This window comes from Protomyctophum bolini (assembly GCF_963924005.1).
Source record: "Protomyctophum bolini genome assembly, chromosome: 5".
Classification (NCBI taxonomy): domain Eukaryota; kingdom Metazoa; phylum Chordata; class Actinopteri; order Myctophiformes; family Myctophidae; genus Protomyctophum; species Protomyctophum bolini.
In genome coordinates this window covers 10,547,633-10,664,744 of record NC_137866.1, presented here as the reverse complement: position 1 = coordinate 10,664,744, position 117,112 = coordinate 10,547,633, and the positions used below count along the sequence as shown (strand labels likewise).

Genomic DNA, 117,112 nt, shown 5'->3' with positions numbered 1-117,112 from the left:
ATACCTGGCTAGGTGAAAACAAAAGAAACCTGATTAGCATTTGAGTACTTTTAACACCTCTGAACAGCCGGCGGAGAGGTTCACATTTTCGGAATTTTGCGACAGAGTCACAGAGGGTCAATAATTCCCAGAAAACCTGTAATGTTAATATAAAATGTCCACGAAAATCTTCATGGGGGCTAAAAGGGGCTATTTAATTCTTCATGGGAGCTACAGCCCCATAGCCCCCACAGACTCGACGTCGTTGATTTCATGTATGTCATTCATTGCTTGTTGGTGCCACAAAGTTTCAGTGTCCGTTCACCATTCTGCCCTTTATTTTAGTATTGCATATTCAAGTATGCTGTCTCGGCTCACTCAAGCCTTTTATGGCACCTTGTCGTATCAAGATTGGTGCGTTTCAAATCTGCTCTCAATCTGCTCAATAGAGGCAGATTGCATAGGGAACCCAAGCTGTTATTTAGTAGACAGTTTCTTATTACACGCATAAATACCCCCAGGAAAGTGATCTAAAGCTTCTAAACGTCATTAACATATATTTTTTTGCAAAAAGGGTGAAGTGTCCCTTTAAGTTAATTCATACAGAAAAAACCTGTCCTAGGCGACTTGACCTTCTGCCACCTTTTAGCTATAACCTTTGGGCCGCAATGCATGGTAAACAGCATATAGGTGTGATTGTTAGAAACAGTGAGAAAGAATTGGACACTAAACTATGCACTCAGCCAAACAGCATCCAAATGGGATTGTACCATGGGACCAGTATTTTCTATCAGGGCGGCCAAGATATGTTTTATCAGGTGGGCGATATATATGTTTTCATGCCTGTGTATCTGTCTGTCTGTGTGTTTGTGGCTGATCTTGCAAACTGCTGGACCAAGTAGTGCCAGTAGGCCTTTTCAATCCGTCAACAACTTTTATTTTATATTTTTGTGAATGTATTACCGCAGATCTCCATCCCTCCACACTACAACCTGTGATGTCCCCATTCAAGTAAGTGCTTCTATCCACTACTGTAGGCCTGGCTACACATACAGTACAGGTATGTCTGTGTTGCCGACGTCATTCACACTATCTTTAGTTTAGAGTTAGACTCTAAACTAAAGAGCTCATTACTCTAATCTTTAGAGTTATGAGCTACACGCTTGTTTTTCGACAGTAGTTTCACAATTCCTCAGACAGACACACAGCGACTTACAACACACAGACACGCACATTTTCAGCTATATAGTTGATATAACAACTGTGTGCAGGAATTAAGAAAATAAATACATAAGATTTATACAGTGCAATACCTATGATTCATACAATATGAGTATGACACGGCGTGTGTTATTCCTGTCTGTCCTTCAGTCTGAAATAAGTGTATTTACTTGTGCTGATAAGATAATGTATCATGTTTTGTATGGAAGTAATGAGAAGTAGTAAATGTAACAGCTGCTATTTATGCACTGCATTCAAGAGTTCAACCTTCCCGCATCTGTCAGATGGGTAACAGTGGAATGGGCTCTCAATGGGACCATTAAACTCTGGGGTCCTGAAGTATATTTCCGACCACATCAGTCCCAAGAAGGAAAAAAATAAAAAAAGACAGGCACATTGTTAAAGCAGTTAACAAAGTTAGTAAAAGATGAACACAAGCCACTACATCTGTGCATCTTGCCTGCCGTCGAACAGATCACACATTTTCAACTATTCCAAACATACTGTGCTTTGTAATATTTAACATTGATTGATGGAATACTTTATTAACAGTTTGCAAAAAAGGTACAGTACCAGTAACCAAACAACAGGTCTGTGAATTCTCATATATGGACCTTTATTTCTTTTTTTTAATTGACGTTTTCGGGCCGGGTAAGGTGTGAAATGTGTGCTAATTAGTAAGGCTATGCCTCGGGCCAGCCCAGTTAGGGCCCAGGTATGACCGGGCCTTAATTTTCGGGCCTGTTGAGAACTCATGGCTGCCGGGCAGGTATCAGTCAAAAGGGAGACATCGAAGACGAAGGACAGTGATCAACATATGGAATGTCAGAACAGGTCAGCTCCATATATGGAGATCTAAGGGTTTGAGGTCAGATGTACAGTTGCTGGCTGTCCTAAAAGGATAACACAAACATCTTTTTGATGACTGTTAATTGGTACTACATTCCACATTGTAGTGGCATAGCAGTAGAATAAATTTAGCCACTTGTTTGTGCCGAATTTGGGTTGAAAGAGTCAGATCAGTGGATCCCTCTGGTGGTGTGCTTCTGTGTGTCTTATTGAAGTAGTTTGACAGGTACATGGGTATCTCTGTAGTATTGCGTATCTTGAAGACCAGGCCCATTGCATGTTGTTTTACTCTGTCCTCTAGCGTGAGCCATCCCACCCCAGCTAGCATAATGAGCAGTGGTTAGGTGAGTTCTAGGTGTGATCGAGGCCAAGTGGTAACCTGACCAGTTTGTTTTGGGATGTCCGAAGCCTTAATTATTTTGATTGCCTTATAGTGGTGCTATGGTACCATGAGGTGCATGCATAATTGGATGAGATTTTTAGGGGCGAGGACAGGGTTACGTTCACCTCCACCATCTGTTCTTGCCTCTCCAGTTAGGATTTCAAAACCGATTCAACTCAAAACAAACATTAACAAAATAACAATTGAACAATATTTATCTATTACACTAATTAAGTGGTTTTTAACCAGTGGTCCGGGGACCACAAGTGGTCCTTGAGGGGGTTCCAGGTGGTCCCCAGCTAAATTAGGGAGTTAGTAACCAAATGGACCCTTATATATCTTTAACTCTTGAGAGCATAAAATGAAACCAAAAGGAGCTTTACTGGTCCATTTGGTGATATTTGATCTGAGAGGCTAAATCTCATCAAATGGTGGTCCGTGGCTCAAATGGCAAATAAATAATAGACCTTGACATGAAAAGGGTTGAAAACCACTGCACTAATTTACCAAACAGGAATTAGATCAGTTGACTATGGATTAATGAGTGAGATATGTAACCACTTACTTCTGACCTAAATTATATAGGTCTACTTTGTTGACCGGAGTCCCCCAGGGTCTAAACTAGGTCTTCTAGTATTTCCCTCTGCACTGAATCTCGCTATAGGGTTGATGTGGTGTGGTGTGTTCAGTGGCTTATCCATTTCTCCTGCGTCTCAGGTTTGACCAAACAGTCAGTATGAGTATGCATCTTCATACCGGTAATCATATTTTATCATTGTTTCCCCAACTTTGTTAATAACACATATCAGCCATACCATATTATCCAATTAAACACAAAAATGCATTTAATTATAGCCTTGGGTTGCAGTGGTATGTGAGTAATTGTACTTTACTTTTTTACGGCTTTCGCCTTTATTTTTTATATCTTTTTTTAATAGAGGGACAGACAGTAGGCTGACAGGAAATGGGGGAGAGAGATGGGGGAGTGACATGCAGTAAGGGCCGTCGGGATCGGGAGTTGAGCCCGTGTCACACTGCCAGACTCGGCCAAGGTTCCTGGACCGCCTAATTGTACTTTACCATTTTGTGATACTTTTAATTCCACAACATTTCAGAGGGAAATATTACTTTTCACATCTGACTCCATATTAACAAAAGGCAAACACATAGGCCACACCAACAATGATGCAATCATGCTTGTGTGGGAGGACAATAAAGAACCTTTTCTCTCCTTTTTAAGTTTCTTCTCAATAGGCAGCACCTAACGTTTGCGCTACCTTTCCTATTCCTATATAACATTTTACTTAACCACATTTTGTTACTTTGTGTAACCAAGTGGACCTGTTACTAAGTGCTCCTTGTTATAATTAAGGGTGGGTTTTATTGGCAGACAGGGTTTAAAAGGGCATTCTTGCAGGGAATTCCCTTGCTATAGGGTTGGTGCACCTGAAGAGGACAAGAGGTGGAATGCATAGCTTTTCAAAAGGTATTGGCATATTGGCCGCCTGGTCACTGAATTAGTAAATAGGCCTAGGCCTATGTTGTAAAGCATGCCCTGATTCCATGCTGTTGTGTTCCTTCTCCTCCTCTGTTATGCCACTCCAATTGGTATTGTATGTGTTAGTTGGCTTACCTGGCTATATGATTGTTGGTTTTTATTACTTAATGTACAGAAGGCAGAAGAATAAAGAGCCTTTTCAATTAATTTCCATGCCTCATCCTTGGTTCACAAGTCTTAATTGGCAATTCTATTTACTATGACATGTGTTTTCCTACTATGCATTGGGATGGTATGGGATACATACTATTATGTATTAAGTTTGCAATGAACACAAATGTATCTACGGTATTATAATTCAGGCCTACACATGAAATGTACTTTATGACAGCCATTGTAGGGGCCACATAAAGAAGTTGGTGCATGTTGGCCCACATTTTACGACTATAGGTCTCAGCTGGTTTGAGATTACTATTTATCTACCTGTTGTTGGTATGTGTCACTGTTGACAAGTTAGATGCTGTGCCTGTGTCTGCATCTTTGGTGAATGTTGTCTTAACCTGTCGCAAAACTATAAAAAAAAAACATATAGGCCCATAAACTGTAACAGTTTATTTATACAAGAGTGTCTACATTGAGAAAGTGACAATTTAATTAAAAAATGTGAAATAAACTGACAGGAAAGGGAAATGGGTTTTAGAAGAGGTCATCTAGATTGGAAGTCGCAAAGGCAGCCGGGACGGGGGCGGACGAACTGTCTGCGCTTTGGGAAAGGTGCGTGCCGTGTCCCCAGTGTCCGCTCCGGTCGCCCGGTTAGGAATGCGTCTCACGCGTTTGGTGTGCGTTGAAATACTTGGAAGAAACGCAAGCGGGACGATGATCTACTAAGAAGAGACATGCTCCGGTGTCATATATAGAATTAGTATCGTATTGACCGGGTTTGATTCCTAGTCCTACAGCTAGCTACCGTTAGCCCGGCTGGTTGATTCATAGCTAGCTTGTGTAGCATAGGCAGCTAGCTAGCTGTAGTGTTGCCCGTCCACTCCAGCCCCGTCGATCAGGAGACAACCACCACACCGCTTTTCTGACTGAGCTCCGCCGGTGTTGTGAGGGGAGGCGTCGGTGGTGGAGAGCGGGGGGCCTGGGAGAAAGGGACGGGGTAGACGGTGAGTCAGGCGCGGCTGATGAGTTCGGATCAGGGCGGAGAGCCGCTGCTGTTGCAGGAGGAGGCTGATCCGGGACCGAAGACCGGTGCGAAGGACGAGGCTCGGCTTGGGATCGAGGGAGGGTCGGGCGGCATGGTGAGTTGCGGCCTTCTTCTTTTAGCACAGCTAGCTTGCAACAGACTGTAGATGATGTATGGGAGGACACGACCGTGACGTCACAGACGCGCAAGGAGCGCGTTTGGCTTGCCTTGTAGAGTAACTTGACATTAAAAGGTTTATATTTTCTTTGCCGGACGATCCTTGCACGTGTGTCAGTCGCTTAACAGAAAATGGACATTGACAACTTTTAAATACATTTTCGTCTGTTTCAAGGGCCTCGTGTGTCGGAAGCGCTTGACGCTTAGCTGTGATATCATTGACGAAACCTTGGCAAGTTTGTTCTAGAACACAGCTACAGCTCATTAGAATTCTCCTGTTCCATTGCAACCGGGCCGAATTGCTTGGCAACTGTGAAACTGTAATGCATATTGTGCGTTTAAGTAACATTTTAACCATAAGTCGTGATGTTTAAACCCTTAAACACCCTTAACTCGTCGACAGATTGATATTTTGTTAGACATGGAGGAACAGAACAGCAGTTAATGTGACATGCAGTTTTGGAGGAGAGGTGACGATAGTTATCATTTCGAACCATCATATAATTACGGTTGTTCCAAACGTTATTACACACACACACACACACCACACAACCAAACCACCCCAGCTAGCAGCAGCCCTTTAAAATGGCTAATGCTACGCAACTGAACTGTATGGGAAGGCTTATCAAGTACCGTAGTTTGCTGAGTAATCATTAGCTAAAGTTATGGCACGAATGTGAAATATCAACAGGGTCGTTTGAGGGTAAAGAGTGAAATACTGTTTGTGTTTTAGTTTTTTCTTCTTCCGTTTTCGAACTATGGTAGCTAGCGTATCGCTGCTTGCTTCGATGATTGGCCATCGGATCAATGTCCATCCACTCTGCTAATCGCAGTTGGCTAACTAGCCAGCTAGCCATCTAGCTACTGTATAACATGCGTTGCAAATACCTGGCCTATGTTACGCAGTGTAGTCAGCTGACTGGATTTGGCTTGCTACGGCCTGTAGGACAGACGAGCATATGCCGTAAACATGTGTCTGAACGGTTAAAAGTTGCACTTCAAATGCATGGCAATCGTTATTAGATGACACATTGTACTGCTAAGACTCGGGCACATTTCTTTATTTGGAGAGCGATCATTGTAGAGGTGGTGGGTGAATGTTGTCCGACCGTGACAGCTGTTCGTGTCAGGCCGGGTGCGTTTGCAAGTAACACGTCAAATATCGATCTGATAGATCGGTGACATGGCTGGAGGTATGGGTGACACAGATGGTTCTAGTAATGTACATTGTCTGATAAATATACATATTAAGGATAAGGAACCCCTTGAGTTTTAAAAACTAGCCAGAACTGCTCACGTTTGAAAGGAGATTAATACATACTGTGAGACTCGTTGGTATCTTTATCGCTTAAAGTGTAGAGTATGCGTTCTATTCTCGGCACCAGACCTATACCTGCAAAGTCAGTATTTCTTGAGCCAATATTTCTAGAGTATGATAGCTGTAAGTTTGTAACCAGATCTAGAGTACAGTAGTAGACAGGCGGAACTTCTAGTGATATCTTTGCACTGACGTAAGAGTCTGTTGGTGTAGTCTACTTTTATGCTAATGAAAGCATGGTACCGAGGCTAGTATAAGCCTTAGCCCACCTTGCCTTACTTTCTGGGGGTTTGTTGGCATTTAGTGCAACACAACCCTGCTGCGCCAGGAAGCACGGCGATATGCAAGAACATGTTTAATTTGGAACCAGATCAACAACACTATCATGGTTTCCATTTGGACTGAAGGACTTGAGATGGCACGTGTTGTGTAGCCTGGCCTAGTCTACTGACTCCCCATAAATGTTGTGCTGCCCAAGGGGGCAGGTACCAAGTCACGCGGAAGACCCCTATATGGGTAGCGGGCAGATTGACATGGTTCCTCTCCAACGGAGAAGAAGGTTGAGTCGGGCTTGGCGGTAAACACTGAGATGGAAGACCGCTCTTCTTCATGCATGTGTCCCGCCGATGGAGTCTTGTAGTTTTGGGCTAAAATATCTACCGATTTAGGTGGGTTTGGCGGCGCATCGCGTTTGCAGAGAACCCCGTTACAGTCGGGTTTTGGTCCGTCTGGCACTCGTTGAAAATGGTTTTGTTGTTCGAGGTAAGCAGAGCTGTAACATGCTCTTTGTTGACTTGTAGCGTGGGCCACGTGTTAGTATTCATGTTTTAAATGACTAGTTGGTTTAGTTGCGTGTTTTGCAGGTCGTCTGTTTTTGTGTCTGGTCCGTTATTTTGAAAGTAACTATTCATTGCTGAAATGCGTTTACACGTGCCATGCAGCGGTAACATTGCAAACATTTTGTGGCTAAACTAATACGCACACCACTTGGCTGAAGTGCATGGTTAAAGTATCATGAAGAAAAAATATAATCCCGCATACTTTACTCATCTGTTCAGTAATTTAATGACAATGTTTCGACTTAGCCAAGGCTCTTCAGTCTTCATCGGGTCTGATTATTGCCTTTTTCTTTAAAGAAAGGCAATACTCGAATCTTTTTGACTAAGTTGTAAAACATGTAGGCCTACAACTGATTGAAATATTTAACAGTTTGCAGAATTACAGTACATTTCAAGCACAACTTTATACAAAGACAACTCTGTTTACAAGAGGGTCCACCTTGTTCAACTGATGTGTATTGTAGCTTTTTTATGGGTCAGTATTGGAACATGTAATGTTACTGTCTTTGTTACTAAATTGTCATATTGTCCAGTATGTTCTCTTCTTTCTCTAGAGATAACTGTTTATGAAAATTAATACAAACTAACGCTGGAGATAAAAAATTATATGCGCCGTCAATGCAGGGCTGTGTTTGTGTTTTAAACTCATCATTTTCAAACTCATGATAATGTAGCTGTCCTGCTATTCCTTTTTTTTTTTTTTTATAGTTTTTTTTAGTTTCTCAGCTCATGATATATTACATACTATTTAAGCTTTTTGGGACGGGCACCAGCACACACAATTACCTCTACATTTGCACTTGCCATTGTAATTTATGACGACTTCTGTTGACAGTGTTGAGGGGAAGAAACTGTTTAATCATATATAAAATCACAGAATTATTTACTTTTGAATTGTTTCTTTGTTTTGAAGGTCACTTCTAAGGGCGCTGGTCTGAACCCCAATGCCAAGGTGTGGCAGGAGATCCCGGTAGCACCCAGTGACGCTGGTGCTGACGGGTCCCCCTGGTCCCCCTCAGATGCCACAGACGGTGAGAGATGCATTATTAAAATAAACATTATTGTCCTTTATATATATATATATATATATATATGTATATATATATGTATGTGTGTGTGTGTGTGTTTTGGATATTTCCTAATCAATGCCAACTGTAATGCTAATGTCTAAATGCCACTGAAGGCCTTGATTGTTTTCATTACTGTCCTTAAGAACTTCTCTGTACAGACTACCAACACATTAAAAGTCTTTTCCATATTAAGTCAATCAATAGTTGTAAAATGACATGTAGCTAAATGCTCAATGCCATCATTTATTTAATCATGCAATTATTAGATTACGAGTGCAGTTGTAGCAGAGTGGCTCAGCCTGATGGCCTCAAAAGTCTTAATATCTCCCCAGGTCCATAGGGATATCTCTTTGGTCTAGTGGTTAAGATATTGGACTTTCACGTGGGAGACCCATGTTCGAATCCCGGGTGTTATATTGGTGCCGTGACCCCGATCAGGTTTCCCTGTGGGAGGAGGTCAAAAGTGCTGTGAGTGCAGCAAAGTGGCTCTCAGCCTCAGACTGATGACCTCAAAAGTCTTTCTCCCCCGGTCCATAGGGATATACCTTTGGTCTAGTGGTTAAGATATTGGACTTTCACGTGGAAGACCCAAGTTTGAATCCTGGGCGTTACATTAAAGGGATTCTTCATCCGAAGAAAATTAACCTGTGACGCATTGAATTCATAAAGACCTTTTGTTTGTATCTCATTCCTTCCTGGTGAATGAAGAATAAAAAATATAGTGGTACAAAGTGAACGGCAAAACTATCAGAATCCATTTAAAACTCAAACGCTCACAGTATAGTCAATGTGTCTTCTATCCAGCCCTTGTCCTCATTGCATCCAAAACAGCATTTTAAGTAGAACTTTATTTAAAACACTTTTGGGATAAACGCTCTCATGCAAAATGAGCAGTGCATGTGAACTCTGCTCGTGTTGCACACCCAGGTGCGTTCCTTGTTTGTGCATGACACTATTTAAATTGGAAGTCTTTTAAGATGGTATGTTTCAGTTTGAGCAAAGATGTGCTGTTTTGGAAGAAATGAGAACGCATGCAAGACACACGGATTATACTGTGAGAGTAGCTTTGGACTCACACTTTTAATATGGTTGTTTGGCTGTTAAACCTGGATCACTATTTTCTTCAATGTATCAAGTATTCTCTTTGTTTGGGGATACTCCCTTCACTGAAGGAATACCCTGTTAAATAAATTAATTTCACCTGAATTTAAGGCATCACAGGGTGAGTAATTGATAGAAGTAATTTGGGGGGTGTATTACTTTATATGGCCTCTGATTAAAGGGGCTAAAGTGTTTTCCAAGTTGCTGCAAAATGTTCTGTTCTCCAGAGTTTGCAAGTTTGTAACCACCACCAATACCTTCAGGCCATTATGGTCTCTTTTCAGTTTATTAAAACATTGACTTGCAATATGCAGATTGGCTTACGTCAACAAATTGGCTTTCGTTCAAATGTGGTTACATGTTGCAAAAGGGTGGGAAAAACAAAAATGATGGCTTATTTATGGACTGTTCTGATGGGCACTCTTGACCACCACCACAGGTTATTCTGAGACTTTGCCTGCTGGGTGCAAGCCATACACTGTAGGATTCACAACTCTGGAGGAAAATGGCTCCATAGCGACAGCTGAGATAGCAGTCAATGGAATGGACCCCCCGGAGCTGGGATTTTCCTCTGCTGAAACCACCACAGGGTCTTCAGGTCAGTCTTGCCATATTACATCTTTATGGTCCCAAACATATTGCTCTTCTGTCTTCATCATCACATGCTACATTTGACCAACTCTGACATTGAGTCCTTGGTTTGCAGTAGAGTTGAAAACTGAGGAACAGCCCATCTCCACTGAGAACCTAAGGGAGTCACTCAAGAAAGAGTTGGAATTTTACTTCTCGAGGTAAGAGCCAGTCGGAAGGTATGAAGTTATGGTCTGGGAATATGGACTCCCAAGTGGAGATTTTTCTCATGTTCTTTGACAAATGGATTTGCCTTTGTCATTTTGTGCATCAGGGAAAATCTGTCTAAGGACTTGTACCTGATGTCCCAGATGGACAGTGACCAGTTTGTCCCCATCTGGACAATTGCTAGCATGGAGGGCATTAAAGTCCTCACAACTGACATGGAGCTAATCCTGGATGTCTTGAGATGTAAGTAGACAAATATAAGATTGAAGATGACTGATTGAACCTTCATAATATGAGATTTGATGCAACATTTTTATGGTATTTGTCTATTGATCATGTGTGTCTTGTCTTACCACCAGCCTCTCCTATGGTACAAGTGGATGAGAAAGGCGAGAAAGTACGTCCTAATCATAAACGGTGCATTATCATCCTAAGGGAGGTCCCTGAAACGACACCTGTAGAGGTAAGACAAAATTGTGCTGTTAAATGTACATTAATCTATATTCAAATGGATGAAATTAGCTGTTGGTCTTCCGGTTATATGCAATTTTGTTGTTTGTTTCCCCTCACTGTAGGAAGTGGAATCACTGTTTAAAAACGATAACTGTCCGAAGGTGATAAGTGTTGAATTTGCCCACAACAACAACTGGTACATCACATTCCAATCAGACACGGATGCTCAACAGGTAACTGCAGCTGAATCACACTGCTTTGCTGCCATGTTCTCTGGGGGCGTTTTTAGTGATTCACCGAATGTATCGGTCAATATCAGTATCGGCTAATAAAACTGACATTAACCGATGGCAGTAGCTGATATTTATCTGTTGATAAGCATATATTTTGCATTGGCTGTGTTGGTTATCTGCAGCCTACCAATCTATAGATTCGGAACATTAATTTCTTGTATTGAATATGTATAGTTTCCCTGGCACAAAAGGTAAATAAAAATGACAAACTAAAACGTCTATCGATATCGGCTAAATTGTTATTTTAAACATCGGTATCGGACAAGAATTTCCATATCGGTGTATCCCTAGTTATTTTATGATGTGCTTGATGACTTCATTCCACACCACCACAGGCATACAAGTACTTGAGAGAGGAAGTGAAAACATTTCAGGGAAAACCTATTATGGTGAGTGGCAGTTTAATTCTTCTTTTCACAAGGATGCATCTTTTAATGAATTTGTGTACACCTTTACTGAGTTTTGTCCTGTTTCCCACCTGATGACAGGCCAGGATAAAGGCCATTAACACATTCTTTGCAAAGAATGGCTACCGTAGCATGGACAGCAGCATGTACGCCCAGCAGTCCCAGAGCCAATCCCAGTACAACTCTCCTCTCTACATGCAGCATGTCTACCCCCAACAGCAGTATCCAGTCTACGGCATTGTACCTCCCACTTGGACGCCGTCTCCCACACCGTACTTTGAAACTCCACTGGTGAGTCACACAATTCCGTCCGTTTATAAATCAAGTTAACAATCCGATAGCAAGCTATTGACTATGAGTCGATCAACTATCATACTATATTATTCAAGTGAGACCCGATGATGAGATATTTTGCGCATAGAGGGAAATGTTGTGGAATGATTGGCTTTGGCTCTCTCCCTCTTTTCTCTTCTATTATTCTGTTCTTTTTTCTGTTGCTTTCATGTCAAAGTCATGAACTCCTATCCCAATGAGCGTTCAGATTATGAGATCTGAGGGTTTCCGTTAACATTTTTTAGATGAATGTTTATATGAACAATCTGAAGATTTTTCAGCTCTGTTCATTGGTAATTTATGACAGCTATGACTGTACTAAAAGTGACATTGATCATTGATGGGCGTGAGGGGATGTCGATGTGTGTAAAAGTTTTGTTATTTAATTTGCAGGCCCCGTTTCCCAACAGTAGCTTTGTCAATGGATTTAGCTCTCCAGGACACTACAAAACTGGCACCAACTCACTTAATATAACGCGCCCTTTCAACAGGAACCGGTAAGCATAAAATGTTCTGCTCTATGCTGCGAGTTGACTGTTTCTGTGTGTGTGTTGTAGCATCACTGGATGTGGGGTCAGCGGTTTAGTCCAATAATGTTTGCCACCTGTGCACATTATTGCAAACACCTAAGAGATAATCCACAAGTTCTGTGTAAAGATAATGACACCTCAGAGAAATTAAAGTTCTTTATCCACTGTCTTCTTACTGTCCCCACAGTGTACCCCTCTATTCAAGAAAGAATGTAATAAATGCCTTCAGGTACAACTGTTACAATACACTAACCTTCATCACTACGCCCCATCTCTTGCCATACTGCAGCAGCCAAATTACTAAATTCATAACTGGGCCCATGCCTCCTGCCAGTCAGAATAAAAAAAGATTTTCTTTTATGGCTCTAAGCCTTTTAATCAATGTGATGAATGTGTGTTACCAGTTAATGGACATCCTGGATTTGTCATTTGATAAATGTAGGCATGCTTACTCAAATGGCTATGTCTATCTGAGTAGGGGTTTTAACCCATTTTGGACGGGAACCCCTTGATGTTTTAAGGATTATTTTATACTTTAGCTATTGGAAAATAAATCTACAAGCTTGTAGCACGGCAGTACCAAGTGCTGCGCTACGAGCTTGTAGATCTGCTATTTTTTGAAAAATCGTGTAAATGTGCAAATCGTTTAATATATAGATTATTTCAGAGCGATCGTTTTTAACTCAAATCTTGTTCTGGTGGGGTCCTGGAAAAACCACTGACATGGAAACATGTTTTTTCAGAAAACATTTAGGATTTAGAATACTTTTATTTTATTTTAAATTGACCTCAGTCCTAAATGGGTTAGGTAACATCCACAGTGGCTCCAAAAACATCATGATCTCCCATTATCACATGTGACAGTTTTTCCTCATCCTGACTAACCATCCATTTTATTATTTTTTGTTTCACTGTTGACTTGTCTTTGGTGACATGGTTGTTGCCAAAGAAGAAGCTTTAACAAGAAAACATGGCTGAGTTTTCATTTGTCAATTGCATAAATAAAATGGGTAGTGTAGGTCTACCTAGAATGTCGAGCCATATTCTGAAAGGTTTATTTTAAAGGCAACATTGAATCAAGTATTTTGACCTGTCCTAAAAGGACAAAATTCACTATCCTAGTCAGACCTGATGAGATCATGATGCACATGGAGGGAAAGTAGGCTGTGGAGTGAGTGGCTTTGGTTGTCTTTCGTTTCTGTCATGTAATTATTTTTTCTTTCTTTGCTCTCTGCCCTGTCCCACCGAAGTCATGAACTTACACTCCTATCCCAATGAGCATTCAGATTATGAGATTCAATCAATCAGATCTGAGGGTCAGAAGAGTATTTATTTAATGTAATTTAATCTAAAACTGCAGGGTGTTTTCTTTCTGGCAAATGGTTTCAAATTGACCATATAGTTTTACTGTTTGGAGTTTAATGATGCCTCAAGTAGCTTGTTTTGTTCATGCGTAGGAAATGTGTCAACTCTGCTCAAATATCCATTTACTGGATGCTGACTGCCAAATTTCATAAGCCTCACTGCTTTGACAAATCACGGTCACAAACTCAAAAATAAAAACTAAAGTATTTTGGCCTGTCCTAAAAGGACAAAATTCACTATCCTAGTCTGACCTGATGAGATCATGATGCACATGGAGGGAAAGTAGGCTGTGGAGTGAGTGGCTTTGGTTGTCTTTCGTTTCTGTCATGTAATTCTTTTTTCTTTCTTTGCTCTCTGCCCTGTCCCACCGAAGTCATGAACTTACATTCCTATCCCAATGAGCATTCAGATTATGAGATTCAATCAGATCTGAGGGTCAGAAGAGTATTTATTTAATGTAATTTAATCTAAAACGGCAGGGTGTTTTCTTTCTGGCAAATGGTTTCAAATTGACCATATAGTTTTACTGTTTGTACCTTGTTCATGCGTAGGAAATGTGTCAACTCTGCTCAAATATCCATTTACTGGATGCTGACTGCCAAATTTCATAAGCCTCACTGCTTTGACAAATCACGGTCACAAAAATAAATAAAAATGCACTGCATGTCTGCACATTTATCAAGGAGACAAAGCATGCTGTCTTATCTCTCCTACAGATAATTGTGTCACTGACTGTAGCAGCATCTACCACCAAATGACTTAATTACTTAATCTTCCTCAACAGAAACCATGTGAAGCCTCAGGTGAGGACCGGTGAGCTGGCTCCATCGTCTGTTACCCCTGTCCCCCTTGAGAGTCTCACTGGCCTACGTAGCCCCCAGCCCCCGGCTACTGTACCCACTCCCACCACTAACTCTGTTCAGGCCACCACTGACCTGAGTGCAGCGTTCTCACATCTCACCTCTTCCTCCTTGGACCCCAGTGATGACAACGGAATGGCTGGACGTGGAAGGTAAGGCTGTCTGACACCTGTTGTAGTGTCCAAGACGTTGGTCAGTGATTTGCATTTGCGCATCGTTACTGTCATTCAACGATCATGGCTTCTTTTATATTGGTTTGAAACCAAGATAGGCATAATAAACCTTGGCTTCAGCCTACACCTTTTCGGGCCATGTTCTGACACATGGACTAAGGGATTGTGGATAGGCTTTTGTCTTAAGACCTGATGATGAGATCTTTTGCGCATAGAGGGAAAATGGGCAGTGAAAGAATTGACTCTGGTTCTCTATCTCTCTTCTCTCCTTCCTTTTTCTTTCCTCCTCTTTCACCAAAGTCATAAACTTTCACTCCTATCCCAATGAGCGTTAAGATTATGAGATCTGAGGGTTTGAGGTGTATACTTTATATATCTGTTCTGTTAAGTGGCCTGAAATAAATAAAATAACTACCTTGGGTTCGCCTTTGCGAAAATTGACATGCATGTAGCTACTGTGTTGTGGGTTTAGATTTCATTGAATAATCGCACTTAAAATAAATTCTGTAATGCAGACGGAGCACTACCTACAGAGGAACACGGAGAAGGCGAGAGGATGAACGTCTTGTGGTAAATGGCATTTTTATAATTTGTTTGCTTTGAAAATGGCTGATATAGTCTGTGGTTTTCTTTGACTGAATTAAATTTCCCCTTTCAGAGGCCTGTACCGCTAGCAGAGGTCAAGGTTTCACCCCCCAAGTTTGACCTGGCTGCTACCAATTTCCCTCCTCTGCCTGGATGTGTGGTCAGCACACTTGGAGAACCTGTGCTGGAGAACCGAATGTCAGATGTTGTACGTGGTTTGAACAGGGACAAGGTTAGCATAAGTGGCAGATCATTACTGACCTTTTCCAAACTTGTCTGTGTGCTGCAGTGTAAAAGTGAGTGAACCACCCATGTTTAATTTAATGCCTCTTTGACTTTCACAGATGGAACAAGGCAGTAAAGAAGTCACTGTCGGTTCAGGCTTAGTCCACGGCCCAGTCACAGAGGAACCTGTGATTGTCTCTAGTCCTGCTCAGACTGCAGGCAAACCTTCTGTTCTACAACCAATTGGACCACCTGCCCCCAGGTAAGAGGTGCAATCACATGCAGAAACCCTGATTAGACAATTAGAAATTATAATTTGTACTGAAACTTCCTTTTGTTTTATAGCATCACTCGTCAGGACAAGAAGGTTGAGCGGGCCGAGCCCCCATCCCAAAAAATGACCCCACCCACACCTGTTGCGCCTGCAGCCAACCTTCCACTGATAACACAGCCTGTATCCAGCCCCAGGCCTCAGCCCAGTGCTGCTGCCACACCAGCTTCCCCCAGCCCCCCTACCCCGGCTCCTGCTACAGCCACCATCGCCACACCTGCCCAGGTGAGTTTTAGAAATAATGGCCAAAACTTGAAAAAGTATTATTTTCTTCTAGGCATGAAGTGTCCACCGGAGACCTGTTAAAACCCTGAACACCCAGGGTTATTTAATCCATTAAATCATAGCGCCCAGCGATTTATAGCAGCGGAGCACTTTTACCAACGGACCGGATGTTATCCCGGATGTGGCTGAAGCAGCTAGATGTAGCCAAAACACTCTAGGGGCGATCAACAACAACGGGAGGTATGATTAATTATACTGAGACTAGCGACGGGACCACAGTGGGCCGTCTTACACATCATTGCTTAGAATTAGACAGTGGCGGGGGGGGGACAATTTCGATCACGTCCCACTGTTGCTCAACATCGAATGTTGTGCAACAGACGCTCCCAGCCTGTAGAGCGATGCGATCGGTTTTGATATCCGTCCTTTTGATCAATCTCCGTCCTGGGCGCTGGGTGTTATTAATTGAAAGGGCGGAGAACTTCGTCCTGTGAGCTCAGGGTGTTAAAAAGGTGTTGGTGCGCTCATTTTGAAAATGGAGAGCTTGCACTTTCAGAACTCTTGACCCAAAACACAGACCTGACTGCTAAAGATTCTTTTTTACTGGTCTCCTTTGGACACATGGATTTAAGGGATTGTGGATAGGCTTTTGTCTTAAGACCCGATGATGAGATATTTTGCGCATAGAGGGAAAATGGGCAGTGAAAGAATTTACTCTGGTTCTCTAGCTCTCTTCTCTTCTCCCCTTCCCTTTTCTTTCCTCCTCTTTCACCAAAGTCATAAACTTTCACTTCTATCCCAATGAGCGTTCAGATTATGAGATCTGAGGGTTTGATGTGTGTGTTAGAAAAGGAACTTGTATTGTAGTTGTCTTAGTCTGTCAAACGGTAAACACCATTATTTCTATTTTGTTTGGTCCAGGAGCCACGTAAGCTCAGCTATGCCGAAGTGTGCCAGCGACCACCCAAGGACCCCCCTCCCGTGGCCCCTGCCCTGGCTCCCTCTGTCACTGCATCGGGCCAGCCTCTGCGTGAGTTGCGCGTGAACAAGGCAGAGGAGCCAGGCTCCAGCAACAGCCCTGGAGACAAGCAGGAGAAGGGCCACGACAGGGAGGGGGGCTGGGAATGCAAGGAAAGTCGGCCTCCACGTGAACGCGAGCCCCAAGGCTACTATCGCAACAATGGTCCTAGAGGCACCGGGGGTCTTAAGTTCCGTGATCAGCGGCGCCCCCCTCCAGCTCAACGCAGCTCCCCTCAAGGGAACTACAGGCACACTGGCAAAGAGCAGAATATCCCACCAGTATCGCCAAAGTAAAAACTTTATATGAATGGGAAAAAAATGAGTATATACATGGATATATATAAATATATATATATATATATAAAATGAATAACCTATAAAAGCAACAACCTTGTGGTAGCCACCTCACCCTGCCTGGAACTTGTCCAAAGAAAAGCTTTTAAAATGACAATAAGACTGGGACATCCAGGACTAGTGGGGAAAAACATCATCTGAAGAAGTGTGAACTTTCAAGATTGATTTGAAAAGGGAAAAAAATGATCTCATTTTGGCCTCCAGAAAATACTTAAAAGAATTTCAGTCAGTGCAGTTTCTCTGGAGGCCATTTCCTTTCAGCTCTGCTGGGGAGAGGTGGGGTGCTGGGCCATGTAATAGGCCCTCTACCTTTTATTGATTTTATTTTAAAGAATAGATGTTGGTCTGCAAGGAACATATGCACTAAGAAGAAAAGAACATACATATGTTATGTACATATACAAAGATATCACTAACACGCAATGAGACATCAGTTTTTTTTCCTTGTGTGGCTTAAGTTGTCAAGAATGACTGAAGGGTTTGACTGATGTCTGTGTATGCATTGATTGAACAATTTGGAGTGCTACAGTTTGCTGTTGCACTGATTATGAATGAAATGGCAAATATTGATTTTACATCTGAGATTCAGAATCATTGTCCTGACCCTGGACAGTGTCGTCCTCAAATGTATATTCATGAAATGTGTGCTATGGTGGTATTTTGATCCCGGTCAATGATTGGCTCAAATGTATCGGTAAGATGTTATATATATGATTTAAGCCACAGCCAAGCCTACAGTTGGCAGAAAGGTGATTTCTTTTTTTCCCCCTTTTTTTTTAAACCCTGAAAGTCACTCTGGATGTGCACTGACCTGTTATCCAAGGTGAATCTGCTAGCTTGGTCCAAAGTTGTTATTTTTAAGTTGCTTCATCTCAATCCGCTATCCCCCTGAATGCATTCAGAACATACTCATGCTGATAATCAGTCAGGCTCTCTGTTTACAACTACTTTGCATAGTAGGACTATGTAATTTTCAATGACGATAAGGAATAGGTTAATGGACAGATGTGACTGTGTAATGCGCCTGATTTGGCTTCTCTACATCAACACAAGATATCCAGGTTAAGCTAATATTCATGTGCTGTTCTTAACAAGGGTATAGTGTCAAAAGTAGGCTGAAGATTGCTTTTAGCTAAAGATAATAGCTATCTAACATTGGGCAGCCAAGTCAACGGTGTAAAAAATAATCTGACCATTATCATGTGCTATGTGCCAGCTGCCTATGATCATAGTCGACTTGGATAAGTTAAAGTTTTGAGTTTTATTGACGATGAGGTCAGCTAGGCCTGTATAATGTAGTCATTGGGGAATCTTTTGGCCCAGTCAAACTGGACTTTAAAAAAAAAAAACTGTAGAGGTGTAGTTGCCTATGCTATATTGTTCTAAGCCCTTCACTAGAGATGTGTGTGGGAGAATGTAATTGTTCTAGTGCTGAACTTACAGAGGGAGGCTGTCAACAGGTATCCAACAGATTGTTTTTGTGCTTTTTAGGGTGAGTTTGCAGTTTTATTTTCCTTCTCCCCCTTTTTTTTTTTAAATTTGAAACGAAAGAAAAAAACTGTTTGACTTAGAATTTGCAGTTTGACTCACTGTATGTATTGCTTTTTAATTTTTATTTATTTTAATCCTACTGTGCAACGCTTTTTCCCCAATCTTGGTAGGCTGGTTTCCCCAAAGTTGTGTGAAATCGCATTTGCAGAAGAAAAATCAAGCATACGACATTTGTATATTGTTTGCGATTTCAGCTGAAAGAATACTTGAGCGTTGACTTTGGGTTTAGTAATGCAGTAAACGAGTAACCAATCACTGGGGCTGTTATTTCTTTTTCATTAATGAGTATGAGCAGCTAGTGATTTAGTGTAATGAAATAAATGCACTAACTTGTAAAAAACAAAAAAAATCTTACTCTTAAGTAATGTGAAATCATTTTTAGAAGCGTATGGTTATGATATTGATGTTGACAGGCTTGCAAAAACTACAGGAATTGCTTTTTTTTTCTCCATGTTTGGTTTATTTTCTGTTAATTTGGGTTGGGGTGGCAAAACGAAATATAGTAATGGATTGATTAAGTGTTTGAGACACAATTCTAGAACTGTATGAAATGTCACCAAAAAAAATAAATTATTTTGATTTGGCTTTTGAGTGTCCCCCTGTTGTCTGATATCTTATTTTGGCCTTCTCTACCATGCATACAGCACACATTAATAGTTGACTTTTGACCATTACCCTAGATATGCTTCATAAAACAGTTTTAAACGTGAGGAAAGTCATTACTCATTAGATGTGTCCCAGTTCACGGGTTGTACCCTGACAATTGTGGATTTCAGATTACACATTTGTCAATGCATTTCTTAATCGGACCCCTTTAAACATAGCTGTCAAAGATGAATGTATCATGGCATGCGATGATGCGATTTGATGTTGACTGATTTTATGAGATGTCTATATTTAGAACTATCTATAGGCCTACATGGCAAAAGCGCAGAACTGCTTTCATGCAGGCAGACAAAACACATAGTTCCAGCTATTAATCAGGGCTTTTGTTAGGAGAATTCCATACTAGAAGGCTTTCTTACCTTTATTTGTAGTTGTCACGTCCCCACCAGAGAGGTCCAGGTGTTATTTTGTGCAAAAGCGCATTTTTGGCTATTTCCCCCACCATGAGCCCTCAATGGATTGCATTGAATTGAATGGGGTGTTGTGCTTATTCGCTTATTTCCATCGCTCAAAATTCAAACAAAAATTATGTATTTTGTTATTTCAATGGAAATTAGCGAATTAACACAAAAATCCAACCACCATTGAGGGCTTATGGTAGGGGAAATAGCCAATAATGCACTTTTTCACAAAATAACCCTTGGACCTCTTTGGTGGGGACGTAACAACTACAAATACAGGTACGAAAGCCTACTAGTATGGAATTCTCCTTTTACCAAATTATAATAATATAATAGCCCTGATTGTGGTTAGATTCTGTGAGCAGAGCAGAAGTACATTTGTTTTTGTTCCAACCAAATTGGAGGGCGTGGTCAAGACCGATGACGTTGCAGTGTTTATGTCAAAAGGCACGCAGTAAGCAGTAAGCACTAAGCAGCAGGAAAACGCCTACGCCAGAGCATCAAGTTCACACCGCCTAATATCACGGTATGTAGTCGCTTTTAAGGAAGCAGTGCGTTTGCTAATGGCCAATATCACGATCATAGAATCCACCTAGAACTTTGCTCATATTCAAAAGTGTTTGCTGCTTGTTTCGGTTTTCTTTATTACGATTTCGTTTAGGTAGTGCATCGCTAGCTAGCTTGCTAGCTGATTAAAATAAAGCTTGGGTTGTCATTGGTTTTTATTCACTTGCCCGTTGTCGCCTTGTTTGCCAAGTGGCATATAAAAGGCTCGATATAATTACGTTGATAAAGTTATTATATCATAAAGACGGACACGTCGTTTTGCCAGCTGCACGTGCACCGTACTACTGGCGTAAAATGCATGTAGTGGGCCTCTCCTTATGTTCCTGGAGCATGTTGGCTTTTACCCAGAGCCAGCTAGCACGCTAGGCTAGCTGTCATTGTCAGTACTAGCTACATTTCTGCTACAAGAGCTCCGCTCAAGACTGTCAAAAGAAAGATCTACGACAGTCCAATTGACCAAAGGCTAAGGCAAGCTAAACCAGTAGGTCATCTGTTTATACTAGATTGGTTTGCAAGGAGTTTCTATTTCGCTGCTAAATTTGTTCTTATTTTGCCAAGATGCTTATAAAGCAAAGATTGATGGATGTTATTGTACTCTACAGGGACTTTAGTGCCTTTTTATAATGCAAATGAATGTTTCCTTTTTCATGGAGTTTTTATTTGTAAATAAATCAAGGAACTAATCAAGATAATTGGAATCATAAGATGTGTGTGTGTGTGTGTGTGTGTGTGTGTGTGTGTGTGTGTGTATATATATATATATATATATACACTGTTGCATTTGTATGCATTACAGTACACTGGGGAGGGTTACATCTTCAGCTGAGCGTTAAAAAATATATACTGTATATAACCAAACAAACGGTATACTGATGTCAGTCTATGCCAGTTTTACAGCCATGTATGTTCTCATAGAAACCCCAAGAAATGCAGTTGAGTGTCTAATTACAACTGAGGAAAACAAGTGTTCCATTCCACACAGATGCTGTGTTTTAGTATTGGCTCTGAACAATGAATGCAGAAAACAATATTTCCCTTTAAGCTGAAGTCCAAAGAGAACCAAATTGCATTGCCGTTGTGCAGTTACTAAATCGACTTATTAGACTTCAATAATCTACTTTATATCTTACAGCATTTCCAACCCAAACATAAGAGGTGATTCAGCGAGTTGTCGTTGTCACCCCTGCCTGGGTGCCATGCTCTTCTGTTCCATATGAGCTCTACTATGTGGTACATCATGCAAAGCATTCAAAGCAAATACTCCCTGTCCGAGCGGCTGATCCGCACCATTGCAGCCATTCGATCGTTTCCACACGACAACGTGGAGGATCTCATTCGTAAGGTTGGCCTACTTTTCGCTGTACTTCAACTTTGTAGGGTTTGTCCATGTTATCTTATCAGTTGTAATAACAGTTTCTCTTGCTGTTGTGCAGGGTGCAGATGTAAACCGTATGCATGGGACACTAAAGCCTCTGCACTGCGCCTGTATGGTGGCTGATGCTGATTGTGTGGAGTTGCTGCTGGAGAAGGGAGCTGAGGTAAGGCAGGACCACTGGTTTGCAATGAAGAATAATACTATTTATTAGGGCTGCCGCATCTATCGATTATCAAAAAAAAATGTATCAATTTATCAGTGTGGGACTCCATTCGATTAAGTGTTGCACCCCTACTACTTATTCGGCATTTTATATTTTTTGGGGGCTTTTCTGACATTATTGATTGCACACAGAGCAAATGTTGTTGGGATTTGAAATGTGCCATATATAGTCAAGGCCCCATATTTAGACATTTAACCACTTTCAATGCAGCATCCCAATTTTGGGACACCAGGTCTATGTCTACAAGCATAGTGATGCAAATTATTATTATAAAAGCATGCCAACTTTATGTCCAGTTACTTGATGGACCATTTGATTTGACTGAATTTGCCCAGTACAAATTTAATAACTACATGAACACCACTAGCGTCCTTATTCTGAATTTCTAAAATTGTTTATCTACAAGCTCACAACGAGTCGCTATTGGATGTGTTTTGAACTTGCAGATCACCAATCTTTTGTGTGTGTGTGTGTGTGGAGGGTAAATACCTGTATATCGTTCTCTGTGGGATAATGGAGATGCATATGTTTCTTAAGTTCGTCTTATCACATCATTGGCTGTTTGTTGTGGGAGGGATTGTCTTGCATGCATCTTTGAACAATGTGAGTCAGGTCGACTTCACACCAGGATGTTATACTGCGATGAAAAAGAATCCTGCTGCATATTGACGGAAAGTGCGCTTCGTTTAGCAGGTGTGGAGGCTCATTCAAATTCTGGTACGGATCAAACAATCGCATTCTAGTTGGCCAAAGAACAGGGGTTTTGCTTAGCTTCCAAGCGCACCTGACTTTGATTCATTGCAGGTGTGAATGTAATCCGCATCAAATAAAGGAAATTAAGCAAACAATGTGACGGATGAATGAGGAGTAAACACAGTTGGAGACAGAACAAGCAAATATGTCCCATTAACGTAGATAGATGTGGTTGAATGAGGAGACCGAAGCCCCCATCAAAATATAAAAACACTGCAGTGTACAGAATATTCTGTCTGAATATTTTGTCTGTCGTGCGTAAACATGGAGTGCAGTCACTGTGTGTGGGCAGTGGGTCTTCATCTTGTTTAATTCTAAATACTTAAATTAAACAATCATGTTTAGCTCGGCATGACCTACTGTATGTAACTAGCTAACATATATCATATGCATAACAATTTATATGATCATCAATGGGAGTACATATTGTAAACATCGGATTGATTTTGCTGCTGTGAGGCCGTTGTGCCTCCACCACAACGGAGACATGTCCAAAAGAACATCCAGTCCCCGGCAGCGACACACTGCATCCATGTTACCCTCACTTTGTCCTAACTATTAATCGAAGTATAATTTTAACACCATAGATTTCACTGTGTAGTTTATTTATTATAAGAATTATGCAACTTTTCACCTCCCAATCGCAGAGTCTACCGAAGTACAGGTGAGACTGTGACCTAAGTCATCCAATTAGCAATTACCCATGTGAGTAAAAAAATAAGGAAAACAAGATGGATCAACAAGTGGTAATTCTAGGCAGAGAAATGAATTAATCAAACTTTAAGTATGTGAAGTAACAGATTGAAATGACTTGCTGTATAATTTACTTGTCAATCTCTCTGGCCAATACTGTAAAAGGTGAAGGTATGACATCATGCTTATTGCTTCATTAAATTGAATGCGTTTGTCAGGTGAATGCTTTGGATGGCTACAATCGCACAGCACTGCACTATGCAGCAGAGAAGGATGAGGGATGTGTGGAGCTGCTGTTGGAGTACGGAGCCCTGCCTGATGCCCTGGATGGCAACAAGGACACTCCACTACACTGGGCTGCATTCAAAGACAACCCAGAGTGTGTGAGGGCCCTACTGGAGAGCGGAGCCTGCCCCAACAACCGTGACTACAACAATGACACACCTCTGAGTTGGGCCGCAATGAAGGGCAACCTAGAGAGTGTCAAGGTGCTTTTGGAGTACGGGGCCCAAGTCCACGTGACCAACCTGAAGGGCCAGACACCTATTTCCCGACTGGTGGCCCTATTGGCCCGGGGTCTGGGCACTGAGCAGGAGGAAGAGTGCTTGGAGCTGCTCTGCCGGGCAGCTGGCCGGTTTGAGATCCGAAGGGCCGATGGTACTCTGCCAAGGGAGCTGAGTAAAGACCCCCAGTTATTGGCAAAGCTAACCAGCATGGTTGCGGAGGCCCCCACACTCCGCTCTCTGGCACGTTGTGCTGTCCGTCAGAGTCTTGGAGTGCAGTTTCTCCCCACTGCAGTCAAAGAGCTGCCTTTACCAGAGTCTGTCAAAGACTATCTACTGCTGAGAGATTAAGTTGGTAGGACTGACTTGGTGGATACATCATAGTTATCATTAGCTGATTATTAAATAGCTTATGACATTGCATTTATTCACAGGAAAGTCTCTCTCCATGGAGTTAGACTCATATTGTTCAGACAATGTCTGATGATACAAGCTGTCCAGTAATGCTGGCAGAGAAGGCAGAACCCTAAAGTAATGCTTAATGAAAGGATGTTATGTGCCGTGCGTGCATGGGTGTTTGTATGTAATTATGACTGGTTATTGACTGTTTGATTTCCTACTGAATTCACAATGTACAATTTATCTTGTAACCCTAAGACAAATGCCCTTAACAAAATAAATTGCATCAGGTAGAACCAGTGTTTAAGTGAAAGTAAAAGGAGGACCAGTGTTTGACCTGTAAAAAAAGATATTAAATATCTATACAATATACAAAATGATCAATTACAGAACCATTGTTCATTTTCAGTCAAATAATGTAGTTAATTGTGCCAGCTAATGTTTCCATTTTGCCATCTTAACACTAAAAAAAAAGGATTTGCCACCATAATTCTCATGCATTTCCCAGTGAATCTGCCTATCATAGATGTGAGATAGTGTTTGATTGTTGCAGTACGTATTTGAAATATACATTAACAAGTTGGCATTTACACAGCTTTCTAAGAAAGGGCCAATTGTTTCAGTGTAAATATTTATTTTCATAATTTGCTTTCATCAAGATGTTCAAGAGTGGTCAAAATTCGGAAAAGTTATAGTTTGAGTTAATTTTAGGCCAAACTTTTAAATGTTAAATCGGTGAAATAGCCCCATGACTTATACATTTTTCTTTCAAAGATACATTTTAAATAAATATTTACAAATATACTCATGCCATTAGATTAAACCATTTTGTGCTTGATTTTGCTTCTGCCAATGTGTAAATATAGCTTTCCTACATTGTACTAGTGTGAGTGACACCAATTTCTGGGCACCTGCAAAGTGCTTTTTTTTGTATGTTAACACAAGTAAACGCCTTTCTATTCCACTTGTTTCTTCTATTATTTCATTTATTTTAATAGGCAATCTTGTAATTATGTTATGTTTATAAAATGTTTAGAATCTAAAAATCATCATGAGCCAAAATAACTTTTTGAAGTTTTACTACATGCTCTAGTCTGCATTGTATTTTCTCCTCACAGGTATTCTGAGTTTTGATGTAAGGACCGATCCCACAGCTGAACGTGAGTTTACATATTTTGGCTGACGTGTGAAATAGTTACATATAACCACTTATAAGCCCTTGGGCTTTATTGTGTTTTTCAACCATTCAAATACACCTGTACTTTTAGCCACAGAAGCCATTCCAGGTATAGCACTCATGAAATAATATCTAGCTAACCATCCAAGAACATTGTCAAAACATTGTAAAGCTCAAAATATAGAAGGTCAAATAAAATACTGGTATTATTTAGCTAATAGTATTCTGAGGGGTAAAGAAATATAATTTCACTTGAACATATTCAGTACTCAGACTGTCCAGAAGAGGTCCCTCTGGTTCTTGTTCTTGGAGTCTTGTATCACAGGACTGCATGTCTTCTATATCCTACTATTACAGGATATTCAATGTGACCAGTCAAAGGAAAATGAATTATTTAGACACACTATATATATATATATATATATATATATACACACACACGTTCCCAAACATCACAACAAGGTCTTAGGTTTTCGATCCGCTGTTAGTTCCATGTCGGTCATTGTTTCTGGGAATTTGCAATACATTGCTTCACAGACAGGACGTTCGCGTCCAGGGAGAGAGACGAGGGTGAACATTTCAGGAAGGAAACTGAACACTGGCCCCTCTCTCGCTTCCATTGTTCATTCTATCATTTCAACATTGTGTAAATTGTGATATCAGCAGTTATGTAGATAAGGATTGAAAGGAGGTAGAGAAATGTGATTATGTTGTGAAATGCATGCATATCACAATAATGGCACTCATCACGCAGTCACAATAATTCTCCATATGCTTAGGATTGGACATTGGTCCATGATTGTGAACCTGATCTGTAACATTTTCAGTATGTAACTCTCTCAAATGGCTGAAGTAACACTAAAGTATTTACTGTGTAATGTCACCAATGGTTTCTTACACTTGTGCAATGCTTAATGTCCTATGCTATTCTTGACTCAAAAGTTTTTATTTAAAATTAATATTAAAAATATCAGATGATTCTGTGGTCTGACTAACCGTAGTAGTAAATGCATTCTGTTACGTGTCCCACTGAAGAGTTTAGACGGCACATTTCGGTGGATTGCTGCCCTGAAGCCGGCTCAGCTGGATTTGGACCAGGCCATTAGGCCTCCTGCCCAGCCCTGCCCCCTCCCTCCGACAGGACTACCCAACTTCCGCTGACCTGAACCACCACATGTTCGTTCAGAGGAGCCGTTGTGGCCGAATCATCGGCCGCCTCTACACTGACGTTTCTTTTTTTTCCCCCTACTATAGTGAATTCTGGTGTGGTGAGACATATGTAGTCTCTCTGCGTGCATATTTCACCATATTCTGGCTTAGGATGGACAATGAGCAGGATTTGTGCGTAGTTGGGTAGTGTGGATCTCCATCTCCCTCATATCACTAACCTTAGAGTAATTGACTAGATATTTTATTTTGGGTTCCGTGAGGAAGAAGCCCAACAAACCCACGGTGAGTCATTTAGGAGGGCCATTCAAGCCTCAAGCGGAGCCTGCGGCACCACCAAGGGCAAGGTGGAGCCTGCGGAACCATTGCGGCTCGATTCCTGAATAAAGTGTCTGTTGTTGGGAGTCTGGTGCAACGCCCAGGGCCTGACCTGGTGAGACGTAGAAGGGGCCCGGACAGGAATCAACCCACAAAGCCTAGTCCTTCCACGTGCCAGAATGGTACGTCCCAGTCCCGGCAGAGTAGTTCAGTAGGAACGGATTGTGTGGCCCTGGTTTTTCCCTAATGGGACTGATCGAGGGTAGCTACTGGGACGTAAGTCGGGACTTGATCACCCCGGCTGGGTCACCTGAGTGAGGGGTATGATGTTGGGAGACCCGATGACCTTGGGATACATCACTGAGGATACGTCCCAGGTGCATCCATGCGATGTATTTTTGTTTTATTTACAATCCTGTGGACCATTTATATACATTTTAATATGCCTGTGTATGTTATACTCTCCTACATCTACTGATGATACAAACTTGGACACATCATCACTATTGTTATCAATTTAAATTCTGGTTCTCGCAACAGACATCCTCCTCCAGGCGACCCGACCAAGGCTGATCAGACCCCGGCCTGTGTCCCAAGTGGCATGCTACAGACCCCACTGTCTCTTGGGGGATTAGATACAGTGGGGAAGATGGCTGATGAGATGTTGGTGACACTAGGGTGCTCTAGTCTAGGCGCTGTGGGTTGCCTACTCTGAGTAACTTGAGGATAATAAAGCAGAGACGAATGTCTTCTGGGATGGAGTTTTACTGAGGATCAACCTAACTAATTAGGTTAGTTAGTTAACTAATTAATCTTATTAAGGATCTTATGCTGTATCAGGATGTGCAGCCATAATCATTTATACATTACATTTGTCCATGCCAATAATGTAATATCCCGTAACCAACTTAACCATCAAAAGCATAATGGGCATACATAAATGATAAATCCTATAATTTAAAAATGTGTAGCCATCCATCCAGCATGGTACTAGCCAACGGTTGCCTGACAACCAATTAGCCAATTGGTTGGCGATCCTATAGCCGGAGAGGTCTGGTAGGCCTGACGTGCAGTCTCGCGATGTTTCGAGGAGGTGGAGGGGAGTGTCAAATTCCAAGAGAGGAGAGAGGGAGCCAGAGAGAGAGAGTGTGTGTGAGAGGGGCGCAAAGGTGAGTTTGTAAACAGTTTATTATCATGTAAATGTGCCACGCGTGTTGATTTCGCGCTAAACTATGACACATTAGTGGTCCGAGCACCAGTTCTAGTATTATTTGCCATGAAACATCAACGTTCAAATAATTGCCAAAACTGTTGTGGTAGCTAACGACACCAACGTCTCGCTTCGCACTCAAGTGTCAGCCTGCTAACCCAACTACTACTAGCTCGAGAGCTTTTTGCTACTTTTCGTGATCTCTCACGTTGTCCGTGACACTAGTAGTAAAGACGTATAGTTCTTGTCAACGATGGCTATGTGTACATTTGCGTGTTTTTGTTGTCATCGTGGTGATTTGGAGTCGCTGGCGGATGTTTGGCGTTGCACGATGAGAGCGGTGTGGGACGGAGTCACGACTTGCCCCAGTGTGTTCGTTCCATAGCGGCCTGTTGTTAACGTTAGCTACCACAGCTAGCTATATATCAGTTTCATAGATGCAAAAAGTTGATTTCGGTTTTCAACCAATCGGATCGTACTAGTGTATGTTATTGACGGCCTCCGAAGCTTTGCGCGAATTAGATGCCGTTGATTGACATGCTCCTAAACCAATTGCTGAAAAGGATAGGCGGTCTTGTACGGGAACAGGCAGGTCCTTTAGTTTGTCCGTGCGCAGCCAGCCCAGAAGGTAATGGAGGGGGCTAAAAAAGACAAACTTTTCCAGCCAGCTAACGTTGTTAGCCCGGTTTGAAGAGTTTAGTATCAACATCGACATTTCCTAAATCATTCACTACTTATGTAACTGCAAAAAGAGATTGTTGTACGCAGTTGCGATTTAGTTTGTTTTCCAAGCCAAAGCCTCAGAAGTATTTCTTTGGAAAGCTCATATAATATTGATATTCATAATACTGCAATGTGATCTCGAGAACACACCACGTTCTGCATCCCCATGCTTGTCAACACCTTCATCAAGAATGTAGGTCATGTTTTTGGCAGACTTGAAGCTCATTCCATCACATAGTCCTGTCTGTGTGTAACACACTAGAGACAACTGGAGCCTGTTTTGTAAAACCAAACATCTTGATGTATTCAAAGCAATTGAAAGTGGTGATTATATGTAATTCAACATTATATTTTATGTAACCTATAGGCTGTATATATTCTCTCAAAAATAATGATCACATCCAGATTAAAGAACATTGAGCTATTGAGCATATACTGTAGTTTCTATTCCTGCAATATTTTGGCCTACAACTCAGTTGTTATAAAGTTTTAGCCTTACCTCACCAGTGTTTGTCTGATATGGCCATACCATATGGCATTACGATATAACACTGAATTGTTATATTTATTGTTGTGTCTAGACTCTAGAGGCAATGTTGACTGTGCTTTTGTTGACGCCACAACGATCAAGTGTCATGGTTTGTTTGAATTGTAGTCATAGTACCAAAACCCCTTGGCAGTTAGTTGCCTTTAAAAGTTGTTGAATCATAAGTTGAAATGATGTCGAGTGTTTCCAATTTCATTTCAGAATTGCACTGGGGTTTATTGTCCTGTGTTGTCTGTTGGCTCTGTGTGGATTTAGCTTTCTGGCCTCGGTAGTTATGCAGACATGGATATAGGATTTCATTTGTTCCATTTACCAATTCTCAGGTTCACTTTGCTTACATAAATACATATTGGCTGTTGTCTGAGCCAGTTGCAGCCTAGAACTCTAACACTCACATTGCACATTTACCAGTACCCCACCTGTGATCAACCAAATACCCTTGATCCTGCAGCGAACCAATCGCTGACCACCTCATTCTCTTCTCTCTTTCTTTACACACACACACACACACCCGACCTCCCCCTCCCTTCCTCTTTTTTGTGGGGTCTCCCCTACCCTCTGGCAATTCAAGCCTCGGATTCCAGAGTCTCGGCTGCAGCCGGAGCTATTAATACAGTTTGTTTAGTCAGTTTCCTAGCAGGCTGCATCAAACACTGGAGGGCTGTGGCTGATTATAGCTAGGACCCATTCCCCTACACCTGCTGAGTAGGAGAAATCCAAGTTAACCAGGCAACTTTGCCGGCAGCTCAATGAGAGGGACTGTAATTGGGGCAACTTGGATGAATGGAAGCAAAAATAGGTTGATTTCATGTCTGTGTCTGTCTGGATATCTGATCAAGTACAGGATAACGTCCATATCTTTTTAGATGTAGAATTTAGTGAATTACAATCTGTGATTTTAAGATTTTATTATCTTCCCTCAGTGTGTCATCTGTTTCTATAGATTAAGAATATTGCTAAACCAACTCAAGGCAGTGACAGAAACCAGTGGCAATTTCCATTTCTTCTGTCATCTGGTATGCGTGGTAGACTGAAAATCTAATTCTGTTTTTAAGATCAGGCCCTGCAAGGCCAGTTAATGTTCTAGTGTTACTTTGTTGAGATGTAAACTCTAAAGTCTGTTTTCACGCCAGATGTGACCATTTCCATATGCGGTCCACACCCTCTGTATAACGAGGTGGCTGGACTATCTCGTTTACAGACACCATCTCTGCCAAATACACTCAGCAGATTGGGAACACTGTGTGAGAGAGCTAAGTCATCGGCCTGTGTTCGTTGCCTTGCCCCGGAGCTTGTGACGTCTACAAGGAATCAAAATACTACAATCTATCAGCCTTTTGATCTGAATGGGTCTTTTATGGGCAAACAAGATGCGGTCCCATTTTCTTCATCAAGCAATGGAGCTGAGGGAGATGTAACGGCAAGGCCTTGTTATAAGCCTAACACTTAAATTATACTTGGACGGACACACACACACACACACACACACACACACACACACACATAAATGGGCATATTTTCTGAACAAAGTGTTGATGTGAGCCACGTCAACTTCTTTAGCCAGAAATACATCATTTTTATGGAGTGAAAGGTTCATGTACAACCAAGTATAATTTCACGGTATGATATGCCAGTCCTGCTCCGGCACAAGGCATTAGAAATCATGTGTTGGCTCAGGGTAACTGTCGTCAGCAGAGAAGAGGAGAGGGGATGGAGGAAAATACACTGACTTCAACACTGGAAAGCATTCAAACATTCAGGCCTTGCCAACATAATGAATAATCTGTCCCACTCCCACTCAATAATGTTGCCTAGATGCCCCTCAATCTATATAATGGGTGCGGTGTAGGTGAACAGCTGTGTGATCATTAATTGAATACTACCAACTGTACTACCAACTGTATCCGCACTATCTGGTTAATGGGCTAACATGGGGTGCCCGCTGGCCTAGTTGGCCAGGCACATACCACATACAATTGCTGTAATGCAGCATCAGCGTGTCCAGGGCCGGATTTACAGTAGTGGGGGCCCACGGGCTAGACAAAAGTTCAGGGCTCCCCTCAGTCGCGCAGTGCAGTGGTGCAACCATAGGGTCCAGCCACTCCAATGCCCATCTTTGTCCGTCCCTGTTGGTGCCATGTTGCACCACTCACTTCAGACAGGTCTTGATTATTGTTTTTTTCAAAAGTGAGAGACAGACAGACTAGTCGCTGTGTGTGGCGGGCTTTAGACTGGATAAGGCTTTCCACAGCTACCCCACAACACAGCAGGCACTGCCTGCAGTGCAGACGGCAGAGCAGAAGCTATTATACAATAAATAGATCTCACTTGAATTTGATTGCAATACTTTAAGTTTACAATTTCATCATAAACAAAAAAGATTGCCCCCCCCCCACCGGGCTGCAGCTGCATGTCTCTCCCCGTCTCTCTCCCTCTTTCCTGAAAAAAATAAACCATTGGCTAACACTAATTTCATTTGTATAACTGTTTTGTGTATTCTATTGTGGGAATGGACTTTTATATTAAATTAGGTCTTTGGTTTGTTTGTAGAAATGTGTCCTTGTGTACATAGTGTGAGGATAGAGATTGATGTTGGTTATATATTGGTGATGTCGTTTCAGTGGTCTGACGGAGTTGTGTAATAGTTGCCAGACGTCACTTTGAGCCAGTTGGGAGTGCTGAAACATTAATGCCTACACAGACACCACATATCGCCTGATTTAACTTTAATGACCAATTTTAAAAAATTAAGTTCCAATCCCAAACTGTATGTACATGGATTGTTGTTCAGCTGTGTAGAAGAGGGGGAGTTTGTGTGTGGTTTTTAGGGGGGGGTGTCTGGAAGAGTTCCTCCATAGAGACAGCTGACAGACGGAGACGTAAGCAAGGCTTGCACAGCTTTAGTTTATGTCACCTCAGCTTCAGTCACAGGGGGAGTGCACACAGTGGCGTGTGTATATTTGACTCCTGTCAATAGCATGTACTCTGAAAGACTGGGGGTGGGTGGTGGGTGTATGCATGTGTTTGGTTTGTAGTGCAGTGGGAAGGTTTAGGATTCTAAAGTGTGAAATCAGATTATGTTAATGGTTTCATTTCTTTATTGTCCATCTTTTGGACACATTCCAAAAATGTTAATGTGGTATTTTGTGCCCGCCGCCCGGAAATATCAAGCTCCATCTAATTAAATCATTTAAGTCGTAATGGTCTTGTTAATTAGCATCTTTTTATGAGCAGAGGCTTTGGTAAGGCTGCATATTAGCCTAAATAATTCACAATACACAGTGATTGTGTAACTTGGTTTGATGTTTGTAGGCCAGGGATTCTGCACAACAAACGAATAAATTGAGTTCATTTTATTTGGAATACCTTTTACTTCTGAAAAGTTTGATTTGGTATTTCTTGCCATTTGTGTAAACCCTCCCCCAGACACTAACCTCACTGATCACACAACGCTGTCGCTGACGAACCATTTTACAGGAAAGAAATGTAGTTGTCGACACCGTCATACTGCTTTAGTCAAAAGGCAGTTGATCATGCAAGGCTTCTATTTGACATAGTCTGTAAAGAGACATTATTCAGAAAGAAACGGTGAGAGAGGTGGAGGTGAAGAGGGAGTGGTGATGGTGATGGGAGAGGGAGGGAGTGAGAAGAGTGAGAGGCGGAAAGAAGGCAGATATCTTGGTGTAAACGGTGGATAATACTGTATACCTCTCTCTGTGAGCAGTTCTGTCATTGGCCAGCCAGAAGCCCCCTGTGTGAAGGAAATCTCACCAGGGAAACTTCATCTTGCTGCCTCTGTGTGTGTTTTCCTACTTGCCAGGGTTATTTTTAAATGGCATTCTGCTTCCTGCCTTGACAACGGACCTCACCATCCATGCTTTGTTGTGCTCAGGACTCGCCAATTCACAAATCAAGAAAGGCCACAACAATGTTTTCCTCTTCTCCTTTCCCACAGTTACACTGCAAGCTCTTTGCCAAAATGGGGGATGACCGGCCTTTTGTGTGCAACGCTCCTGGCTGTGGACAGGTAAACTCTCTCCCTTGTCTTGGGTTTCAGGTGTGTTGTGTGTGTGTGTGTGTGTGTGTGTGTGTGTGTGTGTGTGTCTCTCGCGCCCACATTCATGGCTGTTTGTGGGTGTGGATCTTTTTGTGTAGCTTCTATTGGTTTTATGGAATTACTGATACATGTATTCCACCCAACTGATAATAACACATTTTAAATTATTACCCTAAGTATGAATATTCTAAAAAAGGCACTTGATTTGTATTAACCATGACGTTTCCGTTGGTGTGCTGTGTGTTCCTCATCTTATTGTCTTGTGAAACAGTGCTAAGTACTAACGTCTCCCTCGGCGGTGACTCACTGACTGCTTCAGTGAGTAATCGGGGCACAGTTATTGTTTCAACCTGTCACTGTAGACTTCTTCTGCCTGCAGACACAGGTTTGAGCCACACGGTTGACTCAGCCGAACAAAACGCTCATGTTGCCTGTTAACAAGCCATATTGTCGGGGAACCTTGCCCGCCACACGTTGGTGGCATACTCGCAACAAACTGAGGCAATGTTCTCCCTAGTCGGGGGATATTCAATGCAAGAAACATGATTAAGATTTGGGGCTCATTAGCTGTCTGACACAGTGTTTGACCAGGTGTAATAGCCCATCCTTTCCGTTAGTGATGAATTATGACCTTTCCCGAGGACATGCAGAAGAAAGTGTTCATGGATTTGGGATAATTACATACATGTGAATCATGAACATGCAGTGCTCACTGCTCCTCCTGCCGCTGGCTTACAGCTTGAACAACAGGCAGCAGTGCAACATGCGTCTGTTTAGTGAATAATTGATGATTTGTTGGCCTCTTCTCCATCTCTGAGCTTTATGGACACCCGGGGGCAGATCCCCATCCCTGCTAACCGCAGCTCTTTAGCATCCCCTCTGCTTACTTCTCTGACGTAAAACGACGTACATATTTCATTTATTGGCATCATTATTAATTTAGACACCAGTTTTAAGAAATTAAATATAATGGCAGCTTTTCAAGGAGTGAGTTTATGACATTGTTCCTTAACGGGTTCGCCTTAATTGCGTCTAAACTTTAACATTTAACTTCACAAAAATTATGCCTAACCCTAACCTCACAAACAAACACTATGCCAAACCCTAACCTTAACCCTAACCTCACAGAAATTATGCCTAAACCTAACCTAAAACCATGTCCGCCCGGGCTAAACACATATATAAATATACTCTCCCGATCCTTAACATCTGCGCGCAAGCTTAGCAGTTTCAATTGATAGTCGAGCTGTTTATGTGTAAACGTGCTTGGGATTCAATAGTATGGTGTGACCAGGCTGTGATCATTTTTTTTTACCAGCTATAGGTGACATTTCAGGAAATGATAATGAGGCTACATGTGCTCTCCTTTTGGGGAAAAAAGGCTTTAGAAGCCTTGGTTAGTATCTGTCATCTCCCAGGTTATTGGCTCGGTTTTGTTTGTTGTGGCACATTCAGATACACAATATCCTTTACACCGTCGGTGTCTCAGTCTGTGTCCGAATGTTTGCTTTTTACTGCTGCCTTTGCCACAGTGGCCTTCCAGGAATCTTTGAGTCATGTGTGGTATATAGAATGAGGAGGACTGATTCCTGGCTCTGTCCGAGGGGTATTTTTTAAAGCCAAATGAACAACAGCAACAGCCACCAGCGTTCTTAGCTGCTTGCTATGTTCTGTATGGAGAGGAGTAATCGTAGCTTCCAGTATCTCATACAGGGAGATTAGTTGTGAGATAGTTTCCTGCCCTGTCCAAGCTGCCTAGTTCTGAGGGAAAGAGACAAGTGTTGATATAGTTGTATTGGTGATGCTGCCTGGCAGTGACTAAAAATACCCCCCCCCCTCCCCTCCAGACACTTTACTGTGTTTCCACTTCACTCTCTCACGACTGAACTAGTAACTACATCGCGGCGCCCAAAATAGGTTGTTGGAGACGGCGGATAGCCCGGTGCGGCTGCTGTGATTATTCTTCCTCCTACGCCTCTTGACTGATTTGCCTCACGATTTATCCAAATAAGAACAGAAGCCTGAGTGTGAGAGTTGGAGTGCATCATCAATAAGTCTGATATAATCCTTGTCAGAACAACTGATAGGAATGCATGACACATACTGAGACATAGCCTAAAGCAGGGGATCCCAAACATGTTCCTGTTGTGACCCACCTGTGGAAGTGTGGAGGTACTTTTGGCTCAGGACCTACCAAACATTTTGTGCCTTAAGAAAAGCTAATACATTATCATTTACCATATAAAAAAGAGAGATGATTAATATTTATTTATGTATATTGTTCATCAGTCTATATGCATTTTGTTCTAAATTTACAAACTTATGTTGCGTATTGTGTTACATATAAATTACAATAAGTTACATGTAAATTACAATGAAAATAAAGTGCTGTGAATATCTGTAGCCTGCTGTAATAGGACTGAGGCCGATTCTAAAAACGCCTTCTAAATACTGATCTCTGAAGTTTTCTGAAAAACTTCTAATATTTATTCAAAACAAGTGTCAACAAGTGTGTCCTGAATGGGTTCTGTTTCAAGCATAAACAATACTCAAAAATGTACATAGCTTGAGGAACCGAATAAACATGGCACTTTTCCATTGAACTCAATGGACGCTGCCACCTTTTTCTTTTCTGTTGCCCCGTTACTTTGAATGGTGTCCTCAAGTGGGATTATTTTATATATAGATAGTAGTATATACTTGTGGCCTGTTCCAGAAAAAAACAGCTTGCATATCAGTGACTGGTTTGATGTTGATGAGTCACTTCATCTTTGCCTTGGGGAGTTTAGCAGAATTTGTCACGCTTTCATCCATTGATCAGTCTGCAATTTCAACCGTTCCCCTTGTGGTGCGTGTCTTTTAAATTTTATATAATGAGAATCAGTTCTCAACTGTGCGTGCCCCTGTTCCAGTTGAATTGAGCATTTGCTTAGATATTTGAGGACATGTCCTAGGGGTATAATGGACCCGCACCGGGTGTCTAAGACACAGGGTATTGTACGCCACAGATACAGTGTTCTTTGTTGTATATTGCCTAATGATACTGTATACATGTGTTAGGCTACGTCTCTGAGAGATCGACTGTCTCTGATTATGTGCAATGTGATATCTGGGTTAAGGTGCGATTTGCCTTCAGTTCACCAGGACAAGTAGATACCCACCTGTGGGCTCATTCAAATACTGTACTGTACTCTTCTTTCACTCGTCCCTTTTCTCTACTTTTGACTCACTCTAGAGATTTACCAACGAGGATCATTTGGCTGTACACAAACACAAGCATGAGATGACGCTGAAATTTGGACCTGCCAGGACCGACTCTGTCATCATTGCAGGTGGGGATGTCGGTAATTATTAACCGCTACCAACAATACAAATGTTGATGATTATTTTTTTATATCATCAGTGAAACAGTTAATTTCAATATTTGTTATTTTTATTTTTTACTTTAAAACAGTTACCGAGGGTAGGTTATCAGTCATGTAAACACAAATGTAGCCTACCATCCCTGATTGCAGGTACAGTTACTAAAGCCAGCATTTATCGATTTGCTTTTAAGCCAAAAACAATGATAACAATGTAACCTTTCAATGAGTGCAATCCACCACTGAACAATGTAACAGAGGTGAGCATGTTGATAAACTGAGTTACTTTAATATTGTAAATCATATACAATCAATAATGTGAATCACAGCGGCTATTGTATGAACCACTAAACGGAATTACTTTAATATCGTACATCATATACAATCAATAATGTGAATCACAGGGGCTATTGTATAAAAACCTTATAAACTGACACGGTAAAGTTCCTGCACACCACTGTGGAGATTAGGGTTCAATTCCTCTGCAGTGCCTCTGGCTTGGCCGGCACTCCAACATAACGAATTGGCTGTGTTCGAGCCGCAGGTGGGAAGCCAGAAGAGGAGGGTTTCCTCTGTTGCTGCACTAGTAACTCCTACAGTCCGGGCTCCTGTTCAGCAGGGAGCTTAACTGAGAGGGATAACCATGCCTGCGCTATGCTCTCCTGGTAAAAGTCCTAACTGCCAGGTGAAAAGAAGCCGCTGGCATTGTGTATCAGAGATGTGGTTGTCTACAGTCTACAACCAGACCAAGACCAACAAGAAGGGGTTGACAAGTTGATTTAAAAAAAAAAAAAACGTTTTAATCATGCAAAGGTATTCAAGTGTAAAAGTTTATCTGAATATCGCTTTGTTTTTTTTTGTTTTTGTTTTTCTTTGTGCTGTCTTGATAGACCAGACACCTACTCCCACCCGCTTCCTCAAGAACTGTGAGGACGTTGGCTTGTTCACTGAGCTGGCAAGCTCTTTGGAACAGGAATTCCGCAGGGCTGCGCAGGAGGACGATGACAAGAGGACAAAAAACCCAGTGAGAACATAAGGGTTGCTTTTGGGACGTGTGTGTGGGGGGGTGTGTGTGTGTGTGGGGGGGGGGGGTTCAATTGAAACTTTTTCTTTTGCAACTTGTACAAAATTGAGCTGCTCGCATTCTCACCAGGGACCATATTACTCATACTGCACCAGTTCCACTGGTTGTTCATCCCATTCAGAATCATCAGATCAACCCTCTAACACCCGCATTAATTTCTACTTGCAAAAAATAGATTTCAACCGTACTACTACTTTGTACTACTAGGACTAAGACTAAAAAAGATGTTAAAAAAAAATAAAGTTTGATGAAAAATTTATAATAATTATATAATAATTATATAATATAATAAATTAATAATTTACATTTGGGGGATATCTTTCACAATAATGAATAAAACATGTTCTAGACATTCTAATGATCACAAAAAAACATATTACAATTATTTTACCTACTTTTATTAGGGTAAAGGTCAAAAGTCTTAGGTTAAAGGAGTCCAAACATTTTTTATTTGTGTGAATTTCAGCCTCTGTGGGGGGTGTTTATATGCAAATATCATGACCAATGGCATTGAAATGGCATTGCAATGAACATCACTGATGACGTTTAGGTGAAAAAAGAACAGAAAAAAATAATAATAATTTAGTAATTAATTCAAATAAAATTGTTGTTAAAAAGCAACGCTGGGTCTTAGAGGGTTAAAGGGTAAGACCACTTTTTCAGAGGTTTGGGTTGTTTTCTTACCTTATTATGGGCAAACTATTCCATTCCATGAGTTATTTCGCTCCGTTGTGTTGTTTATTAGCAATTTTAAGAAATTAAAATAGTCGCTCATTGACTTCCATTGTAACGGGGAAACAGCTCTCAAAGTCACTGTTTTAGCACATAAACCAACGCAACAAAAGCTGATTCTGACAGTTTATGACATTAGGAAAACTCATGCAGTTTAATTTCGTCTTTTAAGATAGATTTATAAAGTTACTATTTTAGTCGGAGATAAACTGCAGCAGTACTACGGCGTTCCCAACTCTCGCGGGCCGTCTTGCGAGGTTTCGTTTGTAAACGGAAGTCTCCACGCTGTTTGAGATGCACCCTCGCATATGGGCAATCCCAGACACAGTCCATTGTGTATGTTTTTAGTGACAAGCGGACGAGATCAAATCCATTTGTTTACATCCCTGTCGTTTCCAATAAGGAAGTGGTGTACAGTTTTGGTCCAATCAGGTCAGACGCGAACAGCAGTGATTCGGTCGGCGTAGGCATACCTACCAGATCTTCTTTCTACACAAATTAGTCAAAACAAGACAAAGTTGACATTTTTTATTAAAAATATAACCGCATGAGTTTTCCTGATGTCATAAACTGTCAGAATCAGCTTTTGTTTGAAAAGGTTTAAAAATATATGGATTGTGAGTGTGATTATCTCAAGTAATTGTGACAGGCCTAGTTTTGCCTCAACTTAACCATGCTTTAGGGCCGGGCCGTATGAATAATGATAAAGCATCCCAGTAAAACGGCAGGTACCCAGCTGCTTTTTTTGTTTGTTGCCACATTCTAAAAAGTGTGCTTGATCACTTGATGCCAGACTTCATTATAACTCTCACCCCAAACTCCCTCCCATTTCCTTTTTATCATGGGCCATTTAATAGTCTTATCTTTTATTTTAGAAGTGTACTTTTGTTTGTTCTTCTCCTCTGCCAATGTAATATGCCCTTGCTTTCCCTCCACCCCACCTCTCATTCCCATCCAGCTCCCAGCTCCAAACTCGGTAGCTCTGGACATGAGGCTGCAGACACCATCAGACATGAGGCTGCAGACACCATCAGACATGAGGCTGCAGACACCATCAGACATGAGGCTGCAGACACCATCAGACATGAGGCTGCAGACACCATCAGACATGAGGCTGCAGACACCATCAGATGTGACGGTGAAGAAGGAGGATCCTGTAGAGGTGGACTCGTCTCCGCCATGCAGCCCTGACTCCATGTCAAGCAGTTCAGACGGGAGCAACTACTATGTGGAAGCAAAGGTAGCGTTTAAAAACTGATGATAGCGAGCATAATTTGACCTTTTCTTTAAAAGGAGAGAATACATTTCAATGAATTAATATTTATTTATACATTTATTTGAATCATTAAATAAAAGGTAGCACAATTGGTTGTAAGTATATAATAACTTGCACAATGAAGCCAAACTCCTCAAGTGACATTAAATATATTTTTGAGCTACAGTATGCCTGTTGAGAAAACTAATAAATCTCTTTCACCAATCACCATCATTTTGTCTGAGACAAATGTGTTGGATGGGAAGGTCTTGCCTATTGCTTATCTTCTACTCTCAATGTTTTGCCTTATTGTGAAGCCATCCCTTTATTCCCCAGGACACACCACCTAGGAGTTCAGCCCCCACCCCAACCATTGTGCGACCAGGTTCCCTGCAGCTCCATCTAGGCTTCGACGCTCTTCACCCTACCATGCCTTCACCCACCTCAGTCATCACACAGACACCACCCTCAAATCGTACGCTGGGGTGAGTACACTGCTCTCAAGCCTTTCTTTTAAAGTAATGGTGAGCAACAAGAGGAAATGGAAACCAAATGATAAAAAACAGAGAGAGAAATTACATCTCTGTTTTTAAAATGTGCTGAACTACTGAATACTGAACCTCTAGTCTTTCCTGTTTTACTTCTGTGTAGCTCGCCAACCAGCCACTACCCCATGATGGTGCTTCCAAATGGCCAGACACTGCCTATACTCCCCGGGCCAGGACAGGTGCCTTCTGTCATAAATGTAAGGCACACTTGACATTTCAAAAACATATTTAAATGTACTGGCTTGCATGGTCTGCAGGTTTAATGAGTGTGTGTGTGTGTGTGTGTGTGTGTCTCGTGCGTGTGTTCTGCAGCTGGCCCGTCCCATGTGCATGGTGCCCAACATTCCTGGGATCCCCGGCCCTCCACTGGGGGGCAGTAGCAGTGGCTCCAACTCGCCCTCTGGCTACTACATCCACTCTGAGGCCAAGATGGTCAGCACCACATAATTATCTTTCTTCTGGCTCTATATTTGTCTATCTGTATCTCTGTTCTTTTTGTCTCCCCGTTCAACCTCCAGGCACACTTTGCTCATCATATGACTGATTTTGAATCATACTACAAATTGTATTCAACGAACCCCTAGTTTTGTCATGGAAGATAGCTGCATGGTTTAGTCCAAGCTTGTGTTTTGGAGATCCAATATTAATCGGATCGCTTTTCAACTTGCTTACTTTACCATTTGATTTTAGAAAAATAAGTACTCACAATGCTGAGCCTGTAGTTTCTAACAACATACTGTTGTGTATGCAGTAACTGATGTAGAACTAAAACACTTGCAGTAGTCTGTGCTGAACTTGTGACCCAGGCAGGGATTCATTTTTAAATGCGAATTTGTTTACTGAAGCACATTAACTAGGTATGTTTACTGAAGCACATTAACTAGGTATGTTTACTGAAGCACAGTAACTAGGTATGTTTACTGAAGCACAGTAACTAGGTATGTTTACTGAAGCACAGTAACTAGGTATGTTTACTGAAGCACAGTAACTAGGTATGTTTACAGAAGCACAGTAACTACTAACTAGGTATGTTTACTGAAGCACAGTAACTAGGTATGTTAACTGAAGCACAGTAACTAGGTATGTTAACTGAAGCACAGTAACTAGGTATATTTACTGAAGCACAGTAACTAGGTATGTTTACTGAAGCACAGTAGTCTGGTTCTTTTTGGTCAGTGTTTGTAATTGATGTTGTTTGCTGCTGTCCTCCTGCAGCGTTTGAAAGCAGCGCTGTCCCAGCAGAGCCCATCAGGACAGAGTCTAGGTCACATGATGTCCATGGGACACAGCCCCATGGTGCCACAGAGGGCAGAGCAGAGCCAGCTGCTGGTCCAGCATCCAGATGCACCTTCCCCTGCACAACCTCAGGTACACTACATGCTTTATTGTATGGGTATGGGTAAAGTAACCATGTACAGATGTGCCATTCCAACTCGCTTTGCTGATCTTTTCTTGAAGCTTTTCTGAAAATGCATGTTTTCCCTGCAGGATTTATTCACTGATTAGCCTTGCTAATTCTACTGCTTTGCTACTGAAAAGTGTCCAGCAGAGTTTGATTAATTTAATATTTTATTAGACAATATGAAGAAAATGCAAACGGCACAAGGTGCAGTTGTTTTTAAGGGAAGGGGCAGGGCATTCCACACCTGAATAGCAGTGCTGTGCAAGGTGAATTTACCCATATTTGTTTTATAAGTGGGTGGCACCAGATCATTGTTTACGCTCCCTCTAGTATTGTAGCTGTGGGTGTCGCTTATTTTCTAAAGTAATTAGTCAAGTAAGGGGCACTGAGGGCATGGAGGGCAGAGCTGCATGTACAATTTGAATGCAAGACCCATTTTCAATAGTTTGACTCCGTCTTCTACTCAGAGCCAGCCAATGCTATCCAGATGCTCTGCATATAGGTGGGTAATTGGTCCCAGGCCTAGAAGAAGTCGAATTAGTTTGTTTTGGGAGGTTTGGAGCTTATTTTTCTGTGTCATTGAGATGTTCGAGAACCATGATGTACAAGCATAGTCAAAGAGGAGAGCCATTTTGTTAACAAAAGAGAAAGCTCTGCCAAAGAATCTTGTCCTTTGATTTACTCTTTTGATTGTTTACATGCTTTCACCTGTCAGCTTATTGTCACGGATACAGCCTAAATATGTAACCTCTTCTTTGCATACTTACGAGAGGAACTCGTATATGTATTCAGGGAATCTGAATAGAATTAACATAGAACAATGTAAAGGTCTAACTAATGCATTTAGGCCTGTAGATTCATCCATCCATTCATCTTCAACCGCTTATCCGTAGTCGGGTCGCGGGGGCAACAGCTCCGCGAGAGCTCCGGACTTCCCTTTCCTGTGGATTCAATGTCCATATTTGGGCCTGCGAACGTCTGCAGATCGTGGAAAGGCGCTGCACCATGACGTCCTGCTGCCTGATTATATAGGCATGAAGTACTTTCAAGCCAGTCTATGACGTCCGCCGCCTATGATGTCAGCACTGTGTCCATATTTGGGCATAATCCGTACACATACCCATACACACACACAGTCAGTCGAATATAATTGGGCTCATTGGCTGGGCTTTCTCAGCATACTAATATCCTGGGCCCTCTCAGCATACTAATATCCTTTGGTTGATTGGGCTGTGTACTTTGTTTGGATCGTTGTTTTTGCAACATGAAATTCATACACTTTGGCCTTATTGCAGCGGGCTGCCGATTTGTCAAACATTCACATATTTTCCCACCTCTGTCCTGAGCAGAGCCCCTGTCCCCAGTGAAAGGAAACAGTCCCATACTGTAGCATAATGTTGCCCTCACTACACCTAACAATTGCTCCTGTGTTCTTCGGGTGATGGACTGTGATGGCTCGGTGCCAAACATATCTTTTGCAACCGAAATGAAAACGTTAGTCTCATCAGACCGTGACATTTTCGCACATGGCTTTAGGAGTCTGACTGACTGTCTTGTTGCATAAGTCACTTCTCTTTTTAGTGAGAAGTGGCTTCCGTATTGCAGCAGTTCTCACACAGACTAGTTGGTTATACTGGCCAGATGCTACCACCATACAGATCTGCAGTTATTTTTAGGATGCTGTTGTGGCCTCCTGGTAACTTCCCTGATGAGCTTCCTCCCCCTGCCTGGTAGTGATCTTGTTGAGGAACGGCATTGCATGTCAAAATAGCTGATCTACAAGCTCACAACGCAATGCAGTGCGACACGTTGGCTTGTAGATCAGCTATTGCATGCAACACAGTGTTGTAGCTTAGTTTTCATTTAGTTTCTATTTAGTTTTCGTCAGTGAAAAAAGGTAGTCGAAGAACATTTTTCGTCATAGTATTAGTCGACGAAAACAACACTGATGCAACATCGTCCTACGGCACAGAAGAAATAAGCAATATTTTCTCCACTTGTCTTTGTGTTCCAGTTATACACTATGTAACAGGGAAACATTTACTTAAATAATGTTGTTCATTAAATAAATGATCAATTCATTTCTCACTTTTCAAGTGCTGCAATCGCAAGCCATTGCAACAACATTGGGAGCTGCTAGGTCACTCTAAATTATTAATTATAGAAAAACAATCTGACTCCTTTAGCTAAGAACAACAACCCATAGCACTTGAATGACTACTGATCAGTTGCCCTGAATTCTCTGAGAAGTCCTCTGAGAACATGATACAACTGGAATTTCAAACCAAATCAAAAACCTAATTGATTTATTTCAGTTTGCAATTTGCATAAAGGTGTGTTGTGTACAGGACATTAAACTCATGACAAGTTGTTTATACATTTTTCATCAGCTTTATCACCATTCAACCCCCTCCAACAAGACCCAGGGGGTGGGGGTGAATGTGTGCGTGTCAGATGATCCTGCTTATGAGCTCTCTTCATCTGCAGGTTCACCCCGGTGGTTCTCTCACCACTTTATCCCATTTTGGGCGGGAACCCCTTTTGGTGTTGGCATTATGTTATGCTTTAGCTATTGAAAAATAGCAGATCTACAAGCTCATAGCGCGCTACCGAGTGGCGCGCTACGAGCTTGTAGGTCTGCTATTTTTTAAAAATCTACGACATAGAAACATAGCTTTTTCAGAAAACTGATCTCAGGTCAAAATGGGTTATATTCTGAATATAGATGACAGTTGATGTGCTGAAGTTTGTTGATGTCACTCAAGTTCTAGTCAGTCTCCTCCGTGATGATGAATGAAGTCATGGCTCTGGTGGATTATTTATTTTAAACTCCTTTAACTCAATGCATCAAAGACAAAAGATGTGCACTGACTTCAAATGCCATTTTCCTCCCACTCTGAACACCCACATTGAGGGTCAAGAGGTGGAACATGAAGTCTGCTAGAAATACGTTGGTTCAATCATACTAATAACAATGTCTCTTTTTAGATGTAACTCTGAAATGTTTTGTAGGAGAGGTTGACAGCGACTTTTCTGCCTAAGGAAACTGGCCCAACTGGGCAAGATTAAATGTTACTGATTACTCTTTTACAAAGCCTACATATACTGTAAATTCATCAGGATCAATCCTTACCCTCTGGAACCTACTTCCGATCCCCCTCAGTCAAGACAAACATTAATTCATCCCTGCAGCTCAGTAGGCCTGCTTGTAGGATAATGTTCATGTGATTTCTGTTCATGTTTATACCGCATGCTTTATATAGGTGGATGACATAGTCATTGTATTGTTGTTGCTGTTCGGATTGGTGGTGTGTTAATTGGTGAAGTGCTGCTATGTGATTGATTGATTAATTGAAATATTTATTAACATTTTGCAGAATGACAGTACATTTCAAGCACAAACTCAATACAAAGACTGTTAACTGTGAGTGGACGACCCAATTAAGCATTACACTTGTTTACAAGAGGGTCCACCTTGTTCAATTCATCAAAACATTTAGAGACGTACAAATAGACACTTCTATATAGTCAAAGAACAGAACAGGAATTTATCATAAAGGAGGTAAAAAAGGAAAAGAAACATATACAGTGAGGGGGAAAAGGGGTGGGCGGTCGGGGGGATTCAGATTTTACGGGGGCCAGTTTCAAATTGCAGCCGTCTGTAGGTGCCCTTTGAGAGCGGTTTTGAAGGAGTCAAGGGATTTGCATGTCTTAATGACTGTTGGTAGGGCGTTCCACATTTTCGTGGCATAGGAGCGAAAATAATTTAGTCCCTTGTTTGTGCCGAATCTGGGTTGTACATGGTTCGTTGCACTCCCTCTGGTGTTGTGGGTGTGGACTTCGTTAACATTAAAGAAGTATCTAGACAGGTACATGGGTATCTTGGAGGTGTATCGAATCTTGTGGACCAGACCCATTGCAAGATGCTGCACTCTGTCGTCGACCCTGAGCCATTCCAGCCTGTCAAAGTGGGCAGGGGTGAGGGGGAGGTTCCTGACCAGTTTGTTTTGGGAAGTTTGGAGGCTAGTTTTAAGGGGCTTTGAGGTGTTTTTGTTGACCAGTGAGGAGATCCTGTAAAGGAACCTTGTTCTTTGGTTGACCTTTTTTATTACGTTGGTGGCCATTTTATCACCGGAAAGATTAGCCTCCAGGATGGAACCTATGTAGGTAATTTCATCTTTACGTGTGATTACATTGTCACGCACTCTAACCAAGAAGCCATTTGCCTTGCTGAGATTACTATTAGAGAATGGATTCAGTTTTTCCCAGGTGTAAAGATAGTTTGTTATCAGCGAGCCACGTGCAGATTCTACCGAGTTCAGAGCTGAGGGCCTTTTCAACCTGCAGTTTGTTCCTGTCTGAGACTAGCAGTGCCGAGTCATCTGCGAACAGGAACAAGTTGCATTCACAAGCTGATGTCATGTCGTCTACATATATTAGGAACAGTAAAAGCATGACCATGCCGCAGTATTTGCCAGCATCCACCTCATGTTTGATGTGGTCGCTCAATAGAGAAGGCATGTGTCAGTGGAGTGGGATGTCAGATTGCCAGATTGGAACTCGTACATTCATTTGTTTGTGGCAAGATACTTATCAACCTGTTCATAGACAATTTTTTCCATCACTTTCGAGATGGAGCTTAGAATAGAAATAGGGCGGTAGTTGCCGGGTTCTAATTTACTCCCTTTCTTGTGCAAGGGGGTTACTTTAGCCAGTTTGAAATCTTGGGGGACCTGTCCCTGTTTGATGGAGAGGTTTACTATGTGGGTGATGATTGGAGCTATAGAGAAGATGGCTGAGGGAATATTGTCATGGCCTTGTGAGGTTGGAGGGCACTCAATTTCTTAAGTACCTCATCAGTTGTTACCATAACTAGTTTAAAATCGTCTTATTAAGTATTAATGTGCTCTACACCAAAGAGCCTAGAGTGGGAGGGCAGTTTGTTAACCAGAGTTGTTGCTATGTTTGTAAAAAAGATGTTCAAGTAGTTGACCACATCAAGCTTGTCAGTGATGAGTGTCCTTTGATTTGATGTTTATGTTTGAAAACCTGGTTTTTAGTTTCTGACCGCAGCCTATTTGTTTGTTTAGTAGCTTGAAGCTTCCAGAACTCACGAGGATTGTTTTTGTTTTCCTCTGCTTTATCATTGATAAAGTAACTTTTAGCTGATTTAGTCATGGTAGTTACAATTTACAATGTTTCTTAGCTTGTTTCGTTGTCTGTGTTATGCCTACTAATTATATGTTTGTGATTAAGTTTGTTTGTTTTTATGTTGCTCTGTATGCTGCAAAACTAATTATCCTATTGGGACAATTACATTTCAGACTTAGGCAGATTAGCCTTGTTCATTTTGCAAAGTGATTAGTGAAATTTTAGCAAGATTAGAGCACCTCCATTAACACAATCAGCGCCGCGATTTCTTTCAAAATAGGAGCTGAAAGCCGGGGTCTCCCGTTCCGTACAAAAACCGAGAGGCATAATGTTGGTTGCTTACCTCGCTATGATTACGATCGAGTCTCTAGAAGCGTTAATATTTTAAACGAGAGGCATGTTGAAGTATAGACCGAAGTATAGCCATCTGATCAAAACCACGGAGAGCTCCCTAGATTAGGAGAGACGAGCCTTTCTTTCGGAGCGCTAAACAAGGAAGTGAACGGCAGCGCGCATGCGTGAACCGCAAGGAGTATGGTGCAGAAGGAAAATAGTTTTTTCCGTTTGATATCAATGAAAAAGCGCTAGGACGTGTGTACAGGTCCACTGGATCCATTGGTTGGATTAGTTATGACTGTTCAACACGTCGTACGGTCTGAATATATTAAGGACTATGTGCACTTATGCAAAAGATAATATTTTAGTTTCCAGTCTTGATACACTGTCAGAAATATAATGGTGCACTTAAAAATACACGGAACACAGCACACACTCGACTAGTAAGAAAACTACAATGTGCTCTGACTAAAATAATAATGTGCTCTGGCTAAAATAATGATACAATGACTCAAACTTCCTTATTGTTCTTTCCCTCTTCCTCCCCATGTCTCATCCATCTCTGTCCCTATAGCATAATTTCTAGATTTTATACTCTGTAGTAGGATTTTCAAGCTACCAACGTGGCGTGTAATGGAGTATAAATTAAGCTTAAGTCTGTACCTGCCCATCTCCCCTCCAGGTGTCTCCAGCCCAGCCTACAGGTGGCCGTCGGCGGCGAACAGCAGAGGATGACCCAGATGACCGGAGGCAGCGCTTCCTAGAGAGGAACCGGGCCGCAGCCTCACGTTGCAGACAGAAACGCAAGATATGGGTTTGCTCCCTAGAGAAGAAGGCTGAGGAGCTCAACTCCATGAATGTCAATCTTTCTGTGAGTAACGATGGGGGAGAGTGGTTGTAGACAGGTGGTGGAATTAAGTGTTCTACATTCTTTAAAATGGACATAAAATTATTTTAGATTATTTATTTTTCGGTCCATTTGTCTCAAAGAATGTGGAGAGGCAAATATCGATACATACTGCCACAGAACTCTTTCTGTTCTGAACACCAGAATCTGTGCAATGAATCTGCCCAGAAACAATGGGTCGGTCTTGAGCCACTGAAGCTATGTACACTTGTACAGCCAGTGCTGAAAGTGGTGTTTTTAATCGTTGGATCTCCCTCCATCACGCTGTGGGAAGGTTTTGCTATTGTGTCCCATTAACATTTTTTTAAATGACTGTATGTCTGTGAAGTGAAGGTGGTATGAGTCATTTAATCTTTGTCTTTCTTGTGTTGTCAGAATGAGGTGTCTCTCCTCAGAAATGAGGTGGCACATCTGAAACAGCTGCTCCTGGCCCATAAAGACTGTCCTGTCACCACCCTGCAGAAGAAGCATGCCTACCTAGGTGAGACGTGCATAAATACACTGTATTTTGTTCTTGCTGGTCACATCGTTCTTTTGTCTCTCATAAGTTGTCCAATGGAGGCATTTCTTGAAGGGATGTTGAACTTTGGTAGAACCTTTGGCCATCATGTTATTAGTCAAAATATCCTAACAAATTAAATCTCTCTCACTGTATTCTCTCACATGTCATTGATTGAATAATTTAACAGTTTGCTGGAAAAAGCACAGGACAGTACACTTCAATACACGGTCTGCTAAGAGGATTTACAGTATAATCCAAGAAAGCACTATTTTTGAAATAGTAATAATAATTTGAAAGAAAATCTGTACACCACAGAAATCGATCGATCACCAATGTCATATTTGAACTAATTTATCATGACAGGGGAACCCGTACATCCAAATGTTCGACCAAAACGTCACATAAAATGGCATGATGGCTGATGTTATTGTGAGCTAGCCAGCCATTTTCAGTCCATGTGAGTATATTTTATGTAATAGCCTCCTCTTGTGTCTGTGCAGCAGCAGAAGAGAGCATGAAAGACACCTCAGAGCCTACAGGCTCCCCTGCCCCAGTGATCCAGCACAGCTCCCTGGCCCCCAGCCACTCTGCGGTGCCCAATGGTCTAAGCTCGCGGGCGGCGGCTGAGGCCATGGCCATGTCTGTGCTGGCGGGGATGGGCCAGCAGCAGAGGTCCGAGGGGGGACACTCCCACATAATCATGGCCGCACAGTCCCATTCTACTGCCAGATGATGAGCGATGCTGCCACGGCCCAGACTTGGCTCACACTCACCACCCAGTTGCAGGAGAGGAGCAGAGAGGGCACCCCGACCCACTCCCGCCCCCCCCCCACCACCACACACACCCCTTTTTGGTGGTGGTCCTATACTGTAGGTCCCAGGTCCCCTTTCTGTGCCCCTGTTATTTGTGATCCTCTCTCCCCTCTCCACCCCTCCAGTGGAGCCATAATGCTGTGGCCTGGAGCTCAGCAGCAACAGCAGCCTTCTGGGAATGGACTGAGACTATTGAGAGAGCTTCCTGTTCACTCTGCCATAGACTACAGGGGCTGGACTCCAAACCTTCTTCCCACTTGTTTTCCTTCCCTTTGCTACCAAACACCCCACCTTAACTCTCCTTACCCTCAGTCAAACTGACTCTTCACTGGACTGTAGGACTGCATTGCTTGTTCCGCGTTTACTGCCGTATTGAACTCCTCATGTGGTCAATATTACTACAATACCTGCACACATTGTGCACACATGCAGACACAGTGTAAAAAGTTGTATAAGCGTCCTTAATTAAGTTGGACACAAAACACCGCACACAGAGCTTGACACTGTTGCAGCAGGGGGGGGTGCCTTGCTGTCAACGAACTTTAAACACACACACACACACACACACACACACACACACACACACACACACACACGCATGCTTGTCTCCAAAGAATTGAAAGATGCAATAGGTGATGACACTTAAATCACACAGATGTTCAGGTCTCATATTAAATGGAAGCATTTCCACTTCTAGGTAATGTCAACACACCCCCAAACCTTACCTCATTTAAATCCCTTTGTTAAGTGTGCGTGTGTGTGTGTGTGTGTGTGTGTGTGTGTGTGTGTGTGTGTGTGTGTGTGTACGTACATCAGAACACAGCAGTTTGCTTATTCAAGGTCTGATACACTAATAGGTAGATTGTTAGCATGTGACTTTTTTCAATTAGCTTGTTATGTTCTTGACATGTGCAGCTATCTTTTTATTTTAGCACTGGCACATCCAGCTTGGGCCATACAAACAAACAAACTAAGATTGTTCCAGAAGGCCTAGTGTCTTAGAATCAGTTACTGCGGTTATTCATAATTTAACTGAATTTCTTTCTATTGTGAACGGAATTTACTTCCCCCTCTCTTTTCTGCTTTAAACAGTTTTAGTGTTTATGGGTTTCAAAGTGTATGCCGTTTACCATCTACTGGCTGTTTCTATGCTGTCATTGGCTGGTCTTGTCGCTCGAAGGAATGCGTGTTACGTTTCTTGCTGCGACTATGCAGCTAGTATACAGTAAGTCACTTAGGTCTGTACAACCTTTACACTGCAAACCGAGAGCTTGTTTTTAATTGAGTCTTCACATTTACTGTATACTCTCGTTCAGAATGGATGTGTATGTACGTAGACGGAACGTATAATTCACTCCGTACTTGTGTCGAAGTTCACCCATTTCTTCCGCTAGATGGCAGGATAGTCAAAAGATTTGTCTTTGCATTCTTTCTTCTTCACTGTGTTCTGTTTGCGGTGTCCGTCTTGCAGAGAATCTCTACTGCCCCATGGTTCCCTCATGGTTTCCTGCAGTACTGCGTTGTACGGATGTGTATATTACTATATTTCACATCTATTTTACTTTAGACGTTGTGCTAAAAGATGGATGAAATGAACACAGTACAGATGAAGAGGCTTTGTCTGTATGTATGTCCATATTTAATGTCATAAGTGGGCCTTAAATATACATTAGCATACCTGATTCATACTTAGTTATGCATCAGTGTTATACAAGAAGATAGTTGCATTGTAATGTTTTGTGAGCTTGTTGATCGGCTATTTTTGGTGCGTGACCTGGCAAGCAACAAAGTATAAATTAGGCATTTGTGTAACTGTACTTTTAACTCTTATGAATGGTTGCCTGTCCTTGCTCATTGTTTGCGTGCGATGAAGCCCTTAGTCTCTTAGCTCTGTACCAAAACTCAAACTAAGCCATAGTGACCATGAATCAGATCTCTGAATTGCCCAAAGACCCGGTGCCCTGTTCTTGTTTTGGGGCAGAACGTAAATAACTTGACTGTTATTCTGTCTGTGGTTCAGAGCTCTCAGTTAACTAAAACAGTGGTCCTTACTTGTACTCTCTCTCTCACACACACACACACACACACACGCGTGCACGCACGTGCGCGCACACACGCACACAATTTCTAATAATTTTGCCTTAAGATCACATTGGTGCCTCTGACACCCCCACTCAAAAAGGTTTTTGCATGGAAAAACAGTGGAGCCTTATTAAAATTGTCTTAATTTGGTAGTTTTACCAAATGAATATCCATTTAAGTGAGGGATGGAAGACTTTGTGAAATTGACATATGCCTTTTTAAAATCTGCGTAAAAATTGCTATTCAAGTGTTGATGGAAGTGTATGTTCTTCAGGGATCCCCCATTTTAACTAGATTTATTTTTTAAAACAAACAAACAAAAAATCAATACAAGCTGGAACAAGGGATTTTGTCTCTTTAAAATAAATATTGATGTATATCTCTCCCCTTTGCCTGATATAACCATATATTTGCAATATGTCATGTTGCAAAGCAAAGATATCAGTCCATGAACATAAGGGCATGTCTTTTATGCACTAAGGTGATGCAAGTTTTCTTTTTGTTGATTGTGCTTTTGATTTCTGCAGAATTGTATTTGTCGTCTTCATACAAAGTCTCGTTGATATGAGAATATTTTATCTTTAATCTCTCGCTTGTATCTCTATCTGTACACAAACAGGAATTTCTCTGTATAACTCGATACATCTCACACAATTGACTGAATCTTTTTTGTCCTACAGTCCCAATGGTGACCCTGGCATTGTGCCAGCGCTATATTTGGCTGGCCATCCCCTATAGACGATTGTTCATATGAAATGAAAATGCAGACTATATTCAGCTTTCATGTTCGTAATTGTCATTGGCACTTTTTTCATTCATTTCCTTGTTTCTTTTGTGTGCTATTTTCAGCACTGTAAAACTCGCTGTCATAATGCTTCTATCTCATTGTACTGATGATAAATATAGAAATTGATTTGTTTTAACACATGCATTTCTTTGTTTCCCAAATGGAATGTCATTAGTCCAGACTAAAAAAAAAAGACTTATTTTATCCCCATTCTTTCTGTCTTCTATGATGATTTTGAACTTGCCTTGTAACTCTGATTGTAAGTCAGCTACGTTATTTAATTGGTTGAATAACAATCCTCATCTTGGTCACTGGCATACAGTAGTGATGTGAATTAGAAATGTTTATGAAAATAACAGTTTAATGAAAACGCAACAATGTTAAAGTTTCTCATAGTATTTTAATGGTTTATTCACACTCCTGTTGTTTTGCCTTGATCAGTTCAGAAATTGTCCTTGTACTGTACATATCTGTACTATATGAATATATTTACTTTACTTTTCCATGCATGTCCAAGTGGAATACTATGAACACTTACAGTGCTGCCGTTTTAATTAAAGAAAATACATCTTAACATTAAGAGTTTCTTTTTATGAGATTTTATTCATCAATAACTTGCCGTATTCCAAATACCATATTCTCAGAAATAACTCAATGGTTACCCCTGGAGGCTGGAGATCATTTTATCTTTGTAAATTCGTTTTTTGATCGATTGAAATATTTATTAACAGTTTGCAGAATTACAGTACATTTCAAGCACAAACTCTGTAATTTTCATATCTTATTAGCTATTAAACATAGTAAGACGGACGTAGTTTAGAATCATGCGTTTGCCTTCACCTCAGCTAAAACAATGGAAGATGTACCGTTTCACCTCTAACACAAGAGGGAGTAACCGCTTTGAGGTTTGTGTAGACTTGCACATGGAGGGTTGCAGTGAATGTAGTTGTGTATTGTCTAGGTCCCATATGTTGGGAAGGCAGTCTGACTCACTGTGATTGATTGGCTAGTTGGTTGTCGGGCAACTTCTGATAATCTTAGCTGTGTGTGGAGTGGACTCGAGTGGACAAATAATATGACTGACATAACATGCATGCTATTTTAGAGACGACAATTCCCCCAAAGGTTAGATTAGGCCTACATTAAAACTAGGCAGACAAGGCAGTTAGCTCTGCGAGCCAGCAGTTACCTGACTACCTCCTACTAGCCAATCACAAGGCAACCGACAGTCCCTCTGAGCTATGGGATCCAGACTAGCCATTAAAGGATCGGTTCGCCACTATTATATGGCCTTTGTCATGCTTTAGTATGATATCCGTTCATGAAAACAATACAAATATTTACATTTGGCGAAACCGCTGCGGAGAACGAGTCATGTAATGAGCTGAGGCACGGTAATATCATTTCCTACAATACCCACAGTGCATTGCGCGACAGACAGACAGGCAGCCCCCAGGAAGCTGTCAGCTAAAAGTTTCTCGTGTTGTTTAGAGTTGACTTGAAAGCGATAGAAGTAATAATAATAGCTAATATTTAGCGGTTGTAATAGTAACAGCAGTAGTGGTGGTATAGTAGTTAGTAGTCTCTGATAGTAAGTAGCGTAATAGTGATTTCGAACGTGCGCAGCGTCGGACTCGAAATTCCACTGGCTGGCTTTGTTTTTAGAAATCGTTATGAAGTACAGATGCAATCCCAGCTGTGTGAACCACTTTGGGTGTGCAGTGAACATTTCACCAACGCAGATATCTTCCAGTTCAACCGCAATCTAATGGAAGAATTGACGCGGAGCATCATCATCATCGAAGCAGAAGTTGCAGAACAGAGGTATGTCATTGTCATAATAAACTAAAGCTACAATGCTGTGTACAGTACACCAGACACTGAATGAATGGCGATTGCATTACAGGAGGAGACCACATGCATTTCCTTTCAAAATACATGCTTGTTGTTACACGTGGTTGTTGTTGTGATGTCTATAAATTAATTTTACATACCGAGTGTCTCTGATGCTTACAGCATTATAAAGATTTTGTTGCTGTTTGTAACTGGAACACCCTCCACATAAACGCCACCATTTTTCCTAGCTCTGGTCCATAGCCTCAGAGTAAGGCTATGGAACAGAGCTAAATTTTTCCATATCAAGCTGCAAACTACAAACCAAACATAAAAGCATTTAAAACCGGGAAAGCATCTGTATTTGCATTGGCTATTCAAAAATAGCAGATATACAAGCTCAGTGCGTCACTTGGAGTTGGTGCCGTGCTGCGAGCTTGTACATTTGCTATTTTTCAAATGTTTTGCTAAAATAAAAAACCTTATTGTTTACCATATTGTCTCATGATTGGTCAGAGGCCCATAATTGCATAATACTTTATTTGTTGCAGGAGCTGAGGTCTCGGTGGCTGTCTTCAACTCAAGAGATGAATAAGTGGCTTTCAAGGAACTCCCAAGTATACAGTATATTATATAGATACAATTTACTTTGTATGTTGCTATTGAACACAATCTGGATTGATAAAAGAATGTGATCTCATTTTCAAATATTAGACATGTACTACTCCTAAGCCTTTACCAATATTGTTGTGCAAGTACAATTTTAATTCTGGACTTTTACGAGTATTTTTATATAGCAATATTGATTAGATCCTTTTTCTTCTGGGATTCTTGCACACTGTCCGATTTTTGTAATCTGAGTAGGAGGACAAACTTTGCCTGTGTGGCCTTGTTTTTTAAACCTTATGTTACAGTACAATAAAACACATTCACTGACAAAGTCACACTTATTTCCATTGTGGTCTTGTTTGTATAAACAGACATGTGAATGATTTGTATCACGGTGGCCTTTGATGCAATATTGACAGTTTGAGCCTCAGAGTATTAGGAATTGGTCAAAATGTATAAATACAATAGGCCTACATGAGAAAAAATAAAACAAACTTGACATCAAATCAACTATCTTTTAATAGTACTGATTTACATAAATCTATACTGGAAACTAACAAACTACATGTACAATCATACAAGTGCATTAGTCAGAGGTCACTGAGGCAGGTGGTTCTGCATGATGACATGTCGCTGGAGCAGCTTCTGGCCAGGACAGGAGACGCACATGCTGTGGTGAGACAAGACAAGAGTCAGTAATGGTGAAAGCACTAAATGATTACTGGAATGGACGACTGAGTGTGTAGGCTATGTGCAGTATGTTTCATGTGATGTACACTTGGGTATTGGACTGTTAAGATTACCGACCAAATTAGTAGGTAGGCTACAACTATATCAAATATCAATGATAATAATAAGCAGACTTGGCAAATCATGTTACCAAGATTGCCTTTTTTTACCTTTAGAAATATTGCATGAATCAGAGCCTGTCAGTCAGTAGATGATGCAAAAACACTGATCCATGCCTTTGTTTTTTCTGGGCTCGATTACTGCAATTCTGGACTGCAGAATACTGCCAAAGAAAACAACGGAATCTGTGACCTTCCAACCTACATGACTGCCTTCTATTTCAATGTTTTATGCCTTGCGTTTTTCTCTCCATTGCTCTGTAAAGCACTTTGAGCTGCATTGCATGTCATAAAAGGTGCTATACAAATAGTTTGATTATGAATCAGTGCAAGGCACTTTGCTTGAGTAATTTGTACAATGTTGTCATCAGTTTTATAGTATAGTTTGTTGCTTACTTTTGATAATGATCTTTTTTCTTCTTTTGAGATATTACAAAAGGCTAAAAGTCAATTCGCTGTCATCTGTTGTGATTTACAGATACAATTCAATACTACAGTGTGAAACAGTGTGTGAGACACAGTAGGCCTATAGTATAAATGACAGTATATTTACGGGACTTTGGTTGACCACTGGTCTTTGTAAAAGCATATATAAATATGTGAACCTTTATTGAAAATGATATTCCCTCTAGTTTTCTAGGGGGTCAAACTAAATACAGCAAATACAGTAATGTGCTTTATGTATGAAGTTTGAGTTGAGTATGTATGGCTCACCATCAGTCCATCAAAGACATCTTCAGCTTCATCAGCCTTCTGTAGTACCATCTGGGCTGACCTAAGTGAATGAATGGACACAGGTATAACACTTGAATGTTTACATTGCTAACCCTGAAACATACGAGCCCATGGCTAATACTGTACATTGCTTCAGATGGCATGCCATACATACAGTTTTGAATTGAATGAATGAATAGAAGATGTTAGGACCGAAAAGTTGTAGGCTGAAGCCGTGCCTATATCCTCTGACACTTATGTAAACAATACGGTGTGGCGACACACACACACACACACACACACACACACACACATAAGCTGTAAATACATTGAACACTTACTTAAATCTGAATGTCCCTCTTGGTCCATCGGGCTTCGGTTGCAACTTCCAGTTTGAGGCATCCTGAACGCATGTCCCCACTTCTCAGTAAAACAGTCAACACTATCTGGGCTTTTCCTGGGCAGAAAAGTTTGTGTGTGCGACGTACTGGTTCAGGGAAAGCTACTAGCTACTATAGCTAGGTCGCTCCAGCAGGCATCAGTCCATCCACAGCAACTAGCAGTGTTGTCCCCGTCAATGCATTCCTTCCTCCGTATATTTCTGGTTCATAATATAACGACCCTAACGCAGATTCTGCCAATATGTATTTAACATTATCTCGTCCAAAAACTCCCATGGAGTAGCCATACTGACTTGTTGTTGTGGAGTAGCCACAACTCGTTGTTGTGTAGGCGAGAGACCGTGTCCTTCGCGGCTAGGCTAGCTACGGCAACCCTACCTGTCCAGTCCCTTGTAGTTTCTGAGAGCCTACCGAGGGTCATCCACTTACGTCACTTTGGGACAAATACGTAAGTGGACGACAGCTTTGAAAGTGCGCCCACGGAGCTACAGACTACCAATGATAATACTCCGGGGTATTTTAGCATATATGCTAATGATAAAAAACACACAGATTAGGTTGAATAGTGGCGAAGTGGTCCTTTAACGCACAGGCGACGTGAATGATGTCACGTGACCGCCCAATGCCGTTGGTGCCTAGTTTTTCCCATTATGGCGGAGGGGCCAGTCGTGCGAATGGATTGTCTCTCCCAGTCTGAAGCTTGTTTTGTGTCTTGAGTGGGGTGTTTTTCGCAACAGCCCGGCTTCTTTTTTAATTAGAGTACACTTGTTTTTATTCCGTTAAGTCATGGCAGACCGTGGCGTGGATTTGTCGGCTCTGCCCAAAGAGGTTCGAGACCATTTGGCGGAGCTGGAGCTAGAGCTCTCTGAAGGTAAGGAAGGAAAGAGGGGGGGGGGGGGGGGGGGATGCTAGAACTCATTTCCCACGAGCTATTCATCTTAGCTGTCTAGCTGCCGGTGTGTCAACTAATCACTTGCCGTGCCATGTCTATGCCTGCTATTTGTATTAAATGTAGTTGAACACTGAACAGGGCACAATAACAAAGGTGAGAACCAACGCGGACGCGCTGCATTTCAGCAAATGTGCCAGCCACCTTATTTTGTGCTAGTACAATGTGTGATAGCTGGCTGACTGTGTGTGTTACAAGCTAGCAGTACATGACAGACACAGACAGCAAAGCAGGAAAGAAAGAGAAATGGTTCAACGTGCTTCCTGTCTGTCTGATTCACACGCCACGTAACATTGACATTTTAAACGGTACGATTATTAGGCTGGGTCTGTAATAAATATAATCGTGTGTGTGTGTGTGTGTGTGTGTGTGTGTTGACGGTCTGGGATGGCCAGAGGCAAGGTCTGACTGTCAAGCTTGACCTTTTTTCCTGCCCCATCTTATGACATGACATGATTTTATCCTATTATTTATACATATTTCTTGTCATGTTTGTCAATATTCTCTAGTGAACATGTTTTGACGTGGTTGTTTCTTTTGATTCAGGTCAGCTTTCTTTCTGAATGAACATGAATGTACTAATGAATCATCCGAGATGAATTGGTACCTGTGTGAAGGTTGCTGTTAGTTAGTGTTGACAGATTGTATTGCTCAACTCCTGGGGACTCACTCACTCCCTGTGTGGGCTGGTGATTGGTGACTACTGCCAGTGTATCCTGCACACTCATTATCTTCCATGACCTCACCTGAGAAAGCTGTTTCCGTTATGAAACCAGGCCACATAACGGTGAAACCACAGTGAAACTTTGTTATGAGTTTGATACATTGTCTGCTAACTGGTTAGAGGTTCGTAGAGAGAGTATCCATCTGTTTCGCCACTTAAACGCCTACATACTTTGTTGACCATGTCCCCGGGGCTCTATACAGTAGGCCTCCTAGTACAAGCTCACAATGTGACACGCTTTTGTAGATCTGCTATTGTCTCTGAATGTTTGCCCCCAGATGACATTTATCGTTTAAATGGTTCTTATTGAAATTATATACAGTGAGTGTACCTGCATTATTGCTTGTTTCTTATTACTAAGCTAACCATACTTATTGGTTATTACTAAGCTAACCATCTCTCTTCCAGTAGTTATATCGCTAGTTTGTTCTCTGTGCCGGTTTATAGGGTTGAGGATGGGTGTATCTATTTGTTGCCATTTGCACAAGTCAACACTTCCAAGCACACAGCCCCATCAGCCATCACCTTCCACCTATAAGAAAGGACAACAGCTGTTTGGTTCCTGGCCTGCCCTACACCCACCAGCACGTCCATGACAGCCCCTCCCCCTCCCCTTACACCTAGGCTGCATTCCTCCAGCTGAGAGGACCAACTCCATCCGCCCCGAGCGGATTCGTTGATGTCTACTCAGGCATGCTATTTCACTGGTCATGGAGGGAGAAATTTGGGTAGTCGGCACACTCGCACCCATTTTTCCGCAGACCACTCGCCCCCAGTGGTTCTTGTATTTCCTGTAATCGTTTTACTAAGGTTAAGTTTTCGCATACTTTTACTGAGGTTAAGTTTAGGAATAAGATTAGGTTTAGACATAGTTTTACTGAGGTTATGTTTAGGAATACCTTGTGGCAACCGTTCCGAGGTCACCGGATTAAGCGGATTTGACCCAGGGTGCTAAACACTGCTGTTGCTAACTAACATGTTAGTTAACTCAATAACAACATTAAACAATTGTTTTATTTGCCTTCACAATTCCCAATTTAGCCACAGTGCTTGGTAACTAATTTCAATTATTCTGTGTGTGTGTGTGTGTGTGTGTGTGTGTGTGAGAGAGATACTATTGTCCCATATGTGTGAGGTGTGTGACAGTACCATAAGCTTCAATTTCCCCCATTTCTAGATTACAAGGCCTCTGCAAAACTGAGCGGAAATGCCTGTGTTGTCGGGTTGCTCGGAGAAGAACACAGGATTGCCAAACGGCTTCTTAAATAACAACCAAGTTCTGCTAGCCCCCAGTGACCATGGGGACACAATGAGTGCCATTCAGCTGGTCTGAGCCGCTGTGGCCAGGAGCTGTGCTGGCATTTAGGCCATCGACTGAACTCGGTCTTTGTGTGTGGCTGGAATGAGCTGCCTACATCGGCAGGGAGGGGCCGATGACGGCTCCTACTTGGGAAAGTGACGTGTAGCCGTGTATACTACAGCAAGTGGCAGTGTAGCCAGCTCAGGAAGAAGTGGGTGTGTCGGACTCTCCCGAGTACTACCTATTTGACATTTAGGGAGCTAGCGCCCCCACCCCCCAGGTCCTCTTCTGTCTGTCAAATATGTTAGAAGCATGATATATGTGTTGAGGAACTTGGCTGGTAACCGCACTACCGCGGTGAGTTTTCTGCAGGTAAAGAAAGGCAGATTTAGTCTAGCGAATCTACAAGCCCACAATGCATCACATCGTGCCTGCTGTGAGCTCGTACATCGGCTGTCTTGACTCACGGCAGCGCCATACAAATGGCAAACAAAAGATTACGCTAAATATAATAGAGGGTAGGGTATGCGCGTGACATCATCATCATACCTGGAAGTTATGTGTGAAGTGGGAACGCCTACTGAGTGTCAAAAAATTACTTTATGGCCCTTGCCAAACAGAAAGGTCCTCTGATTGCATTAAATACGTTAAACTCACTTGTCACCTTGCCACTCGATTTGCCACTCACTTTATGCATGCGCAAGTAGTATTTGCCTAGAACAAGGTGTTGCAGGCTCTCTGCCTAATCATTCGCATTGACATTTAAATCCACTGCAAACTGGTCATGTCGCTAATAAATGCCTCCACGTGTGTGTTTGTGTGTGTGTGTGTGTGTGTGTGTGTGTGTGTGTGCTTCCCCCAGTGACGTCTGTCTTATTGTTTGCTTGTATCTCTGACCACTGACCAGTATGATTTGAGTCACACTCCTGCATTATTGCCAGTTGCTTGCAGCCTATCTAGGCCAGTCATCATCCAGTGTCCGAATGCAGCAGAAACGGACTGCGCTTTAAGGGAGTGGGGTCAGCACTAGTGTAGAGGACATACAGCAGCAGTCGCATTTAAGATGAGTCTAGTCAGAGGGACAAGAGCATCGGCTCAGTAACCCAGCCAGAGCGCCAGTCATTTATCATCCTCCCTGAACACAGCCAGTAAGCCATCATTGACAACACAGAGGATGAAGTTTGATGCATAGAGTGAGGAACCACTGCACCCAATCTCTGATGGAGTCCGTCTTAATGCTTCTGTTATGTCAGTGCTCTGTACAAATTGGAAAAGCATTACGTTATTTTATGTGTGTCGGGCCAAAGGCTAAACTTCGTAACAGATTGCAGACTAGTTGTTGAAACAGAGGTGTCATAAACACTTCCGCATGAGGACGATGCATTACTGAGTCATGATTCTTTCGAAACTAACGGGGAGGTCAAGAATGAGTCGCTGACAGATGGAAAAAGGGAATAGGGGCCTTTAATGTTAAGATGTTGTAACTAACTAGTACGTCTGTGGATTCACTTTGCCATAGATGACTTCACCTTTGACTTTTAACTGCACCGCCAGTTGATGAGACAAGCCCTTGTCCTGTGTTGTGTGTTTTGTTTGGGATGGGGGGGGGGGGTATTGGAATGATGTCTATGCAGCCTCCTAACATTTTCAAGCCAAGTCCAATAGTCATAGATTTATGATGAGATACATTCGAAATTAGAAGTATAGGCCATTGTTCTAATAGGGAGTCCCTAATAGCTAGGTCAGAGCCCAAGAGGGCAGAATCATGTTTCTTGGAGCCTTCATGGAGCCAAAGCCCAGGGCTTTCAAGCAGATGGGAAGTGGAATATCCCACCAGGCTTGATTATGTTTGGCAAGGGAGTAGGGACCGGGTGAAGGGTCTCAAGTTAAGAGTGTGTGTGTGTGTGTGTGTGTGTGTGTGTGTGTGTGTACACAACACAAGCACATGTCTTTGTGTATTGCATGTGCACCTGTGTGCAACATGGTGCTGTATTTGTGAATAGTCCCTTCCCTCTTCCAGGATTGTAGTAGGCTGAATATTATGTTTGTGTGTGTGTGTGTGTGTGTGTGGGGGGGGGGGTGAGATACCAAACTGTCCACCTTGTAATCAGTTCCAAGAGCTGTACTGACATGCTTGGTTTGCCTTACCCCCCCTTGCTATATCGCTATAATCCCAGTATTGTGTTTTTGTGTGCTAGCCCCCTGCCGCCACCCCCCCTTACGCATGCCCCTCTGTGATGTCATATGGCAGTAAAAGGCACCCCCCTGGGCCCCCTCACCAGTCACTTTACACAAGTGTGATTTCCCCCCCCCCCCCCCCCCCCCCCTTTAATTACATAAAACTGAACTTGAGGACTGGCAGCTTTTAATGTGACATTAACCGTAGAATTTTGAGCTAAGCTGACCGTTTCTGCTGAAAGGTTTCTTATTTACAGATGAGGCAAGCCCTGTATGCTTTCCTACTGTCTGAGTCACTGCAGTTAAGGTGTGTCTTCTCTTCAGGGCATGGACAGTCACCACAAAGTGAGAGAACCTGTTTTGGGGCTTCTGCGTTTTCTCTTGTATTTTTACAGAGTTATATAGTTCGGGCTCCATCTTTCACAACCAAAACGTTGAGTGAGTCACATTCACAACTCAATGATGATGAATGAGGGGAAAATGAATGGTAGTTTTGTGTCGGATCTGAACCCCCTCTCTCCACAGCCACTTCTCATACACCTACCCATTGGGCCGGCTACCTTTAATCTAGGTTATAATATAATTATACGCTGTAACGCTATGTCTGAGACTTGAACAACTGTCCTTGTAGGTCATGGGTGGGCATAATATTTTTCCAGGGCCATACTGACTTTCATAAAGTGAGTGAAGGATCACACATTGGACATAAACTTCAAACACATGGTGCTGAATTACCGTATGTTAAAACGGCATGCTTTTGGTAGACGGTAGACACACTACTTTAAGATCAACATTTTTTTACATTATCAAAGTATCAAACACATTGTGTTATAAATAATATGGTTTCACTGTCGCATTACATACGGATGGAATACGGAATGCAGTTAGGTATGTACTCTAATGGTACATATTAATGACTAATAATTAATTGGAGTCAAGTTAAATTAATCACTCAAAACCATTGACATAAATTGCTTCCATTTTTTTAAGTATTTATAGTAGTTTATGTAGATTATTGGGGGGCATTTCGTTTTTTTCCCTGTTTTGTTCACTTCCCCTGTGTGTTGTAGATGGTTTGGTACCCTGCCTTCATTTAGTCGGAGACCAGGGACACGTTCTGGCACCTGCGTACCATAACACCACTCACTCACTGACTGACTCAACTACAACAACTCGGTCATCACAAGAGACTAGAGGAGCAGAGAAATCAAGGCCCCAGAAATGCAACATTGACACACACACACACACACACACACACACACACACACACACACACACACACACACACACACACACACACACACTGATTGATAGCTCCAGGGCTGAATGGTAAGATTCATTGGTGACAGTACACAAACAGTGCCTGTTTTCTGTGTTAGTGAGTGGTGGTGTTCTCAGACTGGGAGCTGATGCTGAGCCCCCTGTCCGAGCTACCCGCCAGCCTGTATCCACTGAGAGGGAGGCCATGTGACTGTGCTTAATGCTGAAGAATGCTCTTGTGAATATAAATAGAGCTGGCCGGCAAGACAAATTCACTTTCATGGCTGAGGAGTAAACAAGCGTCCCTTTGACACAAAAGGCTCCACCATTGCCATAGCCGAGCTCCCCTTCAGAAGTCCAAGGAGTCAGTCCTAATTGTGTGTGTGTCTTTTGAGTCTCGTGCTCCTGCCTTGCGGGCAGAGGTCCCAGTGCATGCTGGGCACCGCTTTCATGTGCGCCGGCCAACTCTGGTCGTCTGCCACATATGGGTCACTATTTTAGCCATAACCTGTGTGTGAAATACAGCAGCCTGATGGTGAATTGACTACCTCTGAACCATCAGCCTACTGTCCGGTGCCACGAGGACAGTTGCTATATAGACATGTTTGTTAATTATTAAAAACTTTGAAATGAGAAGAGTTCATGGCTGTAAATGGACACTGCTGGGTGCTGCTGACTGCACCGTTTTACAGTGGTGCCTTTTGTTTTTTATGGATCATACACAACCAAATCCTCAGTGTTCATTTAACATGTGCAAGAGCATACCAATGTATTGTGGTCAATCTAGTTACAAATGGATAAATTATCAGAGAGGATAAGTTTGTTTAGTAGTACTAGTGCTCAGTCTGTATATCACTATCTCTTTTTCTGATTCCCCATCTCTAGTATCTCTGTTATCTCTCTTTCTCTCTCTCTCTCTCTCTCTCTCTCTCTCTCTCTCTCTCTCTCTCTCTCTCTCTCTGTCTTGGCTCCACAGCTGATCTCAGCTGAGCTGATCATTAGTCTTCAGGGAGTGGAGAACACAGGGCATTTTCTCAGCTGCCGGTCAGTTTCTATATATAAAAGGAGAAGCCTGCGCCGCCGTCGGGTAGTGTCGATACGAAACCAAACCTCAATTAGGAGGTGTACTGTATATATAAAATTTGGTCCATAATAGGCCAAGAATTCACCCAGTCAATCACCCATGAATGTTTCTCTTAATAAGTGTCCCTGCATTGGAATGGCCCTCCCGAATCTCTATGCGGTTAAAGGAGTGTGGTCAAGATTCCCAGTGAGCTGAAGTCCTCAGGAAACCCCCGCAATGGCTGATCCGTATCTCCCTTCTTGGCCCCTCAGAACGCATTGTGTTAGAGCCTGGCCCGTAGTCATGGTCCCCCCCCCCCCCCTTTAATTCAACTCTCCAGAGTAAAGGGGTAAAACAAAGGCCACGAAAACACATTGAACGGGTGTGGTCTTCAACTCTCTTAACCCCTGACTGCCAATAGAGCCAGCATGTGTACTAGTTCAGGTCTACCCATTGTCTATTCATTGCCTTGAATGGAAAGGATTAGCCCTTATATTATGACACCCAGTTATAATTGGTGTACAGTTACCACTGGAGCTGGTTTTAGTCATTTTCCAGAGATGAGCTAACAACACAAGGTATTGGCTGGTCAGACTGTGCCATGTTATTGTAGGCTACATTTGGATATGCATATTGAAGCAGCAGCTAGCAGTTTTTTTCTTCACATTTCTGTATAAGTAGTTAGGCCCTCACTCACTGCAGGGTTTTCTGTTTTGCATCTTGTCATGCAATGCAACATGCGCACTGATGACACTGATGACTGTTGTCTGGATGTTATCAAGAATCAGATGGCTTTAATGGCAGAGGAACACAGATGTTGATTTGATTCACTGACTGTTGTGTGTTTTTATTAGTGTCAGAGTTCATGGTGTGCACGATGGGCGTTGAAATTAGCTGTCAGAAGAAACTGTCTTTGCAATTTGCAAGTTGTCTAGAGTGGAAAAGGGTCCCTCTGGGTGGATGAACACCAAACCAAGTACCTCCAAAAATGTTCACATTTTATTTAGTGTGGCTCTGATGATGATCACGCTGAAACCTTGCCCAGCTTTAGAGGCATACAGGCTACAGCATAGATGACAGATGCCACAGGCTGGCAACATGAAGTCCATCCTTATTCTCTCTATATGCGTATTGTACTAACCTCTTCAGACGGAACGCAAAATGCTTTCTTTAAAAGCACTCCAATTTTAATGGCTGGTGTGTCTGACTCAGGTTTCTCACTCTCCCTACTACAAAAACACCGTTCCCTAATCCTTTAACTGCCTGTGTGGAAGCAAGGAGGCTGCAGTTAACATGATCTCACTACCATTTGCACCCTGTGATGAATAAGCACCTCGGTCTCATGTGAGAAGAAACATTTTTGCTGACATGTTTTTTTCGTGTGTTTCTTTTTTCTTTTCTTCTTTACTGCATGGAAGACGCTTGTACGGGCCTAAATTCCACCACATTAGGCATATTTTTTATTTGTAGGGTGTTGAACGTCTTCTTGAACACACACCTGGAGTTGGGGGTGTCATTTTCTTGGGACGAGAGAGATTTCATGACTGTGTGGAGTGTGGAGTGGGGTGCTGGGAGGTCAGGAACACAAGCTGTCCGCAAAATGAAACATAGGTGCCAGGCCCTGTCCTGCGCACGCAGTTTTATTGTCGCAGAAACTCTCAACATCCTGGTCATCAGTGTTCCTCAAAGGCCTCTCAAGGGTCGTTATGAGCTTTTAATATTGATTTAATGACTCATATAGTTGGTTAACATCGTCCCCATCTACATTAAACTCTGCTTGTACATTGTGCAGCCATGTGCCAGACCAATAAAGGATATGGTCCCTCCAGGCTCCAGGTCTATATATTTGTCCTCTACTACTATATTAGTGGTTCACAAACATTTCCATGTCATTTCCACGGACCCGATAGTCACTGATAATATTTTGTCCGAAGGACCCCCATAAGATTAATGCCAAAATATGAAGTCTATTATCTAATTTCCTCAAAGATTCCTGAGAGTCCTCAGACCGCACTTTAAGAACCACTTATCTATGTTTTATTTAGCCACCAATGGGCCAGCCCAGAATGAAGATTTTCCGCGACATGCACACATACAAAAATAGTATATTGTTATTTTTTTAAATACCGGTATCTGTTAACACACTAAATCTGTCAAGAACAATGTATGATGCCGTCTTACTTACCTAGTCGACATGCATGTTGAAGTTCATGGCCAATGGACCAGACAGGTGACAGCGTAATGACACGTGTGGCTCACTAACCCTGAGGTCGGGTGGGTCTGAGCCATGCTGCCGTACTGACCCAGTATCCGTTTACTACAACACCACTACAGCACTGAAACCCGACGCCTCACACACACTCTCACTGCTCCAAATCACTCTGGTTACCCGGCAATGCTGCAACACTGCTCTGTCATGCAGCAAGCCCGTCTGTCTCAATGACCTCCTCTGTTTTTCGAAAGAGCATCTGTATTGCCGTGCACCGACCCAAATAAGAATGTCATTCAGCGGTTTGATTTGGACAAAATCAAACATCAATACGTTTAGAATATTCAATATTATGGAGATAACTATTTTATTGTTGCTTTCAAAACATATTAACACAATGTTACAACCTCGTGAGGTTAACATTTTAAAGGGCAAGGTTGGTTGCGTGCACTCACTGGCCATATATGGAGCGTGTCTTGAGTGTACAGGGTTCAATGTGGTCAGATCAACATATGGAATGTCAGGTCATCTCCATATATGGAGATTAATGGTGGCAGCGGAGGCAGTGTCTTGAGTGTAGAGGGTTTGATGAGGGCCCAGGTAGGGCTTGGCCTTATTTTTGGGCCTGTTAAGAACTCTAGTTTTCGCCGGCTGCTGGGCACTGCTGCACAAATACCTTTGGGGCAGGCCCGTTTAGAGTTTAAATGGACAGGTATCAGTCAAAAGGGAGACATCGAAGAGGAAGGATGATTGGGGAAGAAGGTTCAACATATGGAATATCAGAACAAGTTCCGTCGTCACGTTATGATGACGAAATCAAGTCATCCTCTGGGCTGCTAGGGCTTCTGGGAAATTGAGCCCAATGCATGTGAACGGGCCGTTTGTTTAGACTACAACATACTGTGCAGGGTGGTCTCGTTTCGCATTGTCATGGCTGCTGGTTCTTCTGATCAGATTGACCGGATTTTCGTGGTTGAAAGCTGCAAATACTTCAGCGTATGCTCTAAAGGTAATAAAACAATCTCGGCAGCGTAGAATATTGGATTAAATAGCAGGGAACGCAGGTTATGCAGTAGAACTGTTAACTGCGACCTTTGGTCGCAACAACCTTTTATAAACTGATTAAAACAAAATACTTTGTTTTGCCATATCACAATATTATGAAATCCCATCTAGTCTCACTAGTCACACAGCTCACGTCATCCATGTGCCTCCCAGATTTTATATGCCATACGTACTTTATGTGTGCATAGTACACTGACTGCCCATGCGTTAGAACCATAGTTATAAAGGATAGAGTGCGGACATTTGGTTGGCAAATGCGGAAGTGCAAGCGAGTGCTCAATGTTAAACCCCAGTTGTGCAGGGTTTCCTCGTGCTATATGCCTGCAGTTCCAGCTTTGACCAGTAGGCTCGACGGCTCCAACGTTGGCCAGTCGTTCTGGGGGCTTGGCTAGAACAGAACCATGAACACTGTTTGAGGCGAGGTTATGTGAGGAAATCAGTCTCTACCCTATTGCACTAATGAAAACTAATGAATATCTCAGAACTCTACTCTGAGTCTGCAGACACCGAATTGTAGTATCTGTGTTGTGTTCTCTACCAATCTAACAGACAAGGTCATGCATATTCATTCACATGGGTAGTTATAATTCTGATTAGGTGGAAGAGGTTAGTCTATCATTGGCGGCTGCTGTCTGTCCGACCGTAAGCCTTTATTTGGATTTGGGTTTTAACAAGGTTTTGTGTGTCATTAGTCTAGAACTTAGTGGCATATCATGTCCGTGTAATCATATTTAGGCCTACTGAGTGACCTAAAAACCTACTTAATAATTACACAATGAAGCAATGTAAGAACTGCCATGTTTTATGTCCTCATTTCTGAGATCAAGAAATAATCAGATTCCAAGTAACACAGATGTAACAGTAACGCAGCAACAGGAAATAGGTGATGTGGCTCAATTTCCCCCTTTAAAGATTATGTACGTACGTATATAAGAATATTTTAGAACTAGGATTCTATGATTGCCTACTAGGCAGAAAGTAGTAAGCCGAAGAGCCAGTAGACATACTGGCTTGGCTGGTAATGCAATGCTTATTTTATACACAATTTACACATAGTATAAATTGGAATTTTGTGAACTGATAGTAATCAACCCGGAAAACCTCAGTCTATCCCTGTGGATCAGGCACAGACCAAGGAATACTCAGAATTACCACATTATATTCGCACATACACCTTGGTTCCATGTGAGGTGAACTTTATTTCTTTTGTTTTTTTTGCTGACCTAAAGGTTTCGCTTATTTTTAGAGAATGACGTTTGTACAGTGTTGTATCAGATCGTGTCTCTCATTGGACTCTTGGGATTTGGGACCATTTCACGTTCCTGGAACATGACTCCTTAGAATCGGCGGCATTAGTTATACGGTAGAAATAGATTTTTTATTATCCATTTGCTCATAGATCTATAGCCGTGGTAAATGGCTCCCTCCCCCTTACTTGCCCATAGTATCTCTGAAGGTAGGGAGGAAAGCAAAGAAGGGCAAGAAAGACTTGCCGCACTGTACTCTGCAAATACTCCATAGAGTGTATGTGGGTTTTCTCTATGCACATTGCCACATGAGTTCAGTCGTTAGTTCTGCCCTCTGTGGTTGATAGTGTGCTAAATTGTCATTACCTGGTGCAGCGTTGGGGGGCAGTGGAGTGGAAACTTATTTCATTTTCTGTTACCAGATGCTGCATGCTACTCGACTAGTGTGTAGTCAAGCCATGAATGTGAGGACAAACTATGTAGGTTAGGTTGTTTATCTTCTCTGCTCAGACACACAAATTAATCACAGCAACACCATTGACATAAATCGTGTGACTCAGCAATTAACCATGCACGGATATTTACTAGGCTTATCACTTTGGTGAAGTAATGATGTGACGCAGATTCATCTATAAAACCGCTAGGCGCTAATCACTGCTTCCTTGGAAAACGGACTGGAAAACGGTGATCCTTTCTGGTCTGCAGGGAAATAATGTGACCCACATTACTAGTGTGGGAAAGTTAGACTGATAGCATAGCATAGGCAGTAGGGGGTTGTCAAGTTTTGATTAAAACTGCAGAAGGGAGTGAAGGTCTGATATTGCATGGCTTATGAAGGAGAGCTGCTTGCTGGATAAGATTTCAGGTGTCCAGGTTGGCAGAGGAAGTGTAGGGCCCAGGATTACATTAGATAATTGGCACTGGGTGAAAAGAAAACTGGGTTACAAAATTGTGGGATAAAATTTAGGGGAAGATTTCAGGTGTCTTGAGGCATGTGTGCCGGTGCAGAAAATACCAGAAAACTTTGTCTTTCACCCTGTCACCATCAGAGCACTCTGTTCCCTCTCCGTGAGGTCGGCACACCACCAGCACTGTTGGCCCCAAAGGTGCTGTCTCAACCAATATAGAATGCACAATGTAATACAAGTGATGGATGAAATAGGGCAAGAGCCTGCCCAAGCCTCGTGGCAGGTGGAAGGTTTGTATTTAGGCGAAAAACATTTCACAGGATGCAGTCGTCCCTTTAGTTTGACTGTACTGCCGCTGACGAAAGGGGTGGTCACTCACAGTTGGCTGGAAGCATATCTTTGTCTTAATCTGATTAGGGGTCCACACAATTGGGCTGCATTGTTTTTGACCTGTGTCGGAAAGGCCTGATTTGATGCAATGATTAGGAGCTTATTTCAGACAGGGCTGAAATAGCCAGTGTTTTTCAAGGCTCTACTACCTTGTATAGAGTATGTGTCTGTAACCTCGCCTCACCAGGCTTTCCACCTCGGAGTAAAGCCTGGTCTCTGTTCCAAAAGTGCCGTATGATCCGGTCGGGAGCGTATGATATCGTTACGTCATGTTGTAGTATTGTTTTGTAGTCATCAGGCAGGAACAATCAAATGGAACTTCCTCTTCCTTCAAACCGGAAGAATAACAATAAAAGCTGTAGCCTGTAGCTTTTATTGCGAAAACTCGCTTTGAGGGAAAAGGCAGTTCCGGAACATTGCTGACTACTAAGTACAAAACAATACTACGACGTAGCGATATCATCCGCTCCCGACCGGTTCATGAACCCGAAATGGAATGGTGCCCAGGCTAATGTGTCTGTGACTCTCTCTGTGTGCATTTTTCTCTGTGTTTGCATGCGTGTCTTAGGTAAACAATAGGTGAAGAAATGCAGGTGTTTTTGTGGAAGGGGTCCGTCCTTCATAATGTGACTTAACCCTTGAGGAAGTTCAATGTGAATCACAATGTGTGCATATGGCATGTTCTCACTCCCTCCTTTGATCCTATCCCTTCCTCCCTACCGCCTCCTTCTATCCATCTGTCTGTCCTTGGTTTAGGCCTACTTCCTTATTGTTGAATTCCACGATTGCACTTTCACTCTGCAATCTGTAGCTCTGCTCTAGCCCATGGTTATCTCCAGTCTTCCTCTTCATAGGCACAGATTTGCAAGCCATCATTTGCACAACACCACAGCTATCCAGGATTCCAGGGAATGCTCAAGTCAAAGTCACTGGTGTGTTTGTTTGGCTGTTGTTGCAGATTTGCAGCCTTCGGCTTGATCTATTGCATACAGGACCTGCATCAATCAACCAAGCTTGAGGCAGGTCCACATGTAGAAATGTGTATTTTGATTGCTTTACATGCATTTTCTTTAATGCCATTATCAAAATGATAAGCCCCCCACCCCAGAGCAGAGTTCCTCAGTGGTCCTTTGAGTGTAATTGTGTATTTGTTTTTAGTGGTGGGTGTACAATAAGGAAGTGTATATTCTAGTTCTGAGTTATTTAGTCTACAGGGCCTCAGGCCTGCTAATGCTGCTTCCCCAGACTGTGGAAGCTCCACTCCCCAAGTGCTATTAAAAACTGCCCCTTTCTACCCAGAACCACTATGTCTCACTAACCTGTAAACAACCTACTATACTGGTAGAACAGCATAGAGCTTCTTTAACTAATAGCCAGTAGTGCTGCCAACGAATATTCCATATTCGAATGAATATTTTAAATTAAGATTCAAATTAAAAAAATAACAATTGCTGTGTGAGTTCTGGCAAGACTCTGTGCCACGTAAACTAAAACATTATACAAAAATGTGGCTATTATGAATCATTAATTCGATCTCGCAAGACTCAAGAGAGTGCATTTCTCAGCACCAACCACGGCCCATACAGGACCGGAACATATAGATAAAGTAAGAGAAAGTTTTACAGCATATTAGGCTGCAATATTCATATGTACATGTAAAAGGAATATTCGAATATCATTTTTGGCCAATTCTGGCAGTACTAATAGCCAGGTGCCATATGGTCTTTTCTTGGTGTCGGAGTCAGACCCATTCATTTGCATTTCCTGCCATGTGCTGTTTTGTCGGTTTGCTCTGTACAGTCTTCTTGTGTGTGTTTGTGCATTTCGCCACGCAGGCTCTATAAATACAATGCGGTGGGTGACGCCGGTTCCTCTCAGCTCAACCCCTGTGTTTATGTGTGTATTAAATGTGTCCTTTATTATGGGTGTTGTTTAGAGTGTGTGTATTTGTGTTTGTGGGTGTACTGACTCTATACTTACTGTAGCTCCTGTCTCCGTCTCATCACTGCCATCGTCTGCTCGCCTCGGACCCTTGGGGAGAATAACACTCTCTATTGTTGAACGGCACTTTTATTTTTTTACTGAAGTCAAGTGGATATTGAATATCAGTCGCATACGCATGATATCTGTGAAGAAAGGTGATATTAAACCACTCAAAGACAGCTTTGTATGTAGCCTAAAATCAGACCCAGCATTGCTGGTGAGGAACCTGACAATGACCTTGCGGTCAATTTTCAAATGCACCTGCGATCTACCATGGTCTTTTTGAGCTTCAGTGCTGACCTCTTGTCCTTGCTTTGACCAAATACGTGCTTCTGTTGTCAGACTAAGATCCTTATACTGACATACATCAACAACACATTTCAGATTATCTGAAATGTGTTGAACTGATGAAATGGGAGCACTGGATCAGTCCTGCCGTGATGGGTGTGCTTTACTGACGACTGAATGAGTGCTATTTGCTTCACCTGGAGATTTCTGTTGGCTGCTTCGGCAGTTTAATTTGATTAAGTAAGTGTGAGTGTGCGTTCCAGGAGATTTCTGTTGGCTGCTTAGGCAGTTTAACTTGATGAAGTGAATGTGTGCCTGCGACGTGCACAAGTGTGTGTGTGTGTGACTGTGTGTGTGTGTGTGTGTGTGTGTGTGTGTGTGTGTGTGTGTGTGGTTTACAGTACGCGTTTGGATTTGAGCTTTTATCCTGGTGAGCCTCATTCTGTTCAAAGTGTGATAGTGGCACATCATATGACCTACTGTAGACACGACAGAGAGAGGAACTGATAGTGTGAGGAAAAAGGAAACCGTGGGAGATAACAATGATGATATCACTTCCTCCCAGAGTTGGATGTAGCCAGGCTGAACTGTTAACTGTAATTACTCAGCCCCCTCAGCATGGAGGCTGAACACAGAAGGGTGGCACATGTTGGATGACAGTGTGTGGGACGACAGGCATGCGCATGCTTGTGTGTGTGTGACTGTGCTTGTGACTGTGCATGCGTCTGTGTGTGTGTGTGTGTGTGTGTGTGTGTGTGTGTGTGTGTGTGTGTGTGTGTTTGACTGTGCATTTGTCTGTGTGCCTATGTGACATGGTGGTGGGGCTGTGGTCTCACTGGTGTGTAAATATGCCAACACATGCGATGTATGTGCTGCCATTCAAACACACAGACACACGTCAGACAGGACAATGCAAACCAAATGACTATATCAGCTGACTAGTGTCTGTCATCACCACCACATCCCCAAGACCAATACATATCTCACTGACTGACAGCATTTTATTTCCATCAACAACTGCCAATCACTCACGTCACCTCTCACCTGTCACCCACGGCGTCCCCCAAGGTTCAGTACTTGGTCCCCTCCTCTTCATTCTGTACATGCTCTCCCTTGGTCAGATACCATCACCACCATCACCCCCACTCCACCCTCACCTCCTGCCTGACTGACATCAAAACATGGATGCAAACAAACCTTCGAAAACTCAACTGCAATATATTTGAAATCCTCATCATTGTCCCCGACTCACTCACCCCGGCTTCACTGTCACCCCTCCACCAGCATCCACAACCTCTGTGTCATCCTTGACCCCACCCTCTCCTTCCAACCCCATGTCAACCAGATCATGATAATGATGACTGAATACTATTCAGTCACTCAGGCCCCTACAACTAGCTGTGTGTCACGCATCATTTAGAATAGGAAGTATTCACACTGATCCCCTTCATTGTTAGCCCTAGAGCTGGAAGCTTGAAGATCTGTTATTTTCAAGGTGCAAACTGTGCAACACCAGAAATCCATTTAGGTAATTATACTGCCATGTTTGGGTAGTTTTGGGTTGTTTCAGGTAACTTACTGGCACGCTTTGTTTTAGGTAGTTTGGGGTAACTAATTATGAGTTGTTTTAGGTACTTTTGGGTATCTGGTTTTGTTCGTTTTGGGTACTTTTTAGTATGACCCCCACGCAACGGTATATATCAGGCTAATACAGTCCTTTTTGCCACAATGTTTTGTTTTTTGTCCAAGGTCTTTTCTTGTTGCGTCTTGAAAAGAGGTCGCACAGCTCGTAGTCACGATGCAAGAAACTTTTAATGAACCGACGTTTCGGCAAACAAGATGCCTTCTTCAGGGTATGATTCATACCCTCTTTTCCTTTTTTCAAGTTTTATCTCCTGCGGTCGTCAGCACCTCCCCACTACTGGTGTACGCTTCTACCTCTTTGTCAGTCAGCTAAATAACAGTATAACTATTTTCAGACATTGTAGCAGCATTGATTAGTATATTTTGCCTCAGTTCAGCCAAGGCTCTTGTTGCCATTTATGTGCACAGTTTAACCACTGCTAGCCATCACCTTTGAGTGTAATGTATATTGTCTTGATCATGTATACAGTACATTGGCAGCAATGTACCGTAGTTTTATTTCTGAAAAGCAGAAATAGTTATGAATTCAGAATGATATTTTTATTTTATTATCAAAACCAACTTATTCCAAACCTTTTTTAATTAATCACTTAAATCACACTTAATCACGGTTATTCCCTCATCACTTGCAATAAAAATGATCCTGTTAGTTCTCTTTCCCTCATTTAAGCCCAATGGGTTAAATGATTCTGAATCTGTACAATGTTCAATGACTGTAATGGTAAGTCATATTTGGCATAATACTACATAACTTGTACTGTAAACGGTAATGGCTTGTGCATGGTGCACGCAGCTGTAGTGCACACACACACATGAACATACAGTACAGGCTGTACAGAGTGACAGTGCCGTGGTTTTTTGAGGCGGGATCCCCTTTTGGTGTTTTAAGCATTACGTTATACTTTAGCTATTGAAAAATAGCAGATCTTCAAGATCTTGTAGGTCTGCTATTTTAGAAAAATCGTGAAAATATTTATTTAGGAGGATTTAGAAGAATGTTTTTAAATTTTTAGGTCAGGCCTAAATGGCACTTGAACACCATATACTTAGTTGACCGGGGTCCACCAGGGCCCTTTTTCGCCCTCAGCACTAAACTCTTTGCGGGAAAATAGAATCTACAAGCTCACAACAACTCATCACAACATATTGTGAGCTTGGACATTGCCTATTTGCATAAGGTTCACCCCCTTTAGGAATGCTAGGGTTCAAGTTGTTACAGTAGACTGATCTGAAAACGATATGTGGCTGTCTTTCACATTCTTACACATACACAATCAAATGATGATTGGTAAGTCATTTACAACAACGGATACAATCATATCGACTACAAAAAATGTGGCGGCTGGCAGCTGCACACACACAAAACACATAATTTACACACACACACACACACACACACACACACACACACACACACACACACAGTGGGATCGGAAGTATATAAAGAATATAAATTTCATTCTGCAATATGGCCCTAAAAATAATTATGGTCTTAAATCAATGCTTCATGGTCTTAAAAATGTCACGGATGCATTACGCAGACCATAATGATTGGCGCACAGGATATCACTCTCACATCGTGAATGCAACAGCATGAAAATGTATCATTGTTACCTGATTTATCTGCAGCTCGAGCCAACAACATGCTTTTGTCATCGCGTGTCCCACAAACTGACGGTCAAATTCGTAGTGGCATAGATTTGTTTGTAATGCTTAATCCATGAATGCACAATGCATGCATCAGAGTACATACATACGATATAGCAGTGGTGTGTGGTCTCATAGTTTGTCCGGCCAGCATGATTGGTTGTGCTTGCAAAAATAGGTCGGTGATCTCCAAATGGTTCTGCGTAGGTGCATTTGGAGGTGCACGTTGTGTGTGTGTGTGTGTGTGTGTGTGTGTGTGTGTGTGTGTGTGTGTGTGTGTGTGTGTGTGTGTGTGTGTGTGTGTGTGTGTGTGTGTGTGTGTGTGTGCGCGCACAGTAGGGTGGGCAGCCTAGTGGCCATAATCTGGATCAATAATGGACTGTTTATGCAAAGACAAGTGTACAAACGCTATGCAAATTGAAAGGGGGAAAAGTAGTCTGCCCTGTGCTGCAAAGGCCTGATGACCCCTAATAAGCACTTCAAAACCTCAACACACAAACTTTGCGTTTTGTGTGATGAACTTGGGTCTTGGAATAATCAACAAATGTATCGACAAATAATTGATTATGATAATTGTTAGTTGCAGCCCTGTACACACTGATGTGATGCTATCTGCAGTTGAGTTGCTCAACAGTGCCTCAGTCTTGTCTTTACTTCTATGCCTTCTTCCTACTGTATCTTTCTTTTAGCTTTCTGGACTAGATTCTAAATAATACATATGAAGTGGATTGAATGGCCCACTGTCCTTTTTTAGGACACTAAACTGAGTTAGAAGCTGCTCTATTTCCAGTATGGCATAGATCAGTTGGGAGACTGTAAGTGTGGATTAATAGAGAGGGGGTCAATAATGTCTGGCCTGGTTGTCTGACTTCCGCGGCAGAGACACATTTCATTCTATGTGGGGTTTCATCTGACACTGCATGCGTGTGTGTGTGCGTGCGTGTGTGTGTGTAATCATTTGGGGTGCAAGTCAAGATCATGTGTCTGTGCGTGCCTGTTGTGTTTAGAGATTTTGTGGAAGTTTGTGTCCCCAATCTGACCCTAGGCCATCAGCTGTGAGGAGGGATCAGTCCTCTGGGGTCAGGGGTTACAGGGGTCAACAGTAAGCAGTTTTAAGAGAAGAGTCATGGGGGAGGCAAGCGGGCACTGCCGTTCACTTTCTAATGAGCTCTGAGGCGTTCATACTGGTGGGGATGTTTACATCACTTGTTTGATAATGATTAGCTTTAATAGGCTGGATGACAGGAGCAGGGATTATTATGAGCATTTCTTAATGGGAGTGAGATAACCTTTGCAACTGATTGTGTGTCTTGACTCTTGCGCACACTCTCTCGTGCGTGCACATACACACACAGCGTAAATCTAGTTTGCGTCCGAGCCATAGGCAATGTGATAACGCCCGCCTGCCTCTGATTGGCCTACCGACTCTCCCCGTCTTGACTGTCCTCCGAGGTGGATATAGCTATGTTGGATAGTCTGATGCGAGGTTACTCCGTGGTGGGAAATAATACGGTATGATACAAGAGAACTGTCTGTAACTTGTACGTTTTATTTTTGTAGAAGAGGCAAACTAATATTATTTATGCCGTTTGCTTTGATGGAATAATTGATTGAACACACATGTACGTTGTACTATGATTTGACTTCTACAAAAATACAACGTACACGTTAGTTACAAGGCTGCATTCTCGCATTCTGTCGTGCATGCCAAGCTGTCATCACCACGGAGTAACCTCGCATCTCGGACGACAGTCAAGACGGGCCGTGTCGGTAGGCCAATCAGAGGCAGGCGGGGTGTTACCATGCCCAGCCCAGACCATGCCTATGCTTGGACGCAAACTAGATTCATGCACACAAACACACTCACTCTTGCACCATCTTTAACTCTTTCAGCAAACACACACAATGTATTTGCATTTGTTGAAAGGCAAAACATTGACTTAACTGTTACTGTCGATTTCCGGCGCGATCACATAAATGCAGATCTGCCTCTCTTCTGTAGCGTAAATATAAAGAGTGTTTTTGCTACTCACCAATACAAAGGCTTTTTTGAGTGTTATTTGAAAGCCTACTTTCCTTAGTGAATGCACTCTGAGCCCCCCACTATATATGTATTTTTCCCCCTGAACGGAAAAATCTTGTCTATGAAATTTCTTCTTGGCAATATCGGTAGAGGGCGTAGTGGAGTAACTATTTATTTTATTTTTTTCGGTGGAAAAAAAATCCCTTTCTGGCCAAAAAGTGCATTTTATACGTGTATTGGGGCCCTCAGAGTGCGAACACTAAGGAAAGTAGGCTTTCTAATTACACAAGCCGCCTTTGGAATGTTGGAATGACATAAATCTGACCCAGATGACCCGAGAGGGAGTTCATAACGGAGCAGATGATCAGAAATATAGTTTTGTCCCTAAATATTTCTGGTTTTGGTTGTGGTATTCAGATTCATTACCGATTGAAGCTTAGCACTGACTTACAGATTTGTCTTTGTAGCCTTCATGACACAGTCACACACACACACACTCGCACTGTGTGTGAGAGAGTGTTATGTGCTTCCATGTTATGTGCTTAATTTAAGGCGTTTATGCTTCAGCCAAGAAAGCTTTTGCTAGCCTTGGTCCAAAATGTGTAAACTGGAAGGAAAACATCGTAGCCAAGATGGCAGTGATGCAAATAGCCTGTATCCTGCATCCTTAGACTCACTAAATTGAGAAAGGATGCAATCATGTCACCCTCCGGGGGCATGGTGGCACAGTTGGTAGTGCTGTCGCTCACAGCTAGAAGTGCCTGGGTTCCATTTCCGCTCGGGACGCTGTGGGCACTGGCGGCGTGTCCTCTCCATCAGTGCCCATACCCGAGGCGGGGTTGGCGAAAGGGCCTTTCTGAGTGGAGTTTGCATGTTCTCCCCGTGTTCCCTAGGGTAGGTACCCTCACAAAAACATGCAGTAATCCTGGTCTCTAAAGTCTAAACTACCTCCCCCTGGCCAGCCGGGGCGCCTGATGGAGGGGAAAGGAACTGGTTGGAATAACGTGTTCCTTCCACACGCTATACGTCCAACCAGGGAAACTCCCCCCCTGTCAGGTGTAAAGGAGCGACTTGGACACTCATGCATGAAGGAAGCATGAGTTCAAGTCCGTTGCTCTCCCCAGGTTGGCGGAGGGTGTGTAGAGCCCGGGATGACACAGGGGTGTAAAATGGGTTACAAAATCGTGGGATACAAATTATAACGAAAAAATAAATAAATGTCACCCTCCGGGGGTCCTGGGATGCAATACTGTACTCAGTACTGTACTCTAATGTTGTTGAACGTATAGGACATCTCCCTGAGACCCATCTGAAAGACCACCCCTGGGTCCTGGGACCCATTACATTGAAAACCTATTTACATCACTGAGATGGTATGGAAATTAATGCATGATAAGGTCAATGAGCCCTACACACACACACACACTCACTCACTCACTCACTCACTCACTCACTCACACACCTCTGTTTGACACACTGACATACATCTCACTGTCATAATACATACTTCACAACTACATACAGTCAGCACTCTCATCTTAACCTGCACCAGCTGTGTACACACATGCACGCACGTGCACACACACGCACTTCCTGCACCCCAGGGGAACCAATGGGCCAGTTGGCCCTCTCCGTTAGGAGGCTCATGTCCGATCAGCACATTCCTCCTTCTCCAGACAGACACTGGGAGCTGTTTTTTTGGCAGCGCACATACAGGGTGGGGTAGCACTCATATCCTGTCCCCTGACCTCTCATTACACACACACACACACACACACACACACACACACACACACACACAGTGAGAGAGATTAATGCGCATACACACACACACACAGTGAGGGAGATTAATGCGCATAGATACACACACACTGTGCCTGCACTGTTTGCTCTCACTCGCATACTCTAAACGGCATACTGTATATTGGAACTCTCAAAACATCCAGCTTTCTGTGTGTTTTGAAGCAGCTGTCACAGTCGCTCTCTTTCATTCACACTTGTGGTGTGCATTCTGACCCAGGGCTGCCCAGTGCCAACCACAGTGCCAGCCAGGCCCAGCCTGTTGTTGTGTCCCAGGCCAGGCCAGTACAGACTCTCCTCTGTCTGTGTTAATGAGCACCCCCACCCCCTCCATCTCTCTTTCCTTGCCTCCATCTATCCCATCCATCCGTCCATCTATCCATGCGTCCGTCCCTCTGCTCCCAGCAACACCACACGCTCCAGAGACCAGCACTGTTTTGAACAGAATTATTCCCCCAATAACAATGATGTTACATTAGTGTGTGTGTGTGTGTGTGTGTGTGTGTGTGTGTGTGTGTGTGTGTGTGTGTGCCCATGTATTGTGTCTACACCAAGAATGACAAAGCACTCAGTTCTCACTCACTCTCACTCGTCTGCTTTGTCTTTGTCTATCCCTCTCTCTCTCTCTCATTTTCGTTCTCTTTCCATAAATCTGTCAGTATATCTGTCCCTCTGTCCTCAATCATCCTTTCTCTGGGTCTCGCGCTCCCACTTGCACTCTCTCTCCCTGACTGCTTCTCTCTCTCTCTCTCTCTCTCTCTCTCTCTCTCTCCTTTCTATTCCTGTCTAACAGATTCAGTTTGTTATTGTATTGCCGCCCAGCCCCCCCCCCCCTCCCCCCTTTTTTCTCTATTTGAAAGGAGCCGAGATCACCATCGTAGTGTGCAAAAATCATATCCTAACACACACACACACACACACACGCACACACACACACACACACACACACACACACACACACACACACACACACAGTGTTGCTCCACTGTATGTCAGTTAGGTATTTCAGCCTGCCATTTCTCAAACATATGTAAGCCTACATCAGGGAACAATGGAAAGGGAGAGAGAGAGCTTAAAGATAGGAGTCGTAACACGGGACCTCGCTCGCCGCCCATTCCCAGCTTATCCAGCCCTCCTCTCCCCCCCCTCCTCTTCCTCCCACCGACCGCTGTTGAACTTTGGCTCTCTCTCCCTCTCCTGGTTCTCTTTCCATTGTTGTTTAAAACATGCTGGCTTGTGTTCCCTCTCACTTCCCCACCTCCTCGTGCATTTATCTTCCTCGCTCCCTGTTGCTCCCTCACTCCCTTACTTTCAGCCTTTTAAATTCACTGTCTCCTCTGTTCCTCTCGTTTCCCCCCTCTATGCCCTTCATGTCAATGGGTTGGGTGAGGGTCTACTTGTTGTCACCAGTCGGTGTCGAGGAGGTGCCAGGAGATTGAAGCTGAACATGCCTCGCTCGCGCATGCTGCACTTGACAAAGCATGCAGTGCTTTGGACATGGTGTGTGTGTGTGTGTGTGTGTGTGTGTGTGTGTGTGTGTTTATATGCAAGGGGAGCTTTAGATTTTTGTGGACAGGGCTGTAGGCCTATGTTTGTTTCACAAAGAGTATGTGTATTTTAGGGGAGCCTTGTCAAGTGGACTTTGCTCCATCCCATTCTTGTCACACACAAACACTCAAAACTTTGGTTTTGGTGAGAGCTCAGCCAGTCCAAGGCCACCCCTTCCTCCCCCCTCCCTCCCCTTATGGAAGAATGATTAAGGGGGGTGGGGGGGGTTGGGGTTGTAGAGGAAGAAACTTTGAGTTCCATGTGAAACTGGCTCACATGGCTTCCTCTGTGCTTTGTTTACTATCCTAACTGTTCGCAAAAGCCCTTCTATCTTCCATTGTTCTCTGGCTGCGTATCGGCCAGTTCTGCTAATCGGTATTTGGGTTTCATAGCCCCGAGGTCCACGCTGCACTCCTCTTGTTTGCTCTCCACGGCTAATGCAAGGCAAAACAATGGCGTTATCTGCCGTGTGGTGGTTGTAAAGTGGGTAGCTTTGACGATTACTATGACTCAACACTGTAAACATGCGTGTGCATGTGCACGTGGCTTTTCATGTATGTAGTTTCAGCTGGCTTTTTTTGGAGTGTGTTTTAGCACACTGTTCGTGTGTGTGTGTGTGTGTGTGTGCGCGCGTGCTTTATCTGATGTTATTTGTGTGAGAGAGAGTACAGTAATGCTGTGGTGTGTTTGTGTGGTACTGTTGTGACTAACTTAACGCCTTGGTGTTGCTGTCTTATCTCCTAGGTGACATCACACAGAAGGGCTATGAGAAGAAGAGGTCTAAGCTGCTGGCCCCATACGTCCCCCAGACGCCAAGTAAGACCAACGCCTCCGCTCTTCACTCCCTTCTCCTCACTTGACTTCTGCAACCCCCTCTTCCCCTTCTTACTTCTCTCTTTCTAGCTCTGTCTGTCTGCTTGTTTGTTCCCTCTTATTTGGTGGCATGAAACAAATGTGTTTGTATCAGATGTCTTCCATATAAGCATGTTCTGGAAAATAATCACAAAATGACAGTGACACCATATTATTTGTGTGATTTGACTTGTTTTAGTTATCTATTTACTTATCTATACACAACTGACCATGGTTTCTATTGAGTTAAAGTGCCAAACCAACCAACAACCAACCAGGTTTGTTCCTTTGCCACTATCTGTGATTGTGACTATCTGCTGCACTCTAGTGGCAGATGTAAGAAATACACGCTAGCTGGTCAAACTTTAGCCTGGTTCCCAGCCTGATTCGCTGAGTTCTGTGATTTGTTTTGTGTGACTAGCGGAGTGACAAAACAAATCACGGAATGCAGCAGGCTTGTCAAACTTGGTTCTCCAATAAATGAAGCACTTTAGCAGCACACGCACTCACGCAAATAAAGTTTACACTGTACATGTATGTCAAATTCCACGTTTCTACATTGACCAATTCTGCTGAATCTAGAGTTTACCAACAACACACCTAGTAGTAGAAATCCCTCTCACCTATTCTTATCTAATTATAACTCATCTCCCCTTAACTATGTTTTACCCTCCAGCTGTCCTTTCGTCCTTTTATCCCCCCCATCCAACTCCATCTTCTCCCCTCTACCTGTGTATTCTCACCAGACCACTCGTCCTCTGAATTGCCGGTGTGACCGTGCACTCATTCTACTGAATATCTCGACGGCACACAGCAGAGTCACAATAGTGTGGAGTGAAACCGTGGCACTTCCCCACTAAGTCCTACAGTCACCTCTCTCCTCCATAGTCAGCTGACCTCAGACAGCAGCTTCACACAGTGGTGTGGTGTTTCCATACAGACGCACTGTACCAGATTAGTATGGGCGTGAAATGAATCCCTTCATGTGTCATTGCAGGCCTTTGCATGTTTACTCGAGTAGAATAATCAAATTTGGCCTACCTTGGCTCGAGCAACCGTTTGACACATGACATTTTAGATGATTAGAGAAATTACAATGGCACGTTCAGAATGTTACACCAATGGGAAAAACCCATTTTTCGAAGACTGTGATTTGGTATTATTACTGTTGCCGTATGGTTTGCTATTTCGTGCCCTTCCTTTATCGACAAAGCTGGCATTTATGCTGCTTTGAAGGTGAAAGAACACCTGCTATCTCTGTCTCCTATCCAACTGAGCCTTCATCTCCCTCTGCCCCTCTGCCTCCGCCCTACTGGAACTACTTTACTGAAATAGTTACTGGCAGTAAACTGTGAAAAATATTTATACTCTTTCAAATATAGCCACTTGCTAAAGATTGTTAGTGCATCAATCATGGAGAACACGCCCTTTAATTTAGCCTGTGGTGTTATTTGTCCCCTGTGTTGTATTATGTGTTGCTACGGATTCACTGACTTTGTACACCCGACGACACGTGTCCTCTCTTTCGTCCCCCCAGACGTGGATCTGTCCCTGCCAGATGTACAGTTGTCCCCCAATCACAGTGCAGACCCCAGCCCCAGTCCTGAGGCCCCGGGCCCCTCCACGTCATCAGCCTCCAGACATCACCGTTCACATCGTAGTGGAGGGGCCAGGGATGACCGCTACAGATCAGGTACAGGACATAACATGCAGGCATTTGTGTGCGTGTGTGCGTCCGACCACACACACATACACACATACAGACATGCACACATACACACATACACAGTTACACAATATACCTGTAGACCAGTGGTTTTCAACCAGTGGTCCGGGGACCACCAGTGGTCCTTGAAGCGGTTCCAGGTGGTCCTCAGGTAAATGAGAGAGTTGGTAACCAAATGGACCCTTATCTTTTACTCCAAATGGGTTCATTTGGTTTCATTTTACTCTCTCAAGAGTCAAATTATTGTTAAACATGTGCATTACTTCATTTACAAGAAGTTTACACAATTAGAGAATGTAGAAGTATTGCTATTTTGATTGAGACAACTAAATATTCTTTAGTTTTGGGTCTGAGGGGCTAAATGTCATCGAATGGTTGTCCGTGGCTCAAATGACGAATAAATAATGGGCCTTGAAAGGAAAAAGCTTGAAAAACCACTGCTGTAGACCTTTAATTATCCCACTTTCAGTTGTCATAGCAGCACCGCAGTAAGAATTACAGGACACATTCAGTTAAGAGACCCGTTGAGAACTCAAATACATCTAAGCTTCAAGGATAAAAGGAAGATTCAGCAGATACAAATTGGAGATGTAGAGTCTGGTCGTCTGCACCACCAACCGTGGTTTGCATACAGTATTGTATGAGTCATTAACGACCCTATATATGTGTTGTTCATCACAGTCCGATCTAAAAGCTCACTGTGCATTGCATTATGCCGTGTTGTGATCTTGTAGATCTTGGCTATTTTGACAGATTAAATATGTATACACTTAGGCTACTTTTACCTTCATCCCTCATACCTGACACCTTCACATGCTCTTGTCTAGACATCCACACAGAGGCAGTGCAGGCAGCGTTGGCCAACCACAAAGAAGAGAAGATGGCACTGCCAATGCCCACTAAGAGGCGCTCTGCCTTCGTCCAATCTCCCGAGAACAACTGCACACCTCCAGGTACAGTTTCACTCGAGAACGGTCTGTATTTTAGTTTGTAGATGGAACAACGTAACAATAACAGCACTTGTCTAGACTGCTGATGACTCAACCACCCAAAGCGCTCACATTACGTGCAACTTCCTGATTCCTGCCTCGGGGCCTGTTTTGTTACCTGCTATCTTCCTGTCTGACCTTTTTGTAAAAAAGAATTCACTGTCCTGTCAAACATGATAAATCATTCATAAACAACATTGCTGGGTCACCGCTGCCTAAGTTGTTAATGTATTGATCATTTAATCGGTTCAGTTTTGACTTGTCTTGCATGTTACATTCCCCTCTCTACCCTTACTGTTTTCCTTTACACACGTCTTGTTCTAAATAAGTCGGAATCTGGGCTGCGACTATCAATTATGTTCTTAGCATTCACTTTTCGAATAAGCGAATAATTGAGAAGCATGGTTTACAATGGCTTTTTAATACATTCACAAAGAGACTACGTACGGTATGTGTATTTTAGGGGAGCCTTGTCAAGTCCAGAATACAATTCATTAACATGAAAAAAGTAGAATATATTATATATATTTTTTATAATTGATTCAAACAAACAGTGTGATTAACCACTAAAGCCGTGTCCTCGGTCCCAGGCTTACTCATCTGCGAAGAGAAAAGCCTGGTCACAATATAAGGCATAGAGTGCATAGCCGGAAATGTCGGGCCGGAACATCTGTCAGATTGATTTCCCCCGGATGCAATATTTTTCGACCAATCTCAACACTTGTTTCACATACATGTATGTAAACAGATTTTAAAGTGTCAGCGTCATTTCCTTTCCGCCAAAATCCTGTACTTCCGCCAAATTCCAGCCATGACCTCTACAGTGCATATTGCGCCCAGCATGCTAAAGCCCTATTTTATACTTCCTAATAACACGTCCTATAATAGTGTCACAAAAATAGCTGTTCTACAAGCTCACAATGGAATTCTCCTTCAAACACCGTTTTGTGCTCCACCAGACACGTCGTCCGCCTCAGAGGACGAGGGCTCTCTGCGCAGACAGGCGGCTCTGAGCGCAGCCCTGGCTCAGAGCCTGCAGAGCCCCGACTACTGGATCAACCGCTCTGTCCAGAGCTCCTCCACCTCCTCGTCCGCCTCCTCCACCCTCTCCCACGGAGAGCCCAAGACCCAGCCCGCCTTGACCGTGCTGGCCGACGTACTGGCCCACACACGCATAGGTAGGTAATCTCCTCTGTAGCGCGCTGAAGGAATCGGTAGGTTTTTGTGTCTGGAAGAATCTGGAAATGTACTTACCCGTAGAAACGGGTCCCTATTTTTGGGAATCACTTTTTTAGAGAACTGAGAAGTGGGCAATGGGCAACTTCCTCTGTCAATGCAAAGTAATGGACGGCAAGAAAGAGTTTGGGAGATTTTTCTTAGAAGCAAAGCAGTCAACACTAATATTTGTTTTCTATGGCTTGTTAGTCAGGACTTGACACTTGCATGTAGTGGCAACACAATATACCCTTATACACATAGGACCCCAGGACGTTTTTGTGTCATCCATTTAGCCTTAATGTCTTACTGTACGACGGCCTGTTTACATTTCTGACTAATAAAGTATTCAATCAATCAATCAATCAAAACTCCACAGTCCACACCCACCAGGAAACGATCTCAGTCCTCCACAGTACTATTTTTTATTTCTGAAAGATTTTGTACCAAGTGATATTGCTTTGTTTCAAAAGCGTTATACTTGCTTGTATATATAACTACTTGGCAATTGCACAGTTATTGTTTCATAGCCTCGTTTTTCTGTGTTGCAATGCGACACAGCACTGTTTACAGATCTCTTTATTCCCTTTTAGTTGTACATACATTTCCTAATTTGGATTTTCGGTTGTTTTCTTTTGCATTTGCTTTGGCAATGTAAACAAATGTTTTCTCAAGCCAATTCTCATGCCCTTTTGAATTGAATTGAGTCATTGTTCTGACGAAGCTTCTCCTCCCTCCAGAGAACAACAGCGTCCCTCCAGACGTAACGTCTTCCACCCCCCAGGAGAGGAGGGGCTCCAAAGCAGAACTGACCCCGGCTGTCAGGGGCATGAGCAGGGGACAGAGCCGCTGCAGCATGCTGGACACTACTGCTGATGGTACACACACACACACACACACACACACACTGATTTTATATTTGGTTGTGCGCCAAGTCGCACACCAAAAATTGCCGATCTACAGCAATTTTTGTTTCGTGAAATGGCACCCAATCAAGTATAAATCAAGCTTTCCATTGTGTCATATAAATAAATGACCTGTCGTCTGACTTCATAGCAGCAGGTAGCTGCTATTTGGTACTGTTTTGAATAGATGATTGTTGTGTACTGTATACAGTACATGCATGGCACAGTGTTGAGTTGCATTGATGGTGGTGATGTTATATATTTGTTTTATTTCACTAGTATGCATTTCAACATATTGTATATTTTGTAACTTGGAAATATGAATTATAGCTTGAATATGTATAGATATATTGGCTGCTCAAAATATGTTTTGTTTCCCATGTAAGTGTGTACATTACATCTTTATACATATATTATATATTTATTTATATATAATATAAATATATTATATATATATATATATATTTCATATATATTTATATTATATATATTTTGGAAATATATTTGCTTGGTCAAGTAACAAAATGTGCTGTGAGTCTACTTTGAGAGACCAGATGGAAATCATATTGAAATGATCATAATCATCACCATCATCCTCATTCCAGGCACTGTGTGGTGAAAGCCGCTAACAACCACTGTGTTTTGTTCTTTTGTGTTTTGGGTCCGTATATCCACCCCCTGTCTTGCCTTTCATTTTAAAAAAAGGAAAAAGAAAAGGTAAATTGAATTCAACCGGTGAGGGAAGGGATGCTGAATAGTCCCCCCCCCCCCTCCCGTCAATCAGCTTGCTTTCCAGCCTTGGTGTCTGTCTTTCTCTCAGTATTATCTGGTCTGTTCGCCTTTGTGCTCGTCTTATGTTGTACCTCTAGATGTTAGAGCACCGCCCGTGTCCGACATGTAGTTCAGTCGCTCTTCTGTGTCTCCTTTGCTAAAGTAGAAACTATCCTTCTTCTGACTCCTTCCTTCCTTCTGTAGACTCTGCTCCAGAACCCGGTTCTGATCCTCGTTCTGATCCTGATTCTGTTCCCCTGACTTTTTGCTAGTGCTCTGGGTTTTGGTCTGTGTGTGAGAGTCTGGTATGAAAGTGACGTTTTGTGTACAATAGACTGTAGGAAGTGTGAGCACTTGTGTGTCTGCGTTTGTGTGTGTTTTCTTTTGTGACGTTATTGCTGGTGCTCCTTTTGGTCTAGGTGTGCCAGTGAACAGCAGGGTGTCCACTAAGATCCAACAGCTATTGAACACACTCAAGCGACCAAAGAGGCCGCCGCTCAGTGAGTTCTTCCTTGATGACTCGGAGGAGATAGTAGAAGGTGAGACCCGTATTATTGTCTTATTATTATTATTATTGTCTTATGTGAAACTGAAATGAAATAAATGTGGAGTCACCTTCAAAAAGCATTGATCCGGCGTCCGGGTGGCACAGAGCCCACCACCACCACAGAGACTAGACTAGTGCATGGCCGGGCGTTCCAACGAGCACAATTGGCTGTGTTAGCAGAAGGGAACCCGGTGTGAGAGGGGGATCTCTGTCACTGCTACTCCTACAGGTTGGTCCCGGTGCCTGTTCGGCAGGCTGCGGAACCAAGAACAATTGTGTGTTCCTCCGCATGCATTGCGTTCTCCCAGGGAAACTCCTCACTGGCGGCATCACGTGTGGGTCAGCACTGACAAGGGACTGTCACTACAGTATTAGGAGAAAGACAAAAAGAGAACAACATTTTTCTTCAGAGCTTAACAAACCCATCATGTCCATTTCCCCAGTGCCCCAGCCGGACCCCAACACACCTAAGCCAGAGGGCAGACAGATCATCCCAGTGAAGGGGGAGCCTCTGGGCGTGGTCAGTAACTGGCCCCCAGCTCTGCAGGCGGCCCTGGCCCGCTGGGGAGCCACACAGGCCAAGAGCCCCGCCCTCACTGTCCTGGATATCACTGGCAAGCCTCTCTACACACTCACATATGGTGAGTACTTACTTAGCATCTCACCTTATAATGCTGTACTTAAGGCCTTATTATGAAGAGAAAAGTGTTTTCATATTGGCGATGTTGAGCCGCGGACCACCATTTTGATGAGATTTAGCCTCAGACCCAAAACTCAAATATTTTGTTGTTCAATAAGATTTTGTCCACAATTCCATGCTGTATGGATGCTGTACAGCATGGAATTGTGGACACCAGAGAGACTGCAGGCAAACGTGGATCAAAATAACAATTCTTCTACATTCTCTAATAATTGTGTAGACTTCTTGTAAAGTAAGTAATGCAGATGTTCAACAATAATGTAACTCTTGAGAGCGTAAAATGTTCATTTGTTTTCATTTTACGCTCTCAAGAGTTACGGTTCAGACTATAAAGTCCATTTGGTTTCCAAATCTCCATAATTTAGCTGGGGGCCACCTGAAGCCCACTAAAGGACCACTGGTGGTCGAAAACCACTGCTCTAGTTCCAGCCCGCTCATTAAAAGCATCGGTAACACAGTTCATGTGTGTGTCGGTTTGTTGGCTACAGTACCCGAACATGTATTTCTGGTAATGCTCCGACTAGACACTTGTTGTGGTGAACCTCCAAAGAATTAACTCCGGTTTTATTAATTAGTCACTGTTATATTATTATAGTCACCAATATGCTGTTATATTGTGAGCAGTGCTTTAATGGTGAGTTTGGATACTGAAAAGCTAAAAGTCGGAAAGTGATAAGGGAACCTTGTATATTTCTACCACACTGTTGTGTGGTTGTGCTTAAATTGTGGTAACTATTTAGCATTGAAGTGTGCAGTCCCGAGAACTCACTGTTTATTTCATGGTCACTGTCTGCCTGGTGTTTTTGTCTCTCTCAGGTAAACTATGGAGCCGCAGTCTGAAGCTAGCCTACACACTGCTGAACAAACTGGGCACCAAATCAGACCCAGTCCTCAGACCAGGAGATAGGGTGAGATCTCAATCAATACAATAGAACACAGTAGAGTGGAATGTGCATGTACAAATATTACCATAACAATATCTGTCTCTGGACTAGGTGGCTCTAGTGTATCCCAACACTGACCCGGGTATGTTCTGGACGGCGTTCTATGGCTGCCTACTGGCTGAGGTCATCCCTGTGCCCATAGAGGTACCACTGTCACGACAGGTAATTAAAACTGGCATGGCTACAAGCACCTGGACTAATGAAGCTATATTCAAACTACAGCCATTAAAATGGCCACCATTTTCCTACATTCCTCAATGCTTGAGCCATTGAGTCATGTAAAATGGCTAAATGGTTGTGGTCAAGCAGCTTAAAAACATGATGGAATGAGACCATTACAACCTTGCAGAAAATATTGATTTACAATACCGCTGACATACTGACCTCCAGAAAGAGAGATATGGATTTTAATCTTCCATACAGGCCTCTCTGTCTCTCTTGGCACGTCTCTTGACTTAACCCATGTGCCTTTCCATAGGACGCCGGCAGCCAGCAGATTGGTTTCCTCCTGGGCAGCTGCGGAGTGGGCCTGGCACTGACCAGCGAGCTGTGTCTCAAAGGACTGCCCAAGACACCCAACGGAGAGATCATGCAGTTCAAAGGTCAGCCCAACCACGTGGTGGTTGCTGCTCTTTCGCTCTCAATGGTGCTCGTCAGGCTTTAGATGGAAGACACAATGTGTAAACAATGCATATTGTCCAATTTATTTATGTCCAGGATATATGGACGGGGAGGGAGGACGAATGGTCACTAATATGGATCCTATTGGTTGGAGCTCTTTTGGTGAACACCGTAGGGTTGAGAAGTGAGATGTAATCACTTGAGATGGGGCAGATCAACATATGGAATGAATCGATTATATGTTTATTGCAATTACTGATGGGGGTAGGAGTAAATAAGTTTTTTACTTCTTCCTACTCCTTTTTGAACTTCAGGTGCAAGACCTATGATCACATTGTTGTCATTATATTTTTTCTTATTTCATTCAAAAAAGAAATATACATGCATTGTGGTTATATATATATTGTTTTTTCTTTTTTCTTATTTGACTGTCTTACCTGAAGGTTTCAAAATAAAGATAATCAAATCAAATCAAATCAAAAATGCTGTACTGGCCATATATGGACCGTGTCTTGAGTGTACAGGGTTTGATGAGGTCAGATCAGCATAATGGAATGTCAGAACAGGTCAGCTCCATATATGGAGATCTAAGGGTGGCAGCGGGGACATTGTCTTGAGTGTACAGGGATTGATGAGGGCCCAGGTAGGGCCGGGCCTTAATTTTCAGGCCTGTTGAATGGACACGTATCAGTCAAAAGGGAGACATCGAAGAGGACGTGTGGGGAGGGTCAACATATGGAATGTCAGAACAGGTCAGCTCCATATACAGTATGGAGATCTAAGGGTTTGAGGTCGCAATAAAGAGCTGGGCCAGTTTGCTGTCTACAGACTGTATAAAGAGTGTGATGGGGGTGCTGACGCTGTGGTTTATGTTCTGCAGGTTGGCCCAGGATGAAGTGGGTGGTGACTGACACAAAGTACCTGACCAAACCCTCCAAAGACTGGCAGCCCCACATCCCCACCGCCAACACCGACACTGCCTACATAGAGGTGAGCAGTCTCAATGTCTCAAATGTCTCGATGTCTCAAAATGTGAGCCCTCCTTCCAGCTGGAATATAACATATTGTTATATTGTTTTCAGTCACCAGATAATTAGGTAATCATGTTTCGAGTCGGTCGGACAGTTCTTGAAGTTGATACGTGAAATACAGGCATTCGTATATTTTGCACATTTTTGCACATGCATATTGTTGTTATTATTATTGTGAAAATTATTTAGAAATCTGAATGCTAGCATGGAGGTGTCCTTTCACGAGGTTTCACAAATCAGACTTGGTGTAACAAAACTTTTCAGTTTCCTTTTATATTTTTTCCCCTTTTTTTCTTTTGCTTTAATCCATGGCTATGTGTGTTTATCTGTCTTCCAGTACAAGGCCAGTAAAGAGGGCACAGTCATGGGAGTTGCTGTGTCTAAGATCTCCATGTTGACCCACTGTCAGGCCCTCACCCAGGCTTGTAACTACTGTGAAGGTGAGAACACGACACATTAAATGGCTGCACATTATGTCATATTATTGCCATGTCATAGATGTATGTAGAGCACAGGTTTTCAAAGGGGATGCACACACGGATCCGACAAACCAAAGGTCCTGGTCTGACATGTGGAAATCACCTGTCGCTTCCGACAATGTGTTGGTCCGACATGCGTTGGGCCGTGCTTGCAGTTAGGGTTAGGTTAGGGTTTTGGGTAGGGTGTCGGACCAATAGTATGTTGGAGAGGGAAATTGAAACAAAACAAAAAACATTAGCATAAAAATATATAATACAAATCTAATTTAAATTACATTCTTAAGATTATTTTTAGAATGTTTAACATATATATCCATAAAGCCTTAAAGTGTCTATAGGAATCTACTGTTCACATGTTCAGTACATTGCATTGGCTGTAGGTTACATGGAGTTCATCAGCAAGACTCAGAGCTTGCTGAGCTGGAGAAGAATCGAGGCTGATGTCTAAAAAGCAGGTCTAGACTGAATAATTCATGAGCTCTCATCTCCTGAGCTCATCGGCACAAGACCCTTTCACTGAAGGCCATGTCCAATCATTTATTTATCTATCCAGTCTACCTGCTACCACCCAAAGCCAACCCCTCGTACTAGCAGTGCATAAACAATGGGCACTTTAGCTGCTTGTCTTTGTGAAGATTGACTCCCGAGAGAGAGGGAGAGTCATGCAGGCCTAGGAGAATGATCTAAACGGGAAAGTATTCAGACGGGCTATGTATTCGACCTGGAATAGTCAAGTGTTTTTCCCCCACTTGGATTAGAAGAGTTGTACATACAAAGAATTACAGTGTGATATGAGAGTGCACACATCCTCCGTAACGTGTGTGTGTGTGTGTGTGTGTGTGTGTGTGTGTGTGTGTGTGTCCGTGTGTGTCCTTGCCCCTCACGGCACACGTGTGTCATCTCAGGAGAAACACTGGTTAACGTGCTGGACTGTAAGAAGGACATGGGCATGTGGCATGGTGTCTTAACGGTGAGTTGATTTGTCGCAAAAGGAAACGTATGTCACATATTATCCACGTATCCAGACAACTTCCACTTCTCTTTCACTTCACTGATGAAATGTGTGTGTCATTTACAGAGTGTGATGAACAGAATTCACACCATCACAGTGCCATACGCTGTCATGAAAGCCTGTCCAATGTCCTGGGTGCAGAGAGTCCACCTTCACAAAGGTTATTATTTCCACTTCTAAAGCAGCACTTGATTCACTGGTTATTTCTTTTTATTACTACCGGTTATCAAAATGATAGACTACAGGAATGATAGAATCGTAATAGCATGATAGCATACAGGAAGGAGAGAAAGAGGTTATACAGACTTAAAAAAAAAAAAAACTGACACAAGAACACAACTGAATTTTTAACAAGAATCTTAATGACAATGAAACTCAACTAGGACGAAAACAGCATAACAAAAACAATGTTCCAGAATTGACGAGGAAAATAAAACTCAATGAAATCTTCCTTCCTGTAGCACGCGTGGCCTTGGTAAAGTGCCGTGACCTGCACTGGGCCATGATGGCCCACAGAGAACAGAAGGACACCAACTTATCATCCATACGCATGCTCATAGTGGCTGATGGAGCCAACCCATGTGAGTTCCTAATCCCTTTTTAGCCAATGCGCTACTACTGTATTTTATACAGTATTGTATACATTTGCATATGATTCTATGACTATGTATTGAAAATGATCCTTTATTTCATTTATGTCTTTTGTGAACTGTTAGGGTCTGTGTCATCATGCGATGCCTTCCTGAATGTGTTCCAGTCCCACGGTCTAAAACCTGAGGTCATCTGTCCATGTGCTTCCTCTCCTGAGGCCCTGACTGTAGCCATACGCAGGTGATGCTTTGAGGAAATCAAGAAACAATGCCAATAATAGCTGGGTGTACAGAAGTACTAAAATGTGGGGCAAAACATACCTGCTTCAAACGTCATGGAAACATACTGTATTAGGAGGGAGAAGAGACAGTGCAGATGTTTAGTGCAAAACAAATATGAAATATGTAGTGTTTTGTTCTGATTATTTCCTCACCCTGTCACCTGTGTTTCTTGCCTCCTGTTCAGGCCTGGTGCACGTGGGGCACCTCTTCCAGCCAGGGCCATCCTGTCCATGGGGGGTCTGAGCCACGGTGTAATCAGGGTCAACACAGAGGACAAGAATTCTGCCCTCACTGTACAGGATGTAGGCCACGTCATGCCTGGAGGTCAGCTGCTATGCTTTGTCTCTCTGAGAGAGAGAGACACACACACACACACACACACACACACACACACACACACACCTCAATTGTTCCCCACAGTGCGGAAGCACTGGGTTTAGCTGTTAAGTGCAAAGCACACTGCCAGTGCAGCAGCACATCATTGACGCTCGTGAAGTGGCGTCCCTAGCAACAAAAGTTAGCGCGTTGCAGGGAGAACACCAGTGAGAATACACTCAGTGTGTGGCATTTGTTTTGTTTTCGTGTTTTTTCCAGGCAACTTGATCCTCAAGTGAGGAGCCAATCTCCAGAGCTATGGCTCGCCAGTCATTCTCTTCTTTCGGAATGTTTTGATAACGGCGGCATTGTGTGCCATACAACTCTGCGTATTTCTCCATTTTAACTATTAATCTCTCATTCATTGTGCCTCAACAATAACATACAGCTGGTCTAGTCACAACCGATTAGACGGCAGGTTGGGAATCTTCTATGGGAGCAGCATAATTAGCATGCCCACGGGTACCTGAATGCATACCAAAAAGGAATTCACGTCTTGTGCCACCATTGTAGGGGTTGTTTTGGTGCATGCCGTTCCCCAGCAGTGTGTTTTGCACTTTAATGTTACATTCCAATCTGTTACTGCTTCATACAGCTGATGATATGTGTTTACCACTCTTATGGCCTGTGTATGTGTTTCTGTTGCAGCTCTGATGTGTATCGTGAAACCAGACGGGCCGCCCCAGCTGTGTAAGACAGACGAGATAGGGGAGATTGTCATCAACTCGCGGGCGGGAGGCACCATGTACTATGGCCTGCCAGGCGTTACCAAGAACACATTTGAGGTCAGATTTTCTGATGTGGTGTGTCTGTGTGTAGTTCCTGAATGAATGGCCATGCAAACAAGAGCTCTGCAAGAACAGATAGTGGAAGGGTAGCTACACGTGTCATCTTTTCTATATTACTGTTCCCATGGATGTGGAACACAAAAAATAAATGGAAAATTAAATTCAATGAATGAGTGTCCACAAGATGGCACTATGAATTTTGTAGTATTTGTCTTATCAGTTTGTGTGGAAGCTTCAGAAGGCATTGATAACACTTTATGAAGCATATTCTGTTCAAGTTAAAATGTTTGATTTAAGCAAATCATCACATAATTTACCTCATAAGCTTTAACAGCCTCATAAAATGTGATGCAAGTAGTGAATAATGTGTTTTTTATCCAGCCACAGGGGGCTGTATAAAATGCAGTGGATATAATGAGTTATTGGTACATTTATTGGAATGAGTTCAGAAAACTTGGCAGACCGTCAAAACAGGATTGATCTTCGCTTGTTTTACCCATAAAGTAAACCTGCTGACTCAGACTTCTCTAGCTTTCTGACGCCTATTATGTGACAGTGGAATCTGTGTGTATGAATCTAGATAACGTTAACAGTTGTGTGAGTTGATTTAGAGTTCCTATCTCACTGTGAATCTATAGGTGATCCCTGTAAACCAGGCTGGAGCACCTATTGGAGAGATCCCCTTCACCCGCACTGGCTTGCTTGGCTTTGTAGGACCTGTAAGTTATGCGTATATGCAGATCACACACACAATCACACACACACAGGACTTATTATTTTCTTAACGATTATTCTGTCAATTCTATATTAAATTATAATTGTTAATAATCAAGCGTACTCTTTTTATCCTTTTTTTTATGTATCAACAAATCTAAAATATATATATTTTTTTATCATATCGATTTGTCTGATTAATCACTTAAACAGCACTTTTGTACATGATTGTAGTGTTGTTTCTGACTATACCCCCCCCCACCCACACACACACACACACACACACACAGGGCAGTCTGGTGTTTGTAGTGGGGAAGAATGAAGGGCTGCTGATGGTGAGCGGGCGACGGCACAACGCTGATGATCTGGTAGCCACGGCGCTGGCAGTGGAGCCGGTTAAAACCGTTTACAGGGGGAGGTGAGAGAACCACTCCATCGTTGCCTGTGTGTGTGTTCCTGAATATTGTTCTATGTTAGTGTGTGTGTGTAATGTCTACGGAAGTCTGAATACACCTAAATTGACCATCCCAATTATGTAGTTATGGTGTGTGTGTGTGTATATATAGACGGTATATAGTATAATGTACAAGCCCATGAAGTGTTGCGCCGGGTTCTGAATGTTTTATAACGTCTATAATCCCATGCCCAAAAAATGGATGCCGTGGTGAAAGTGTTTTATCTCCATGAACTGGGAAACGAAATCAATGTTGATGCGTGACCATTTTCACAAACAGTATAATATTCAAAATGAAACGAAACGTTTCCATAGGATCGATATGATATTGTTCTCCGGTGATCATCCGTTTAATAAAAGAAGACTGTACTGTGTGTAATTGCGGCTGTTGTCTGTTGCTCAGGATCGCTGTGTTCTCGGTGACTGTGTTCTATGATGAGAGGATAGTGATTGTGGCCGAACAGCGGCCAGACGCCAGCGAGGAGGACAGCTTCCAGTGGATGAGCCGAGTACTACAGGTAATATTCATTAATCACAGTATTACTATTAATAAATATAATAGTAAACTTCAACGGTTTAATTTACTATGGGTTCATTTTATTGCTTGCCCCGTGACCCGACTCCGGATAAGTGGTTGAAGATGGATGGTTTAATTTTGTCTGCTCTGAGGCAGACTGCTACTAGTTGTTATAGCAAAGGACGAATTTCACCTATGTGCATATATAGTATATATATTCTAAAGACGTTATGCAAAATTTCACCTCTAATTATTTGTTTGTAATAAAATGTACATGCGTGTATAATGCGGTAGATCCAGTGTTTCTCCCAGTTATTGTACAGGCCTGGTGTGCCACGAGACCAATAACAACCCCCTCCAGGCCAACAAAATCCCATTTTGTATGCCAAAGAAAGAACACAGTCTTAAATATAATGTGAATTATTTTTAATTCAAATATTTTATCTGCTGACTGGGTGTTGTGCCGATAATATGCCATCCGGCGTGCTGCAACTGTTTAGGAGGTTTTCAGTATGCGCCACCAGGCCTGAAATCATTTCTTGGGGCAACACTGAGATGTCTGTCTTCATGCTGTTCTTCATTTAGACTGATAATAACTTTTTTTCCCTACGTAGGCCATCGACAGCATTCACCAGGTTGGCCTGTACTGTCTGGCACTCGTCCCCGCCAACACCCTCCCAAAGACCCCGCTGGGGGGCATCCACATCTGTGAGACCAAGCAGAACTTCCTGGAGGGCAACCTGCACCCCTGCAACATCCTCCTGTGCCCTCACACCTGTGTTACCAACCTACCCAAACCACGGCAGAAACAGCCCGGTAAGGCAGAGTGGGCCCATTAACATGGGATGATGTTGTCATTATGATCTTAATGTAATATGATGTAAGCCTACTATGATCTAATTAGCAAATTACTGTAGATGGCTTGATAGGGATGACAGGGATTCTGCACAGCATCAAAATACAGTAAAAAAACTAAACAAAAAAACTAGCTACATTCAGAATGTCAAAAATAAAATCTTTAATAAAACATGTTAGTAAACAAGAGAACATGCTTTCGCCTCAGGTGGCCTTCATCCTGTTTTAACATCTTCAGTTTAGAAATTGAAGCATTAAGGACCGAATATATATATATATTTTTTTTTTATGGAAATCTTGTATCTCCATATTTCTTTCTTTTTTAATGAATGAATGCCCTACTTTGTCATATCACAGTGTCACACAACAGCAGCAAAAATAGACAAAATACAAAAGAAACCCACATTTCAGGTATAAGTGGTTAAGTCTGTGTGTTGGTTTTATGAATACTGAACCAATGAAAAGTATTTAACAAGAGCATGTTGTGACTAAATAACTACTAGTATCAGATCTTGGAACCTTTCCAGAAAAGTAACCGTTTTAGTCATACAAGGTTTCCACACGGGACGACAACTACGATATATTAGGTAGTCATTTCCATGGCTCCATTCCATTCCTATATCCTAACCATACTCCTCCGTCTGTGCTGTGTGCAGTGGGTGTAGGTCCAGCTTCCATCATGGTGGGAAACCTGGTGGCAGGGAAGAGGATGGCTCAGGCAGCAGGAAGGGAGCTGGGCACCATCGAGGATCAAGATCTAATCAGAAAGGTACAGTACAGGCACTGGGTTTCATTGAATGACTGACCATACTGTATATAATCCAATGCATTTCATATCTGTGATGCTGATAGTTATTAACTCGGATTATATTATATAGTATGCTAGATTATATTAAATAAAATGTGTATTATACTGGTTATGTATGTATGTACAGTATGTGTATGTATTATACACATGTGCATGTGTGCACGCGCACACACACACTCTTACACTAAATTAATGCCACAATCAATAAATGTATCTAATGTAAAAACACTTTTCTCCAAAATATCATAAATATACTAGACAGGTACAACATTTTACTGTAGCAGTCAAGAAGGTAAAACATAACTAGTGATTTGTTATTTCAAGTCATTGATTGTGTTATTGTCCTGACTCTGTCCTGTCCTCCTTGGGGCGGGCCATAGCTTTATATGTGGCCCATCATGATGGTAAGGTTGATGATGGTTGTGGGAGTCTTGCTGCTGCTGATGCTAATGTGCTACTTTGTAGAAGTGACAGTTACATTTCACACAGTGTGACTTGTTCTAAACCTCTAAGATGACTTCCCCAGGCTGGCTTCCTGTTCAGTAGTGGTTCACACACGAACTGACTTTGACTCCCGAATATTATATCACACACAATTGGCGACTTCTCCTTCTGTGACGCACACAGAACTGTGCTAAATAACTCCCAAAACCCCTGCTAAACCAGATGGCACAGTGGCGCTGCCATTAAGCATTAGCCTATTAATCCTAATACCTTGGTTCACTTGCTGAGAAAAGGCTATAGCAGTAGTAGCAAAAAACAGTTAACAATGACAGAGGTGCTGTCTCTGGCGATGCCAAGGCAATGGCAGCGCTGACCAATATTTCCCACCACGGAGAAAAGCCGGACAGTGCTGTCCTACTGGAATGTGACATATCATCATGACTAGAGGCACAGAAGGAGGCTTTGCCAATTGGGTGTGATATCCAGGAGGAAATGTCCGGTCCATTTTTAGCATTTTATTTCTTTATATAAGATAGAATAGAAAGACAAGAAATCAAGCATGCAGGAGAGGAATACCATGCATCACAGAACTCTCAGACAAAATTGAACCATGGAGGGTTAAGCGGACAGCCAACGTACTGCTAACTACCGGTTTTGCCCTGCTACCCACCATGTTTAGGCATGATGGTGTCTGTAGTTTAACAATTTAACAAGTGAGTGGTCTTTAAATGAACATACGTACATTTATTAATTCATTTTTTAAGAACTTTTGGGGGGTTTTCTGTCTTTATTGATAGTGAACAGTAGACTGACAGGAAATGGGGAGAGAGAGATGGGGAGTGACACGCAGCAAAGGTCGTCGGGGTCGGGAGTCGAACCCGCGACACGCTGTCAGAATGCATTAGCACCCTATAGGTGCCCCGGACCGCCACACTAGCTGCCCGGGCTGAACATACGTACATTTGTGTGCACCCCTGCTTGCTGTTTGTGCTGTTGGGCTTCCATGCCTGGAAAGCATGGCATGGCTTGGTCAGTGGTCTGCTGGTCTCTCTACCAGGGCACAGCTTCCCTGATTGAGACTGAGTGGCACGGAAGGCAATGTCAGCCAGAAGCAAAGTGATGTGGCAACGGCTGCGTATGTTTCTGTCCTCAGTACAGTTTTTTATGTACAGTATGTACAGTGTTTTATGTACAGTATTGTGCTGCCAACTGTTGACTTGCCCCTTGCTCCCTACTGTTGTTTTCATGTACCCTGGATTCTTATTCATTTCCCACACATCCTACTAGCTAAGGATAAGCACTTGTAATGCCATCTGATGTATCAAACTTTAAAAAAAAAGGATCTTCTTTGCAGGACCTATGTTAACATTAAATGAAATGTATTTATTTGTTTTAGGTTAGATGGAAACAACACACTTCAACCTTTCCTAGCTTGGCCAAGGTGTATGCATATCCCTCGGTTTAAAAGAAAGGAAGGTAGCTAGCTTGTCTGAAATTGAATTTGTTTAGCTTACACTAGGTACACATGTGTTGACATACATTGTCTCTGTTTATTCTCAGCACCAGTTCCTATCTGAATCCCTGCAGTGGAGAGCACAAACCGACCCAGATCATGTGCTGTATGTGCTGCTCAATGCAAAGGTACACACACACACACACACACACACACACACACACACACACACACACACACACACACACACACACACAATCATGCTAGCTTCCTTGGGTCCTGATGCCCGCAACCCACAACTTGCACAGCACAGTCAACCCTGCCTGGTGGAGATATTCACTCTGTGGTTCCCCTTTCTAATTTAAGCTGCTTTCTACCTGCACGTTCTCTGTTTGTCCTGTAGGGGGTAGCAGTGTGCACTGCCACATGCGTGCAGCTACACAAGAGAGCAGAGAAGATCACTGCTGTCCTGATGGAGAGGGGAGGCCTTAACACTGGAGACAATGTGGTGCTTCTCTATCCTCCCGGTGAGTTGTCTGGGCATACAGGCTGTCTGAAATATCTTGAATCGCATGGAGATGACATAATATCCCCCTGCATGATGATCGGCAACATCCAGACAAATAGAATATCAACTTGTTTGTATCCAACAAAGCGTATACAGCCAGCTGTTGACCTGACATATCTGTATATCCTAAATGAATGAAATTCTCCCTATTGGTTCATCTCTGTCATTCATTCGAAGTCACTCCCCACCCCACCTCTACCTAATTTATTTTCTGTACTTTCTCCTACTGTAGGTATCGACCTGATAGCTGCCTTCTACGGCTGTCTGTATGCGGGGGTCATACCTGTGACAGTCAGGCCACCTCACCCACAGAACCTGGCTGCCACCCTCCCTACTGTCCGCATGATCATCGACGTGAGTGTACAGTACCACACCCCACAGTGATGACACAAAGACCGTTTTAGTAAAATAAAGTATCTGGTTTGTAATGTTTAATAATACTTTGGATCGCCACATGTGGTTCTTCGCTTTGGTTTTGAGATATTTATACTTTAATAAATAAAAATAATGTGTGTTTGCGTTACAGGTGAGCAAAGCAGCCTGCATCCTCACCACTCAGCCTCTCATGAGGATCCTCAGGTCCAGGGAAGCTGCAGCCAGTGTCAATGTGAAGACATGGCCCACTATCATAGATACAGGTACTGGACACTATAATACTGTCTTTAGGCAACAGTCCATTAAGATACAGTTGTCTTGTTGTTGTCTCTTCAGAATACAAAAATATATCCAATGTGTCCCTGTTATTCAGAATGAAAGTAGAACTGTTTTGAGTGGGATGAGATAATAATAACTATTGTTTAGACCAATAAATTGTACGCTCTACAGGCACCTTACAGTGCCGTTAACAACTACTGTATGGGTGTCGCTTTCCTATTGTAAAGATCCAATTCACTGAGCTAACAGTGAAAGTAGAGTTTATTTGGTAGTCTTATATAAATGCATGGTTGTCCTCCCCTCTTACCAGATGACCTGCCCAGGAAGCGACCTCCCCAGCTCTACAAGCCTCCCACAGCCGAGATGCTGGCCTACCTGGACTTCAGTGTGTCCACTACAGGAATGCTTACGGGAGTGAAGGTAAACACCATAGAGGGAACCCACACTTCTGTTTGGGTGCTGCCCAACCACAAGGAAACTAAACGGAAACCACAAGGATTTGAGACGGATGTTATTTCACGAGGCATTATTTGCATCAGTGACTCTTAGCAATTATTTAAACCGTACATAACTCATGGCACAGGATGCCAATTCTGAATCATTAGGAAGAAGCAACTTCTGCTTGAGGCCATGTGATGGCAGTGTTTGTCACCAGGTAATGGTGTGTGTCATTTTGCATGTGTCTCGTCAGATGTCCCACGCTGCAATCAGCACACTCTGTCGCTCCATTAAGCTTCAGTGTGAGCTCTACTCCTCTCGCCAAATAGCCATCTGCCTGGACCCGTACTGTGGCCTGGGCTTTGTCCTGTGGTGCCTCTCCAGGTAACACACACACACACACACACACACACACACAGATGCATAGATCAGGGCTTCTCAAGTGGGTGCAGTGGCACCCTAGGGTGCCGTGACGCAAGTGCAAGGGTGCTGCAGAATCCTTCGATAATATTTGACTTATTAAATCAGACCCGAGTTTCACTGTACTTGGTCTTCTTCAGTCTACATCAAATCTCTTCACCCCACAATAGGTTATTTAAACGTCATTATAAAGTTATGTTCAATCTGTCCTGATGGAAACAGATATTCTCAAGTTTTCTAAGTGACAACAATGTATGTTAGTAGAGAGAAGATTTGCATATTTGCATAACGTAATATGAAATACATGTAGGTTATAGGTTAAACTATAAAGTAACTCTGGGGTGCTGTGGATCACTGGCATAGATACACAGCGCACACACTGCATAATACACACCCACAATTGAATTCCTTTTCCAAGACACAGTCGGATAGACACACATGCTCACATTGACCTCTATGTTTTTTTTAAGGTGCGTATATCTGCACTGAGTTGCATTTGGCCCCACATGTTGTCAAAGTGCTGTGTTGTGACAGTGTTTACTCAGGTCACCAGTCCATCCTTATACCTCCACTGGAGCTGGAGAGCTCCCTGCCTCTGTGGCTGACCACGCTCAGTCAGTACAAGATCAGAGACACTTTCTGCTCCTATTCCGTCATGGAGCTCTGCACTAAAGGCCTGGGTACACAGACGGAGATGTTGAAGGTGAGGACCACTCATACACACAAATGCATGCACAGGTGGACACACGCAAACAAAGGCAATCACTCATCACCTTGCATGTGATGCAGCCTTTCAAGTTACATTGTCCTTATTTCTGTAATTATCATGTAATACATAGTGTTAAGCAGGAGTGTAACAATTTGTTTTGAAGGTAACAAACATCGGCATCAAGCTTAATATGCATTTAACATTCTCATGCATGAATAACGTGTGTGTGTGTGTGTGTGTGTGTGTGTGTGTGTGTGTGTGTGTGTGTGTGTGTGTGTGTGTGTGTGTGTGTGTGTGTGTGTGTGTGTGTGTGTGTGTGTGTTCTCCAGGCACGAGGTTTGAACCTGTCATGTGTGCGTAGCTGTGTGGTGGTAGCAGAAGAGAGACCACGTCTGACCCTCACACAGGCCTTCTCCAAGCTCTTCAAAGATCTGGGTCTGTCGCCCCGTGCTGTCAGCACTGCCTTTGGCTCCAGGGTCAATCTGGCCATCTGCATGCAGGTTGGCTATACATGCACACACACACACCATGTGATTAGATATCTATTATTAAATGATTTTCAACATGTACCTAGGTTATAATAAGGTTGAACCTAGGTAATTTTTATTTTATTTTCTGTCTTGATGATTCCAGTTAACTCCAGTTTTAATTCATTGTACCTTCAAATGTTTAGCTTCATTTTAACTCTTGTAATCCAACAACTCTTACCATAGAATTACTGAAAAGTCGAATCATGGTTAACTTTGTAGTTTTATCAATTTTTCTATCTGACACACAAAGGTCCCTACTCTGGGACGCTAGCTTGTAGGTTGGCTATTTTTAGCTAAAATATTCGGTGTACTGAGAAAATAGGAGCAGACCAAGTAACCCTGGGGGACCCCGGGGTTAAGGCTTGTCACGTACCAACATGGTTTCATTATTTTTCCTTCTTTTCATCAGGGTACATCTGGACCCGACCCTTCTACTGTCTATGTTGACATGAAGTCTCTACGACATGACAGGTACGCTGAAATTCTGAGAAGTAATCCATGGCATTTCTTAAGCTATTGAACTATTGTTTTTATGAACAAAGTTGGAAAATAAGAGACTGGAAACCATCCAATCATATCAGACACCCAGTTATTAATATTTATGTACCAACATTACACAGACAAACGTGCAACTAAACACCAATGGTCATAGAGTCACAAACTGCACCTCACGTTTACTGCAGTTCTACTTAATGGTGAAATTACGAAAATGTTCATAAGACGGAAACACAAAGGCAGATAAGAGCTACACTATTCTAGCTGCCAGGACATCACAGCTGTTTGGGTGCAGTATGAAAACAGAATTCATGGGTGGAATTCACCCATGGACTCGTAGACTAAGATTATGAACAGCATACTGTACACGTGAGATCAATCAGACTGTGTTGTTGTTATTTGTCTTCTTCAGGGTGAGGCTGGTGGAACGAGGGGCACCACAGAGTCTTCCACTCATGGAGTCGGGCACCGTAAGTAGTAGGCTCTTCAGCATTGACCTACATAGTGAGATCATGGCACCAACAACACAAACCCAGATCCTGCTACGTAGTGAGATCATGGCACCAACAACACTCAAATTTGCGTTTCTCTCCCATAAGGACACCTCATCCTAAAAGTGTTTATAAAAGCAATGCTAACTGTATTGATAAATTGATTGCTTTATTAACACTCCGATTGCCCGGGGTTATTTAATCCATTAAATCATAGCACCCAATCGATTTATAGCAACGGAGCACTTTTACAGACGGACCGGAAGTTATACCGGATGTGGCTGGAGCAGCTAAATGTAGCCAAAACACTCTAAAGGCGATCGACAACAACGGGAGGCATTACATCTAACGTGACTAGCGACTGGACAGCAAGGGGCCGTCTAACACAGGATCTTTTCTTAGAATTGGATGGGATGATTTAGATCGTGAGTTATTAACGTTTTAAGATTTTCGTTGTCATCTGCTAAACAGGGGGGGAACATTTTCGATGACGTCCCACTGTTGTGCAACATCGAGGATTGCGCAACAGGCGCTCCTAGGCTGTAGACTCAGCGATGCGATCGGTTTTCATATCAATAAACTTCGTCTTTTGGATAAAACTTTGTCCTGGGCGCCGGGTGTTAACAAGAGTACAGTACAGCCAAAGGTTATGCTAAAGGGATAACACAAAAGCCCCTGGGGATTGTTTCCATTGTGTCCATTGTACTCGATTCATCCTTAATACATGATCTATCTATAAATGCACCACGTCTCTGTATGTGTGTATGTACAGTAGGTCTGTAATCCACGTAACTCAAGAATCGTTCGCCCCACCGACTTCAAATTTGACACACGTTCCACACCACCACAGGGAATGCAGCGGCCCAGAACCAGCACAAAAGCCTCTGCCCGGGCTCTGGACAGGTCCCCTGCCCAGGGTCTGGACAGGGCCCAAATTAGCCAATTGATCACACCTGATCACCCCTAGATATCCATATATGGAGCTGGCTTGTTCTGACATCACAATGATGGGGCGGGCATCAGAGGATTCCACTATCAAGATGTATTGATTTGCTATGAGTGAAACATGACCCTCTTTGCTGTCCCTTCAGATCCTACCGGGAGTGAAGGTGATCATTGTCAACCCAGAGACCAGAGGGCCTCTGGGGGATTCCCACCTTGGGGAGGTGAGTGGACAGATACATGTCACCAATTTATATTTGGTCTGTTGATCACTGTATTGGCACACACGGGCATAATGGTTGACAGACGCTTTTATTTTCATATTTTAGCTTCGCTTAACATTATCTTTGGTCATGTTCTCAATTGGAAACTTATTTCTTGAGATTCCACTATCGTAATTACTTGGATAGCTAGTAGATTTACAGCCTTGCGTGGCCAGACTGTTGCCTCCCACAATTTTCATTGTTTCCTTTCTTACTCAGATTTTGGGAGGTGTAGTTCCATACTCGATATAGCATTAGGAGATCGTGGAATAGTTGTGCGGCTACATGAGACATAGTTGATTTAGGTTTGCCGAATCAGTTTCCTTTCTCTTCATATCTTCAGATCTGGGTGAACAGCCCTCACTGTGCCAGTGGCTACTACACCATCTATGGCGAGGAGAGCCTCCAGGCAGACCACTTCAACACCAGACTCAGCTTTGGGGAACCCCACACCCTGTGGGCTAGGACAGGCTGCCTGGGCTTCGTCAAGAGGACTGAGCTCCTGGACGCTAGCGGAGGTGAGAGAACGCTTCATAAATTACTCAATTGTTTAACCACATGAACTCTAGCGTCCCGATTCTGGGAATGTAACACATAGGTGAACATTGGTGACACTATCGGATCTAAAATCTCACAGAGCTTATACAGTATATTGGCTATTTTCTGTATTTGACGTACAACTAAGTATATAGAGTTCAAGTGGTTACATTTATAATTAATTTCTTGTACATATTTAGGCTGTGACAGCATGAGATACAGTAAAAAAAACCAAAAGACAAACTGTAAACTGTTAGATCGCCACCACTTTTAACCTGGCGCCCCTTTGGGCATGTCATTTTAGGCAAGAATTCTCAAAAAGTTAAATAAATCAGCCTGTTTTTTTGCTATTAAAAAAAAGAAGTGGAAGGTGGGTTAACTATGGACCTATTTGGTTACATTTGTGCACAGATGGATAAATTACCACAGAGGATTTTACAGTGTCTTGTATGTGACAGTAAAAAAAATAATATATATATATATATATATACCCGTCACTTTTCCCACAGATCGCCATGATGCCCTGTTTGTGGTGGGCTCTCTGGATGAGACGTTGGAGCTCAGGGGGCTGCGCTACCACCCCATAGACATCGAGACCTCCGTGTCCCGAACCCACCGCAGCATTGCGGAGAGGTAAGGCTTCCTGTTCATTTTGCTTGGACCGTGCACAACTAACCGGAGATCATTTAGCATGCACAACTTGAGTAACCAGAGTTAATTTAGCAGGCACGGCTAGCCAGAGTTAGCTACATTTTCAGTACTTCTCAAACTTTTTCAAGTCAAGGACCACCACATTGATATGTATGTGGTTGTTGTGGACTCCCATCTGAAAAGGGTTTGTGCAAAGGACCCCCGGAAGAGAAGATATAATAAAAATATGAATTAAAATAATACTAAAATAGAAGATGTACCAGCTCGCAGCACGTACGAACTGACACTTTGTCGGCTTGTAGATCTATCAATATAAGCGGATAAAGTGCTCAAATGGATTGTGATGCTAATTAAATACTTTTGCTGTGGGGTCCCCCAAGGACCCACTCTGAGAATCGATTAGTTCCTTAATTTACAGTTTTAGTAATAAATCCTGTAGTCATATATATTTACCAACAATGTAAATGTGTATCTGCATCTGCTTTACAGTGCAGTGTTTACATGGACCAACCTGTTGGTGGTGGTGGCAGAGCTGAGTGGTTCGGAGCAGGAGGCCTTGGACCTGGTGCCCCTGGTTACCAACGTGGTCCTGGAAGAACACCACCTCATTGTGGGGGTGGTGGTGATCGTGGACCCTGGGGTCATACCCATCAACTCTCGGGGAGAGAAGCAGAGAATGCATCTGCGAGATTCCTTCCTGGCAGACCAACTGGACCCCATCTATGTGGCCTACAACATGTGAACACACTTCTCTTGACTCTTGTTGAAAAGATAATTGCCACGAGGAAGATGGAGTGGGTGGAAGAGAAGAACAAACTGTTGCAACCCCCACATGCAGACGAACTCGTATCTTGGGGAAAGTACATGATTGAATGTGGATTCAGCCTCAGTGCCATTCCTCAACTTGCTTCATTCTGCAATCCAGAGTCACTGAGGTTGTTTCACGTGGATAATTACAAAAAAAAGTCTGTTCTCTCCTCTTGACAAGGGGCCACATCGCTCAACTGGAGGAAGTTAGCCTATTTCATGCCTCCTGCGTCTCCCTCGAACGTCCATTGAACAATTTTATTTTGATCAGACATTGTTGGTTACATAGTTTCACCACAGTGAAACAACAGAGTTGTTTTTCTTTTACGTTTCATTATCTACCATCATACCATTCCTTTGTTGGTAGCATAGCCTGTTTCCCTCCATCCCTCTCTCCCTTGGTTTGTTCCCGGCTATCCCTGAAGGCAGGACAGAACCCTGCAACCTCCGAGAGGAGCTGGAACCTTCCCCAATGCACTTTAAGTCCTTCCACCTCAGAGTCCATTAGTTGTCCTGTCCTCCTCTGAGGGGGGTGGCATGACCCCTGACCCTACCTTCGCTGCTCCTCAAAGCATCAAAAACCCACGTCAGTGTTACTGTGCCACCATAAAGTGCGTCTCGCTCAGACAAAGTCTGCACCTGCCTTAAAGGCAGTATCGACATACATGTCCTTCCTACTTGGTGCACCGTTGTTTTAACTCTCCACCTCCGATAGCTTACATACAGTATGTTATTGCCAGACATAGTGGCAAAAATGTTACACAACTTGAATCTTTTGTTGGGGTGGAATGTGAAAAACTAGCTTCATAAATATGCAACCTGCATAATAGATGAGCAAAGGTCTCGCCGATGAACGGAAGCAAATTTCCTTGGTATTCTAATGTAGCAGTTGGTGCATTATATAGTTATGATTGTATACTAATAGTGAATATTAAAATTCCTAATTGCACCATTTGTCAAATTGAGTCTAAAAGTTATACCTACTATTGCTAAAGGTATGTATGCTAATTGGCATTGGTATCAATGTCTCCATCTAGGCCTTGATACCGTATCTACTGTATTATTTTGTACAGTAAGACATTTGAAGTCCCATGGAAGTTGATTTAAAAGGTCTTCGCTAACTTGCAAGCAGGAGTTCACTGCATACAGTAACAACATTTTCTCCTGACTTGTACTGAAGTGCCAGGTTAACTATGTACAATTTGTCTTGTGTAGTTTCCCATGGTGAAGCAAAGTGCATTTCTCATTAAATAACAAGTCTGCTCACAGTTGATTTGGGGTAAGTGTAGGTTTATAAGAAGGCAAGTCAGTGCCTTTATATTGCGCCATTGTGAAGCATGACATTTCTGATCATGGACTGGTGAATTTCTAAAAGAAAATCTGATATCAAGATGAGGACAAAACCTTGCCTTATTAAAACCTGTGGAACTTCAATACTTTTTGTTTTTATTTTTTTAACAAAGGTTTCATTCATGTGTGTGTGTGTGTGTGTGTGTGTGTGTGTGTGTGTGTGTGTGTGCATTCCAGCATTTTTACATGAGGAATCAAAATACCCCTTTATCACTCAAAGCACAGGTTTTTGGGGGAGGGGGAGGCATTTCATGTTTTCTTGGGTTGATAGTCCTATTTTTATCATTTTTTTTTATCATTGCAATTGAAATCCATCACATGCAACTGAAGAAAATCATGTCTTAGCAAAAATAATCATGAATAATCAAGGTAACTGTTAACAAAGCCCCATGTGCTAGAATCCTCTTTCCATAGAAAAGTGAGGCTGTATAAGAGGGTGTGTGGATGTTGTCTGTAAACTGTTTTAGAGGTCAAATGCTGTATCACTGGTGTTAATGTGTACATTGAAAATAACTTGTTGATAAAACTTGACTGATAATTTTCATACTTGACAGCATTTTTCTGCATCATTAACTTAATAATATCACATTGCTAAACAAAAAGTGATATCAAATATCTTGGCAGGTCATAATGTGCATATTCACCAATATCATTTTACATGTGTGAGTGTGTTTGCCTGGAAGCATTGGAGTGAGCTGGTTTTCTGGTGCTAAAAGCTTGTTTTTTTTTGTTTGTTTTTTTTAAGATCCCAAAATATTGGAACAAATTTTATTCCTAAAGCCAGCTTCTTTTTTATGTCGCCCCCACTGTATTTTTATTCTTTACATTCAAATCAAAGCATATTAATATATTCTGTATGGGTTCATCAGTAATTCTTGAAGTTCTCTTTCTTAGAAACTGCGCAACTTTTACAAAACATTTGTTTGTAGAGGTAGTTTGACTACTTCCACGACAAACATTTGCTAAGTAGGCTACAAGAGTCCATCTTTTGAGTAAAGTTGAAGTATTCATAAATTGTAAGTGAAGCTTTTGACCTAATGTGGTATTTGCTTTGTTGCTACTGTTTCACTCCAACTTTTAATAAAGTTTTATAATTTCACGCTGGCCTTGAAGCCTATTCAATAAGATATTGGTGCTATTGACAAAGGAAGATATTCATTTCAGATACTGGCAAATGACACTGACAGACCACCTTTTGAAATAATGTCTTCATTTGTGTGAAGTCATTAGTTAATTCTATTCATTTTCTGAGTTGTATTTTTATTAATTACACTCACTGCCATGTATTACAGCAGTTGGAGACCGCCGTCACCAAACGACCATCAATGTCGTATACTCAACAGTATAACCACTATGCATCTTAAAGGGATAGTTCAGATTTTTTTAACTTAAGCTGTATGAAATACTTGCAATTAATATAGTGGTTGCAACTATTAGTTGATTGCCCGAGTCCTGTGGTGGGAGTTCTGCTCTGGTTTTGGTGAATATTAAGTAGTTCCGGTCATTTTGTGGGGGGGCACAGGGGGCCACGCATTAAAAGTAAATGAATCCACAAAACTAACGTCATTTGTATTGTTGACCTATTTCTAAAATATTAGTGCAACTTTCGTTCATTTTTTTACCCCTCTATCACACGGAACTATGTTTTTTGTGTCCATATCACTATGCCCAAAAATAGTTCCATGTGATAGAGTGGTCAAAGTTGAATGAAAGTTGCGCTAATATTTTTCAAATAGGTCAACAATTCAAATGACGTTAGTTTTGTGAATTCATTTACTTTCACTGTGTGAAAGTGCCCCTTACAAAATGACCGGAACTACTTAATATTGACCAAAACCAGAGCAGAACTCCCACCACGGAACTCGGGCAATCAATTAATATAGTTGCAACCACTATATCAATGGCAAGTATTTCATACAGCTTAAGTTAAAATAATCTGAACTATCCCTTTAACAAAATTCTATCCATGGTCAAACATGACATGGCTGACATTTCTATTAATTTTGTTTCTGCCAAGTTTTTGAACTTGTAATGTGGTGTAGAATCGAAGATATGACTAGCCTCCAAAGTAAGAATACCAAGCACAATGTATTGTATCTGTGAGGTAATGAAATTAGGATCTTTTCTTACCAAAACTCAAGGGCCCGAAATGTATACCTCAATTAAGGTCTGTACACTATGCATAGTTGAGCTGCATCAAAGACATCCTGAAACAGTCAATGGTGCAAAAACGTCTAACTCTGAAAACAAAAATAAAACGTACGTCTACTTGACAAAACACTGTCATGCTGTCATTGGATGTGTTTCATGTAAAATAATAAAAAGCTTTGTCAGAATTCGTTGTCATTTTTTTGCAATTTGGCTACATTCTCTTGGCTCTTGGTTGTCATGAGGGGTGCAGTGGTTAATCATATTAATTAAACAATATAAAATCATGAATTCACTATTTCTACAGGCATAAATGGGTCACTTTAGCTATTTCATTTTTCGCCGAAATGAAAGCCTGGGTAGATTTGAGGCTACTTTAGCTGAGGCTGCTGTAAAACAAGTCTCTTTTCCACCAGGTGTCAGTCAATCCACATCCTTGTGGTTAAAAGGTTAAAGAAGGTTGATCCTTGTTACAGCATCAATTTTGGATAGCTCTTCTTGCTACTGCAACAATTTCCAAGCATTATTCACACAAAGCCACATTTAAATTCACTTGTAAAATGGATGTGGCAAGGGTATAGCCTACAGCAGTGATACTCAACCTCAGGCCCGCGGGCCACATCAGGCCCGCGGGAACCATTATGACTGGCCCACCAATGAAAATCTAAAAAAAAGAAGAAAAAAAAATCTGGAAAATGAAATAAAAATAAATCAATCTGAATGAAGTTATCTTTAATTACATTATTATAAGTAATACTATTAGAGTTGTACTATTACTCGAACGAAAATAAAAGCTTGGGGGGGGGGGGGGGGGAGATGCAATGCAAATGAAAGAAATGCAAGAAAATGTAACACATTTATTTATTTACATATTGTGTGCATGCACATTGTACTTTGATACATTTTGCGAAAATAAAGCAATTGAAAGAGAGAAGTTATCAAGTATCATTAATGTCGTAATTTTATCTACTGGCCCCTGGCCCCTTGCCATTTTTGTAATGTGGCCCACAGGTAAATCTATTTGAGTATCCCTGGCCTACAATACATACTGTACAGTACATACACCCAATGTCATATTTAAATTGTAATTTTCTTTAAATGATCTTGCCTTGATATAATTTTGGCGTTGCTGAATCAATGGTTGGATAAAGGCATTCAACATTTAAAAGTGCCAAGATTAAGCAGGAATCACATGCTGGCAATTCCACTGAATAGACTTGGGTGCAAGTGATTCCCTAATCCAGATAATGAAAGGACTCTTTTTCAAATGTTGTGTTGTTAATTGCGTGTTTGAGTGTCTTGCTGAGGTCAAATTATCATCTCACACCTCTCCACACACGCATGCATGCATGCACGCACGCACGCCACCTTCTGTGACACCCTCCACCACCTCCCACATGATAAAAAGGACATCTTGTCATCTCATCACTCTGACCTTCACTAAACTTTGGCAAGCTATTGTCATTGTCAACCCAAAGGGTCATCTGTTTCTGAAGCTTAATGATCCACTGAGCCTTTATTTACACATGTGTGATTTACAACATTTCAACAAGCTCTTCTTGGCAGATCACTACCAGATCACATGCAGATGCAGTGGGCAGAATGGCAGCGATAGTCATCTCCTGGCCATGTGTCACAGACTGATATCACTGAGGGCAAATATTTGCAATGGCAGATTCGTCTGGTTTCCAGGATAGTACCACAATGCCAGACAAGGAGTTGATATTCTGCAAAAATAGCAGATCTATAGGCCTATGTTCACAATATGACATGTTGTGACACGATGTTCTGGGGGAAAAAGGAGTTGATTGTTGAACATTATAGAGGGCTCAGTATAGGATTGAAGTTGTTAAAATGGTTGAGCAGTGGCGTAAATCTAGATGGTTGACCTTGACCATATGGGCATGGTCCGATGGGGTGGTGGGGGGGGGGGTGTCCCGGATGGTGTCCCGGTGGATGCTGCTACTGCACAATTGTGTTAACATTATTCCTCATGTTGTAATCCCCAGGTGTTGCATTTTGCAACATACATCATTATTGTTATTACTCTACAATCCTACAACAATTTGCCGCCACCCCAAGTCTCTGTGACTGTCCCATATCCCTTATCCTCTTATCCTTCCCTCTACTGTTTTCTCCTTCTTTCCTCAAACCCAGGTGTAGTTCATCAGTCCACCAATCATCTCCCATCACCTGCCAATAAAAACACCTGAATATGTGTGCGCCTAATCGCCTATAATCAGTTTCTTTCCCCTTCCACCATGGTCAGTGATATAGCTTTGTTTGTTTTCAGACCTACAGTCTTTTGCATCAAATTCCGGCATGTTCCTGTGTGTATCTCAGCCTTTTATTAAGCATTTATCAGGGGGAACCCTAGGGGTACTTCATACTTTACACTTTACAGTCATCATGTGGTTATTTTTGTTTGATAGTGTAGTGATTTTTTGATACGGCCATAACCGTCATCACATTTGTGATGAGGTGGGTAAAGCACATTTTGGGCACATTTGGGCAAGTGGCTATGGCTGTTTTTAGCCCATGGAGTGTTTTTTGTGCAAAACTAATAATGGATTCAGAATCATGAAACCCCTCTTGTTTGACATCAAGTGGATTCATGAATGTATTATTGTATAGACATGTATATAATATACATAGACATGTTATGTAGACAATATTTTAGGCCAATAAAAACAAATGTCCCATGCCTTTAAACAATAGAAGCCTGTTGGCTGTCAAACTAAAGATCCCTGCCCTATAGACTACCACTTAGGGATGTAACAGTGTGTTAAATGATTTAATGCTCTGAACAAGCTGGAGTTAATACAACTCTAGTCTACTTTGTCAGTCCAGCAAACAAAGTGCATTACAATTAAGTTTAGGTCTACTGGAAGTAAAGGCATGAGCAGCTTGGCAGAATCTGACTTTTGTGACAGCCAGGAAGCGTCTAACTTTATTAAAATGACACAACTAAAAGATATTAGATAATGTGGTTCTGGAAGTACTGTACGATCAGCATCCAAAATCACCCCCCCCGTTTTGGCAAGCTCTCTCAAGGGCATGAGGTTTATGACGTAATTACTCAGCTTGATCAGCTTGAGCAATAAATAGCCTAGATGGTAGTAGCCACATTATCTGAAGGAGATTATATTATTTTTACTCAAAATACACTATTGGGCAAAAGTCGTGATTGTATTCGTGCAAATAAGCCTATACTTGATCACATGTAATTGACAAAATGTAGGCCTATATTTAAAAAAAGATTGCTCGCTATAGGCTAAAGCACACCACACAGCACACATCCTGAAGGCTCTAGACCTAATACCCAGACCTTCCCCACATTTCCTGCTGCAGATCATCACAGATTCATCTTTGTGAAGCACTAACTGAAGCCCATTTGTGAACCCATATTCGCTCGTGGAGACTACATGCCTAAATGACCTATCATTTGATGAAAGGCACTTGCCGACACTCCCTTACATTCTGCCGAGAGTCATCAATTATGCACTGAGGGGGAGATACCAACAACAATATGGCGACAACCGCAGTAGTTTCTCCTGAATCTTCTCGACATCTTCAGTCAATCAACGCCTTTATGGATTCACTGTAACGCTTACGAAGTAAGTTGCACAGATTATATATTTCTTCGTCAAAAGAACACAGGTTGTTAGCTAAAAAGCCAGGGTAATTTTACCACCCTGTCAGTTGCACAAATGTCGCAGAGCCGCGCACTGCCTAGCTGCATCTTTTCGGGGGAATCGAACAGGATGCCTTCGCTCTCCGAACATCAGAATCACTGCCCTTCCAAAGGATTATGACTGTAAGGCATTTGTCTGATTATTATTGCTTGGCTAGGCTGGACAGTTTTGCCGTTCGATTGCTTCAGGTGAAACCGAGTATCGTCTTCTGCCAACCAATTGCTGTTGCTCCATCCACCGGATTAAGATAATGAACCATATTGCTTCGAATCTGGGTTTGATATTGAGTGGCCACTCTGTTTCTTCTTTCGTCATCGATAGCCTCGAAAATTGGCACAATTCTCCGAAGTTTTTTGTGCCATCATCACAGGTAATGTTATTTTCTGTATTTTGTCTTTCTTTATTTGATGATTAGCCTTCATGTGAGTTTATTTAACAGATGTGGCCCTTATTGATTTGGAAGCCGACATGGCTCCCGCGGGTGTGGTGCATATATCCTTCAAGGCTCGTGTTACACGCATATAGGCTACATGTCCTGAAAATGTTTTAATAAAAAATACATAGCCTATAGGCTTCATATTCTCCATCGACCTTAGTGTTGAAATGTTCGTCATACAATCGTTTATGAATATCCCAAGTTATTAAACGGGTGATTCTATTAAATCCACGACCACGACTGCAAATTTCAGTATGACATTTCATTTCCGACATGTATAGAAACCACCCACTGCAGCAGTTGGTATGGTCTTCAATTTGGTTGTATAGGGGGGCACTTAAAACCTATACTGTGCGCAATGTTACCTCAAACCTCTTACTGTTTAAGCAGCAGACTTCTGCTCTCTGTGCAAATTGTGTATAGGCCCATGCATCTTAAACAGCAGTGGAGTTTAAAAAAATCACTTTAACCTATTGCGTCAATTAATATTGGATGACGACTCAAATCATCAGAATGATTGCCCACAGAATCACGCAGACACATCACCATGCCTTAGGCCCATGGAGGAGGAGACCGGTCCGGTACCAGAACTTAATAACAGGATGCAGGCCTATACCCTCTTCAAGCCCTCACCAAGTCGTGTTTTTGTTATTTGATCCCGTTTTGAGTCTGACTGCAGCAGAACATTACATTTTAGCTGTCTTGGATTGGGCTCAGTGGTGCTGAAATGGACAGCGCCCATATACTCCCTATAGTTGTATGGGTGTTGCTTGCAAAAAAACGATCTACAAGCTATTGCTATCGCATCGCAATAGCTGTTTTGGCAGGCGACACCGTTGTGCGATGGAGTATAGCCTATACATGAATCTAAAGGCTCACTGGACTCATTTCTAAACGACCATCTTCGAAGATGATGTCAATGTCAGATTTTCTCAAGTGCATTTTGATTGGAATTAGTTATCCAAGAAACAAGAAAGACTTGGGTAATGCCCAATGTTTAGTGACCAGATGCTCTAGCACTCATTGCTTTGGCTTGAGGCCTTAAACATCCATGAGGAGTGCAGCATCTGCACTACACTGCTGTAGGGTTAAACGGATTTAGTCTGTGTTTGCATATAATAGCCATGGTGAAATACACACCATAATGAGAAGCGTTTCCACACAATCTGCACTCTGCCAGTGAGCTTTATGGCGGCTGGCAGCTGCTCTCATTTGGGCTGCTGCTGAATACCCCCACCCTGGCCTGGCCTGAACACCTCTCATCTCAATTATCCTGCCACCCATGTGTCATCAATCCATCTGAAATCCACTGCAGCTTGAACACTGTCAGCGCTCGTATGTGGACTTCATGTCTGCTGCTGTGCAATTACTATACCAGGCAGGGTTCTTAAACGATCTAATTTCAAGGACCA

At 42.5% G+C, this 117,112-nt stretch overlaps 3 protein-coding genes and 1 long non-coding RNA gene across 8 annotated transcripts; 3 read left to right on the top strand and 1 right to left on the bottom strand.

The window, feature by feature from the left end:
* The first annotated feature begins 4,675 nt into the window (after nt 1–4,675).
* larp4aa (La ribonucleoprotein 4Aa) lies at nt 4,676–19,707 on the top strand. Of its 2 annotated transcripts, XM_080764488.1 has the most exons (17): nt 4,676–5,230; nt 8,363–8,480; nt 10,060–10,218; nt 10,327–10,411; nt 10,525–10,661; nt 10,778–10,881; nt 10,994–11,104; nt 11,500–11,553; nt 11,653–11,862; nt 12,298–12,401; nt 12,622–12,663; nt 14,584–14,811; nt 15,348–15,402; nt 15,491–15,649; nt 15,762–15,904; nt 15,988–16,198; nt 17,120–19,707. In XM_080764488.1, exons 1-17 carry the CDS (start codon nt 5,114–5,116, stop codon nt 17,510–17,512), a joined length of 2,430 nt encoding a protein of 809 aa, XP_080620614.1. In that variant the 5' UTR covers nt 4,676–5,113; the 3' UTR covers nt 17,513–19,707. The 2 variants fall into 2 exon arrangements, with proteins under 2 accessions (XP_080620614.1, XP_080620615.1); XM_080764489.1 differs by lacking the exon at nt 12,622–12,663.
* A 923-nt stretch (nt 19,708–20,630) lies between these two features.
* Nucleotides 20,631–53,437, top strand: asb8 (ankyrin repeat and SOCS box containing 8). Of its 4 annotated transcripts, XM_080763341.1 has the most exons (14): nt 20,631–20,716; nt 21,890–22,099; nt 22,191–22,295; nt 33,801–33,872; nt 37,138–37,234; nt 38,155–38,288; nt 40,039–40,320; nt 40,672–40,820; nt 40,987–41,080; nt 41,196–41,315; nt 42,099–42,251; nt 48,455–48,643; nt 49,055–49,160; nt 49,682–53,437. In XM_080763341.1, exons 2-14 carry the CDS (start codon nt 21,971–21,973, stop codon nt 49,912–49,914), a joined length of 1,863 nt encoding a protein of 620 aa, XP_080619467.1. In that variant the 5' UTR covers nt 20,631–20,716; nt 21,890–21,970; the 3' UTR covers nt 49,915–53,437. The 4 variants fall into 4 exon arrangements, with proteins under 4 accessions (XP_080619467.1, XP_080619466.1, XP_080619465.1 ...); XM_080763339.1 differs by lacking the exons at nt 20,631–20,716; nt 21,890–22,099; nt 22,191–22,295 and adding an exon at nt 28,469–28,534; XM_080763338.1 differs by lacking the exons at nt 20,631–20,716; nt 21,890–22,099; nt 22,191–22,295 and adding an exon at nt 28,476–28,534 and having other exon boundaries at nt 37,138–37,246.
* A 2,401-nt stretch (nt 53,438–55,838) lies between these two features.
* Nucleotides 55,839–57,836, bottom strand: LOC308315765. Its single transcript, XR_013964077.1, has 3 exons — nt 57,209–57,836; nt 56,868–56,928; nt 55,839–55,975 (listed from the first exon to the last, which is right to left on the bottom strand). It is a non-coding gene; the product is annotated as an uncharacterized lncRNA (long non-coding RNA).
* Nucleotides 57,837–57,929: 93 nt separating this feature from the next.
* Nucleotides 57,930–111,706, top strand: dip2ba (disco-interacting protein 2 homolog Ba). Its single transcript, XM_080763337.1, has 38 exons — nt 57,930–58,139; nt 82,239–82,310; nt 83,884–84,039; nt 84,900–85,025; nt 86,021–86,239; nt 87,017–87,154; nt 88,372–88,491; nt 88,943–89,140; nt 90,016–90,107; nt 90,195–90,305; nt 90,622–90,745; nt 91,645–91,754; nt 92,133–92,235; nt 93,180–93,244; nt 93,353–93,446; nt 93,748–93,867; nt 94,003–94,117; nt 94,343–94,482; nt 95,182–95,318; nt 95,960–96,040; nt 96,326–96,453; nt 96,893–97,007; nt 97,621–97,822; nt 98,518–98,630; nt 100,674–100,754; nt 100,970–101,093; nt 101,367–101,488; nt 101,661–101,772; nt 102,099–102,208; nt 102,480–102,610; nt 103,181–103,349; nt 103,685–103,855; nt 104,295–104,356; nt 104,793–104,850; nt 105,963–106,037; nt 106,420–106,594; nt 107,123–107,246; nt 107,754–111,706. Exons 1-38 carry the CDS (start codon nt 58,055–58,057, stop codon nt 108,004–108,006), a joined length of 4,731 nt encoding a protein of 1,576 aa, XP_080619463.1. The 5' UTR covers nt 57,930–58,054; the 3' UTR covers nt 108,007–111,706.
* The last annotated feature ends 5,406 nt before the right edge of the window (nt 111,707–117,112 follow it).

Coding starts and splice junctions, on each gene's coding strand:
- larp4aa (XM_080764488.1), top strand. CDS start 5,114: ATGAGTTCGGATCAGGGCGGAGAGCCGCTGCTGTTGCAGGAGGAGGCT. Junction 8,481..10,059: donor CCCCTCAGATGCCACAGACG/GTGAGAGATGCA, acceptor CCACCACCACAG/GTTATTCTGAGACTTTGCCT. Junction 12,664..14,583: donor AATGTAATAAATGCCTTCAG/GTACAACTGTTA, acceptor CTTCCTCAACAG/AAACCATGTGAAGCCTCAGG.
- asb8 (XM_080763341.1), top strand. CDS start 21,971: ATGAGCTCTACTATGTGGTACATCATGCAAAGCATTCAAAGCAAATAC. Junction 22,100..22,190: donor TGGAGGATCTCATTCGTAAG/GTTGGCCTACTT, acceptor GCTGTTGTGCAG/GGTGCAGATGTAAACCGTAT. Junction 42,252..48,454: donor CTTCCCCTGCACAACCTCAG/GTACACTACATG, acceptor TCTCCCCTCCAG/GTGTCTCCAGCCCAGCCTAC.
- dip2ba (XM_080763337.1), top strand. CDS start 58,055: ATGGCAGACCGTGGCGTGGATTTGTCGGCTCTGCCCAAAGAGGTTCGA. Junction 94,483..95,181: donor AGGCCACGTCATGCCTGGAG/GTCAGCTGCTAT, acceptor TTTCTGTTGCAG/CTCTGATGTGTATCGTGAAA. Junction 97,823..98,517: donor ACCACGGCAGAAACAGCCCG/GTAAGGCAGAGT, acceptor TGCTGTGTGCAG/TGGGTGTAGGTCCAGCTTCC.